The sequence below is a fragment of the Drosophila navojoa genome, chromosome 5 (genome assembly GCF_054131105.1).
Source record: "Drosophila navojoa isolate 15081-1374.11 chromosome 5, UAZ_NAV_1.0, whole genome shotgun sequence".
Lineage (NCBI taxonomy): Eukaryota > Metazoa > Arthropoda > Insecta > Diptera > Drosophilidae > Drosophila > Drosophila navojoa.
This window is the reverse complement of record NC_142893.1, coordinates 20,296,893-20,416,222: the sequence shown is the minus strand read 5'-3', so window position 1 is coordinate 20,416,222 and position 119,330 is coordinate 20,296,893. Positions and strand designations below refer to the sequence as shown.

The window sequence follows — 119,330 nt, the reverse complement described above, 5'->3', positions numbered from 1 at the left end:
AGCAACAAGAAGAGAGCAGAATGCGAAATATGACGCAGATGCAGATGGCAGCCAGAGTAACCCTCGAGTTCGATCGTCACATAATTTCCATTTCGCATTTCGTATGCAGGCACTCGAGAAACGCATTTAAAATAACTTGGCCAACGGAGCAGGAACGTTGCGCAGGTCAGTAGCAATTAAGATAAGACGCTTACAAGTGTGCCGATAACGTCCTGTCAATGTGTCGTCGATAGCCAGCCAGGACGCGCCCGGTGGCCGGCTAAATCAGCGCCCGCAACGTTGCCTGGGAAACCGGCGAAATGAGAACGTTTTGGCCCGGACCGGCTCGAGCGGCCACTCAAGCCGGTAGCCGGTGTGCTCGAATGCCGCTGATAAGCCACGACGGATGCGTCTAAGTGACCAAGGAAATGACTTGGACAGGCACAGAGGATAGGGGCAGGGGCTGGGGCTGTGTTGTGGTTGTGGTTGGGGTAGCCCATTGAGAACGTTTGCATAATGCATTCATTTGACAAGGAGTCCGTATCAAGACCCGTTCGCCTCATCATTGTCATCTGCTGCTGGCTCGACTCGCCAGGCTGCTTTCTAATGCCGCGATGAGCCTTTCATTTAGTCCGCCAGCCTGTCTACCCATACCCGAATCCCATTCCCCATTCCAATGCCCGATTCTCATTCCCATTCCCATTCACCATTCCTGCTCGCACTATTAATTAGAATGTATGCGAGTTGGCTTTTTGGCATTTTGGAGTTAACGGCACGCGACATTTTAAATATGCTCTCTCTCTCTCTCTCTCTCTCTCTCTGTCTCTCGCTCTTTTCCTTTCTCTTTCTGTCTTGCACGCCTTCTGCTTCGAGGGGCATCAGGCATTTCGTGGCATTCCACAAATATTATTGTTCAAATATTTGAAACTTGATTTGCATTTTTAAAGGCAGTAGCATCAGCAGCAGCTACAACAACAACAACAACAATGTCGCCGTTGACACTCATTCAGTCGCACACACACAGACACACACACATACATATATATTTTGTATATCTGAATGAAGGTTATGACGCTATGCTTCTTACATTTGTATGCGTTGGGGGCAGCAGCTGAAAATTTCAATTTCAAATTTATGGCATCAAATAGTCCTTGACACACTGAATATTAATAAGTCGACGAGGAATAACCATATGTGCTGTGAGAGTATATAAAAAACGGGAGCGCCTATTAAAACAGAAGCTTTATGTAAATTGTGGCTTAATGAAGAACTGGAGATGCAGGAAGTACATACCTGAGAGCTAATAGTTGCTGAGAAAGAAATAATGTGAGAAACTATAGAGAACTCTACACTTATGCAATTCTTAAGAAATAAGGGTACATTAAGGGTGATAGTTAATAACCACATTTATATTTACTCTAGTCTCAGTCCGTCTGTTTGTATCTTTCTCCATATCTCTCTTCCTTTCTCTGTCTTTCTCTTCATATCTCCTTGTCTTCAGATATCTGATATATACTAAATAGATGGGATAAGTGAGTGGGAATATACATATATGCCATATTGTTTGATATTCGATGTAAAAGATAATAATTTGTTTTAACCGCAAGATTATAATGAATACTTTCCTTGTGTTTTACCTAAAAATTAAATAGGATTTTTAAATATTTTTACAAATTCATATTTCTAGCCTATTATAGCTGCACTTCACTCGGAAGTATCTGATACTAGTCTATATCTTAAATGCATTTAGCTATTGCAAAATATTCTAGCTTGTCTTCATAGGCTCACGCACCATCATATGCCCACATATATACACATTTATATACATATTCAATTCAATTTATTATATGCTTTATTTCCAAATTACTAACTGTTGCTTAAAGCTAGCTTATTTTTCTTTATACAGAGCTTAGACTTATTTGATGTCTGTGTAGCTGAGATATCATATTTACATATAACAGAACAAAGTTCTTTTTCAATTGTGTATTTACTTCCTCCAATATCTAGATAATACGAAAATCGCTCCTGAATGACTGTTGGGCCGATAAAGCAAGCGCTTTAAATTCCCAGATAAATATATTAATCTGGGAAATATTATATAAATAAATAATGTGTAATTTTACATCAATCAAGCTATCTTTTTTAAATTAAAAAATATATTATATTTAAATTTAAAAAATATTAATATGTATATATAAAATAATATAAATTTGTTTATGAACCAATGTAAAAGTTATTGCTTTACGTAGTTTGGGGGCTGCGCATACATATGAAAAGTTCGAAATTTAATTTAATTATATATACCTCAAAAGAAAGTCAATATAACAAAAAACAAAACTCTACCGATATTCCAAATTATTCTCCATACTGAGAAAAATGAGTAAGTTGAGATTCAGTTGAGAGATTTCAGAGATCATTCTACATTTATATTTCAAGTATAAAATTCATTTGTAACAACAGCTGCGATAGCGATCCGATGTTAGTGACACCTCGAGTGCCTAGTCTTGAATATATAGTTTGCAATTTTAATTCGCTTTTAATTACATAGAAAATACAAAGCTGTAAATCAACTGATAATCAAGTAAAAATTTAGGTATTCCACTAAAACAAAAAAGCTCAATCATCTTTAAGAAGCTTTATCTAATTGTTTTTGAAGTCGATAAGCTATTTACATATTAATTTATTTATTTACATATTAATAGTTGAAAATTTATTACCTTATTGCCTAGAATAAAGTTTATATACTAACGATATTCGGTTTAAAAGTTGACTTTAAATTATATACCTTATTAGTATAAAATTTATTCATAATTATTATTATTATGGCTAATTAAAAATGATTATTAACCAACTATATTTATTTATTATTGTTATTATTATTCATTATTTTACTGGTAATCTGCTTAAAATCTGGTTTTCAATTACTTTTTACATTAGCATAATGATTATTTATTATTATTATAATATATTTTCATATATTTATTATAATTATAGTCAGTTTAATTTATAGGTAATGAAAAAAGAAATAGAAATTATATTTTCTACTGTTTTTCTTTTATTCGCCAAGTTTTGCAAGGCTGGGAAAAATATAGAAGACCAATAGATTTTACTTTTGTAAAGTTTTCATTTTAAATTTGCCAATTTTCATATTCAATAATTTGGTGAAATTCTCTCTCTTATGATAATCGAATGCCAGCGATTGCTGACAAGGTCAACAGCGCTCTGCATCGAATGCGGAAGTGCTTCCGATGCCTCGATACGCCTTCAATGGAACACAAGTCGAATACGAGTCCTAGAGTAGGGCAGGCGAACTGTTGATGAACTGCCAGCCGAGAATCGGGAGCAGCGTTGCCATGGCTGCCACGGAGCGAGTACAATTTCTGGGCTCATTACACGCTGCGATGGTGGGATGCCGCGTGCGCAATCCGGATTGCGGATGCCTGATGCCGGATGCCGCCAACCCCAAATCTTGGGCTCAGTTATGAATAGAGCCGGCTGGAAGGCCAAGGAGTGTAATCAGGCAACCAACGAACCGAAGCGGCAACCGAGATGACGACGACAAATTGACGTAATGAAAATGTTTTCAAGATATTTACTTTGAGGTGACTCGCGAATGACTTGGCCAAAAACTTGCAGTGTGAGGAGGTCGCTCTCTCTCTCTCCCTCTCTCACTCTCTGTGGGCGCTCTCATAAGTATGCTATGAAAGCGAAAGGCTGACAATTATGAAAGCCCAAACATGTCCGCTCCAAGTGGCTTCATCAGAGACGCGTTGGCCGAACGGCTCCGCCGGCACCTTCTTGGTTGGTGTGCAGCGCGTCTCTCTATCGCAATGCGAAATGTTTCAATATATGTACATGTTTTTGTTTTTATGTTTCGCAACAGCATGTTGAATGCTTCCAAATCGCTGATAAACGCTGCAAAATAAAGCAACAACTGCCCCCAGCTGGGTGAGCAGAACTAGAGAGAGAAAGAGAGAGAGAGAGATAGAGAGAGCAGCCTCCAATTCCGAGTGAGTCTCCGACTTGCAGCAACAACAACAGCAAACAATACAAAACGACAGACAAAACCCACGAACGACGTCGACGACGACGACGACGACGACGAATTTCGGTGTCTTTGAACAGCGCCTCCGTCCATGGAGTCATGGGAACCAACTTTTCACATTCCGCGCGTGCTTCTGTTTTGCAGTCTTCGCTTTGAGTTGATATTCTGTGCGTTTTTGCTCAGCCAGGCCAACTGCCTCCTGGTCCAGCTAGGGGCCCATTGGCCGGCCGTCCAGTTGGTCGGACAACCATTTGTTCTCGGCGGCACTGCCAAAGGCAATGCCCAGAGCAGGCAACAGCACCGGCAGCAGCACCGGCAGCAGCCCCAATGATTCGCGATGGGCAATCGCAACAGGACGAAATTCTAAGCGCAGTTTTCGATATCGAACACGATCGCTTTTCTGCTCATCCCGTGTTCCGACTCCCGACTCCCATTTCTTGGTGCTCTGATAAGGCATGCGCTTTGGCAATACCTGGAAATGGAACTACGGCTACGGCCGGATAATCAAATTGTTGCTTTTCTAGTTTTCCCAATTGGTCGTTGTCGGCCTGCGTCGCTCTCTGCCAGCAATCGCAAATTTCTTATCTGCGTCGGCAAATGGGCAAACAAACGGCCGACGCGATGCGACGCGACGCTCGTCAGCATTAAATTGCCATTGCCATTGGCATTGCGTCCGCTTCCGCGTCTCGCCACTGCCTGCCCGGCCAACTGCTGCTGCCCCAAAGATGATGAAGTCCACGAAACGGCGGCAGCAGGAGCAGCAGGAGTTGGAGCTGCGACGGCGGCTCAACTGCAAAATGCTTTCAAGTCGTTTTTGTTTTGCTCGCTCGACAAACGTTGCGCTTTCGAGCTTCGAATGCAGTTGTTAGCAAAAGCAACAACAGCAGCAGCAACAACAGAAGCAGCAGCAGCAACAGTTGCTCACTCCACCGATCCGCCTCCTTGGCCATCCGAACAGATCGAAGCGAACGAGCAGCAACCAAATTTGTTTCATGATGACGGCAACTACACAAAATTCACAAATACATTTATATCTACATACATTTGTATGCCCCATATATGTATGCACACGCACACACACACGCACACGCACACATATGACGCACGATCCCAATCGAAGGCTTGAGAAACTTTTTAGTCATGGACCGCTTGCTTGTTGTAGTCTTTATTGTTGTTGTTGTTGTTGTTGTTGTTGTTGTTGCTGTTCCCAGCGCTCGCTGCGTTGGCTGTGGGGCCGCGGAGCGGAGGGGCAGACGCAATGCGCTGCATGCCTCCCGTGTACGCGCGAGCATGCAACACGCTCTGCCTGCTGTTATTGTTGTTGTTGTTGTTCTTTTCGGCTCTCGTCCCGCCGTCTTGCAAACAATTGACGTTTGATGATGACGACGACGACGACGACGACGATGAGGATGACCGTGTGACAGGGGCAACTAATACGAATGGCTGATAGTTCGATCCACGTGGGCGTGGCGCGTGGGCGCGGGTATTCGATTCAAGTGAAAGTCAAATGCTGCTGCAGTCAAGCATGAAGATGAGTTAATAAAGGAATATAGCAACAAAATAAATAAATAGAAAACAAAATAAAATTAAAAAAAAATTATTTAAAATAAAATATTTTATAAGTGCAATTATTAATATTTTACTCTTGCATTATAATTATTATTACATTATTAACTCATTTGTATTTTTAAAAAATGTAAATATTAAATATATATAATATATATAATAATCAAATATAAATTACTGCACTTTTTAGAAATTTAAAAATGTATTTTTATTTGATATTAAATACATTATTTTGGTATATTAACTCTATATGAGCAAACAGAAATGCTAGCTACACTAGTCTTCGGCTTACTTTTCTGTTATACAATGCATAAGTGTTATACTGTGAGTGTTCTACTCTGGCATCGATATCTATTTGGTTAGTATATAACCTAACGAATCTTCAATGAAACGAAGAGGATTCAGGGTTTTATTGGGAATTTCCAGCTATGCGGGACTGTATAACCTCATAAATTCGGGTTGGAAACTGATATTTATTTATTTGCGTTATTTCGAAATCAATAAAAAAGTCACAATTATTTTGTCTTTCTCTTGTCTTGTCTATGGCCTTCAGATGATCAAGAATCCACTCGCAAGCTCATTGAATGTGGCTTTCCGGTATTTCATTCGTGTATAAACAAATAAGATTTTCCTGACGCTCTGATAGTTTATTATATTTAAACCCTGAATCCATTGAAAATGGGAAATCAGGGTATAATGGTTTTGTTAAAAGTATGTAATAGACATAAAGAGGCGTGGCAGACCCCACAAAGTATTTATATTCTTGACGGCCCTGTCCGTCTGTCTGTCCATCCGTCTGTCCGCCTGTCCGCCTTTCCGTCTGTCCGTATGTATAATCGCGTCGATCTCAGAAGATATAAGAGCTAGTTATTGATGTATTTGACAATCAAAACTTACCTAAAATATCTAAGCTTCAACACACAGCATATGAGCAGATCTCGTCTACAGAACCTACTCTTCTAATCTTAACCTGCGCTTTCGACTTATTAATCGTTGACTTGCTATAATTTATATGATCCAAAGACGGCCAAACATACAAGGTTTGTTTAACTAATAATTTGTTATGCGTCTTGTCTGCATTCCTTTTAATATAATTTGCCAATTTTATCCACCATTTTCTACTATAAATAAATTTTCTAATTCTCTGCTGACAGCTTTTGCAAATTGAGTCAAGCCGAAATACAATCTTTGATCTTCCCCCTAAGAAATTCTCAACTAATATATTAAATCAAGTAGATCAAAAAGAAAGTTAAATTGAATTGCAACTGAACTATTATTTTAGATACTAGAATACTTAATATACATAAAATATGAAGCACTAGGTCTATAGCATTAGGTCTATGAATATCTAGATAATATATGTGCTACATTGCTGACTAGCCTGCAAAATTTACAGTGTCTTATATATCACGAATCTTCTCCTAAATCTTGTTAAAATTTCTATGGCATGCTCTACGCTCATTTGACATACTTAACCCACTTTCGTATGCTACTACTTCTACATATACACATGATAATATTTTAGTTCTCGTATAATTAGAAAACGTAGCACAACGAATATAGAAATGAATTTATAATTTGCTCTATTGAGCGGCCATTGAATTCTTTCGCCTGATGGAAACCTTGAATCATCTTCCATTTGGCCAACACCATCGATGGCCAGGCATTGTTTTTGCTTATCGTCGGCTGTCATCGGGCCTTTCTCCCCATACCTCCTCTCCCCCTCCCCCCTCCAACTGACATTGCCTTATGATGATTTGCTGTCATCTGTTGGTAGCTTGTAGATGGGAACTGGGAACTGGGAACTGGGAACGTCAATGAGTAGATCAATCAAAAACGCCGTCAGCAGAGGCAGCACTAAATGCCAGGCAATAATGACCAATCGGAAGAATCTTAAATGCATCATCACGTTTAGCGCAGTATCCGGTCGTTGCGAACTCCGAATGGACTGGACGGGATGGGATGGGATGGGACGGGATGGGACGGGACGGGGCGGGACTGAGCTGGACGTCCTTTCCCAATGTGGCCGGGCAGCCAGCGCGATAAGAGAAACAGAAATTAATTTCGAAAAATTTCATGTTCGGCATTTGCTTGGGTTGCTTTTTGTCTCCACGCAGCTCCAGCTCCAGCTCCAGCTTCAGCTCCTTACATGTTCGATTCGCAGAAGCCAAAGCCAGTCAATGTGTGCTGCCTCTGCTGCTGCAGTCGCAGTTGCAGTTGCAGTTGCAGTTGCTTTTCGTGCCATTGGGGCTCGTTGGGGCATAAGCCCGTCGCAGCCAATTGGCTTGTGCCTGCTCATTGAGCCGTTTGCGGTTGATATGCGTTATTAGCTCCGGGAATGAGCCATGTGCATTGCACAGCCATTGGCTTCTAGGACTCGTCGTTGGGGTCAGCAAATGCACATCATACATACTTACATCACGCACACACACACATTCACACACATACATGTATATCTCCGACCTGAAAGTGTTTGGCAAATTTAATTAAAATTTCATTGCCCACACACACTCACACACACACACGCACTAACACACTCTATGAATTGTATACCCAAACCCATTTATATCGCCAGCCAAGGCGGCACACCCACTGCTGTCCACGGTTCCACTCCCTGCTCTCTGCTGATGCCATGACGATTAGATTTTATTAAAAAGCCAAATATGCACAATTATTATGCTACGCCAACCACTTGACAGTCATGAGTCCATGAGCCTTAATATATACGAGATGTGCCGCACCCTGCCCAGCTGGCCGCCCAGCCGCCCGGCCATTAACATTAACAATACCCCTCGGCTGTCTGTCGCTGCTGTCTGCGGTGTCCTGCCGTCGTTCATGGAGCGCACAATTCGCTTATTTGCTTTTTAATAAAACAGGTGCTCGACCTTCAGCGTTGACGGCGCGTAAATGAGGGGCGGTAGAAGGCGAGTGCTACGGGCTGCGGGGTGAGGGCTGAGGGGTTGATATTTCCCATTCTGTGCGCTCCCTTTTTGGACGAAACATACGCTTTGTGTGCGTATGTCCTTGCTATCTTTTATCATTTAATTTCGCATTCAAACGTTTCGCACCCTCAGCAGCATCATCAAAAGGATGCAGAAAGGATCACGCACACAGGACACAGTCAAAGTCATGCCACTGCCTACCGCCCTGGCCTCCTCCTCCTCCTCTGCTTTTGCCCAGCCTTTGGGAAATGCGTGCGGTCGTCACTCGACCCTGGCAATGTTGTCATTTTTCATTTTGCGCAGCGCCCCCGAAAAATTTGTATATGTCGAAAAGTCCAACATTCCGAGCAGGACCAGAATCATCATCATTATCAGCAGCAGCAGCAGCAGCATCATCATCATCATCATCATCAACATTATCATCAGCCACTCGAACTTTCGCCTCAGCATCTTGATGCTGGCTGCTGATCCGGCAATTAGGCCAAGCGTAAAGCGTGCGCAACTATTGAAGACGGACGGACCCAGACCTGGCCAGGACCAAGCAGCAAGACATTGACGACTGCCAGCAGAGGACGAGCCAGCCGAGGGGTTGTTCCTTGTTTGCCTGCTTGGTTTGTTCGCTGCTTCACTGGCTGGTCTTTCCGCTGGCTGTGCGTGTCCTCCAAATCGTTTTGTGATTGCTAAAAGCTGTCGTTGGACTTTATTGGTTTCCTGCCACAAGATTTCATCTACACTGAGAGAGAACAGGACGTGTTTCAGCAATTCACTTGAAATACTTGAAAATAATTAGAGCACATGCAAATTTAAGTTTTATACGCATTTACAATATATAGCAAACTGTATATATTTTTTTTAACTACAGACAGAACTAAACACATATCTTTGTCAATGGTAGGAAAAAAGACGCGTGGTAGAGTTTCTTGGTAAGCAGAATAATAGAAAATAGCGAATAGAGACTAGAAATTGTTTTTGTAGAGCCCTATACAGCACAGATCACAGATCTGCAAAAACATCATAACCATTTCCGTTTTATTTAAATATTTTTTATTTATATACAGTCATTAAGCTAAATACACTTTTTCCTAATATATATTAAAATTGTAATACGGATTTTAAATTCTATTTTACTATGATTAGCTATATTTATTGAAGTTCTGTTAAAAAAATATATATCCAATCTATTAAATTGCATTATATTTTCCTGATTTTTTAAGTATAAAAATTTTGCATTTACTTTTATGTAGACTACATGGAATTTTCACATTATTTTTTAAATTTTAAATCAAGTTTTTTTCGAGCATGGTGAAATATTTTAGACGTATTGTAATAACAGTTTAGATAAATTCCAAATGTATGTGAGTTTCTAGAAAGTTCTTCTCAGAAGTAATCAACTAGGAGCTAAAATTGCAATAATTAGTTACAATAATAATAGAATAGAGTGTTCTATTTAGGAGTGCTCCTTTCGTCAATTCCTTCATAACACTAAATATGATATTTATTTTACTCTAATCAAATTTGAAAGAAACACAAGAATGAAATCCATACATATATGTGAATGTATGTATATATTCTAAGCGCTTATATATGGGGACAGACAAATGGATTCTAGATCGACCCTGTAATGACACCTTGACAAAAAATATTTCTATATAATCTGTGCGAGCTGCATTTAATTGCAACTCACATTCATTAAGCCATCTTTAAGGACTGGCAGCACAATTTCGCACAGTGTAGGAGCGTGCGTATTGTGCCAGTATTTTGGACTATCATTTCTATTATCAAAAGTCATTGACACCCTTTTATTTATTTTTACATTTATTGTTTTTCTGCTTCATACATTTATCTGGGCGATAATCGCTTACATGCCACTTGTGCGGCATGAGGGGCAGGAGACCAAGGAGAGCAGGAGGAGGAACAGCAGCAGTAGCAGGAGCAGGAGCAGTAGCAGGAGCTGGAGTAGTAGCTGAACTTAGGCAAGGAAAATGAGAACAATGCCGTGAAATAAGGATTAATGGTGTACACGATTATTTGTGCCTGACGACAGACAGTCGGACAGACAGACAAACATATTAAAAAATACAATACGAAAACTGTCGCGAGGGCGCAAGATACGGATGCGAATGCGAATGCGGCTGAGGATGAGGACATCAGGACGTAAGGACATCAGGCAGTGGCAGTGCGCGCATATTCATGGCATGGCGTAGGTCGAATTTAATAAAACGTCCCTGGCTGCGAGTGTGCACTTGCCTGATTTCTAGCTGGGGGGATGCAGAGGGGGAGAGAGAGAGAGAGTGGGGTGGCTTGGGTGGTTGGGCTGTTTTGTTGTTGTCGTTATTTCGCCACGCTTCTGGTTGGCTGAGTGTTTTTTTTTTTTTTTTCTTGTTTTTGGCTGGGCTGCGCACAATTGTTTTTGCTGCTTGGGGTTTCCTTTATTTGGATGATGAAGAATTTATTTGAAAATTAAGAAGACAAATTATTTAATTTCGACTTTATGAGCTTTCCCCCTGCCCACGGCCAGTTTGCCAGCTGGCAGCTGCCTGCTGCCTCCTGCCTCCTGCCTGCCTATAGTACTTTAATCTCCATGCCCGTGCTTGAAGGAAATCAGCGACCACTTCTCGGACTCGCACGAAGTTCTTGGAAAAGGGTTTGCGACTGGGCGGCAACACGGCGTCGGCCATTTTGTGCCATTTGATAGGGCCAAGAGCTGGCTGAACGCGTTTTGCATTTTATGCCCCGTTCTTGGTAATAAACACGCAGCAAACGCGAATGCGAGTCGGCAAGGGTTATGGAGGGGCCTCGGGCCGGGGCTTGGACTCTTGGCACGAGCACGTCAGAAACTTAATTTCGTTTAGTTTTATGTACATTTCATTAAGCAAAAAATTTCTAGCGACGCGACAGACCACGGGCCATGCCAATGGCTCGAGCACTCGCTCGCTCTCTCTCTCTCTCTCTCTCTCTCTCACACTCTCTAGCTCTGACTCGGTTATACAATGTATGCCACAATTGTGACCCTGCGACCCCGTGTCCTGTACGTCCTGCAAAGGACTTGGACTTGAGCGAAGGGACAATCAAGATAAATAGCAAGCGGAATTTTTATTGCCGAAAGGATACGAATGAAAATAAAGAACAACAACAAAAAACAGCTTATAGTTAGTTACAACAACAACAACAACAACAATAAAAAAAGAGTTGAAAGTGTTGACGTGACGGCGACTATGTCCTCGAGGTCTCACACAAACACACACATGAGCAGTCGAACAACCACCCCGCACACACCTTTATATGGAAAATTGTCAGCATGTTTTGTATTTTCCAAATTTATTGCCACTTGCAACATTTTGTAGACGGGCAGACCATAGATTATCTCGTCGTTTAGAGCCTAATATGCACCAGAGGCAGCCGCAATATGATTTATCACCGACCAGCCGATATATGATCGCCTCTGTGTGTTTGTGTGTGTGTGTGTGTTTGTTTGTTTACGGATGCCACAGAGAGAGACTCCGCTTAGCCCTTGACAGTGCCACTCCAGCTGCGAAGCGCAACATTTTTAATTACACTTTTTACAAGAAAATTAAATGGCAACATGTCATCGCTAATTAAATTGTTCTTCTTTCGTTTGTTAGTTTATTGCTCTTGTTGTTCTCCTGTCTGAAATGTGTGCGCGTATGAGTGTGTGTGTGAGCGAAGGAAAGGGTTGTCCTAGATAGCAGCGTTGATAGGGTTTAGGGAAAATTCATTTGTCAAAATGAGTTCTATTTACATGGATACTTGTTCCACTGATGAGGACATCAATAGAAATTATGCAAAAGGGAGTTGAATTTATTACTGTGAAGTGACATGTACTAATTTACTTTCAAGTTACCTTTGACTTTTGATACAATTTATAATGCTAATTAGATCAGTTGTATCTATAGTAAAATTTAGTTAATGTATTAATTAAACTTATAGGAAAATATCTCAACAATTAATTAAAATTTCGCGCTTCATGTACGCAAGCTTAGAGTTGGCAAAATCAAAGCCAAAAGGCTTGCAACGCTGTCTGCCTATTTTTTGCGAATTAAAAAATACCTTAGTATTTTTATGACAGAGCTGCCAGACATTTAAGATTTTACACCAAACTAGGCGCCATTGTTGAATTAGCTACCAAAAAATTACAACAAATATATTCGCACAAGCTTGCAACGGGTCTTCTGACATTTTATAAGTAAAACACTATATTTTTCTGGTTGTATTGAGATTTCTAATTTGTTCAGAAATAAATAAATAATTTAACAAGTGTATATGTATTTTTTTTTACTTTTTTTTTAGTTTTAAATTGCTGGAATCAGTCGAGTTGGACTTCTTATACATTTTCTGCCGCAAAATGCTGCACGCCATCTAAATACTTAACTTTAAAGCCAAGCTCACAATAACCTCACCGCCTCTGAAAAGAAAGAAGCAAACATTTATAAGACAGTCAGATCCAAAGAATATAATTTATTTAGAAAAAAAAACCAACTAATTATAAGGGTGCAGTAACAAAAATTTTAATTGCTTCATACGTTCTAGTATCTCTGGGCGTATCACAGTCTGCACATCACTTTTTGGTTTTATTTTTTCCTTTTCTTGCTCACAGATGGCGCTGCAGTCGGCCCATTCGCGAGTCTCGTTCTCGAACTCCAGACGGAAACGGACAAAGGGCGGCGCCACACGCATAAACGTATATAGGACGCGCGTACGCAAATCCTCAGTGGAATCCGCGCGCAATGGCTTGCGGCAGTTATAGCAGAATTCGTCCATATCTCGCAGCAGATACTCCAAATCGGCCCGCAAGCTGGCCGTGCATCTCGAGAACAGGATCTGCAGCAGCGGGCCGGTGGCATTGCAGAGGCGCCCATCGACGCAGATCAATGCCTGCTGATAAGGACTGCCCACGGACAGGCTGTTGATGTGATACCTGCTTATCTGAGCCTTAGTGAGCGAACTGAAGGCCAAATACCGTTCCAAGGACCTAAACACAATGTGCTTGCGTTTCGTCTCCATCAACGCAGCACTATTATTCTTATTGCTATCACTAAAATCTTTAAAATTTACCTTGCGCAGATTGATGTAGGGTGCATCCAGCAGATTTTGCAGCTGCGACGACTCCATCAGTGTATTGTCAGTGGCAAGCGCCTGCGAGACGCTCTGCGACTCGGCTTGATGCGGCACCTGTTGCGCTTGACCGGAGGTTGTCGGTGGCTCTTCTTCCTCCGCTTCCCCATCCTTACTTACATGGAGTATTACGCCGTCCGTCTCGATGCGGACCATAGCTGCCACTGGCAAGGGACGAAATTCGTGTCTTAGCTGCGGCACGTTGTCGGGCATGATGCAGCGTGCTTTTTTCCTATTCTCGACTTGCGTCGGTTTCTTGCTGGGAACAGACTTTACTGGTAGAACCGGAGCGGATTCTTCGACTTGCTGGACATTTGTATCTTTAACTGTTTCTTCAGGCTGTGGAGCAGGCAATGGGCTCTCCGCCGTAGGAGGCGGATTCAATTCATCGTCCAGCCGATGCACCTCTGCCAGTAAATTTTGATATGAATCTGAGGTGTTGGGACAGGATGACGGCAGCACATTGCCAACGATCGAATCGCTTATCTCAAGGCAAGCTAATTCTTCTGAACGCTTCTCCTCATCAGTGTCCAAATCGATGATTTGATCCTCGGGGGCGATAAGTTCGCAATTGAAGGTATCGCTCGAATTGTCGCTATGCAGCGAGAAGCGCAACATGTTGAGGAACTTTATGGGCTCAGTCTTGACTTGAACTTCACTCTTCTCCGCTGGGACTAGATTAGTTTGATTGAGTGGATCGTTTTGGGTCTCTATCTCCATAGCCTGTGAGGCGGGCTGCACATTTTGAATGTCCACAAAACAAGGTGGACTTGGAGACACATCAAGCTGTGTGGGTGGACAAGTGGATGCTTGCGATGATTCTGAAATGGGTAAAATATTTATTAACTTGATGCACGCCTTAGTCTCAATAGAATCATTCAAGTCTGACTCACCTATAGGCAACTCAGGCGTTTCAGGTACAGTTGCAAACGTTTGATCAGACTGAGTTGAGGTGATCTCTTCTTGACGGTCCTCTGAGCTTTGCGATGATATGACCTGAGCGGGGGAGGAGCTTTGCGACATGAAGAGCGGCACTAAATCGAGGAGATACAATTGAAACATGACAAACTTCGCTCCAAGACATTCACCACTTACATGTATCAGGTGGAGTTGTTTCCTCCATGGGAACATTATCTGTCCAGTTGATTGAGTGGGCAAACTCCTCTGTTATCTGTGGCACTTGGTGCAGCCAGCGATCCTGGGACCAACACATGGCATAAAACTTCTCCGCCTCTTTGATCAGGTCCTGCAAATTACCGATTTCATGGCCGGTGCGTGCATGGAAACTGCGCTGAACAATCTCATCGAAGTTTGTGAAGCGGATTAATTCCTCCCGGTGCAGCATCTTGGGTGACAATTGGCCCAAGTCAAGGGAGCTCAACTTAACGCCTTTCTTCTGCAACAGCTGCGGCAGCATGCGCAGCTTCACGTAGAAATTAGTGGGCCAGTTGCCTCTGGACAGCACAAAGTAATAGCACAAGGACAAAATGTTCTCATCCTCGTACAACGAGGCGGCTCCATATATGCTCGTATATAGCTTAAACTCCGTATAAGTCAGATGGGAGAGTATGCGCCAGATGGTGTTCTTGAGCCCACGGCTCGTGCAGAGCAGGTATTTCATGTTGTGCACCTGGAATATGAAATTTGAAATCGTTGTTAGCTCTCATGTTTCCACTGAGTCCAGTTTTATCTACCTTCGCGACGGGGGTAAAGAACTCCTCGACTGCCTGCAAGGCACTGGTAGGTACCATGACTTCTTTGGTTATATCATTTATATGCAAAGTTTCAACCATTTCTACTGCTACCTTGCTAGCTGCTATTGAAGGTTTGTTCACTGCAACCGAGGCTTTTGCCTTCTGCAGCGCAATTCCACTCGATGCTGTAGTGGATGATGATGCATTATCCTCAGGCTTCTCAGCAACGGTTTTGGTCAGGTCCATCACAGCTTTGGTAAAGATATCAGTGCTTGTTGCCACGCTGGTGGTAGTTGTCTCCTCGCTGGTGGAAGATGTTGACTCTGCAGCAGCTGCTGTTGCAGCTGATCCGCCATTCTCTGTTTCTGCATTTGCATTTGTGCTCGAGTCCGATTCAAGAGTCTCTTTGGGTGCAGTCCCCGCTTTTGCGCTCCTCAACGCAGCGGCTGCCTTCTGATATGTCTCCAGACTCTTCCATACAAGCTCTATATTTTGCTTCTGTTCGTCTGATAGCTTGCCAGCAAAATGTTCGGATAACAGATCGCGCTTCTCGGGGTACCTCGCTGCTCGCCTATCTATATAGACCTTCAAATTATAGGGTGCGTACCTAACCATATTTAATTTAGGCATACTGCAAATGTTAGAGATTAGCTGATTTAAGCATATAGCAATTGAAGGACTCACCTATTAAGCTTGGCTTTCCTAGCTGCATACACAGCACCCAATCCTTGACTGCTCTCACGGTTCTGTGCTGCCTGACTGGATTCGGACGCGAGATCCTGTAATGGCAGCTGCAGCAGTTTGGCCTTTAGCAGTGACGGACAAGGCTTGAAGGTGCATTTGTATTTCTCGCGAATTTCCGGGGTGCGGTAGAAAGCCTTGTAGTAGGCGACCATACAATCGTGGGCCGTTGCTTTGGCATACTGCGGCTCCTGCTGCATTTGTCGCACAACCTCGTCCAGGTTTAACGTCTTAGAGAATATATTGAACGAGACGGGGAATGTCACCTCAGTGCTCGACTGCGGCTGTGGCAGTGCCTCCTTCTCCTGGTCAACCTGTAACTCAATTCGTGGTAATAACATCTGCTCCGCTTTTGACTCGGCAACGGGAGTTCCACTTGGGTCCTCGTCCTCTGTCGCCGTTGGGCTGCACTCCACCGCGAATCCCATTAGTTTCTCTTGCAGCTCAGCTGGCGCGGCATTGAAGTTATAGTTGCACAATTTGCGAACACGCTGATCGATGTAGAACGAATTATAGAAGCGGCGCAGCAGTATCAGATCGTAACGCTCCTCGCGGAGAATTTTCTCAACTTTCTGCTTATCCTTCGAAAATGAATTCGCCAGCTCAATTCTCACTGTGTCATAGTTGATGTAGCGCTTAAAGGTTTGCAGCGACACTGGAAATTCATAGGTTTTGCCCTGTAGATGTACCAAAGTCTTATCATCACGCTCCAAGACATTATTTTTGTTGCCCTCATTCGCATTGCAATCAATTTGGGGGATATCAGGTGCTGCAGGTGTTTGCACTTGTTCCCCCAGCTCCGAGTTTTTTGGCTCGGCTTCTTGCAAGTCGAGCTCTTTTTCATCGACGGCCTCAACTGCACCAGAGTGCTCCATATCAGTTGTCGGGTTAGCAGCCTGTAGCTGCAGAAATTGCTCACGAAGTTTACTCGGACATGGTTTTAGCTCGTATGGATATTTCTCCCGTATTTCTGGTTTTGTATAGAATTCTATATAGTATTCGAATGCGCAGTCATCTTCTGACATGTCTTTGTGCTGCCCATCGCTCATCATGCATTTAACAATCTCCTCCAGATTCCGAATGTTTCGCTTAAAGCATTTAAATGTAACGGGCAACGTTTTCGCCATTTCCTCAAGTTGCTTCTGTTTCTTCTGCTTGTTCTCCAAGGCATACTCCTCTGCGGCCTGTGCCATCTGCTGCTTGGCCACCTCATCCAGGGGCTCAGCATATTCCAATAGCTTCTCCAACAGCCCAGCACTTGCATTGGCAAATCGATATTCGTACAAGTCGCGAGTGCTCGGACGTACATAAAACGAACGATAATAACGTTTCAATATCTTTTGGCATTGCGGATGCTGCGGACTTGTCATTTCTGCTAGCTGCTCCTCGTCCTGGATGAAGCGCAGGAGCAATGGCCTCAGCAGGTCCTGGTGGTTGATGCAGCGCATAAATGTGTCGAACGACACAGGGAACTTGAAACGGCCAGAGCTACAAAAGCAAAGTATTAATATAGAAATATATAGAATATTAATGGAAGAGCAAGATTAAGTTTTCTCATACCTGCCCAGATCCTCTACGACATCCAGCTCACAATCAGAGGTACTCAATTCTGAACTACTGAAATTGTAGATAGTTACAAATATATAATTTCTTAATAATTTTCTATTATTACCTAGTATTTGTATCTATATCGGACTCTGATGACCCTTCGGCTTCCATGGCTTGGGATAGCTCAGACAATGGCCTGCAATGGAATTCTCATTAGACATTCGCTTAAGAAAATTAACTAGGATATACAAACTTACGATTTCCCCACCTCCTCTCTCTTCACAGGCTCAGCCAGCTGCATTAACAGTTGCCTCAGCTCAATTGGAGCTGCATCAAAATTGTATTTGAATTGCTCTCGTACTCTCGGATCGGTATAAAATAAATAGTAGAAGCGCTTCATTAGCTGTTCATCGGATGGACATTCGTTAGCCAGTCCCTTTTCCATCTCATATGTGAAGGCGAGCTGTTTACCCAGCTCCTCGTAATTGATATACTTAACGAATGTCTCGAAGCTAATCGGGAACTCGTACGTGATGCCATCAAATGTTATCAACTTTCGCTCGGCAGCTAGCAATGCATTTGCCTTATCGATTGCTGGGATGTCGGCCAATAGGTCAACCTCCCCTGGCAGCGATAGCAACTTCTCACGTATTCTACCCGGACAGGGTTTCACCTGGTACTCGAACCGTTTACGTATTATCGGATCCCAATAGAATCTATTGTAGTATTCCAGCGCACATTCATCTGCGCTGAAGCCTACGTACTCCCCAGAGTACATCATCTGTTGGACAATGTCGTCCATATTTCGGATATAGCGCCTGAACAGCTTGAAGCTAACCGGTGGCATAATCTCCGACCACGCGTCGCCTACAGGTTTGACTGGTGGCAAGATATCTGGCTGATGCTCCTCTACGAATGGCAAGAACTCTGGCTGATGCTCGTCTCCGTATGGCAGGACTTCTGCCGCCTCTACGGAGCCAGGAGGCGACTCGTGCCTGAATATGCATCATTATTATTATTATTAAAAATTACAATAGATATTTGAGCACTTACTCTGCGAATGCCCCTGCAACCTCTTCATCTAGTTCAGCTGGTGATGCCGGCGGAGAGACTTCATTATCCTGTTCAATTGGTTGCGATGTAGACATCCGACATCCTTTAGTTTTCATTTGGAACAGCGTCTCTCTATCCTCTGGACTGGGCAGGGAGAGTATGCGATTTTTCATTGCAGTTGTGCAGGGCGCCAGGACGTAAGGATATTTCTCGCGTATCTCGGGCGTCAGATAAAAGTCAAAGTAATACTCATAGGCGCAGTCCTCGAAGCCCTTGTAGGAGTAGTCGGGCTCGTTCAGCTTTAGTCGCCACACAATGTCATATATATTGATAATGTATTTCTCAAACTCATTAAAGCTCACTATTGAGGGTGTGTAGGGAGTCCTTGGAACGGCATGCTTGCCCTGTGGACTTTTTCCTACCTTTGCCTTAAAGTTTGGTGATGTAGGCTCGCGCGATTTACTGCAAATAAAATGTATATCTATTCGTTAGGATTACATTTGGCTAAGAATTAGTCGGTAGTGGCCGACTAGAAGATGCACTTAGCAAACAATTTACTATTCAGAATTGAACTTTTAATTTTTAATTTTGATTTTCGTTAAAAGTAACAAAAACCTACATCGAATATCTGGGTTCTCGTGCTGCCATTTCTTTTCAATTAAAAATATATAATGTTTAGATTACAGAGTTCTAGGACGTAATGAGGAAAATATTATAAGCTTTCACAGCACAATATGAATATATTTTTTTGACACGTCAAGTATTTAGAGTTTAATGTCATTCGGTCGAACGGACGAACGGACAAACTGTCAAGTATGACAGCACAAACAATATGAATGTATATTTTTGACATGTCAAGTAATTAGAGTTTGCTGTCATTCGGTCGAACGGACGGACGCACAAACAGTCAAGTACGACAAAAGCGACTCAGTTCGTTGCTCAGTCGAATCTGTGTATCCTATGAGACTAGTCAAGCATTCCCATTCCGCATGTTACATATACGAGAGAGACTTACTGTGATTTCTCCTGCATCGTCTTTACGGCCATCTCATCTAAGGGCACGCCCATTTTTAGCAACTGCTGCCTTAGAGCTGCGGGCGCCGTTTCGAATTTACATATTTCCATGTAGCGCCGGCTCGAACTGATGTAGAATGAATTATAGTATTTGCGCAATAGCTTACGACACACATCCCTGTCGAGCAAAAGCTCAGCACGCTTCGTCTTACTCTTGGTCTCCTTGCGCACAAGAATCTTGAGTAATTCAGTCTTATGGATGTAACGCTTAAACGTGGCTAACGAGACGGGAAACAGGAAACGGCCAGCTCTGTGCATAGGAAATATATGTTATATATGAGTAATTTACTGATCCACTCTTCCACTCACCTATTTACTGTGACCTCATGGCCATCCTCGGTTGAAGCTCGGTGTATATCGTTTGATTCCGAGAACTGATCGGACGAACCAGTCGTGCAGCCCTGCAGCAACTTCTGCTTGACGCGCAGCGGACACGATCTCAGCTTGTATTCATATTTCGTTCTTATTGTGGGTTCACTGTAGAAGTTATTGTAATACCACAGCGCGCACTCATCCAAGGTTTTGCTTGCGGCGCCTGGTTCATTGCTCTGAATTTGAAATGCTATGTCCGGCAGGTTTTCCACTACTTTGCTAAATACACTAAATGGAACTGGTGGAGCGCTGCAAAACAGCCATTTATTAACAGTTTAAATAGTTTCACAGTCGTATATTATTTACCTGTTATTTTTCTTTTTATCTGTTAACCACTTGCGCATCTGCTCGGACGCCCTGGGGTCACCTTTCATCTTCTTTTTGCGTGTACTAGTCATTATTATTTTTGGTTTGGATTATTAAAACGTGTGCATTTCATGTGTTAAATGTAAAATTCCGAAAGACGCAAATAAAAATTCGCGCTAGTTTCCTAGGAGCAAGCTGCAGTGTTGCTACGGTGTGACCGAAGGCATGAAAAAAAATATAAAAAGTCACAAATCGACTGTGACTGTCTACATTAATTGACATAAGACATAGATGGCGCTTTGTACAATGAAAATAATATTTAAAAAATTATATGCAATATCCCTAAACGGTTTTTTTTTTTAATATAATTAAGTCATACGCTTATATCTGATTATTTTATTTGCCCAATAAATAATACACTGACTTTTCGTATGTATAATGTAGTCCCTTCCAGCTATCAGCCCTAAAACTAATTCAATTATAATCAAAACATAATCGTACTCTAATTATCAATCGGCCTGAGATATATTTTGAGCTGCACTGATTAGTGTGTCGTGGATATCCTTCGCCGACTGCACGTGAACACGAACTGTGTTTAGATAAGTGGGATATGGAATAGGTCCAGCCGGATTGTCCGGTATAAAATTGTCCATTCGAATGGCCGTCACAGCGCCGGGCAAATAATGCTGGGACGAGTTTAGCTGCTGCATGCATTGGATGGCCGTTTTGAGATGCAGTTCCATTTGATCACAGTACGCGTAAAAGTCCTCCAGGTGCTTGTCAAAGCGGGGCACATGACCATGGCCGCCATTGTCCCGCTTCAGATTGTCCGCCAAATTGTTTTGCTGCAGAGTGAAGGCACTGGACCGAATGGTTAGGAACATAGACTCTCGCAATGGTCCCAGCAGAGTCTTCACTCTCGATATGTTGTCTAGCTTTTCGGCTTGCTGCTGCTGTTGTTGCTGTTGTTGTTGTTGCTGCTGCTGCTGCTGCTGTTGTTGATGCTGCTGCTGCTGCTGCATTGGCACTGGGCCGGACGGACCGGTGGGCATCATGGGTTGCGGCGATGACTGCATCATTGGCGAGACTTGCATCATGGGAGGTCCAGACATCTGCATCATATTCATATTAGGATTCATTTTGAGTATTTACTATACGCAAAGTAAAAAAAAAGTGCACGATTTTCACAAATCCGACTCAGCACGAATATTTCTCTGAAATAAGCTATCGACTACTAGGACCTTAATATCGGCTTGGTATTTTTCGCGTTTGGTCACACCTTGGCAGTTCTAGCAGCTGTTTTCTGTTGTCGATAATAAATATATTTCCTATCGATGACAGCATTAAAATAATTTATCAAGATAGTAGACTATTCTAATTTAACAAATTATTCTGCTAAAAATTTACGCGCAAAGCGCATTGTTAACTTCTAAGTAATATTGTGAACAAAAACTATGACTAGGTAAGTTAATGGAGTTCTGTCTTACAAACAGCGCAGCCAAGGGCGCCGAAACCCTAACCTAAAAATATACATGTATACGAGTAAGAAATGTATCATCGTGCGGCCAAACGTTTTTTCGCAGATCCAGCATCGAATTGGGCGACGTGACGCCGCACAACATAAAGCAACTGAAGAAGCTTAACACGGTTGTCTTTCCCGTCTCCTACAATGACAAATTCTACGTGGATGTGCTGGAAGCCGGCGAACTGGCTAAGCTGGCCTACTACAACGACATCGTCGTAGGCGCCGTCTGCTGTCGCATCGACACCACGGATAACAAACGACGCCTCTACATCATGACACTGGGCTGCCTCTCGCCATACCGTCGCCTGGGCATCGGCACCATCATGTTCGAACACATACTGAACTATGCCGAAAAGGATGGCAACTTCGACAGCATCTTTCTGTGAGTAAATGCAAAGTGTGTTTGATCTCTAATGCTTTATCTGCAATTCCTTCTCCTTGGTAGGCACGTGCAAATAAACAACGATGGCGCCATCGAGTTCTACAAGAAATTTGGCTTCGAGATTGTCGACACCAAAGAGCAGTACTACAAACGCATCGAGCCAGCGGATGCGCACGTCCTGCAGAAGACGCTGCGCCGCAAGAAATCCGATTCACACAATCATGCATTTAGCAATGGAGCTGTGGGCGATAAAAAGGAGCGTCGAACTTGAAGGGCGGAAACTTTTGTGACATGTGGCCCAATCCTTACTCCCAACCCTCACCATCACCAGGATTCAAGGACAAACGGAACAACTTATTTAGTTTAAAACAAATTTCATAATTGAATAAAATCCTAGAGTTAAACAAAAGCTGCTCAGTAAAACAGAAGAAGAAGAAAAGAGCTAGAAGTAAAATATGCCTTAGATAGATGACACTAAATAAACCCCCAATTGGCTTAACATGTTTTCAATTAACAAAAACATGATCTTATCAAGGCAGGCCATTAACTTGGCCTCATCAATCAAATGCGCGCGTGGCAGGCGAGTGGCATCAGTAGCTTCAGTTAGTCCATTCAACATGCAACAACCGAGCACACGCCGAGGCGATGGCTTCGTCTATTGCTACGACAGCCTGTACAGGCTGCTCTTCTACCTGGGCATCCTCACGTTCCGGCTGCACAGCCAGAGCGAAGGCGGCCCGAGGTCGACGCGGCTGCGCGTCCTCTACGCATTGACGGCACGCGCTGCCATCCTGCTGGGATTCGTGGGCGGAGTTTATGTTAAGCTGACCGATCCACAGATGTCGCAGGCCATGTTCAGCCACCTCTCGCCGCTCTTCAAGATAATCTTCTCCTGGGAGTGCATCTCGTGCATCCTTACCTACGTGGAGCATTGCCTGTCCATGGATGCGTATTGCTCGAAACACGTTGGACTGCTGGCCAGCATGCAGCTGCTGGATACTGATATCTCAGACGAGTTCCCGCATGTCCAGTGGCGCTACAATCGTACCCGCTCCAAGTACTGGTACGGCTCATCTCTCGTCTTCTGTTTGTATGTGGCGATATCCTTGGCGCTGATGTTCGACACGACGCAGTGCAGCTGCGGCTATGTGTCCACCATACTCATCGCCAGCACCTACTCCATGCTGACCTCCATGCTGGGCACGATGGGCTTTATACACATCGGCCTCATGGACTATCTGCGCATACGCTTTCGCCTCATAATGAAGCTGGTGGAGCAACAGTACGCGAAGGCAGACTCCTCAGCCAAGGCCAATGATGAGCAGCTGCAGCACATGGATCATTTGTTTGAGTTCACCAAGCGTTGCTCCCGTCTGCTGGACGTGATGAACGACGTGTGCGGGTATATCAGCGGCGCCGGCATCTTCTACGATTTCACGCACATGACCTGCTTTGTGTATATGCTCTGCCAGAAGCTGCTCCACCGAGAGGCGTGGGACACCCAGTACACATTCGTATCACTGCATCTGGGAGTTCACATCTACAAACTGATCATGACCAGCGTCTACGGCTACCTGCTGCAGCGAGAGGTAAGAGTGACTCTCCAGCTGTACGAGCACATCCTGTCAATTTCCCTGATCCTCTCCAGAAACGCAACTGTCTCCAGCTACTCAGCAACTATGCCCATCACTTTGGAAACCAGGCAACGCTCAAAAATGCTGTTGAGTCCTTCCAGCTCTGGCGTATGCACAACAACGATTCGGCTCACATTGGCTACAGCTTCCCCTGCAACATATCGCTAAACTATTTGGTAAGCACTCTAGCAACATTGTATATACATACGCATTTGAGAAAACAAAACACAGCAACATATCCCTAAACTACTCAATAAGAGACTATTTCATTGTATCTATCAAATTTTGAAAATATATTTTCATCTACGTATATTATTCATGCATTTTAGGTTTTCAACGCTTTGGCTAACTATGTAATTGTTATGGTACAATTGCTCTTTCAACTTCAGCTTAAGGATAAACACGGTCAGCCGATTCGCATACCCAAGGATGTTGAGTTGTTGAAGCCTATTGGACAAAATACGCATCTTAGTAATGCAATATAATTTTGATTTTAACTCAATAATTCACCTGTTTTCATTTGTAAAAGAATCAATTTAGCATTCACACTCGAAAAATTTCCGTTAGTGCATTTAATTATTGTTGTAAATTCAGTATGACAAGACTTTGGCATACGTGCAAATACACAACATTTGAACTAAAAGCCCAAAAAATACTTAAAGTGAATAAGCTCTTTTAATTAGTATATGCATACCAAAATACTAAATACATATATACTGCTTTAGTCATTTTTGAATACAATTAATACCTATGTATATACTAACATAAAATTCACTTTTGGAATTTTTGCATGCAACTAACTAGGTGTTCCATATGCATATATATGAAAATAAATGAACTTTGTAATCGAGTCTAACGATATGTTTAATTTTTGGCGCAAAATAGGGCTGTAAAATACTTCGCTAACGGCTTAAGGATAATCAAAATGAAAAGAGTTTAATTTTTTTGTGTTTTTATTAAAATAAAAATGTAACTGATTAAACAAACAGTAAGAACTCTTATACAATGTAAAAATGGTATTCGCTTCCGCTTGTGGTTGTGTAATATATAATGGTATATAAAACGTATTTCCTCCATGCGTCTGTCTATTCAAAGTGACTGAGGCAACGGGCATAGCTTAGAGCTGGCTGAGAAGGGTATGAATCAAGTGTAGTGTAGGCATCCAGTAATTCATTGTGATACTGCAATATCTCCATCTCCTTAAAATTTCCGAGGAGATTCATTTGACAATTCCATATATATGGCAAGTGACCCTCGTAAAAGGCTTCGCAGAGCTCGTACAGCATCTAGTGGACAGGACCAAAACAAATCATTCAAGCAAGCAATGCATATAGTTTTATTCCGAGTGCTTACCTGTAAAAAGAGGTCACTAACTGACATATAATATAGGGTCTGGTAGCCCATACGCGTGGATAGCCAAATGGCCAGGTTAACAAAGTGAGTGCAGCGCAGCTTTGGCAAATTCTTTGAGATGCGGAAGGCCTGCAGCAGGCGTAAAACATCTTTCAACTTACGGCCACAACGCGCCACGTGCTGCAGCTCCGCGTCCACATTGCTAATCATAAAGGTATAACGGTGCATATGACCCGCAATGTTCGAGGACTTGGGTATAGCATGCCAGGTGCCAGCGGTCTGACACACAATTTTTACGGCTGGCACGAAATCAATGGAAAATGTGCGAAGATGCGAAACCGCTTGAATCGTATAGGCCGCGCCGCGCCAAACGTACTTCAGTTGGTAGTCCTCGTAGATGCCGTGAACCACATTGCCGTAGTTGTACAAGGCGTTCGTAAAAATGCTATCTATCCAGCGCCTTAGCTTCGACTGAGACAGGATCCTGCCCTTATTGTTGGCCAGATGATTGGCTATCATAGTATCGCAGCAGGCCTGCGAAAAGTCAAGGAACATAAATCCCGGACGTTTGATGTCTTCCACCTGTTTGATGAGATTGTACGCCGGAAAGCGCAGCTCCATCAAAACATCCGCTTCATCGTCGTTATAGATACGCACTTTATGGGCCAAGCTGCCTGAGAAGGGAGAGCGAGACACGCGTCTAAACTTGTAGCTAATCAAATTCCATTTCTATGCCACTCACCAAATAGGATATCCTTTTGAAATATGATATTAAAGTAGGGATCCTGCAGGCGCAAGATACGCAGCACATAGCTCTTCACGGTTTGGAAATCTCGAATATTGTTGGGATCGTCAGGATTACGGATATCCTCGGCGATTTCTCTCAGATAACATTCAAAGTTGGACATTTCGATTTAGCTTTCTGAGGAAATGGCAGAATGAAAATAGTTTAGTTTTTTTGTAGATATGTATGTACATATGTATGTATGTATGTATATGTATATCTATACAAGAAGTCAATTTTCTAAATATTTTACAATTTACACATCTTTCCTTTCATCCATAACCTTCTTGCTTTACATACATATGTACATATATCTATCGCTTCTTTTCCCCTCTCTCTCTTTCTCTCATCCGATGTCCCTCTGTATTTCTCTCCCCCTCCCTCTTCTTCAATCCCTCACTCTCCATCTCTATAAAATTTAATGTTGCACACGAAGCCTTTGTGTCTAGCACTATTACTATTTTTTGTACAGCAGCTATACCTACATATATGTATGTACATAGTTCTATATGTATACACATACATACATACAAATGTGCTTATGTACTTTACCGTATGATATAAGGAATTTTGTATACTAGCAAGTAAGTGTTCAAGAACTGGGAAGCAAGCTTGCGGTATACATACATACATATGTATGTATAATGTGTGTATGTAAATAAGTTCTTTTTATTTGGCGACTAAATATACATGTGTACATACATACATATGTATGTATGTATAATCGTTTTGAGTAATAAGTACAAAAACTTATACATATGTATGTATATACATCTATGTACATACATATATGATAGTATGACATACATACATATACATACACATACGTATGTGTTATATGCATTCACACATATGTACATATTTTGCTACCACATACATATGTACATTCATATGTACTCATAGAAATCGCTTTGTTTTTATTTACAGTTTATGTATTGCAAGTTTGAGCGCAATGATAACTGCAACAAAAAGTCCGAATGCTGTTGACCAGCAGCGCCGGGACATGTTTGGTCCGCTTTGCTTTACACAACGGCACACATGCATAGCATGCATACACATACATACGCATGTACATATGTACATGCGTGCACATACTACATGTATGTACTACAAATACATATGTACACATTGTATATAGGTACACACGCAAAGCGCTATGCCGCAGTCCCCGTCCCGGACATCGTTTATCGATTTGCGAAAAGCAACAACAACACCAACACCAACAGCAGCAGCCACAACAACAAAAGCAACAGCAGCAGCAGCAGCAGTAAAAGCTCAAAATAACGGCAGCGGCAGCGCCAGCAGCAGCAGCGGCGGCGGTGACTGCGCCAGCAACTTCGTCGCTCTTTGTAGGCCGCGCCGCTTTAACATGATAGCGAAAACCCAAACACAGCAGCAGCAGCGGCAGAGAATCAGCAGAAACAACAACAGCAGCAGCAGCGACTAAAGCAAAAACAACAGCGCACACACACACGGACAAATCCACGCGCGCGCTCACACAATACATATAGTCATGCACACATACACACATACTTCTACACGCCCGTGCACACAGCCATGCCCCCGGCTTCACGCCGCCGCCGCACGCAAACGTCCCACGCCCCACACTCCACGCCTCTCGCACAGCTGCCCCCTGCTTTTGCCTGCCCGGCCGCTCAGCCATTCGCCGCTAGTAAAAGGGAGAACAGGAGAGTGTGAGTGAGTGAGAGAGATATAGAGAGAGTGAGAGAGGGGCAGAGAGGGCGGAAAGGGAAAAGGGGGACGCGGCTACCGGGCTTTTGATGGCAACGATGATGACGAAGGGAACTGGTGACTAGGCATGGGGCGGCCACAAGGACGCGGCAGGCGGCTCTCACTCGGTCGGGTGGGGGCGCTGGAATCAAGAGGCGTGGCAGGACGGGGGCGAGCTGGAGGTGTGCGGCAGGCACTCGGAATAGGAGCTGGTAAAAGGAAGGTGCTTGCTGGCTGCCGCTGCCGCTGCTGTTGCTGTTGCTGTTGCCGTCGCTGTTGCCGCTGCCGTCGTCGTCGTCACCGTCGTTGGCTGAAGCACGGGACATAGAGAAAAGCGAAAAAATATAATAAAAGCAACAAAAACGCGCACAAGCTGAAGAGATACAAACATACACACACACAGAGCTGCATGGACGTATGTATGTATGCATGTGCTTGTATACATATATATGTATGTATGTATGTATGTATATGCAGGCGGGCCGACGTCTACGTGTTAGTTTGGGCCACGCTAGTCCGCCACACAAACACAATCGCACACTCGCACACACACACGTGCATACATACATATACGCACATGCTATAGAAGGAGCTGTGCGGGCGGGACGCAGTGCTTGGGAAGGGAACTGGTCGTAGGTTCGCTACAGTCGTCGCAAGCCAACAGCAACAGCAGCAGCAGCAACAGCGACAGCAGCTGAGTGGGCCAAGTGTGTGGCGCTGGCTGAGACGACAACGACGACGACGACGACGGCAACAAAACAACTTGAAAAAGGAAAAGAGCCGCAACAAGAGCTGCTGGGGATGTGGCGGACCGAGGGGGCGGTGGTTCGGGCACAAAATTCTACAACGTTGCTGCCTCGAATCGATGGAAACAATTTGGGATGCTGCACACCAGTGGCAGCGGCAAATGGCAACGGCAAAAGCAACAGCAGCAGCAGCAGCAAACGACAACGGCAACGGCAACGTCAGCGACGGACGGCCGTTCGCTCGTCTTGTTCGTTCACTCGGGCCGCAGTCAAAGCAGCTTATGAAGAGACGAGAAAAGGGAGATGGCAAAATTAAATGCGAGTCAACGCAGCGACGGCGGACCCAGCAGCAGCGACAACAACAACACTCGAAAACAAAGCTGAAGAAAAGCAGAAGAGGCAAAACGGCAGCAAAAGTTATTTAACAACAACACCAACAACAAGAGTTGCCGTGTTGCAAAAATATAAATCACAGGCAGAGCCAGATGCAGAGGCAGAGGGAATGTATAGAGAGTGCGAAACGAAAACAGAGCGCAACGGAGAGCAGGAGAGCGCCAGAGAGCGGCGAGAGGGCGGTGGCCACAGCAAGCAACTGATAAGAGCGGCGACAGCGCTTGAACTTTACAACAAAAGCATTTAGACATCGGAAGCAGAGCAACAATGAATGCACATGATGAACGATCACTGCGAGCAGCGGGTGTCAAAATCGAATGCGAGCCAAATATATAAACAATTACATATACAACATACGTAGGTATGTACGTGCATACATAAGTATGCTAAGTAATGACCTTGAACTTCAGTTTCTGCAATCTCAATGCCAACACAGCCGTTGCCGTTGAATGAAGGTGCAACAGTTTTACAGCATTCATGTGTATGCAATGTCTGTGTAAATAAGCTGTATTAAGCCAGTCGCTGAATGCTACATACATACGTACACATACATATGTATGTTTCAGTTTGCAAAGATCTGAGCTTTGACAGAAAGCTTTTAGAGTTCACCCAAAACTGCATAATCGATTGTAAACATCCGTTAGAAAAGCTTTTAGCATGCGAAAAGAGGGAGCGAGCGAGCACGCAATACCGCGTGCAGTAGCAGAATTGTCGATAGATAAACATCTTTTGATTTTCACTTTCTTTGCAGGTCAACTTAATGCGGCTAATTCTGAAAAAAGAAAATAAAATAAAATAAAACAAAAATAGCAGAGCGGTAAAAAGGATACGACTGGAATTAAGTTTAGCTAATGCTAGATCTTCTGGTCAATGCTCGGCAAAATAATATTATACAAGTCCCCAAAACAGGACCCCAATCTGTAATACTGTACTGCGGGGAGTGGAAGAGCGGAGTGTGCTTTCAGTGCGAAACTCGTCAGTTCTGGCATGTTAGTTGTACGCTCGCACATGCACACATACATATACATGCATAGCACACATATATACAAACATATACATATACACACATACATACATACAGAAAGGCATCATCAAACAACAAAAACAAACTGAAACGGCAGCAGCAACAACAATAACAAACTCATGCTTTTGCCTTGTGGGTCGCGGCGACAGCAACGGACGAACGTAGTCATGAAATTGAGTTTGCTTTGTTGTTGTTGTTGGTGTTGCTGCTGCCGCTCGGTTCCGCACAGCAGCGGGCGTCGAATGTGGGCGGCTAACAGAAACGTTGGAGCGGCGCTGTGGCGGCGGCAATGGCGTCGCAACCGTTGCGCGCTTATTGCGAGCGCCAAACTGCGCTGTCGCTATGTGTCCCGGCTCAGTGTGTGTGCGTAAATGTGTGTCTATGTTTGTGAGTTTTTATTTGTGTCGGTGTGTATTTGTATGTGTGTATGTGTTCATGTCATGGGGCTGGCTGCCTGCCGCCGTTGCTGCTGCCGTTGAACGCCAACGACGACTCCAACGAAAACAACAACAACGACGGCGACGACGACGTCGACTACAATGATGATAATGATGATGATGATGTTGTGCTGCTTCTTGTTCTTCTTTACACGTCCTCCAACGACGGTTCGCCTCACTGTCGCTTCGTTCGTACGCTGGCGCGTTGCTCTTACTGTTGTTGCTGTTGCTGCTGCTGCTGCCCTGCTTGCCTGCCTGGCTGCTGTCGCGTCGCTGGCGCCGCTGCTTGCTGCGGTCTCTGCTCTGCTGCTGCTGCTGCTGCGGCTGCCGCCGCTGCCGATGCCTCTGTTAGGTTGTGTGCATGCAGCTCATGTGCGCTCTCCTCATTCAAGTGTCCAACTTTTGTCGAGGCGGTCATACAAAACGGCAGTCGCTCGTTCGTTCGCTCGCTGGTCTCTCGCTGTTTGCCGTTGTTCACTGTTCGCAGTTCGCTCGTTGCCTGTACGCTTCGCCTTGCCTCTGTTCTTTGCCGTTCGTTCAGAGGGGGAAGGCGCTGCTGTGGTCGTGGTCTTGCCGTCAACGGTCAATAGCGCGCCCACACGCCTATAAAAAGATTTCTGTTCGTGTTGCTTGTACATGTGTGTGTGAGTAAGTGCGTGTGTGCGTACGTATGAGCGTGAGTGTATTGGTGAAAACTGCTAAAGCGTCGCTGCAAAAAGTTTTTTGAAAAACCGTTAACGCTAAGCCATGAAGGAAATGAAAGTGGCTCGAGCGATTAGCGAGTCCTCCACAACCTCCGATAATACATCCGATTTCATTGATATTGTCAAGAAGTACGATGTCGTCTACAATAATCACAATCCTGATTATAAGAACGTTGAGGTGAAGATGAAGGTCTGGACACAAATAGCGGACGAGATTGGATTATCAGTGGGTAAGGAACCAACAACAAAAAATAGCGGTACAAAAAAAAGTAAAGAAGAGCAACAACAAGACACACGGCAAATACACACACACATACATACTCAGGAATCTACGAGAAAAAAGGAAGTTGTGTGGCGGCGGTAACAGAGAACCGCTGCGGCCGCCTGTGCGCTTAAATTCAATTACTACGTGCAAGGCACACATTCACAATCACATACATACATACATACATGCATACACATACACATTTGTGCATACTGCGAAACTCGCACACTCAACCAGCGGCCCGCGTCGCACGGCGAAGCGGACAAATGCTCTGCTGTCGCGGCGTCGCTGCGACGACGAACCGCCGGCCGTTTTATTTTGTGTATGTGTTTTTGTATATATGTATTCTGTATGTATGTGTGTGCACGTGTAAGAGTGTGAGCGCGCCTACAGATGATTGTATGCGGGGGCGACTGCGGTGCGGCTGGCATGGCGCTGTGCAGAACGCGTCCGTGGTCGGCGAATTGCAGTGAGAGACAAAAACAAAAACACGAAAAGCAGCCCTTGCACACCAACATACATATACCCTACAACCCAATTCTTTTACATATTCTGTACAAATTTCTGTACATTCGCTATTACAAGAGGACCTAAAATATATTATAAACACAAATACATATGCATATGTATGTATCTAAATGTTGTTATTAATATGTTACAAAGCTGACATTAAACGATTTAATAATGCATCATTGTCACAAAACAGATTGCAAAATTAGCACAGCTCTGGTAAGAGCATAATGAAAACACGAACGCGCAGAAAAGGCAAACAAAAACATAAGAGCGAAACTGATACAAGCTGCGCGCTCAGTGGTGATGTTCTTGTTATTGTTGCCAGCGCGATGCTGAGAGAGAATTTAACGTCACCCAGTTTGACGCATGCATTACACTGTGACTAGGATAATAGAAGCACTGTCAAAATTAGTCACAGCAAAAGAAATAATTGCTTTGCGAAATTCTATGTCTCACATTGTAATAATGTACATACATATGTATGTACGTACATAAGTATGTATATATTTAGCGTACGTGAAGTAATTCAGTTTTCTGCAACGACATTAACTGTGACACCCTGTTGCTTCTGCGCATCAATTTCTCCTCTCTCTCTTTTACTGTCTTTCATACTCTCACGGACGTTTCGCCTTCTCCCATTTCGGTCTCTCGAATGTCAGCATAAAAACAAATGCGGACGCAAAATTCTGTTGCCAGTTTGTTTTTGTTGCAGGCAGACCAATTGGTCGCTGTTGCATTTCACTTTCATTAGAAGTTTTATCAAAAGTTCTAATTGTGAGTGAAATTTTTATTAATGGAAAAGTAAGTTTTCAATTATTTGCTATATTTGCAAATGCACCAAGGTATTCAAAGTGAAAATAAATATGTAATATTAGAATATGTACATGGATACATACATATGTAAATGCCTGTATGTACGCATTTAATACCAGTGAAAAGTAAATTTAATAGGAAGTCTAATCAAAAGCTGCTACCGCTAACGATATTCCACTAACGTTTACATTATATTCACACAGCGACATATGTATATGTTTATACATACATTTGTATACGTACCTACACTTTTTATTTTTTTACTTGCGATCCCAGTTACTCCACACTTTCAATTGATAATTGTGCATCACACAAAACAAAAAGCCGGCACACTTCCACTCCGATCGACAGAACTCGAGCGACTAAACTATTCTAAAGAGGAACATTGCTTATTTCTGCGGAACAGAAGCTTAGGAAGAAAACAGGGACAGAAACATAGACAGGGATAGGAATAGCTGATGTGGTCAAAACTGTAAATGTACAAAGCTACGCAATTCATAGTGCGATTTTTCACTCAAAAATGAGACAGAATGAGTACGTATTGTACATTCATACATAAATATATGTATGTACATATGTATGTATGTATGTATGTATGTATGTGCGTTCATAATTTTGTATATAGAGAATTTCGACTTTGCAGAAAATACATACATACATATGTAATTGAAAAACTGAAGTCACGCTTTAATCATCGCAGCAAACGCTCATCTCTGAGAACGCAGTTATTGAGATTGGCTACATAGAAATAGGATTTAAGTATTGAAGTGGAAATTGATGTATGAATGAATGTATGTATGTATATAAAGACATACATATGTACACATACGTACATACATACATATTATGTAAAGGCCTGTTATACTGCGTTGTATAAGACATACATACATATGTACCTATGTACATACATATGCACATATGTACATACAACATGCGTGTACTTAAATGCATGAGTATATTATAAGGCATATTCTTAAGCATAGGAGTGGAGCATGTCATCAAATTTCAGAGAATAGTATTTGTAAACGATTCTTTCTAAGTACATATGTACATATGTATGTATGTATGTATGTATGTTCAACTGTAACATAAACAGTATGTACATATATTGTATATTTATATGTGTGTATGTATGTACATATATAAGTTATACCATGCTTCATATGATCTTTTATGGTCTTCAAATGGCAGCTTAAAAACCAAAATACATTAAATGTACAATGTCTGTAAGTATACATACATAAATGATGAAAAATGATATATCAATATACATACGTATGTACGTACATACATACATACATACATATGTATGTACATTGTACATAAAATTCATAAATCTATCAGTTTAGCTGCACACTAAAAGTATGCAATCAAAAACTTTTGATAAATAAATATGCATGTACTTACATACATACATACATGCATACATACAATGTAGTTTTTTGTTATTATTTTTTTTAATTATCATAAAATTATTGAAAAATAAAAAGAGCGAAGTGCCCGACTAGGAGATCCCCTGAATCCCGGGTGATCTGGGTTTTTAAATACATACATACATATGTATGTACATACATATGTACATTGCATTTAATTAAATTTGTTCTTCGCTTTTGTTTAACCAAATTTGAAACTGATTGGAAATCCTTGTGTGCATTTTACAGAAGCTTCGAAGCGAAAATGGAAAAACCTTCGCGACAGTTACACGAAATATCTGCGTTCCTTTCGCGTTGGCACAAAAACATCAAAGAAATATCAGTATTGGGCGCACGCAGATCACATGGAGTTCCTCAAACCATTCCAGGGTCCTGGCAGGTGAGTCTCCTTTACAAGATTTCACATGGATCAAACGAATCTAACGCTCGCATCCTCCACAGAAACTCAGCGAATGGCAATGGCAAGTCGAACGATGAGGATGACAATGAATGCGACTTTGGCTACCAGGTGCTGGCCAAGGCGGCCAGCAATGGAGGAGAGGATGACCTGAAGATCACCATAGCCACGGCGACAGCATCCACCTCGGCGCTCAGCACGCAGACCGTGAACAGTTATACGACGCCGATACTGACGCCCAGCGTGGCCGCCACACCGCCCAGCCTCGTCTCGCCCGGAGCGCTCAGCAACTCCGGCGCAGCGCCGCAGAACCACAATAGCAATAGCAACGGCAGCAGCAACTGCGCTGCGGTGGCGCCTCTGACGCTCAGCTCGATGACGCCGCCGACCGCCAACTGCAGCAACAGCAGCTCTAACAGCGGCATCCTCCCTCTGCCCACCCTGCCCCTGAGTGCGGCCGGCAAGAGCTCAGTCAGTGCCAATGCCGCTGCGCTGGCTACGCTGGCCAGCCTGCCCATGGGCATCGGCGGACTGCCCGCGGCGGCTGCCGCCCAGATGTTTACGCTGAAGGCTGCAGCGGCTGCCGCCGGACTGCCGCTGACGTCAACGGCCAACTGCAGCACGGCCAACAATGTGGGCTGCCTGATCATCGAGCCGCATCTGTTTGCTGCCGCGGACAACTTCAAGAAGGAGCTGAGCGCTGCTGCGGCGGCTGGAACGCCGCTGGGTCTCTTCCAGAATCTGGCCAATCGACACAATCTGAACGGGAATGCGACGACTGCAGCTCTGGGGCTGGGCAATCCGACGCCACCGCCGCCCCCACCAGCGGCGCCACCCAGCTCGAAGGTGAGGCGAGTGCAGCCATCTCCGCAGACAGCTGCCATCAACCTCAGCTGCACCAGCTCCAGTGCAAGCGCAGCCGCCGCCAACTGCTCGCAGCCCTCGCCCGCCAAGACGCGCAAGATCAGCGATCCGCGCTTTCCCAGCGACTGGGACGTGTCCGCTGTGCTGCAGGCCAATCGGGAACTGGACGCCAATACGCTGTTCTTCCTGAGTCTGGCGCGACAGGTGCGCGCCATGCCCATGAAGTTCCAATCCCTGGCCAAGATGCGCTGCATGCGCATCGTCAGCGACATTGAGCTTGAGCTGGAGAACTTCGATTGCAATGGTGTAGTGCCGCCCGAGGAGTCAGGCAGCACGGCAAATCTCAAATACTGCACCGACACACCGCCGCCCCAGCAACCAGATGGCTCCACGCTGAACGCGCCCGCTGGCGCCGCCATGGTGCCCGAGGGCTCCACGGAGCACTTTGTATATGTGATGTCGCCGTCGCGCGTTGAGAGCATGATAGACATCTCATCGGATGAGGAGAGCAACATGAACGGAGGATTGCCGCCTGCAGCTGCGGGTGCTGGCCTATCCGCTGCTGTGGCCACCGGAGCTGTCCACTGAGAGCGCTGTCCTCCACTTCCACCTCCATCTCCCATCTCCAGCTATCTTATAACAACCTACAAATCGTATTGTTAAACTTAAGTAAACTTAAATTAGATACATTAAAGTACAGTTTGTCGTCTTAGTTGTTGTTTGGACTTGGAACAATTTATTACACGATTCTCGTACTAAATGAAGCTTAACGATATGAAAATGGTGAAAATCTCAGTGGAATCTGGTACATGAATCGCGGATAATGTCGTTAATTTGTTACTACTTGGTATGGTGAATGAATTTCATTCAGGAAGTTGATGCATATGCTCCACTTTACGACTGCACCTTGCTCTTGGTGGTGAAGGCGAAGTAAGCAACGCCGCCGACCAGCACAGCGGCGAGCAGCTCAGCCTTGATCCAGGGTCCCTTGTAGGCGCTCTTTGTGGGCACGGTGATGTCCAGCAGAGATTTGACGGAGGAGACCTTGTCACCATCGCGCTGTGCCTTGCGCACATTGGCATAGCCGTCCTCGTCGAAGAGACGCACCAGCACATTGCCGCTGCTGCCCTGCTTGATGTCCTCCACCCAGCTCACCTGCAACACACATCAGATTAGTTGAGATTCTGTCAACAATAATTAAGAGGGGGGCACCACTCACCTGGTATTTGCTATCGCCCACCTTGGCGACGGGCACAACCTTGCCGCAGGGGAACTCGGCGAACAGGCTGGGTTGCGCCGAGTTGCTGCACTGCAATGTGAACTCGGCAACATGAGCCAACTGCGTCAGAATGGTTGCGTCCTGTGTGCTGAAGGCGGTCAACGTGGCCTTGCAGCTGGCCTGGGCGCCCGTGGCGCAGGCGAGCGCAATCAAGCAGAGCACTAGTGTTTGGCGTTGCATTATGAGCGTGATTTAGTTTAGTGTTTAATTTAATAGTGTATGAAAATTCCGGCGTACGACTTAAACCCAATGCAGCGGCAGCTACTTTCTATGTCTATCAACGCCACGACAGCAAACGTCACTTGACAGCCGACGGCTACGAGACGTCAGCAGCAAACGTCACTTTACAACATTGTCAGTGCTGATAAATGCGGTGGGGCTGTCAACAGAAAGCTCCGTGCTACGATTGATGCATCCTGTATCAGGCAGCTTTCTTTTGTGCAATCTTTTGAAATTGTTTGGCGGTAAAATTTGAAATTGAGAAACTAATACGGAAAATATAAATGAAATAACGATAAATAAGAAATGGTTAATAGCGCTTTAAAAATGATTTTATCAATACGAATACCGAGTGTACAATTTTTGTTAAAGAATTTATGCCCATATATGTACGACGATTTGAGTAGATCTCTGTCAGTAGTTACGCTCTATCTGGGAATTAAATATTATATTCAATTTCGTAGCCATAAATATTTATTCATTTTAAAAAATATAATAAAGTAACTCAAAAGTTGCTATGTAACATATTATTATATATTTCTGTTGGGTATTTCATGGTCGAGCACTTACATTCCAGCAGCGGTGCCTATTGGTACCGCCTAATAAGACTAAATGTACTTAAATATATATTTTTGACACCGCTCGACAAATATGAATTTTGATTTGCAGCCATTTGGTTCGGTTCATTTCTATTACAATCGAATCCGAGATTGTCGAAATGAGGAAATGAGATTTTGACTGGGAGTATTACCCACCCAACAAAAGGCTGGAGGGGGGAGGCGGTGTGTTGGGTGCTAGGTACTAGGGGTAATACGAAGCTCAATAAATATTGACTTTGATATGATTAATGGCAGTCAAATTTGTTATTTGTTTTAAGTGCGATTCGCAATGATATTTTGACTGGATTTTATATGTATGTGTGCATAAATGCGTATATATGTGTGTATATATGTGCACATATACTCGGCATACTCCAGGTATAACAATTAAATATTGGGCAGGTAGCTGTATGAATGGCATGTGACCCTGAAATGGGCTTGATTTGGTTCCTGATGCCATTTGCTGTTGTTACTTGAGTTGCTGTTGTTGTTGCTACTAGGTTTCCCCAATGGCAGTTACATTTTTACGGTTTTCTTTTTTTGTTAGGGCTGTGGAGCAGTTATGTTCGTTACTTTTTGATTGCCAACGCGCACGAAAAACTTTTGATACAACTTTGCATGTCTTTGATGAATTTGAAATTGTCACAAATGTGAAAGTTTTTCACTTGCCATCAGATACTCACACACACACACACACACACAGACTGAGTGTGTCTCTGCCTCTATCTCTGTCTCTGTCTGGCAGGATCATCGCATTTGCATCTAACATTCGTTGACATTGAGCACGCTGGCACGGCCTGAGCTTCACGCATTCATTCATTCATTCATTCATTTGGCTCTGGCCGATTTGCATATGGATTTTGGATTTACTTAATAAAATATTGCAATAGCTCCCTCTCACTCTCTCTCTCTCTCTCTCTCTCTCTCCCTCTCGCTCTTTATTTGATTACAAACAAACAAAATGAAAGGCGTGGGTGGAGCTGGCGTTGAAATGAAAACAAAAGTTCGTGCGAGTTCATCGAGTTGCCAGTCAGCCAATCAGTGGAGACAGGCGAGGTGCGTTTGAAGAGTTGTCTGCTCGAGAGCGAGTACTGTACTGCTGAAACTGAGATACATGGGAAAGAGAGTTAGGTTATGTTTTATTTAAGAATGTAGAAAGATAATAGTATAGAAAAGTATAGTATAGCGAGGTGTGTTTGAAGAGTAGTCAGGTCGAAGTTGTAGTTGTACCTGATGTAAAAAATATATGGAAAGTTGCGTTAGATTTTATTTGAGAATGTGAGAGAAGAGCACTCTAAAAAGTACAACATAGCATCGCTTAGCGAGGTGAGATTGAAGAGTTCTCTGGTTCAAGTTACAGCTGAAACAGAGAAATATGACAAAATTGAGTTTTAGTTTAAATATTTTTGGGTAATGTATTTCAAGATAGCATAAAATGGAATATATGAAATTGAAAATTAATTGAATTAGTTCTTCAATAAAGATCAATAGCATTGAATTAGTAGTAAATGAGCCTAGAATTAAGATTTATATAGACACATATTGGATCGTTAGGCTGAATGTGCTATACTTTATAATCTTAAGCAAATATCGAAAATGGTTGGGTCGAATAACGTCTAGAAAATCATCCTTTGAGTCCTCAAACCTAATCAATATACCATTAGTCAACTGTCTGAGCAGCCCTCGTATGGCATGCTGCCTGCACGTGTGCGAGCCGGCGGAAATGGGGCAAACAGTTCAGTTCAGCTCAGCCGGAGTCAGGCCGAGGCGAGCGACAGCCGAGCGCCGCTCGAGCATAACAACATTTGCTGCAACGGCGATGGCGCCGCTCTGCGCCCGCAGCCGAAGTGGGGCGGGTGGCGCAGGCACTGCCCGCTCGTGGGTGGGCGGTGTAGGGTGGGCATTGGCAACGCTCCCGCTGCCATGTTGTTTGCTGGTTTGTTTGCTTGTTTGTTTGTTGGCAACATAACAGAGCGGCTTCATTCACAAAACGCAGTTAGCGCGCGGCAGGCAAACAACGTGGACGTGGAGGCAGCCACAGCCACAGCCACAGTCACAGTCTGTCTCGCTCTCTCCCACACTCTGCATAACAATTGCAAATTAGCTCCAAGTGAAAGTTTACGTCAAACTCAGCTCAAGTGGCAGCCGGGCTGAGGCTCATCCGTTCCGTGACTGCAGCCGGTTTTTGGGCGCTTTTGTTGACAAAGTTATTGGCTTCGGGTCCCTGGTCCCTGGTCCCTGGTCTCCGCTCTTAATGGCGACGTAATTGATTTGCATTCGATGCGAATTGATTCTCGGCTCGGGACCGTTCGAACGCCAATTGGCAATTTCAGTCGCTAATCAAACGGCCACCTGGCGACACCCAACACCGACGTCGAGGTCGAGTCCCAATCCGAGCATCCACGCCGCGCCATGTCCTTGTCTGTGGCTAGCCGCCGTCGCTATCAGACGACTACGTCCACGGCTGGGACAACGTCTACGGCTGCGCTGCCCGTGCGCAAGCAGCACTCGCTCATCGAGCCGCCCAGCCACGCCCACGCCCACGGACATAGCCACGTAAACGTAGGCAGGTACTCGGCCCAGCAGCGCGGCTATCTGTCGCGCGGCCTCTCCGTCGGCCGCTCCATAGAGAACATCCGCCAGAAGCTGTACGCGCCCAGCCGCCAGTCATCCTTGGCCATTGACGACTCGACGGCGGTCCGCCTTGCCGGCCGGCTGACGCCCACGCAGGCGGAGCTGGGCACTCACCTGCGCGACAAGACCGACCTGATGGTCTGGGCATCCACATCCTCCATGCAGAAGACCCAACAGAAGCAGGCACTGCCACAGCAGCAGCAGCAGCAGGAAGGCCAGACAGAGACAGACACGTAAGTGAAGGGAGGGGGTGATGTTGGGATATATAGAAGCCATTTAGAATAGATCCAAGATTTGGTGAACAAACTTTATGAAGTGAGAAGAGAAGATTCAAATATGTATATACAGGCATACCTAGATATATCCTTCACTTAGATATATACCTGCAGCAGAATTCGGGTTTATAGACTCCGCTTATAGTGTCCGTACGGTTTTTGCGACATACATTTTTTTACCCAATCCTCTCATTACTATCATATGACCTTGGATATGTTTACCTCTCTGGAAGAGAGAATTTTAATATGCGCTATAGAGTTATATAAATCGGAAGTAAAATTGATTATAATTGAAGTGTTGTTGTTTAACTTATATAGTAATAGAACCCTTCAGCTTTAGGTTTACCTACGTCAAAAAGGAGAGGTATAGTTTGGTAAATGAATATTTTTGTATTAGCCCTCTTGAAGATACACACTTTACGTAATCACTAACGTAGTACATAGAGCGTTGTCATATATAAATAAATATATATTTTTAAACATTCTAATGGTATGATACTTAGAAATTAGTATAGATTTTCCTTAGAATTACCAAAACAAGTGAAAAGTGTGTAATTAATATATACATTATTTTATTTGTATTTATTTCATACATTTTAATATTACAATTTATTGTCAGCTATTCACAATAAATTGTAATATTAACTAAAAAGCAAAAAAAAAAAAAAAAAAAAAAAAAATAGAAGTGTTTTATATTCAGTTAAACAGTTAAACACAAAATCCTTTCAAATATATTATATAATATTAAAGTCTATCAGTGGGTAAACGTAAATCTGAGAGTAATATTTTCTAACCGGACTTTTGAAATTGTAAAGTAGACAGTTGTACTGCATTTACTACGTCAAAAATGTTTAAGTCATACATATATCTTAATAGTATATAAAATGATATAGTATACAAAATGATATAGTATATAAAATGAAGACTTTAGCTTTAATATCAGAGGGACACAGACAATATATATGAATATTTATATACAAAATTAATATACGCACATCAGATACGTGAATACCGACTTAATGAAATTTTAAGAATTTGCTAAATTATTACACAGCCATTTAGGGTATATTGGTTTCTAAAAATGTGTGTGCAGAAGAAGGTCTTCCAGATCCCAGCGCTCGAAATGAGTACTTGTGTATGTGTATGTATTGGTATTGGTATATGTGGTATATGTGAGTGCATATATATTTTAAAGAGGCATAGTTGATATAGGGTATTCCCTAGTGAGCACTCCCTTTTATGCTACTCTTCGTTTCGTTTTAGTTAAACAAAAGTGTTGTCAATTCCTGGCAATGAACAGTTAAAATCTATTTGTGTTTACTTAAACACACGCTCGAATACATATCTGTACACATACACATACGCACTTACACACACACATATATATGTATACACTCGCTAGTAAAGAAAAGTGTTTATATGTGGTTTGACCTTGGCATGTTCGCAACTTTTCATGCGTATATCCGATTAGCATATATGCATATCAATTTATATGCGTATAAAACGAGCTATACCCGCCCTCTCCTTTCTCTCACTCTCTCTCTCTCTCTCTCCCTCTCAGTAAATATGCCCAAATGACACTTTCAATAGTTTGGCGCAATTTGCATGCTTGACACCGACGTCAAAGTTTTTATATGCAGTGCATACCACCCATATAGGTGGCTGGGTACACCCACCCAGCCAGCCCTACCAGCACCCTCTCTCTGCGAGTGCGGGAGCGCTCAGAGAGCTCATGTCACTCAAGCGCCACGCTGCGACACAGTTAAGTCGATCACCGGCGTGCGGGCGTGCGACTAGATAAGAGCTAGAGCTAGAGCTGTAGCTGTAGCTGGAACTAGAACTGGTTCATTGAACTACTACCGCCCAGCTTGGTGCTGCCGCCGCTGAAGGACTTGAGCTGGCAGTAAACACTTTTATTTTGGGCGCCAATTGCAAGTGTAATTGACATGGTTTCGTTTTGCCAAAATAGACAAACACAGAGATCGTGTGGGGAACTGGTGTGGCCACCCTCGCATTTGCACGAGTTAATTTCTATTTCGGGCCATGTTGCATGTGTGCGGAATTGAGCTCAGCATAAATTGCAAACTAATGCAAAATAATTTGATTTATATTTAGCTGCAGTCGAGGGCACAGTAGGTCACTCGGTCAGTCACTCAGTCACTCACTCAGTCAGTCAATCAATCAATCAAGCTGTTACACTTTTGCATCCACAGCGCCAAGGCGGACAAGAATCGCATCAATCTGAATATTGTGCTGGCCCAGACCATACGCGCCACCAACGAGCAGGAGGCGATTCACAGCGACATCGACAGCGCCACGGAGTGCAGCGAGTTGCCCAAGCAGCAAGCAACAGCAGGAGCAGCAGGAGCAGCAGCAGCAACAGGAGCAGCATCCACCACAACCGAGCAGAACGTCTCCTCTGCTCTGACCGTGCAACGGCGTCCGCCTCTGGTGCGCGCCATGTCCGCTCCGGTGCGTCTGGACGAGAGCAGCAAGTCCGTCCTGGCCGCCTCCAGCAAGCGCAGCCAGCAGCAGAAGCTGCGCCGCCGCAAGATCTTCTCGCGTACCACCTCCTCGGTGGCTGTGGCCGTGCCACCGGACAGCAGCAGCAGCTCCCTGCTCAGCTCCGATGCCGGCGGCTCCACTAAGAAGTCGCTGAGTCGTGCGCGCAGCGTCATTGCGCCGGATGTCATCACGCTCGTCTCGCTGCTCAGCTCCGAGGGCAGCGACTCCGAGCGGGAGGAGAACTCCGCGGCGGCCACGCCCACCGGCGGCGAGAAACTGTCGACGTCGACATCGCAGCGCAGTCCACAGCGCAGGGCGCCGCTGCTGCGCAAAACGGGCAAATCGGGTAAGTCCAATAAGAGTGCACAGTAAAGAGTAATTCCAATTGGAATATGAATGCTAATGTTACTAATTCTGATTTTAGTTATGTGAGATGCTGAGAATAGTTATCAATATATGTATGTCAGTTTTTAGTTAGAGTTGGTATGGATTTCAATTGGAATATGTGAGAGCTTTACATATGTATTTCAATTAGTGTTATTCTGGAAATAGGTAACTATGAATGTTAGTTTTGAGTTAGGGTTTATAGAAAGTATAGAGATTCTACAGAGAAATGGATAATCTTGAGTTTAGAATATAATAAAATTCCAATTGGCATCTGGATGATATAATAAATTCAGATTCAGATTCATATTATATTAAAACTCTAATTGGAGTGCATGAGAACTTTACAAAATTAAATTAGAAGAATGCTGAAAATAGTTTCTAAATAGTTTAGTTTATAAATGGAGCTTATAAAAACTATCAAACCCTTTTGAAGTGGATAATCTGAATGTTATATTAAATTGAATTGGAATAGGTTATATCTTGACATCTCCAAATTTAAGTTAGTAAGTAAATTCTCTGGCTTGGCATGTTAATTTCTAGTTAGGGCTAGAATATATCCACAACTTCTCGAGAATTATAAACTAGAATTTTCAGTAAACTTAAATTCTAATTAGAATATGTGAGAGCTTTATAGAGTGCAATTTGAGCTAAGTGAAATGCAGAGAATTGTTGGCTATGACTATCTACTAAGTAATTAGTGCATTGTTCCAATAGTCCAAATGTTAGTTCAAGCTGAAGGCTTCAGCTATCAGTGCTTAATTCTTAAATTAGTCTTAATTTTATACCTAATAATTATAATTAAATAAATGTTAGATTCTATTTAGTGCACATGGAAAATATTTAAAGCTTTTTGATTTGATTAACCTAAATAATCTCTAAAGATAAACTGATTAGAAGCTTTGGGAAGCATTTCTATTCCTCCATATGATTTATATAATTAATTAACAGGTTAATCAATAGTTCCATCTGCTTAGCTATTTAGTTAGTTAGTCTCTGGCTTAGTGGAGATGCTTAAAGTTTAATCTCTTCCATTTGATTAACAATTATATAATTTATATTGTTTATCAACATGGTTACTATTATATAAATATTTATTCACATAGTTCATCATTGTCCGCCGCACTAACTCTTGTTGCAGTCTCGTTTCAAGATAGCTATCCGCCCACCTTTCAACTGGCCTCCAAGGAGTACTCGCACATGATCAGGCGCGGATCGATAGCGCCGCTGGCAGCGCGGATTCGTGCCAATCGGCCGCCGACGGCGCCGCCCGTCTCCATATTCCTGAGCGAGGCGGGCAACAAGCCGGGCGCTCAGATGGAGTCCAGGCAGCAGGAGCTGCTGGCCGACTCGGCTGGTTCGTCCGCGGAGGAGGCCAAGAAGGAGAACAATGCGGCCAACTGTAATGTGCAGCAGCAGCAGCAGCAGGAGCAGGAGCAGGAGGAGCAGCAACAGCAGGACTACAATTTCCCTCTGTACGTGTGCAGCATCAAGGAGCGCGAGTGCTGGAAGCTGCACCAGAAGATGTGCGCCAAGGGCGTCAGCGTTAGCTACGACACGGTGCTGCGCGGCATGCTGACGCCCACGGAGTTCCGGCACTTCCAGAAGCAGCGCGAGCACGAGGAGGCCAAGGCGCAGGAGGCGGCCGACGCCGAGGCTGAGGCAGCCGCCGCCGCCGAGAAGGACCACAAGAAGACGCCGACCACGGCCATCGAGCGGCTCTCCGAGTCCCTGCTGCAGCGGGACTGAAGCGCACCACACAGAGGACCAAGTTATATGCATTTGCCTCTCTCGAACAGAGAAATCCAATTCAACGGCCCCAAGGCAGGGCCCAGAGAGATCTTCATTCCAGTAGCAGTAGCGCGCACTCGTTAATTCGCAATGCACCCAGCTGCGGCAGCCTTTTGTAGTTTCTATCCGAGCTATCTGTATCTGTAGCTGTATCTAAATCTGTATCTATAGCTGTATCTGTAGCTGAGAGCAATAAAGTGTAGCAATCAAAAGAATTCCTCCCTTCCGAGTCGAGTCTATGGAGCAACTTTATTTATTCAATAAAAATACGTATGCATAGAAAGCAAGAATTAAAACTAGGACGGCCGCGCGAATACCCTGTAAAGCAGAGTATCGAAGGGGCGGCACTGGATGTTCGTTAGTTGAGCTTGGCTTATGACTAGGAAAATGGCTAAAACATCGAAAAGTTAAGAAATTTCTAATGATTTGTTGCGTTTTCATGTTGAGTGCGAGGTTCGCTCAGTGAGTTGTAGGGAAAATAATTAATTAAAATTTTTGGTATATTTTGTTAATCATTTCATCATCATGATATATGCTTAAAGATATATTAAGAATATTTTAATTTCTTTAGATGGACTTGAAGTTGAAAATTAAATGCAGCTAGTTAAAGAAAGTTTTGAGCTAAAGAATTTAAAAACTGCATGAAACTTTTCTAAGAAAAACTCACTATGAAAAAATAATTGAATAAATTCACATAATTGAATAAATTATAATTTTTACTATGGATAATAAAACTAAAATTCACAAAAATTAAATTAAAAAAAAAAAAAAACAATTTGTATAAAATAAAAAAAATCAAGTTATAGAGTTCTTATAAACATGCTGAGCGACCCTCGCCTTACTCATAGAGTTTTTAGGAAAATTTCGCCTGCTTTGAAAAGAGTTAAGAATTCTAATTGCTTAGCAGAAAATTTTAGCTAGTGCACAGAATATAGCTCATATATGCATATAGATCTATATATTTAAGCGGACAGACATGAGATCCATAATATATAATAAAATAACATTGAGTTTAGCTAGCTCCTGGCTGATCCTTAGTTCGACTGGCGCGTGTGCCGTATGACCGAGGCCAGATAGCAGGCGAGCACAATCCCTAAAATTTGTATGAAGGCGATGCCGATGCCAACTCCAATCAGGATAACGGCATTCTTATCGATGCGCTCCTTCAGCTTGCCGACACAGCCCTCCTGGTAGTACTTGTCCTTGCCCAGGGCCGGAGACTCGGTGCAGTGCCCGACGGCGGCGTCAATGAACTGCGGCTGACAGCAGCTGGCCGGCAGCGTCTTGTTCAAGCTGAGGGCGCGCCAGTCGGCCGGAGTGTCCACGCCGCAGCACATCAGCTTGCGCTGCACATTGTCCCAGGCGATGGTGTCCTCGCTGTTGGAGCGCTTGATGGACTCCTGCAGCGAGTTCTTCAGCATGCCCTCCAGATCCTTCTTGAAAACGCTCGCCGCAATGCCCACGGCCAGCTCAATGATGAAGATGATGGCCAGCAGCACGGCATACTGTGGAGTGGGATTAGTGGTAAGTTCATGAAGTGAGGGAGTGTGAGCGAGAGGTGTATCTACCGTTAGCAGCAGCGTGGGCGACTCCTTGATGGCACCGAAGCAGCCCAGCGAGGCAATCAAAAATATGATCAGCCCCGTGACGATCAGCACAATGGGCGGCGCCATCACGCGTCCCTCCACAAAGTGATTGAACTCACGGACATCGGCCAGGACGATGGCGCCGGCCACCAAAATGCCCAAACCAGAAAGCTGCAGGACGCATGAAAAGAGGAAATGAAATGTTAGACAAGAATACAATTTAAAGTACAGGCTAGCAGATATCTGATGTTTCTTTTTTTCATAAATATACATATTTATTTATGAATATCCACTATGAAAATATTTTAATAAATATTATTTAAAAAAAAAAATGTCTAATAAAAGTACGAAATAAATAAAACAAAAATAAATTAAACTCATTCCGCGCCCGGATTCGAACCCAGGTCTGATGCTTTACTCTGGCTGTCGCTTGTATATCGACTATTAATATAGGTCAATTTGCATTGCTAATAAAATAGATTCATATCCCTTCAACCGCAGCCAGGATTTGAACCCAGGTCCTGTTGCTTCTCAGTGGAAGAACTGCCTTCCCATACAGCCAACGCATTATATTTTTGAGTCGCAGCTAAAGCGTCAATTCATATAAAGGTAAACTACTGGCTGCCGATTCAGCTCAATTCAATTTCAAGCTTCATTCTATTTATAGCATTGGTAAAATGTATAATGTCTATGTGGGATATGCAGGCAGAAAAAAACAACAAGCTTTTTGCCAATGTTCACATCTTATATGTCAAAAAATTTATATTTTGCTCATATTTTTTAAAGACAACAAAAATCATATTTAAAATATATGCATATATTAAAATTTATAAAATATCAAGTGGTTTAAAAATGTCGATTTTGTAGTGTTTCAATTTATAGTTTCGAGCGAAGGAGAACGTATACTCGTATACTCCTCTAAAAGAACAGCGAGCAGAGGGAGAGTGATCCTTGGGATAGTAATGGCTTTATCTAAAACTTTGCTGCAGCAAGGACTCTTCTGTGGCTGCTGATCAACAGTATATTTTGATATTTTTTCTACCTGTGCATGTTGCATACATTATAATATTCTGTTATTAGCTCTGAATGTTCATATTCAATGGTCACACACAAAAAAAACCCTGACAATCGATTTTCCCTTCAAAGAGCGGCTATTATACGGCCTATAACAAATCCAAAGCACAATTTGCTTAATGACCCATACAATCAGACCGACGCACTTGCTCACCGTGCACCTAATTGTGTCTGCGTGTGTGTGTGAACGTGTGTCTGTGTGCATGCGTGTGTGTTTGCCTGTATTAGCAACTATAATTGCCTGATAAGGCATCAGCCATTGCCATGGACATTGGCCAAGTCAATGGCATTTGCATGTCGTCATTTCTATTTCTCTTCCTCTGCTCATGCCGCTTCTGCTGCTGCTCTGCCTCTGCTGCTGCTGCTGCTCAAAGGGCTTAGCCTCGTGGCATTGAAATTTGTGTTGCCTACTTTTGAGCGCAGCGAATTAAATGCAATTTATCCATGTCTGCTTTATCCGTTTATCCACCATTATCCGCCACGCGCAATCAATTATCCAATGACATAATTTAATCTAGATTCACTTTTTAAAGAGCATCTAATTGCATGTCGTTTCTTTCGATTACATGTGCATACATTAAGTCCGAATCACGCAATAAAAAATGTAATTTTCCTTCTCTATCTATTATTTGATAAATAAATTAAGTTGGCAACAATTCATTAAGTGTTGACTTTAATTTTTGATGGCTTTATTGGTTTATTAGACCATTGGGTAATAGTTGATAGCTATTAATTCATAGTGGTTACTGTTTTATATATTTATTGTATATTTTACTGCATTCTATTTTTTTATAGTCAGACTAAATGAATCTAACCATAGCAGAAAAATATAAAAAATAAAAAAAAGTACAAATAAATGTCGATTTGACTTTATTTTATGGACTAGTGTATGTTTATGGAAGATAATAAAATATTTTTTTTTTTTAGTTTGCAACTATTTAATTATTTTATTATTATTTATTTAATTATTTAAGTTTTTTTTTTTTTTTTTTTTTTTTTTTTTTTTTTTTTTTTTTGTGGAAATAAGAAAAAAAAAAAAAGGATCTTTGAGCTTTTCCATTTGATCAATAATAAAATATAATCATTGAGTTCTGTTTGAATGTGCCCGGCTGAAATATACCCCACAAGTAGGAGAAAGTGTATATAATCTTTTAGTAGATTATAAATAAACTGTCAAGTCTTTTTAAGACTTTAAGAAAATTTCATAAAAGTTTTATAACAAAGATGAAGCTAAGAAACGACTAGGTCAATATGACCGTAAGGCCCTCATTGACTTAATAAAAAAAAAAATTTAAAAAACCCCTATGCACGAGGTAGTAATTCTAATAAGCTTACGTGCTGGAAAGTCATATAAATTACTGAATATAGTATATTTTTATTCCATTTTATATTTCTATTTTGAAAACTTCCCACCCTCACCTAACTTTCGAATTTTGTTTACTCACCGCAAATAGAACATTGAAGGCAAATAGAATATATTTGATTAAGCTGGGTCCACAGGCGCGCATTTTGATTCTCATTAAGGAGTCAAAGTCCAATCGAGTCGTTTAAAAATAGTTTCCTTTGGGGCTATGCACCGCCTCTGAATATCCAAAATTAGTAGACCTATGCAATGGGTAAGCTGTGACTTTTAGTTGACTTTTAGGGAACGCGCGCGTCTGCTCAAAGTGCCGTTACGATTGGAACTGACCAACTGCACGGCACGGCCACTGGCCAAGCTAACGATGTTGGCAACCAAGTCCGCCTTCTGTTGTGGCCACAATGGCTGACAACCGACGCGTCGGGAGCTGCTCGACTCCAAGCTCACAATGGTCATTACAGCAGGCAAAAGTGAGTGAAAGTATTTCGAGAAAAAAGAAAAACCCGTATTCAGGCCAGGTGATTAGGCCGCCTCGCTATCGACCAGGAATCGGAGGAGGGAGCGTGCTCCGGGTTCTTATGCTTTGTAACCCATTTCATTGAATCACACACACACACATACACTCAAACTGCCTTATAGTGCCGCCTCCGTGTTTGCGGCTCCTACAACTTTGACCAAAGTTTCCAGACGCTAGCGCAAGGCTTTCTGGGTCGCCTACGGCTTCCGCTAAGCGCCGGCCCAAGTGGGTAACAAGTCATTGCACTCATTAGGTGCGCAGAAAGTGCGAGTTGAATAGTTACTTACACCGTGAGGTGAGCGTATTTACCTTTAAAGTTCAACTACTTGACAGCCACAACTATTTGCATGGGTGGCTTACTACATTATCCATAAAATATAATTACATTTACTAAGGAAAAATGTGAGCTGGATTAGCACTGGACTAAATCAACATGAAGGTAAATATTTATAGGGAGATTAATTTATAGACCAAGCTGAGCAGTCTCATGTTAAAGAAAGTTAACTTGCGGATAAATGTAGGATTTCGCATTCAATTATTAACTATGAATTTCAATAATTTGAAAGGCAAAAGAAAGATTTGCTGGCTTAATATGAAGGTAAAGTATTTAATCTGAATACAAATAAACAGCTACTTGATAAATATTCAACATGAAGAAAACTACGAAATGATAATTAAGAGCAGCTTGAATTAAGATGTTTTTCTTTGGCTCGCTTTGATTACTTACCTTGAATACAAATATTTAACTAGACGATAAATATGAAATGTATTGAAACTTTAAAGGAGCTTTTGGAAACACAATAATAGATACCTGGGAAAATTCAAGCCTGTTGTAAGCTTTCATTCCGCTCATCATTTCTACTCAATAGATAGAATAAGTTTAAGGAATTCCTGGAAATAACTAACTTACATCTATCATATACATTACATGTATATTAAGGTCAGCGAGGCCGTCATTTTCTAGGTATTCTTCGCACCTTATTTTATCCAACAATTTGATTCTATAAAAGTGAAAGCCAACAACTTTATATTTAGGTCTATGAGTAAATCCTCCATATGCATTGAGGCCGGCTGGAATTACTGTTTCTTTGAATAAGAAACATTTTACAAGTAAATCCTAAAAGTCCTATGAATATATGCATTAATTTGGGCTACTTTATTCTTCTGGGAATTGCTACGAGCCAAGCGTCTGGCTCTTCATTTTTGCTAAGTAAACATATATCAGGCTATATAAATGGGTTTATTACTGAGGAATCGACCCACGTAGAAATGTGGACCGCCCCACGTCATAGGCCTAAATAATTGCGTGCTTCCATGTGAATAACGGTGAAAGTTATAAATGCTATTCAAGAAATAAATGCCAGACTGTGCGAATAATTAAAGAACTCTGGCAATTCAAGTTGGCACCTAGAGCTATGCCAAAAGTCTGTCATCCATTTGGCCACGGGGGAGGTCGCCACCCAGAAGGACTTTGGCTTTGGCTTGATTTAAGTGTTGCGTGTTTGGCCTATTTGTATTTGTATTTGTATTCGTATTTGTTTTATTCTAAAGGCGAAATCCAACTGTGAGTTACTTCACATTATCTGATCGGCGAAATCTCGACAACTCTTGCTGCGGCATTTGGGTTGATGGGCGGGCGATTCGGTTAGATTTTTGGATATATTGGGTATATAAGAAATAGTCGAGTTTATTATTGATGAAATCGTTGAGGCAATTTACAAGTTTATGCAATGGGGAGTATTTCCTTGTTTTGTATATAATAATATTTAAGTACAGTGCATGGCATACGATGTGAGTGTGGATTAATTCGTAGGGTTTATAGTGTGTGCATAATAATATACTTGATCACAGTCCACATGCAATGATCAGAGCAACTACGACGGTCACAATGGACAGGGATTGACGCAGTGCATCCGCACCGCCGCCGCGGCAGGGCCATTCATCCACATCCGACCTACAAGTAGAGTTAATGGCATTAGGATAGGAGTGTAGCTAGCTGGACGAGTGTGGAAAGTGGGCGGGGCTGCAGTACACAAAACATTGAACATGGAACCCTTATAGATAGTACGGATATGCGTATGGATAGGGATGGCGCAGTAGTGGATAGATAACATGATCGTGAGGCTGATCGTGCGGCACATAAAATGTGGGCTGATTTGCGGTGTGGTGGGTGCGTTGACGAGTGCTGTGCAATGCTGATGCTTCAATGGATTCAGCTTGTTCGGGTAGTGGATCGGGTAGTTGTTCGGCCTGTTCATATGGTGCAAGCGTGCTGCAAAAACAAAAGCAGGCCCAGCGGAAAATGGAGTTGATTCAGGCACATGTACAGTGTAGAGAGAGTGTGTGTGTGTGTGTCTGTGTGTATGTGCGCGGGTGGATGAACTCAGTGTGGTTAAACAAACACAATTAGGTGAATTAGTTGGCTAATGAATAGCATGGCAAGCAATGAAAAAATATATGCGTTCTAATGATTTTAGTATCGAGGTACACAAGTTTCCACCTACCACTCGACAACCTGACAATATACGTTCATTTAGGTTTACAATAATATTAATGACGACGCTGAAAAGCAAGCTACAAGTAAACAAATATAGCACGAAAGTGTCGATAGGGCGAGATTGTAAAAAGAGACCAGTCATTCAATGTGTTATATATATAAGCTTATTAGATGTATAGATGTGTGTGTGTGTAACAAATATGAATGAGTAAAATGTGCGCGTGTGGAATAGTTAAACATACAGACATACATATAGAACATATATGTGTATGGATGTATAATAGCTCTCCTTGAGTAAACGCTCATTTGCGCTGCATAAATGTATAACAAATATGAGCGCTTCCTACCTACGACAAGCTTCACACACGCACAGTATACATGTATATATACATGCATGCATCGAAGTATAGATTGTGACAGCGAGAGAGAGAGAGAGTCCAAAAATAGACAGTCATTCAATGCGGTATGTAAAAGCTTATTGGAAGTGTGTGCTTACACACAGATAACAAATCTGAGTGAATTTGTATATGTATAAGTGAATAGTACATACTATGGTATTGGAACTGCATAAATGTATAACATAAGGAAATGTTTATGAATGTATAACAGCTATGCTTAAGTAAACTCTTACGCTAATATACACTGTATAAATGTGTAACATATATTGGAGCCTGCTCTTAAGCCAAGTCAAGAATACATACGCGCATAAATTTATTGCTAGAGAGAGACAGAAAGAGATAGCGGAAAATAGCCAGTCACTCGATGCGCTAAATAAAAGCTAATTGCAGATGTGTACATGTGTAAAAATATGAGTGAGAGAAATGTGCAAGTGTATAATAGTTAACATAAATAATTGCATAGACACATACTAGCAGAGTGAATACATTGTTAACAGCCATGTCAGGCTTAACAGAGCGGCACACGCGCCACACACTCACACATACACATAACTATCGATAGGGATAGCCAATAAGAGCCAGCCAATTCAAAGTGTTATAAATGTAAGTGTAAATGTATGACAAGAATAACTATATGATTGCTTAGACGCTCACTAAGTATAACAATTATAGAAGAGAGCAAGGACGGTAAGTGATGAGTAGGCGTGCATGGTACAGTTACATTAACAGTTACAGTTAGCAGTGAAAGAGACGCACACATTGTGAGAAAGTTATTTATTAGCTGACGCAAATGAGAAAAGTTATCTTTTTGTTGTTTTATAAAAAAGGACAGCAATTGAACTTGAAACTTGAGTATTAACAGATATTTACTTAATGCCAATAACACCGCAGGCTGTAAAGAGAAGATCAGAATAGTACATTTAATATGGGTTTAGTTGCAGAGCTTTTGTGTTATACGCACCGATGCGGCCGCCAGCATTGCCCGTCTTCTTGGAGTCCGTGTGGTTGCCCAGACCCAGATCGTCCTCCATCTCGTGGAGGACAACGCTGCGTCCGATGATGGTGCGCTTGCCGCTCAGGCTGATCACGGAGTCTGTGTAGGTGATGTCGATAGTCCGGCTGGCGTTCACCTCAATGTTGCCCAGATCGCCCACGTGACGCACCTCGTGATGGGGCGCACCGTGATCCACCTTGTCGGGATTGTAGTGCCCGCCCAGGCTGGCACAGCCATTGCTCAGATCTCCCTTCTCGTGTATGTGGAAGCCGTGCTTGCCCTCCATCACGTTCTCCAGCTGGATGCGCACATGCACACTCTGGCCGCAGTCGTTCTGAATGAAGGTGACATTTCCTTTCACCTGCGTGTTGTCCGACTGCGGTGGGCCAGTCAAATGTGCAATCGCTTCCATGGGTTGGTTGCGCTTTAAATAGAAATTTATATAAAATACTGTGCATATTCACATTACAATTCGTAGCTATACTTACAGTTTGTGCAGCGGCACAGATCGTGGCACAGAGAGCCAGTGTGACGGTGAGAAGGCGCAGCATCTTGAGCTGGAGAATAAAAGTGAGAACAAGTCAGTATTCGCTTGTAATATATAGTTATATAGAATAAAACAATTCAAACACATTTCATTTTTGTTCGTTAAGTCAGAGCGCTACCTTGATCTATGTCCGTACTGCTCTCTGCCTAGCTGCCTGACTGACTGACTGCCTACCTGCCTATCCGCCTCCCTTTCACTGTGCTCTCACCTTCACTCAACACTTTGATCGGTCGGTTTTTATCCAATTAAGAGACGAGCGCACTTTGATTATTTTCATACACGAGCTCACTAAACTATCCGGCTCATTGCTGAGGTCTACTAGCATCAGAGATGATCTATGTATCGCAGCACTGAGTGGAACTACTTTGCCAATATATTATTTGAGCTTGAATTGTGTGTTCTCTTAGGAATGGATAAATGATTAATGTTCTAACTAAAAGCATTGATGACTTTATAAATATCTTTGAATATTCATATATATTTATTATAATTATTTTCTTATTATAAATGCATATACATATATATTTTTATATAAATTGGTTTTAAGTTTATTCATTAAAAGTCTTTATATATTATTCAAATTACAAATTCTTGATAAATAATTTTAGTTGAATCGTTAACTGTATTAAAAAATAAAATTTATAAACGTACATATTCTATAATAAAATTTGTTATAAAAATGCATTTCTTATAGTAAATCAGAAGTTTTATTTTGATCAAACTCAGTCAACTATTTAAAAATATTTTCAATTTTTGAATTGTCAGAGAAGTATAGGGTTTTTTTTTACGAAAAAGCAAAAAAAAAAATACTTTAAGAGTACAGAAATCTGATTAAAAAAAAACATAGAAACTAAATTAAACTCTAAAAAATAAATTCTATAATAACAGTTTTCTTAAAATATTTGACATAAGGTTTTTTTTTATAGTTCGTAGATAAACGCAACAAGGAGAAACCCGTAAATTAATTAAAGTAAAAAATCAAATAGATAAGATTTATTTTTATAGGAATTGTGGGCATGATTGCGCTATGTCAGTGCGAGTCTAAAATTTCTTTTGTATAATATACAAATAAAGTTTTATTTGATATTAAATGTTGTTGAAATGAATATTCATATTATCTCGTACAAAAACAATCAAATTTGAAGTATAGAAATATATAATATATATATTTTTTTAAATTATAAATATAAATTTTTTTTTATTAATGTTATCACATCTTTTTTTTGTTATTCTATATATATTAGTTTTTTTTTTTTTTTTTTATACATTTGTAGATTGCTCATCTCTATTAAATCCAAACAGCTGATTGTTCAGCTCGTGCAATAATTTGAACTTATTTAATTTTCTTTTGTGTACGGAATTGAAGCGCCTAACCTCAGTTTGCGACGCGATTTGTGGGTCATGCACATTGCTCAAATATGATATATGTATATACTATATAATATGTATTTGCTATATATTAGCTCACTTTTGCCTATGCTTTATACATACATATATCTGTAGATATATGTATATAGAAGTATGTATATATGTATGTAAATGTATGCCATGTACAGGCAAATGAAAACAGCCTTTTCACAGGGTTAAGTGCGGATGGCCAACAAGTCGACGTAGTCGACGTCACTTGAGCCAAGGCCAAATCAACAAGCAACAAGCAACAAACAACAATCTCTTTGCTGTACGCACTTCTCGTTTATGAGTGCGAATTATAAATTGAAACAACTCAAAATATGTCTGTGGAATGTGCGTAGTTTATGGCTAGAAAGAATTTTTGGAGTGCTTATGCTCGCTCTACTTCTAACAAGAGTATATTGCTGAATTCTATCTGGAGAGTTGCCTGTAGAGTTGATCATCTGATGAAATGTTAAATTATTTACGTTAATTGAGAGCCTGGAATACAGGCAAACCTAAAAATTGGGCTACCTTCAGGCTACTTTGACTTATCGATATTAATTTATATTTTAAATTACAAAATAATTTACGGACTTATACCTTATATGTACATCGATATCTAGATTTAAAATATACATGTGGGATTCGTAAAAATTGCAACACCCCTGGCAGATGAACCGCAGGGAATCGGAGTAAACGTTAGTTTTTGAACTAGATCAAGAGTCGTTCTTAGAAGAAGAAGAGTCGTTATGCAGTCGTCGACGAAGAGTCGTGAGGCAGCCGTCAAGCAGCTAAGACGTACAACAGAATCAAGTGTCGCTAAGTAAAAGTACCGAATAAGATAAAGAAGAACAGAAGTGAAATAGAGATCATAAGAAGTGAAAAGATCATGAACACGTACAATTAATTAAATAACCTAAGTGTAACTAAAATTAATCTCTATAATAAAATACAATATAATATAATATAATTCTGTAGACATTTGTTGTAAAACTCGTTAAAGTTTAAAGTTAAAAGGAAATCGTTAAATTGACTTTTAATTTACTCAATAAATGTAAAATCCTACATACATATATATTTAAATTAAAGAAACATCGATTTCTTACGAAGGGTTTAAAAACTATTTACTTTCTATATGTATATACATATCTGCATATATTGGAACTTTTCCATTGAAACGTGAATAGTAAATGCGTAAGAGTTTGTGATTTATTGGAAAGGATTATTCTTAGAAATTTTGAGTAATTATAGAAATATTTGTACGGCAACCAAACTAATCATGATCAATTTTTTTTTTTTCTAGGAAACTAAATTCATGAGGGTATTGAAATTCTTATTGAGTTGTTATCGAAATAAAAAAACACATATAAACTATATTTTATATATCTATATATATTTGAGAAGAAATTCGAACTAATGCTAGGGTATCTACTGGCTACTCACTCTCTGTAATAGTATTTCAACCTATTTTATGTAGCGCTTATCTCAGTTATCGCTAAACTTATTCGCCTTATTGAGCTTCTGCTGATTGTATAATGTAAAATTTGACAATCATGTTCAGAAGTTATGGCGTCGTATACTTGAGTCTGACTGTCGGCACGCAAATCGATATTCTCACGGATAAGATATGTATGTCTAAAGCTTTGTTGTTGTTCGTTCTAGCTGCTCGAGTATACTAAATGTCTTTTTCTCAGTTTCACTTAATTTCAGTCTGAATAGCATTGCCTACAATAGCCAATCATTTGTCATACTCGAAGAGCTATCATTAGGGCGTTTTCCCAGGTTGATTGATTGATGAAAGAATAATGAACTCTTTGCGCTATTTAATGAATGAAAAGTGTCACTAGTCAATGACTACTGTAGCTACTCTAATCATTTGGTGGAACATGATTTGCAATTTCCTAATCTATATTTAAAGATCGTAAGTGAAAAATTCCAGTATACATTTCTTTTTTTTTGTTTAACTCAAACTATTTAAAACTATAACTAACTACACTAACGTTATATTATAATAAAGCATTTTCACACAAATACTTGATTCGAACAGTTAATAACTACGTATCTAATCTGTTATACAATAAATATGCAACTTAAATATTTGCCGTGTAAGTATAGTATGGATTTTTTTTGGTTTACCAATATTAACACGTTCAACATTTTTTTCGCACTGAATTCATTGCGGGTATATTGATTTAGTGGAGTTGGAATTTATTAGTATGCTCTAGTTCAGTTCTAGTTTCTTTCAAATTTTCAATATTTACAGTGCGGAAAAAACTATATTGAGATTAAGTTATAGAAGTACTTTAGAAGTAAAATTTAACTAGGATTTTGATAATATTTGGAATTTTCCACCTTTCTATGGCTTATAATTTTGAATGAATTGAGTATAATAATACTCGACTAGGTTACAGGGTATTTTCTAGTTTTATTGATATATCAATAAAATTTATATTCAACAGAAAATTGTATATATACATATGTATGTATATTTCATATTTCTATGTAAGTGTATTTATTAAATACGACATATTTTTTTGCGTGTAGAATAATATTCAATGACCCTGAATTTTGGATGCTAATTGACAAAGGTAATCTCTGTTCCCATACAGATAACAACAATAGATATGCTTTGTAGTGAGACTCTAATTAGCATACAATTATCTGTGGATAGTTAAACGATAGTTTTAGTTGAGCTCAAGTGTGATGCCAGCTCGTTGTTGCTCAGATAATCTTTTTATAGCTGCATATCAAAATATCAAATTATAAGCGTTTGTTAACGACATATTTTCGAATTTGCCTGACACAAAGCGGCAGTAAAATATTTTCGAGTATGACTGAAGAAAAAGCCGCTCCTTCGAAAATGCTCGAACTTAGCTTCGAATTCGGCCAAAGCAAAACAGAAGCAAAGGCAACGTATCGACTGCTTGTTAACGCGTTGCTTGTTCTTTTCGATTCAGTTTTTCGGCTACAAATACATATGTATGTACATCTGTGTATGTTTGTGTGCGTGTGTGGGTGTATAACAGGTTACAGTAACCCACATGCAAGGGCGAACGACCATTGAACGCACAAATATTAAGGTATCATTTAAAGTCCGTTTGCAGTTGTGCGAAAACTGGTTTTGCTAATTGTTCAATTGAACACAATATTAATACAGTTTTTTAGCACGTTCTACTATTGTTTATATTTATTCTCAGTTTCTTTTGTTTGTTTCGATTGAAATTGTAGCAGCCCCAGCCAGCACTTACCTAGTTAACAGCTGATTTCGTGTGTTTTTGTTGTTTTAGTTCGTATTTATTAATTAATAGCACTGAAACTGATTTTACAGCAAGATGAACAATTTACCGCTTTGATTGGAATGCAGCGAAGCTTTGGTTTGGAGACCTGCCGAGCAACTGATTTTAAATTTCCCATTGCTGGCGCAAGTCGAGTCTGAGAGTACATGTGATGCCAGCGCTAACGCCGACGCCAGCGCTGACGTCGGCGTCAACGGTAACGTTGTGGCTGGCAAGACACGAACAACGATCGTGCGCTATCGTTCAGTCATCCTCCTGTTATACGCTCCCACTAGCTCTTTCTCTTTTGCGCGCAAGCTCATCTGCTATGTTTATAATAGTTAGAACACGCTACCTGCGCTCAGTGCATTTTCGTTAACTCACATTGCTGCTCTCTCTCTCGCGCTCTTTCTCTTTCTGGTTGCCTTTCGCTCATCAACGCTGTTTGCAGTTGTTAGAATTGACTCTCTCACTGCAGTTTTACATGATTATGGAATTTTATCTAACATTATTTTTGTTTATTTCCTGCACTCGCTCTGACTCTCTCACTGTCTTTGGCTTATCAGCTCTGCGTGTATTGAAATGCTGTTATGCTAAAACAATAATATTTATTCAAGTATTCGAGTATTCCAGTGTTATACAACGCGAGCGCCAAACACGACTACGTGAGTTCCATTCAAATACTTATCATATGCAAATATATTATGAATGAAGCAATATGATCGTGCGCTTTGCTATGAAATTGCAAAATTGAGAATATTTTAAAATAATTTAAGGTAAATGAGTTCCTGTCTTGCATCGATCCCGGTTGTTGCAATTTTAAATTGACGAAAAATTGTTATACGTATAACATTTATCTGGGGTCTGTGTAATACTACAGTGTATTCCTTTGAATATTACATATCAGACAGTCAATAGAGCACTGTAGAAATATTTTATAGATAAATCTATAAAAACCCGATTAGCAACCCAAATTGATATGGAGATAAAATGTGTTTTTGCTTATGAGCTAAAATCTAATCTTATCTGACCAAAATACATATGAATATGCTGTCATTTCCTCATATATGCGCTCATTTTCTAATACATCACATTACCTTTTATTTTAAAAGTGAAGTTTGACAGCCTAAATATTATTTCTATCTATTCTTCATTCGAAGAAATTTCCTTCTATTTATCCATTCCGAAAAATAAATAAGTCCATTGATTTAGAATGCAAACAGTCGTGTATTTACAGAATGGAATTGTGCTAATAGAGTTTGGATACAATCTTGCCTTGACTGAGCCACAAATGATGAGCTCTGGTAAGTACATAAGTCATACATATACATATACATTTATATAGATAGAGATTTAGGTATAGATATAGCTACAGCTATACGTGGAATTCTATGTGTATGATAGAATTTCACAAATTACAATTTAAATTAGGTTTCTTGTTGCACATGTCCGCCTGTTGGGATCGACAGCTGCAGCGCAGCTGTTCCTCCAATAAAATATTTGTATATAATCTAGGTCCGATTGGGGATGACGACTCAGATGAGCTTGTGCCTGCCCAGGGAGGCTGTGTGCATGGGACTGCAGCTCTCGATGAGAGTTGCGGATTGACCCTGCGCCTCTTCGCTGGGCGAGGAGCCGCCGCTGGCGCTGCTGTTGTGATGGACGCGCTTCATGGGCCGCTTGCGGTCCACATGTTCGGAGCTGGGATTCAGCTCCACAGTCTGCAGGCTCTGGGCGCGCTGCAGCGACAGACGCAGTGGCTTCTTGGGCGGCGTGGGTCGATGGACGGCGCGGCTGCCGGTCGAGGGTTTCGATTCGTTTTCGCTGTCAAAGTCGAGCGACTTTACGCTGCGCACGTCGCTGGGCAGGCGAGTTGGACGCAGGGTTTGCGCCTCGTTCTGGCGGGGCATGTCACGGCGACGTTCCAGACTAGGGAGGGGAGATGAAAGGAGAGAGTCGTTAGTATATTTACGGGTGGATCTCTATCAGCATCTGCTATCCATTCTTACCCATTGTACTGGTGGAGATGCTCCACACTGCGCGCATGCGTGCTCATGATGTGCTCCCTGTGCAGCTGCTGCTGCTGCTGCAGTGCGTCCCGCGGTCTCTCCCGCTCCCTGTTGCGCTCATGTCGCTCGCGCTGGCGCTCCTTCTCCCGCTTCTGCGGCTGCTGCATGTAGGCCGAGTCGCTGTTGATGGATATCTTGGAGGCGGACAGCGACTTGGACGGCATCGTGTACAGATGCGACTGGGGCAGGCGCTCGCGCAGATCGATATGGGTGTTCTCCTTGATCAGCGTCTTGGTGACGTGCGAGGGCGGCAGCATCTCGTCGCCCACCAGCTCAATCGGTTTCCCGCCCACGAGCGTCGTGATGTAGTTGCCCCGCTGGAAGATCAACGGCTTGTCCGGCGGCGTCGAGGGCGCCGCTGGCGACGATATGCTTATGCTGGTCACATGTGCATTGTTCGATTGTGTGGACAATTGTTGCTTCGACTGCTGCTGGGATTGGAGCTGCTGCTGTTGTTGTTGTTCTTTCACTGTCTGCAGCTCACGCACTTGCTCTTCCAGGTAGGAGATGCGATGCTGTAGACGCATGTTGTTCTCCTTCTCCTGGTCCAGCTGCTTCTGCGGTATGGGCACAGACTTCTTGCGCAGCACCACCATCTGGCACTTGCCCGAGTTGCCCACGTGCTTCTGCAGCTCCTCTTTGGTCTTGCAAGTCACGAGTCGTCCATTGATCTCCAGTATGCGATCGCCCTTGTACAGTCCGTCGCCCTCGAGTGCCCATTCCACAAAGAAGCCCGGCTGATCGGGCCGCTGCTGGGCCGCCCAGCGGCCGGTCGTGGCGTGCACGGCGTGCAGACTCAATGTTACGCCGGAGCTAATGATGTTGTAGAGTGTTTGTGCCTCCGGCTTGGACTTCTCCAGGCGAGCCTGCAGCGCACGCGCCTCCTCCACAATCGAGAGCATCTGCAGCTCTTCACGGCCCAATGCATACTCCAGTTCCGCCTGCCGGATTCGTATGTCTATATTACTACGCAACGGGGAGGGGTGGAATGAGAGAGGGAGAAGTCAGTAGGTTGTAGGAGTTATTTCGACTCAGATCACTTACTCTGTTATATCCAGCTTCTCCAGTGCGCTCTTCAAGTTCTTGATTTTGATGCGTTTGTTCTCCGCCTCAGCCTTCAGGCGATTCAATTTGTGCTCTGCCGCTGGCTTCTCCGACTCATCGAGGGGCGGGCCACTGGGGCGAGGCAGCTTGCCCAGACAGAGCTGAATGCGCAAGTTCTGGATGACAGCCTCGCGATCCTGCAGCGCAGAGCGCAACTCCTTCGACTCGCTGCGTGTGGAGCGAGAGGAGAGTGTTCCGCCTAGAGATCCGCCCTTGCGCCTCCTGCCCGTTGTGGAGCAATGCGACGAGGCGCTGCTCAAATGCAGCTGCGTCTCGTGATTGTTCTCTGACGCCGCGTGCAGACTGTACTTGGCCGCACTGGCGCAGCTCTTTGGATTGAGTATGGTCTGAAAGAGAGCGAGAAGGTGGATAGAGAGATGAATTATTGAGAATTAAGTAGGAGTCTAAGGAATCTAAGCTCTATGAATGTTTTATGTGCACAGAAGAGAAGTCCATTTGAAAAGAATTCATATTATATTATAAAAGAGGAAAATCAAATTAATTATATCACATCATGAGGTCTCTCTTATATGAAATAGAGAATTGATTTCAGATCAGGGTAAATTTGCTCTTTTAATGATATGGATTATGGGCTGAGGTTATGTAATTGAATAGGATTTTTTAAAGAGAGTATCAAAGATTATATGATATGCATTACCGAATGGATGAGCCTCCATAAAATATACTTAAATAATATTTAGTTGCAAAGAGAAAATTATTGTTTTCTGAAAAACAATATAAGAACTACTTAGGAATACGTTCAACACATCCAGTAAACGTTTATAGCAGAACAGTTTAGTTTGCCCTCAAGGCTCAAGAGTCGTAAACTCAATCCATTGGGAGAGGCTAACAAAAATTATTTAATTGTTGGTTTTTCATTAACTTTAAGCTTATGCGGCCTTTGTGTACTAAATATAATTGATATCGATTAAATTTAATGTGAATACAATGTCAAAAAGCACAGAAACAACATGCACAGGTCTAGGTCTATTACCCCACACCAACACTTGATTTTTGACCAAGCGAGCGATAGTCGGTGTATAAATTTTTGATAAGAGGCGCACACGAAAACAGTTATAGGGTGGCAGGAGTTGCGATCTAATAATATAACAATAAGTTCAATTGTAAGGTAATATAAACATAATATAATATAAATATATCAACAATAGCTTTAAAATTGATTCGAAACAATTAAAATAGACCAATTACAGATATGTATTTATTTATAATTTCATGTACACTTTAATACATAGTTGGTATTTAAGGAAAGAAATCAGATAAATAAGTGTTGATTACAGTCGAAGTATAAAACATAAGCCTAGACAGTTTTTGAGCGGTTCCTTTCCCCTTTAGAGAGTTTTTCGTGTATATTATATACTTTATAACACTCAAGTACTACTCCTTGGGTATATCGTATACACCACACTCCCGGTTGGCTGGCAGCGAAGCATCTAAAAGAAATACCCATGAGTGTGCTTTTATCAAAGGCTCAACCTGCGATTTGTTTACCGATTTTCTTGGGATACGGCAAATTGAGATTTTCCATGATCTCGATGAATTGATCGAGGGTCTTGGTGAGGCGTGGATTGTAGCGCTTCTCTTCCCACACGCTGCTCTCGAGTTGACCTCTGTAAGCACAAGCATACTCATTATCCGGCTGGCAAATGGCAGAGGCACATGGCAAAGCGCCGTCAACTCACTTGTAGTCGTGCGCCGGATAGATGCGATAGTTTTCCGGCAAGCTAAAGATCTTGGCGTGCACATTCTCATAGAGACTCTTGGGGCTGCCCTCTTGGAAATCGGTGCGCCCGCAACCGCGGATCAGCAACGTGTCTCCGGTGAACACACAGCCCTGCTCCTTGATGACGTAGCTCATGCAGCCGTTGGTGTGGCCGGGCGTGGCCAGCGTATCGATCGAATGTCGGCCGAAATCGATGCGATCGCCCTCCGCGATATGCCGATCCGCCTTGGCTCCACTGGCCGCAGCAATCACCGACTGGCAGCCCGTTAGCTGACGCAGCCAGCCGCTGCCCGTTATGTGGTCGGCATGCATGTGTGTGTTGACTGGGGAGAAATCAATTGGGTGGCATTGTGGTCAGTGGCTGAATTCGGTGGATTCACCTCACATTCACTTACTCGCGTATTTCAGCTTGAAGCCGAGATCTTTTACGAGCTGCGCATCGCGCTTGGCCTGCTCCAGCACGGGATCAATGATGACGGCCTCGCCGGAGCTAGTATCGGCCAGCAGGTAGCTATAGGTACTGCTCTCAGTGTCGAACAGCTGTTGAAGACATTCTAATTAGAGCAGCTGCCTAAACGCTCTCTCAATGCATTTCTACGCACTTGCCGAAAGAAGAAATCCGCTGAGAAGGGCTTACGCTCGGGCAGACTCATTGCAGCTGATTGACTGTGCAGCAATCGTGGTGAAAGAGTTGCGCAGTAGCTTTTAAGTGGAGCAGAAGCAGGTAGTTTAACTGGTGCGCTAGCGCGGATCAACGAAGGCAGCCGAACGAAAGCTGAGAGAAGACTGACACTTGCGATTCTCATTTCACTGAAGCTCGTCAAGACACGCAGAGGGAGGAGGAGTGCGGGTTCGGCTACAATAACAATTCACTTACGAGGCGTGCGTGCGCTTGCCTTCGCTTGTATGCGTATTTGTGTGAGTGCTTTATTGCTGTAGCTGAAGCTTGTGCTTAAAGCTTTCGTTGGTTTATTGTTATGCCGGTCGCGCTGTTATGGAGTAAATCGTCATATGTTTACTTCTGCTAAATGTAGAGAGATAAGCACATGTGTATTGAACTGTGTATAGATAAATTAGCGAAATGTTTGCAAACGATGATATACCAAAAAAGTTAGCTTGATTAGCTAACTTAGCTAGCTTTACGGTTAATTCCATTTAATGAATCGCTAATAGAGCACTGTTTGCGCGTGTGCATACATACATATACATATACGATATATGTGACATTTCTATTAAATTTATGGTATTCACAGCAGGATTGCCGTTTTATATTACAATCGTAAACACATTTTTAGCGAGCAATGAAAACAAATCATTCGTTTACAAACATTTCTTAAGAATAGCACAACTCACAAACAAATTGCGTACGAAAAGTTAAGAAAGCTGTCGCAACAAAAAACAGCTGTTGGCACGCGTAGGTTCTTTCGTCAACTAAAAGCTTTGCATAGCAGCAGCGAGCTTTTATGTGTTGGTGCCATTGCACAGAGCGCGCTCAACCTGTTGCTGCTGTCGATGACGCAATGAAAGCTTTTCGGCAACGACTACGTGCCTAGCGGCAGCCAAACTTAACGAAACAAACAACAAAGCAGAAGCGGCAATAAGAAGCCGGCAAAAAGATCGTTAAGACGATTTTCGAATGCACTCGCAGAAACAACCACCAAATGCACCCTACCTAGGCTCATACGAATATAAACCCTTATCTTGTAATATTCTCAAAGGACCGGACAATGTCCAGTCTGAACGTGAGAACTTCCTGGCATTTCGGTTGTTTTTTTACACTCTTAAATTACAATAATTTCTCCATAGTTGCAACATTGAACCACATTTCTTTCTCCTTCCTTGAGTTGATGAATAATTGAAGTAATTTTGTGGTAGAAATTAATTGAGCGTATATTGTCATCGAAAGGGTGTAAATTACCATAGGGGATGATAAATTGGATAAGACATAATGTCATGCAGCTGAGAAAAAAATCAACATAACCGTAGGTTATTTAAATTAGATTTTCAGAATTGAATAAGAGTTTGACAGAAAATCAAAGAGCATTTTTTCTAAGTCCGAAACTCGCAATATTCTGTTAGTTATTTTTTTTTTTATAAATAATATTTGAGGAAAAACAATATAAATGAAAGGTTCTAGTGCTATTATTTACTTCTTCAACTGTTAATTATGGGCACCAATCGTACAAGTTCATTGACTTCCATATAATAGCATATTGTATTTATGGTCTTTTTTTTTTTGTATATATTAAGGTATATATTTAGTATTACTTTATTTCCAAATTTATTTCTTATGACCAGTGCGCCGCCCATTTAACGGCCCTCATCAATACTAAATAGCGAAAGAAATGTAAAAAGAAAAATACTCATAAATTGCTGTTGCTTTCAATCTGTTTGGCTGCGAGTGAAAGTGCTTCAATAGAAGACTCTTTTACAGTTGTGTGTGTTATATTTTTTTTTAGTTATATGTATGGATGGCTGCTCAACCATTTATTTTTTTTTTTTTACCATGTCTAGATGTATGGAAAGTCAGGCATGTATGCCTTTTCATTAACGGAAATAGACTCGTTATCTATTCGTAATATAAGCCAAGTTTTTACGGCCGCCTACAGATATTATTATTAGTCAACTAAATTTTGTATGGTGGGTGTAAAATCACGTCTATTAAAGTTATTACAGCAAAGATGATGGTATTTAGAAAGTGTTAGATGCATTTTAAGAAATATCTAGATGCTTAAATAATTAATTATGTAGGAATTTAAATATATATTTGTACATAGATTTTTAGTTTTAATTTTTGTTTAGGAATTTATATGCTAATAGATTTATTTATTAGTAAATTAATAGTAAATATTATTTAACATATATTGTTGACTCCTTGCTTCCTGTTGCATTGCACTGCTTGGCACTGCTTTGCACTATTTAGCTAACTCGCTGTTCAAGCTATGCTCGTTAACAGCACTACATACACAAGTGTATATGTGCTTAGCAGCATTTACATGCAACTTAACAGTTTCATGCTGCTGTAAATCAACTGAAAGCTAACATAAAATAATCTGTCTAATATTTTGTAACTCATCGTGATAAGGCATTATAAGCAATAATTTATAGCTACAAAGATTTAGTTGTAGTTGCAAAAATTTTTACATGAAACATTTTGTTCTTTTTAGGCTCAATACTAGTTAAAAAACAAAAACAAATGAGTGTACAAGAACTAGAGTTTTTATGAATGTATTAAGTTTATATGTCTAATTTAAAATATTTTTATATTTTTAATTTGAATGAAGACAAGATAAGAGACTAAGCTATCATAAAATTTATGTGACTTTGGGGCGAGAGGTATAACAGTATGCCAGCCTTTTGTTTATATTTGAATTAATTGAGACAATATTTTTATATTTATTCGAGAGTATTCTTTATTTATAGTTTATATAGACACACACCAGATACCAGGCTATTGAGAACTAGACTAGAAATAGAAACTTGTGTTTGAGTTGCTGCCTTGTCAACATATATACATACATGAATAACAATAACAACTCTATAGAGCAGTTAATATGATAAATGAAAACGGACTAAACGTTTAAAGCAGTCTAACTAATATAATAGCTCAATGATAACTGAAAGATGTATGTATATCATATATAGACTTAGATGATATATCTATATATATATTTATATATATCGGAAGCTCATCATTTGTTTTGGTATTTTGCTTAGTTGAATAACAGTTTTTCGTTCTTAGAACTTAGTATGCATAGTGCTGTTATATAGTCATAGATGAATCATGCCTTCACTCATTATGTTGAATGACAAAGATAAAATCGTAAATTGTGAAAATTTCGATTGTAGCATTCGCATTCGCATTCGCAACCGGCTCTCGAGGTGTGAACAAACAGATAATACGAATTTGAAGCTTCTTCAGATGCTTTAGTGAATGATTAACAATTTCGTAGATCCGTTGGGAAAGTGTTGCTTAAAAATGCATTACGATGCATTAACAATTTAATAGCTGCTGTAAATGCAAAGTTTTTGCCAATGTATTCAACACACTCAACGGAGATTGAGTGGATTAGACATGTATATATTGTATATATGTATATATATTATATATATCTATTTTTAGTATTAGTTGATCGTGTTGCATGTTGTACTTGTATTTTTGGTTTGTGAATTTCAATTTCAAAAACTTTCTAGCGTGAAATTATGTAAAGTATCAGATGCTGAGCCGCGCTGAGCTGAGCTGAGCTCTGATATGATATATGGCTATATGGCACATGGGGGCTTCGTCTGCGTGTCTGAGGCTAATTAGCTAGTGGCGCGCTTATATCATCGAATTAGACAATAGGGCGCTATGCGCATGACTTAAAATATTTACAACAACTTGAACTAACGCATGAACTTACCATCGAGGCCGATTTCTGTTTGGCAAAGGCGCGATGATGCGCGGAAATTGGTTCGCTAACCACGCTTCCGGTGTCCATAATACAATTGTGTGTGGGGGGCGTCTGTCTGCAAAGAGAAAAAATTGGATTATTATTAAGGCATGATGTAACATTATAATATATGAAAATATTTAAAAAAGATGAGTACTTAGGAGGTAGATGAACTCTTTGTTATTATTGAGAATATACAGATATCATTTAAGTTCCAGGACCTCCGATGTTCAGGTATTAAGACAGTAGTACTGTGATACATAACAGTAGATGGATTTTTATTTACTGTGATAATTTACTTAAGAACAGCTTCAAAAGAATATGTGAAGATATACTATATATTAGAGTTCTTGGACATTTCTTATAGAGCTAATCCCTCCTTTCCGCTAGAGTTTCTTTGTTCTCGTTCTAGAGTGTTTATTATGCCAAACACTTACTTTAATATCTAGCAATGGACTCTTCTTCACTTTTATGATCTATGCTGTAATATACCTTCTCTTTTCGTATTCAATATGTTGGCTAGTTAAAACCAGAATTTTCCTCTATTTCCATTTCAGATTCTTTGCTTAGCTCGTTAATAACAGCTCAGTGGTTAGGGTTACACTCTGAACCCGAGCTCGACTCGAAGATTGTGGCAAGTTGACAGTCGTCCAGGTCCCAAGTGCCCAAGCGCCCAAGTGAGCTGTGGCACTTCAAAGTCACTTTAATTTGCGTTCCGCAACGTTGGGCAAAAACAATTGCCAGCTGAGCCAGAGGGAGTTGAGCTTGTCTTCAGTCCTCAGTCTTGGGTTCTCGAACTCGCGACTGTTCGCAATTTTCGGTTCGTCGGCTTTAACTACTTGGGCATGTTACAGTTTTGTAGCGCGTCTCATTGAGAGTCAGTTTAATTAGCTCTCAGTACTCGGCTCTCAGCTTTGCATGATATGCTTCACTCAGTTCTCCCATTGAATATGAATATGACTTGAACAGATACTTAAGAGCTTTGCATCGCTAGAAATGTTCTTCTTCTTCGCCTTCTACTTCATAATGACATGCAAATGCGCTGTAAGGCAATGTTCCGTTAGGGCAACAGTTGCAACCACAGCGACAGAGGCAGCGACAGCGACAGCGACAGCCAGAGGCCACAGACCACAGGCAGTTGCAACTTTCATCAGCAACACGCACTTTCGGTACTGCAGATACTTATCGCACTCGCTCAGATGCGCACTGAACATACAACACACAACATACAACACTCGCAGGTCTTTGTGAAAGACAAAGATATGCATTCGATATGCAGATACACAGATACGCAGCCTTCGCTATGTATCTCACAGATACAGCTACATGTATTGTTGTTGTTGTTGTTGTTGCCTGCATAGATCACATTACCTAATGCGGCGGCATCTGTTGCCTTTGTGCTTTTCACTTGTTGTGTTTTTTTTGCGGCGGCTGCCTCTGAAAGCGCATAAAAACAAAGACAACAACAAAGACAGAGCATTCATAGATTGTCATAGATGCAGCAAGGCGAGCAGACAACAGAAATTTGTATGTGATTTTGTTACAAATGCGGCACAAGATTTCAGTGCTTGTCCATGTCTCAAGGCAGTGCGATAAGGGAGGACAGAGATAGAGGGGAGGTGGAGAGGAAGAGGAAGGGACATATAGGGTGCGAGAGTGGGTGAGAGAAAAAAAACGGAGAGTAAGATATGAACAAACATACAGATGGAGAGAAATATAAAGATATATAGAGCGAAATATTTAGAGAAATTGATGGGGAGAGTCCTATAGAGGGTGTATGGCAAAGAGACGGAGGGAGAGAGAATATACAGATGAAAAGACACGGGGAGATACATAGAGAGAGAAAAAAAAAGAGAGAGAGAGAGAAAAAGACAGAGAGAGAGAAGAGTGAGAAAGACAGGGAGAGAAAGACGCAGAATGAGCGAGAGAGAGACAAAATTAGAAAGACGAAGAGAGAAAAATTGAGAAAGGGAGAGGTAAAGACAGAGAGAGAGAGAGAGAGAGAGAGAAAGGTAGAGCAAGAGAGATTGAACTGAGAACAATTTTATTGATCAATAGATAAAAACCAATTTAATGGTGAAAATCCTTCTTGTTTCGAAACACCCTATGGAACTAGTAATTCCGCACGTCAGCCGCAAATCGAACTATTGATTCGAGACGTGAACACACGGCAGAGCTGCTTGCAGTCTATGCCTAATGAGGGCAACATAGTTTGACTAATTCATAATCCCCCACTTGACAAACTCATGAATTCGTGATTATGAATTTTGACACAGATTTTGCACAGCTTCAAGACCTTGAGTCGGAGACTTGTGTGGGGTGCAGAAAACACCTGCTGCCGACCGCAGGTACTCGAATCAGTGGCTGTGGCTTTGTGGTATCTCTCTCTCTCTGTATATATGTCTGTCTCTGTGTGTAGACAAGATCATTTTTGACATTGTGCTATTTCGAGTGAACTTCCTTGGGTTGGGGAGCTGAAACAAGGCAGTCATTAGTCAGCCATACTAATTACCATAGCCAGAGCCGTGCGCTAGATCATTGTGTAAAACAAATTCAGCTTAGAACTTCATCAGCATGTTGGCGGCTTTGCTTCTTGGCTGTTCTCTCTCTCTGGGCTTGCGTGCTGGCAGGTCGACACGTTCCGTGTGCCAGTCGCCGGCTGTAGCCTAATTCGAGTCTCTAATGTGTGTGGAGGCCCCACCATCATTAATCTAATTTAGCATCAATGCCTAGTTATCTGGCGACCCGATGGAACTTGGCTGCGAGAGAAGCCGGCATTTGGGAATAGAGTTTGTTCTTCAAATGCCATTGGCACTTGCCACTTAATTTGGTGCAGCGTGAGAAATGCGCAACAACAGCAACAACAACTACACTTGCAGCCAAGCATGAAGATCATTCAACCAACTATAGATATGTATGTATGTATATATAATATATATATATGAATATATTCTACACAATTTGCGTGTCCGAGCTGCAAGGGCTCCTGTTCGCAATTCAATAAGAAAAGCAATAACAACAGCAACAACAACAACTACAAGTGCAATTGCAACTGCAACTCCAATTGCGACTGTTTTCCCAGGAGGCGTGTGGGCGTGGCAGTGATCGCTGAAGCGCAACTATGGCAAGAAGCAGACCACGATCAAGACCAGCAGAAACACGAAACACAAGAAATAGCCAGAGCTCTGTACTTATTTATGCCTATGCCTGATAATTATCAAGCCATACTCGTGGCGAGGGCAGCTTTATAGGTTTCATGTGAGGCAAATGCTAATAGACGGAGGAGCTTGGAGAGGAATTAAATGTGCAATTGCTAGGCTAATTCAAGAGGCGAATAGATTTTAGGAAAGCAAATCTCGTTGGCTTCATTTTAATTAAACTTACACTGCTTATTAGATAATTATATATTATAATTAAATTAGTTTGTAAATTATTTGTTCAATTACTTATTTGTAATTTTTAAATATTATTTATTTATTATTATTATTCAACTTTTTGAATCGCGTTTGTTTATTCACGATAAAACTTCTACAGAACTGAACAAATTTTTGCCATATATTTTATTTTATATAAAATATACATATTATTTAGAATAATCCTACAAATGAGCTTTCGTAATACTCAGATATCTTGAAACTTCTAGCTCAACATTTTCTAATAACTATCAACTATTTACCAAAATAGAAATTTGATTATTGCCCTAACTTTAGAATTTTGCTTTACAAATTCTTGGTTTGAAATATTTTTATCATGAATACTTTAAACTTTATATGACAATTATTGATTAATCTAATTTTTCTATTGAACCATTTTATTCGAAGTGAGTTTAACTGCAGCTAAATTGTTTCAAGCTTCATTTAATAGTTTCGTATTTAGCCAACATAGAAGTTAAATATATTAGATAATATACATATATTATATTGTTATCTAATATGTACAACTTTTGTAGCACTTCTCGTTTCTATATACATATCAACATTTAACACGCCGTGAAGCGGCAGCCAGTTTCCGGTGTTAGTCAACAGTGAAACAGAAACTTGACAAAAAGAAAAATCTACCTCAACATTTATACGTATATTTAATACATACATATATAATTTATACATTTAAGCGTGTTTTAACCTCAGGTAGACCAAAGAGGTGGGGCGGCACAGGTGTTAAATGCTAAAGCAGCCAAACAGTTGTGTGGCCCGTGTAATGTCCAAGAACTAAGAACTAGTTGCAAATGTACTGTTAAATTTATGTCGAAATACACAGAAATTGCATTTGCTTTTGACTGTGGCGATGGCGACGCGCTGGCCAAACAACTGGGACATCAGCAAGGTGAAAGAAACTCGTTGTTGTTGTTGCTGTTGTTGTTGGCCATGGATTCCGGTCTATTGGTCGCGACAGCTCTTTAGCCTATTCGCGTCTTTGGCTTTGGCTTTGGCTTTGACTTTGGCCAAAAACGAACCCAAGAAATGGTCACAAATCTTGAAATTGATGTCGCCTATGTCGCCCGAGCTCGATCTCGAACTCGAACTCGTCAATCGAGTGGAAAGGTCTCGTGGGATAGATAAGTTCTCTGAAAACACAGTCTTAATCACACTTGACACACTTATACATGCACGAGTGTGTGTCTGCTGGAAATGTAACAGAACTGGTATCATTGCTAGCCATGGTACATTGGTGCCTATTTAGGTACATTTAAATACGTCTTAATATTTATGCAGTTTAAGGTTATATTGTTTATAATGGTATATTAATAGTATTACTATTGTATAAAGCTGATTTATATTAATTTTGTGTATATTTATATTAATTATATATATATATTTTACATTAATTAACTATAAACATAACTAAATATTTTTAGAACTTTTTTTTTAATTACTTCTCAAATTTAGAATGTTTATTAATATTTACTTTGGCACATTAAACCATATGTTCTTTGGTATTCCATAAACTGTTAGACTTAAGAACATATTAAATAGGTACTATATATGGCATTTTGGGTACATTTTGTTACAGATTATCGCTGTAAATTGAACATAAATTCTAATTAGAGAAGATTGCTTCTATGGCCACTTTGATGTCTCTGTTGATGCCTAGATGGGCAGGCATTTGGCTGGGAAAAAGAGCGAAGCAATTAAACGCCTCAGTGGATCTGCTCTCTTTGCCCATAAATATGCATTCGAATTATGGCTGATCGCTATCGGTTGACAATTACATAAATAAATTACTTGAGCTTAGCTTGAGTGTGTACGCATGTGAATGTGTGTGTGTGTGTGTGTGGGGTAAAGTGAAAAGCTAAAATCGCTGCCAATCTTCCAGGCGTCACTTCCAGGCTTCCCACGCGTCGCTGAGCTTTGCACTGAACGAAAATTGTAATGAGCTTTTTATGCAAATTAAATGCACGAATTCAAAAGGCAATTCCATTTGAAAGTACACACATAACCCATATATAACATTTATACAGTTGCTCTATCATTGTCGTTGTTGTTGTTGTCGCTGTTGTTGTTGGACTGAAATGTTTGTGGAGACGTCAGGCCCCCACGTATAAAATGTCCAATTTGAATCGCGTTTTGTTATTGGAGGAGGTGTTGCCCGTCGCCTGTCATACATGTAAACACATGCATGTACGTACACACATAACTTACTTATTAACATTTCAATATATTTCAAATTTGTTTGTTGTTTTTGTTTTTGAAGCGCACCTACAAATTGCTGTGAGATGAGCTCAGTGCGCCCACAATTTGTGCTTGCTTGTGCGCCGCCATACGGGCAATGCAAATAATTCTCAACAATTACTAAAATGGAGATGACACCTGTTTTGTTTTCTAATACGAACACGCCAGGTAACAATAGGCAGGCGTAAATACATTTGAATCAAAGTTTGTTTATGACGCGTCAATTTAATGCAAATGCGTTCGCCTCTGTTAGCTACTGCTTGAATTAACATGGCGCTGTTAATTGAACATGACCGCAGTCGGCTGTTGCTGTTAACACTGGCAGTGTTCTGTTAAGAAAAATTCTGTTCGCGTAAATGTTGTTGTGAATCAGGCCAGAAGCTCGTATGCGCCTCTTTAGCTCAGTGGCAGAGCACTGGTCTTGTAAACCAGGGGTCGTGAGTTCAATCCTCACAGGAGGCAACTCGAAAAAAGAAATGGGAAATCATTTTTTATTTATTTTCTGTAATTGATCAATATTTTAAAAGAGTAATATTTATAAATGAGTGAAATATTTATATTGTGTTCAACGTTAGCAGCAAAAACATTTATTCATGCATTGTGTTTTCTGTCGCGCTTTTTGCTTGTGCGAGTTTTGATAATAAGAATTGGGCTTTAATAACAATGGCTTTGTAGGTTTTGTGTGTTTTTATAAAAGTAAACAACACTTGTTTGGTATTTCCGACCAGCTGCCTGTTCTGATACGGCGCTACTTGGGCATGGGTGCTCAATGAATGCGGCTATCTGCACGAATGCCTTTGGCACAGTTTCGACTTCGATTCGTGCGCCCAGAGCCAAACAAACTTGACAATTGTCAACTCTGTGTGTGCGCAAGTGTTTCAAAACAACAAAAACCACAGCTACAACAGCAACAACAATAAATATGACAATGGCAACAAAAGCGACATTGATAATAACATCATAATCACCTGTATAGAGGCTGAGCTGAGCAAATGGACCAGTCGAAAAAAAAGAAAGAAAACTGAGAAACTGAGCTGAGCTGCTGCGAGTATTACAGAAATTAGTTAATAGACTTGACACAAATAAATTTACGTTTTTTTTACATTTTTTTGTTTTTATTTTTGGCTCTTTTTTTTAATTAGCATTTCTTCATCTTCAACTTTGACTTTGAACGAGGTCTCAGCTCTCTCGAGAGAGATATGGCTTAGGCCAGGTGTGCTGCACACCTGGCGGCTGGACAGAAGCAAGTACTTGTCACACCGCCGCTGATAATTGGCCAACAATTAAAGCCAATGGGTTCAGCTAGAATATCATTTGGATCGCGTGAAAGTCTTTCCCGTGCAAAAGACGATTATGCAAATCAAAATGCTAGCGACACTCTAGAAAGTTGAGATAGTCTTCTATGCTATACTAGCACATTATAGTTATCAATCGAAATGAAAGCGCAAATGGCTGATGATCGGATGTGTATATATACATATATATAGCAATAGAGCAAGCGAAATCTGTAAATTTAGATCACGCTGAGAGAGGTTTTATTTTTAATTGTTATTGAAAGTGAAACTATAAATAGTTTTGAAATCTGAGCACACTCAACTCGTTAACAACTGCTGGGCGAGAGAGACATAGATATAGACAGATAGAGAGAGAGGGAGAAATATCAGATCGAGTCTAGACGCAGAGAAAGATTTACATATGAAAAAAGTCGTTGATTGGGCTTCGAAAGACGCAGAGACAAAGCCAAATGGGGAAAAACAAAGTCAACAACAGAGAAAAGTTTTAAAAATTATGTTAATCCGCTCGCTCCTCACCAGACAACATCCTGTCCAAAGGGTTCTGTAGCCCTTTTTTCCGCTTGGAATTTCAATGAATCTGTCGTCATTCAAATGCAAAGGCATTCGCTACAGAAATTAATGAGACTATCAAGAGAAATAGACAGCGTGAGCAGCGACTTCTAGCTACCTAGCTACCTGCCACAACAAATTGTGTTCCACAATTACCTGGCTTCACTGTGACTCAACCGCAAGGCAAATCATATGTAATTATATACACAGAGAGGCCAAGGGCAGACTAGATAGAAATATTATTAGAATTCCGATTGAATTCAGCTCTTTTGATTTGTTTTTGCGGCAAATGAAATTACTATCGATACATAATATATATTTGTACATATGTATGTATGTATGTTTGTAACTGGCTGCCTGAGCAGCTTTTAATTACTATAGGGGCAGCCAGGCAGCCAGGCAGCATCAGCAATTCAAATCGCGTTTTAATAGTCGTCGTAAGCATCGTAAATTAAAAGCTTTTAACAATTTTCTTTGCCTTTTCCCTGCTGCCTGCTTGCGAAAGGCCATAAGAGACAATTCTATTGTTATGATAAACCAACTACTTTCCGACCAACTTTGGCAGCTCTTTTGTCTAGGGCAGCAGCAGCAGAAGCAGAAGCAGAACAAAAAGAGTCAGACAGAATATGTGTAGTACGGTATATAGAAATGTGGCCAAGACAAACCTCTCTAGATTTCGTAATATATAATTTCAGCTAAAATGCGCATGTGCAAGATCTCTGACAGAACATTGCATAATCATAATCATTTCGGTCTTTTATTTTGTGATTTTTTGTGAAGTAGGAGTGGCTCTGCATATTGCCACATCATTGCTGCAAGGTGCGCCTCTAGCCAGGCTGTACTGTACTTAGCTTGTGAGATGACAAAACAACCTTTGCTCAAACTATGCTAGCTAAAACTCTTAGTCGAGTACGATAGAGCGATCGTTGGTTGTAGGTCGCCAAATTCGCAGTTAATTGTTGCACTTACCACAAAGTCAAAAAATTCAGTCAATAAATGCGGCTCCGCGTGGCCTTTATGTGCGTGTGTGTGTGTGTGTTTTAGTGGTATAGAGTCAGTTGTGAAAATGTCCAAATCGCGCATCAATGCAGGAATTTCAATTCAATTGAATTCATTTGTGGCAATTATTTACACTTGGACTATAAATCAATGCAAGCGGCTATTGTTGACTCTAAGCGAAACTAACCACGGCTCACTTTATTGTTATTATTCGCACACCGACACTAACACATACACATACATATGATTATTATTATGTTTTTCTTTTTGTTGTGTACTGTTTGATTTGGCTTTCTGCTTAAATATCGCCGTTTGCTGATTTGATTTGACTCAATTAATTTCTCACTCGCGCACAATTCGATTTCCGTTTGTCAAACGTTTGATTTCCTTTTCGCTGCATTTCCGTTTGCTGCCCCGCCCCGCTCGCTCGCAATGGCAAGCAGGAAATTTACACAAATAATAAACAAAATGCGTCGTCGCGACGACTGCACTTCCAGTTCCACTTCCAGCAGCTCCTTCGTACGCAGCAGCGCAGTTGCGCAGGCGCAGCAGAACAATACGAAAAATCTTAAAGCGCGGCGCTAAGCGTAAAGAGTACCGAAAAAGAGGCGAGCGATTGAGCGGAGCGAACGTGCGCTACGTTGTGACTGGCGCGACGGCTGCTTGAGCACTGACTGACTGAATGGGCTCAGCAGCGACAAGAGCAATAGCGCAGCAGCAGCGGCAGAGGCAGCGAAGTAGGAGCGAGAGTGTTAGCTGGCTGAGTGACTGCGCGAGGGCAAGTATAACAGTTTACAATGCAGTGCGTTTGTATGAATAGCTGTTATAGTTTGTTGCACACGTTCTGATGCGTTATATTTCTATTAAATATTTATTGCTGATGCATTACATATTTTTGGTGTAACTTTTTTAACGTAGTCAAGTAGATAAACTTTAGGCTGACATTTGTATGTTGAGTAATATCCGCCTCGATGGCATGATGACAAACCACTCTCTTGCTAAAATGGACTTTTTGATTGATTTATGCCTTAATGCCTTAAATATGGCAAACATCTTGTGTTTTCTAAATGTTATTGTTTTGTTTTTATGCGGATTTTGTATAACTGGTTTGGCCAAACGACTTTTTCTATCAATAAGTCTAAGGTTTGGTTTTCAAATATACATATTAACAAAGTTTTTGTAAATATATATGTTTACATCACCTTTCTAGCTACCCTCGCCGTATGTAATGCACTCGCTCTGCATGCGCTCTGCGCTCACACTTCGCTCTCTCTCTTTGTGATTGTTTTGGTGGTGGGTTTTTCGAAAGAAGAGTGAGGGAATTAAGAGAGCTGCACAGATTGCTAGACCTAGACGATGCCTGCTCGCTCGCCTTTGACTTGAGTGAAGAAGAATACTTGATGAAATATTTGTAGTTAATAATATTGCAGTGCATTGAACTCACTTCATCCTACTGTGGCAACTCCCCCTGCCGCTGAGGAATGCGGAATCTGTGGCAGGAGGCGTCTCCTTATTTTGACAGCTGCCAGCGAGATTTGAGATTTTTACGATGCACATCTTAAATGCGTATTTCCGTGCCTTTCAAAATGTGTTCTAGTTTCAAATCGATAAACCCATTGACTGGCGAGAGAGGGTAGAGGAGTACCCCTCTGAAGTGGCTCTGGCACCGAGATACGACAACAGATCAGTGCGCGCTCGTGCGCAAAGTCAATTAAAATGATCACAACAACCCAAACAGCAACCCTTCCCCTCTGTCTGTGTGTGTGTGTGTGTGTGTAGGGGTTGTAGTTGCGTTGCGCGTCTGGTCGGCGTTGATTACATTTGCCCATTAAAAATCATTAAAAACAGACGCGCAACTAACAGACATAAATCAAAGAAATGAAAAAAAAAAAAAACCCGAAATGAAGGATACACCAAAAATGCCAAAAGGTCCTTGCGCATGCCGCGCACGCGCTTCAAGTGGGCTGCCCTCGCGCAGTGGGTTTGTTTTTTAAAGCTTTCGATTAGCTAATGTTGCCGCCCATAAATCAAATTCATCGCACAATGAATGCGGCGGGTTCATTAAAAAATTCAGCCTAAAATAGAGAAGCAGAAGAGGAAGAAGAAGAAGAGTGAACCGTTAGTTTGTTACCAAATCAAAAGCGGTTTATTTTGTTTATGAATTGCCATAGATGCGAGAGTTCGTTGCTTGAGTCTTTCGATTCTGTTTAGCCGGCTGACAAAAGGCCAAGACTTGCTGACAACAGCGCATAGAAAAGAAGATAAATGTGTGTATGTCTATATCTATGTGTGTGTGTTTGTAGATCATAAAACAACAGACACTTCCTCGAGGATGCCACGTCGAGGGGGCAATCACTTGTCGCTGTCATTCGACCAGCCACTTTTTTATGGTTTTTCATTTTCCCGAAAACCCAGCAAAGTAAACATGAGTGCTAGGAAAATCTCAGACAGAGACAAACCACCGACAGTGGTTCACCACTTGTGCCCCTTGGCATTGCTATTGAAAATCGTAATTTTGTTTACTTTTCACTCTCCGTTTTTTTTCGGGTACTTTAACAGGACCGTCTCTCCTACTGACTGACTGTCTGTCAGTTTGGCAGAACTAATTTATGCTCAGTGGCCATGTGATGCCTGACCGTACTTTTGGGCTCTCGCTCTCGCTCTCGACCCTTGCTCTAAACCAATTATACAAATTTATGCGCGTGATACTTTAGCTATGAAGTAGCGCTCTGGGTAGAGTTGTTACCCATAGTACGTCAGGTGCTTTTCATTCCCATTCCAATTCTTATTCCCGGTTGCCATGTGCATGTCCATGAAATATAAAACATTCTATGAACGCACTACCATAAATTGTGTCACTAATGCAATTTCGCAATTAAAGTGCAACAAGAAAGTAAAGACAGATAATCGTCTCATTATGTCTGTCTAGGGTTGTCGGCATATATCAAATATATCGATATTTTTGCAAATGATATTTATATCGGGTTATGTTTTGGCCAAATATCGAATTTTTTTTTGCGATTAAAATTAAACAAGCAAGAAGGCTCTAGTCGAGACTGCTCGACTACGAAATCCCCTAAGCCCTTCGAGGTGATACTGATATTCCAATAATTATTACACGCACACAGTGACGACTAATTAACTGTTAAGATCTAGCTGATACTTTATCTGAGATCTCTATAACGCTAAGATATAATGGGTCTGATCTTCTGTTAAGATCATATCAAGATCCCTTATCTAGGAGCGTGAAAAATTTGATCGCATTAAATCCTGATTTGTAAAAGTCAGTATAAGTGTTAGATATTCGATGGAATTAAATACAGTTACGAGATCAATCTTTTGAATCTGTTATGAAAGAAATGGAAAACATTGCAACGATATGAAACAATTTCTTCGTGCGATTTTGCCATTAGCATCGCATGATAAATCACTTGACATTACAACGGAAATGTGAGCTTTAGCTAGATTTGCTAGATATAAATAGTATGTTTAATGTCTGGTAACAGATCGATCTCTGCGATCTGACAAAATGTGATTCGAACGTCGTATGCAATTAAATTTGAGCTATAAAAGTGCCAAACTCTACTGCATAAATACCATTGCGAAGCTGAAAGCAAACGAAGTGGATCAAAATGAAGTTTCTCCACCTATTGTGTATTGTGATTTTATTGGCAATTTGTTCGAGTGCTCTAAAGTATGTGTTCGTTCCTGAAAACGAGGACTTTTTCGAAGAGTGTCCAAATGAAAAAAGTAATGTCCTCAGTGTGAACGAAGCCGCCGATATGTCACAGATGACATTTACGATACAAGATGAAGTCATATTAGTTTCGGGAAATGTTACCTTCACCTGGATGATTGAAGTTGGGGATCGCATTCAAGTACTTTTTGCTCTTATGTACGGGTGAAAACCATTATTGATATTTTCATTATGCTTAGGCCTCTTTTTCAGCACTTAAATATGATCGTGGAACGTGGCAGCAAACACCATACAGCATGAGAATCCGCGACTTTGTACCAGCTCTGTTCGACAAAAATCTTGACTTTTACAAGTATTGGACAAGTCATATAATCAATAAGGACGAAATCAGAGACACAATGTTTTACCCAGGAGTAGGTAACCTACGACTTTGCCTTTCCCCAATTAATTGTAATTTCAAATAGACTATATTGATCCACGAGCCTTTGGACATAAATGTGACAGTGGAATCCAATGGAATGCCCATAAGCGGCCGCTACAAGTTCACTACCATCATAAAGGCCTTTGACTCTAACAATGTGCAGCGTGATACATACATCTGCTTCATAGTAATAGGCGACGTTAACAGGTTGTAGATAAGCAGTAATGTTGTCGAATATATGTGAAAATATCAATATATCGATGTTTTTGCTTAAAAATTATATTTATATCGGAATATTTTTGGCGATTTTTTGATATCTATATCTTCTTTATGGGGTCTGCCACGGCTCCTTCTGTCTGTTATATACATTTTAACAAACCAGTATACCCTGATTTTCCATTTTTAATGGGCTTAAGGAACGAAATATTCGGACTTTAAAAATCGTACAGACAAAAGTAATTTGTGCCTTAAATAAATAGAAACAAGTGATAACACATCAAAACTCATTAAAATTATATGACGTATAGACCTCGTTAATCTTTGAGTACCGAATACTTAATTCAAGCGGTCATTATTTTAATAAAAAATACTTATTCTTAGTATTTTTGTTTTTTGGGATGGAATATAAATTTATTGTGGAAAAAATAAAAAAAAAGTCCAAAAATATTGATATGTAGATTTCTTAAAGTTGCATATCAAATTGATATTTGATATTATTTTCAAAACTTAACATCATCGTTTCGATATTTGAAAGATATTCGACAACCCTAAATCTGTCATACTTTTCTGCTGCACACGATAGAAACTTTACCTGGTCTACTAGGTAAAGAGATCTTATTTGAAGATAAGTTTAATTAGGGTTTGCTAAGAGGAGTAGAAGAGAACATGTTGCTAAAAGTTATAAAATTCTTTTTAAAAACTCAACTGTTTAGAATAATGCTATTAATTCTTCTCCCAATATATAACATTCTCAAATCCAAACATCCAAATATTGGATGATAGTAAAAAGTTGTTATTGATATACTGAGCAAGCGTTGATATTGTAAACTGTTTACTCATCATATCATCATATCGAATGCTATTTGTGCATATTATTTACTACCTGTAACTCAATATGCCCACATATAACTCGGTATGCCATAAATATTCTAGATATGATTGTGTCAAAACTTCTGTTAATCCATTTTGTTATTGATAGATAAATTATTTGATATATAATATTTGTAGGGCTCTTTCAGATATTAAATAAATAGTTACCTCAATCTTTTACAAATTTACAGATATTAAGGTTAACAGCAAGCGCGCTATATAACTGTTTTACAATCAGTTAGGGCTAGACTTGAGTTTTGTTAATTTTTTTTAAGTGTTTTATTATGCAACAGGGTTTTTTTTTTCTTTGGAATATAAAATAGTTTTGCACACACCTTCTCATCGTTTTATATAAATGAATAATGATTGATTGTTGCCTTGATAAGAGTGCGTAATGAAGTGCCTAGATTTGTGGGCAGTGTCCGAGAGAAAACGTTATGAATTGATTGAGTATTTTTGTGTATTTTTGATCAATTCTTCAGCATGGCTAGTTAGGCAACTTTTTATGAGCTGACCATATTATACTAGTTAGTTAGACGTCTATCAAAAGATAGATAAATATACGAGTATATAGTTATGTAGTATATAGTATATATTAGATTTCTGCTGTCAATTTATTATATACAAGTTAGGTAGCATAATTATTTATTATTGTTATTTTAATATTATAAATATTTCTAACAATTAGAATTTGACTAATTCATACTACTGGGTCGTTGGAACTCCTTCAAAGTTACATAAAGCTCTGCCAGTTTGAAGCCATTTTTAATGGTTAGCAAAAAAGGCTAAAAACAAAAGTTTCTGGAGGTAGTAGGAGTACACCGCTCCCCTCTGGATTGCCTCCTGTGAGGATTGAACTCACGACCCCTGGTTTACAAGACCAGTGCTCTGCCACTGAGCTAAAGAGGCGTCTGCTGCAGAGGCGCTTAAGTAGAGAACTTGTGCCTCGAGTCGTGTTGTCGCCATATCTTGTATCTTGTATCTTTGCAGCTTGTATCTGGCGCGAACACATGTTGACACAGTTGTCGCCTGCTGCTGATAACTGTGTTTCAGCTTGCAATATATATATACACTATATACATACATACATAGTCGTAGCAAGGTCAGACAAAAGACCGGATATTAATTTTTCAAAAATTACACACACACACACCGTTTCAAGCAATTATTATCTTAATAATCATCATCATCTTCAAGGCGCATCTGAGTCAAAGTGGGAATTGAAGTTGTGCCTCGGGCTGCGCTTCAGTGGCCCATGACAATTAGGGCCATAGAAATTCGGCGTTTGGCAGGCTCTGCTCACCTGTTGGCAAGTGAAACCCGTAATGGAACTCGAGATGCCGACGAAGTTGGATGTGCAGATGGAGTTACATCCATTAGGCTTCGAAATGAAAACGACATGCCCAATGAACAAATATTTTCACATCATCATTTTGATTACCGCAGTTTATTGTTGTAGTAGCTCGTCTTCTTCTTCTTCATTTTACGCGCGTGTGTGTGTTCGATTTCAGTTTCGAGGCAGCAGTGCGTGCAAAATGGATCAACGATCTCTGCGCGCTTCACTGACCCATCTTTGTTGCCGACCAAATGCTGCGCCCCTGCGTCCCCCGGGCCAAATCCCATTGGCAAACGATTTCATTTGAAGCCTTCGACATATGATGCACACATTGTGGCCATCGAGAAGTGCACAAGGCGCTGCCCAAAGAAAAAAGGTAATTGCAATTAGGTGAGACAAACAACTGGCGCGTGCTGAGCGCGCACAGCCAGAGACCTTAAAACAATATATGTATATGTATACAGAGAGACATTTATATATGTATACACATGTACATATATGTATATGTATAGAACAGCTGTTTTACACATTCGAGGCGTTAACATCACACACTTTATCAAACCCATTCGAGTCAACGAGGATCTACAAGGGAGTTCAGTGTAGGCAGCTCATGTCGGACATATGGCAGAGCAGAGTTTTTCCTTTGAAGAATTTCAAATGATTTGGATTAGAAACGTAGGAATATATATACAAATACTATAAATAATAAATAAACACAAATAATGATTATAATAATGTATATTTAAATATAAGTATAATATATAAGCTGGCATAGAAATGTAAGTCCAGCAATAAAATATAAGTATAAGATTTCATGAAACTTTAGAAACTTATCATGCTCTTGATCTTATTAAGAAGAGTTCGACTAGTAGTTACCATTTAGAAAACAGATATAAATAGCTGCATCACATATATAGTAAAGCTTTCTTCCATTCACATATAACATACAAATATATAATGTACATATATTTAATATTCATTCATGTAAATATTCGATATAGGCAAATCAAATACAAGCGTCTTCATACAGTTTCAATGTGATCAGTTTAGTGGATCTTAGATGGAGAGAGTATGAGTGGAGAGTGCCGACTTATACACAAGTGGAGAGAGTATGAGTGCAGACAGCAAAAGTGGGGACTGCATAAGAGGAGAGTGCAGTAAAATGCTCGCTCTTATCAATTCATAACGGATTCGTATGCCCTAACGAAAATGATGTAATCACTATTCCTAGAGCTTTGTGCTCTGAGAATTTATATAAATATGATGAAGACTGCCAATTAACATAGCAATGTATATGTATATAATATTTCGAGTATACTCTATATATTTATAAATATAGGCTCATATTAAATTTGTTACATACAGATAGGTTAGATGAACAAATAGATATTAAGATAATTAGATCAATGCTGCTGTTGATGCTGATCAATAATAATTAATGTACAGACTTTATATGATGATATGTTGATATTAGAAAAAGGTTTAGGCAGTTCTTTATTATCTAAAGAGCTAGATTTATATCGTCGTCCTAATCAAGTGTCTAATACTTCATCTCCTTATATAGAGAAACGCGATCAGAGGATACATATGGGCTCTTCATAATCCACTTACTCATCTGGCAGCCCTATGCCTGTTGACAGAGACGTCAGACCGTTTAGTGGAGTCCTGGAATCAATCCATGCAAATTTTTACCATGCCATTCGAGCCTACATATTGTTGAAGTTCACATTCAGCTTCCTCATTCAATAGCTTTACACAATACCAAATACAGATTAACATTTTTTACATACCTTACAAAGTGCGAGCATAAATAATACAGCTCATATTCGAAAAATGTAGCCTTCATATATGACTAAGTTGAAAAAATGTAGCCCAAATATTGGTTATCAAACACATCTGTTATTAAGTACTTCTGTGAAGTTTCAATTTTGTTTCGCTCAAATCGCATTAAAGCAAAACCGCAAAACGATTTCAGGGCACTGATGGAGTGCATTAATTCATAGCAAATCCCATTCGAATTTTATTAGCTGCATTTAGCAGCTTAATTTTTTTCTTCCGTTTTTCCGATCTTTTTTTTATTGATCGACCCCGAAATAGGTGAACAATGCGGGATTTGGGTGAGAAATTGCCTGATTTAGTGTAAAATTGGCAGCTAACGAAATGAGCTCCGAAATGCTGCTGATAGCCCGAGAGCCGGAAAAGCAGATAGTCCGATAGGCGGAGAGCGCATATTTCAACAACTGCATAAAAAAAGGACGAGAGAGATGTGAGGCTGCGAAGCTGCAATTCGTCACAGGCTGTCAGAGGAACGGGAACTCATCAATCTCCCGGCTCAGGTTGTAACTGTATTAGAGAGGGGCTCGACGGGCTGACGTAACGATTTACATGCTCATTGTGCTGCAGGCTTATGTGTCCGGCGTGCTGTGCTACAACATGTCCTGCATGCTGCATCCCATTCTGCGCACGCGTCACGCGCAGCAGCAGCGGCAGCGGCAGCAATTCGCTTGCAGCTGTCGCCGTTGACGCCGACGCCGACGCCACTCGACACAGAATTGTAAGCCAATGTTGTTGTAGTTGTAGTTGTTGTTGTTATTGTTGTTGCTGCCTTTCAACCCCCTTCACTGAGTGCAGCGCACATTTGGCATTAGCTTTTGTTTTCCACTTGAATCGCTGCACAGTCGAGAGCGCATTTTCCATTGTTGCTTTTCCGTAAACATTCCGATTTTTTACTTGAGTTTTCACTCAGTTCGTTTTTATTTATTTTTTTAATTTTTATCGAGGCTCTTCATTAATTTGAAAGCCAAAGAGTTTCATTAATGAAAACTCAATTATGCCCTTTGTTGGTTTTCTTCTTTTTTTTTTTGTTACTTCGCCGCTCCCGCTGACACTCAGAATTCCCTATTTTCAGTCACTTTGCTCTGTTATCCCGTAGCGCAGCTTTTATTTTTATTTAAAAAAAATAATTTTCAATCCAAACTGGGAAAAAACATGTGGCGCTTCGAAGGGAACTCTAATGCCTGGAGGTATACTTAATTGCATGATTAGAAAAAACACACAAGAAACATCTGAAAATGTAGCGAAAGTTAAATTTTGTGTATTGAATCATGGAGTTGATGATTTTATTTTCAGTTAAGGATCACTCAAAGAACTTGTTAGGAATGTGACTGAGTAAGACAATTGAATGATGTAACCGTTGACTCTGTTGATGTTTTTATTCCATTTAGACGACGATTACAATAAGAGAGATTAACGAAGAAAGAACATTTATAGATAATGGGTAAATTGGAGTTAGTTATTTTATAATGCTAAGAGTTTTCGTAGTGAAGAGGGTGTGTGTGTTGTGTTCGTATCTACTATACAATCTTAGCTCTTTATCTATATAAATCCTTAATAAGTTTTTCTAAAAATGTTCTGTCTATCTGGTATAGTGTTTCTTGTTTCTAAGGCTAGGCTTTTGAATTTTGGCAAATATATTTAATTTATTAAAAAGCTATTTAACAGCTATTTAACAGATAATCAGCAGATATAGAATCGTAAAATGAGCGCAATGAAATAAGAACTGCTAATCTGTAGTGGCTCTAGCTATTCAGTAGTTAAGTAGCGCTCTAGCAGAGCCATAAAATGAGAGCTTTCAGGCACATAAGAACTGTTTACTCGAATATAATCAACTGTAGAGCATACACTTACCTAATATACTAAGAATCATACAAATATCCAGCTCTATGCCACCCATACATATTTACTGAGGAATTCATACAAATTTTCATTAAAATTTTTAACATTTCTTTATATAAAAGCCATATAATTGTGTTTTTCTATCGATTGTTTTTGGCTCCAAAATGAGCTGTTTACAAGATATTTATATACGCTACTTGCCAATGATTGTTTTGACCTAAATGCATCCATTTTAGGCTTACAATGGGTATATAATAACGTTATATATGTTAATAAACCATGATAAGTCGATAGAAAATGAATGGGAATGCTGTTGTAAAATATATAGATAGCATGGATCAAGGTTATTATCTGGTATAAACCATTACAAGTTATCGGTAGTGCTACGAAAATATCTACTTTTACTCTTTAAGTAAAGGTATACACAGATCTAGAGAGTTGACTGTTTCACGGCTCTACGGCTTTTTTCAGATTGTCAGTAGGTCATGATCTATCTATTCTCTTGATTTCGTCAAGCGACCCAAAACAGACTTTTTATAGCTATTTGGGTTTTAATAATAACAAAGGCTCAACAAATTAATCAGATTGTTTGATCTTTAGGTTGATTGTATGAATAGTCATTGGAACCATGAATTAAACATTTGATTGAGCTAGAACTGTTCATAAAAATTGTATAGAAAGCCATTTATAGACAATGGACTAATCAGATCAGTCGTCATATATAACATATATGGAATAATGTTATTCTGCTATAATATATGACTATAATGACTATAATGATTATTAAGAACATACTTTAAACTGTTCTAGGAATATGTATTTGGTATTTCTGTTATATACAGAAAAACCATGATATAGAATAAGGAATTTAAGATAATTGAGTATAATCATAATATATCTAGCTCTCAAGCTAATAAATCATAGGCAACAGCAGTTAGCTTAGCTTAAGCGGATCGAACTCGAATTCGAAATCGGCTTCAGGGCTGAGCTATTAATGTGGACTTCTCAGCTTAAGTCTATTGAGATGCAATTGAGTTGTTTTCGATTGTGTGTTGCGATGTCTATTCAATGTCAGCAAAGTGATTCGAATTGGATTTGAATAATGCGAACATGTCTGTGTGTCAACAGAGATTTCAACTTGAACTCAAATTTATTTAAATGATCGTTTTAAATTAATTAAGAAGCGCAATTAAATTTGCATCGCCCGAGGGGAGGGGCAACGAAACTCGTTTGTCGGCTTCACAAATACACTTTACATATATGTACAAGAGCCATAAAACATGCTAAAAGTGTTTCTGTTTTCTTGGCTTCGGGCTAAGCCACACACAATGGCTGGCCCCAAATGGTTATAAATTATTTATGACGGCTTAAATGTCAAGAGCTCAACCATAGCTCAACACCCACAATGAGTGACATTTTACGTATGAGATTTCGACTGGATTGGCTAAAAACGTTTTAATTATGTTGCAATACGATTTAACAATTTAGTTGAGGCCTTTAATTGCTTTGTCTGCCGTCCATTTGTTTGCGCTGCTTGTCTCTGGGCGGAGTCCATACACATCGAAGCCACAATAGAGTGCACTGAACACAGGAAGTCCGTTGCACAACAACAATAACAACCAAGAGACAAATAGGAATGCAGCTGACTTTGTGGAGCGTGTGTGACCAGCAAATACCCTAAGGGTATAAGCCAGGTAACCAGAACTTTCCATATAAATTACGTTCTTAAGGGAATTAAGAAATTAGCTATGATTATTAAGAAATACAATATTCATAATATCTAGCTTTTAAAAACTTCGCCTTATAATAAAAAAATCAAGTCTGCCTATCAGTATTTTATGGCATATGAAAGAAAAATATTAAAATTTCATTAGCTTGGCTATTTAAGAATAATCATTTTGAATTTCAAGTCGCTAGCTTTTGTAGTTCTTGAGATCTACAGCTACTTAACTCGCAAACATAGTCAATATACCCTATTTGTCACACTCGCTAGGTATAAATAGTGCAGTTTTGCAGTTGCAACGGTACTTTCATGAAATTTTTGCACAATCAAGAATCGAAAACGTAGTAAAAACTGTAATTAACTGACGGCACTCGAGTGCATTTAGTTAGGGTCCAGAAGTATTTAGAGAGTGGGTAGTTGGGTCATTTATTCCACATGAATTTGCATATACACATCTGTATAATAATCATCAGTGAGGGAAAGACATCGCAGCTCACATACGATACACAATCGGGCACAATGCACTACAATTAGGGGTAGCTGAGGAGGGAGGGGAACTGGGAATGACGACTGCTGCTGCTGTTGAGAGTGATAAATATTTTGCGCATGAATGACAGGCCATAAAGAGCGGGAACTCGATTGATAATGGAGCGTGGTTCAATCAGACATGTAACAGTGATTAACGGGACGCATCCTTTGAGTGGCCAACTGACTGTACTGTACAACAACAACAGCAACACGACAACGACAACGACAACGACAACTGCAATAGTAACTGCAAGTGACAGCTGTCGGATTTGGTGTAAGCATCGTTTATTTGCGACTTACATAGAATTGTAGTGCTTCATCAGGCCCCTTTTGATTGATGATGACTCGAGCAAGGGCTTCTGACATGCTGTCCAGTTGCCCATTCGCCTGACAACAGCCACCCTTGCGATCGTTTTCCAGCACTGACAATCGCTGTAAAGGGTTACAATGCGAAAGTCAATGCTGCGATTCAACAGCTTATGAAATTACCATACAGCCATCATCCATGGCCATTCGCTCAGTCGCCCTTAGGCTGCGTCCGCTCCTTTGAGGCAAGTTCACGGTTTCGATATCGCGTTCCCATTGTGCATAATGCATTTTCACAGCGGTCTACCACCCCGAAAGGAAGAAAAAAAAGCGAAAGTGGGCGTTGTAATGTTGACACTGTAATTTACGCATTTCTCCTTTTATGCGACACGCCAAATTTGCATAACGCATCCAGCTTCAATAGCGAAAGGGCTGTCGCATCGTAACTCGATATGCGAGCAGACTGCATATTATGCTTGCAACTACAATAGCTCCGAAATTAAATGCTACTCATATGCCTTTATGGGCATAAAGTACAGTTGTGGAGGTAGTTACCTGAATGTACATAGCTGAAGAAAGAATTGTTAATTTTCATTTTTCATTGGAAAAATATGTAAATAATTTTAGAGAACCAGCAAATTTATTAATCGAGAAATTTGATTATATAAAGTTGTTTATTTTATTATTTTTATTTTTAATATTAATTTTATAATTTTGTGTTTTTAAAATATCCTAATATTCAAAATATATCTCTTTATATTATATCGAATTTATGTCAATTAATGTGCTCTCTAAAAATGTAATTAAAAGGCAAAACTAAGTGAGTTTCCTAATAACTCCGTGCCACTTTATTTTAATATAAATAAAACTACAACAATATTCCAGATTAATTAAAACAAAAATTCTTTAAATATCGTTGTATCTTTCATAGAAATATCAACATGTTCACAATCAAGTCGAAGTTTGTAGAACTGCTCAAACATCAGTTAGGTTTTCCCACGTCACAGTTACAGATAAAATAGAATAGGCCCTGTTAAAGTCGCGTTCCTCTTTACAAGTTACCATAACAAATTGCTGCTTGAAAGTACACACTTGCACATTGCAGACATTTGGAACATTTCTGGGACCAACTTGTCTTAATTAGTCGAACAAACAAATGCAGACAGCAGAAGTAGCAGCTCACCGGCTCGACAGCAAAACAGCACAACAGCTGGTGGTTGTGGTGGCTCCATTTCCAAGGCAATTGGCTGATGCTAGATAACACTTGGCTCGGCATTAATCGCATATAGCATTAACACGTCTTTAAATTGGCTAATGCCCTAATGGGACTGCGCAGGCAGATAGGCAAGCACACTGCCAACTGTTCAAACAGCCCCCGAACAACAAAATACACGAGCAACAACAAGCACTGTAGCTGGCTCAGATATTATTATAGGTTTTAGCGAGGCGCGTTGCTCATGCCTCTTTAGCTCAGTGGCAGAGCACTGGTCTTGTAAACCAGGGGTCGTGAGTTCAATCCTCACAGGAGGCAACTCCGAAACTGATTTTTTTTATTTAATTTTAATTGATTAATAATGTTAATATATAAATTATTTTGATTGTTAAAATATTTAAATAATTAGTTTTAAAATATAATTTATATTAAAAATTTATTTTAAAAACTAATTTACAGTGACAAATTAAGTAAAATTTAATTGAAAAATGCGTTATATACATATGTATATTTTATTATTTTATTAATTGGAAATGAGCGATTTACTTGTATGTTTCTAGTTCTTTCTAATGATCTATATAGTCACTTACAATCGTGCAATAGTCAACTTTTATGTTTATTAAAATATATAATCAATAATTTATTTATTATATCATATTAATATAATTAAATTGAATATAATTAAACATTTTACATAATATAATATTTAAAATCATATTCATTTTAAATTATTAGTTATTTGAATCATTCAAATTATTCTCATTAGTATGCGAATTGCAACCAAAAAAAAGCAATATATAAAAGCAATATGAATATATTGATAAAAAATTGCGTCATTTTAATAGAATTCGAAATTTTTTAGCTTGTTTAATTTTTAATAAAAAAATAAAAAAATAATAAACATTTATCGGAGCTTTTATAAAAAGACTGCCTCCTGTGAGGATTGAACTCACGACCCCTGGTTTACAAGACCAGTGCTCTGCCACTGAGCTAAAGAGGCGAATGGGGCATGTGCGTCAGACAACTCACATCATATAAAGAGAGTGCTCACCGCCATAATTAACTTTTATTCGACACCTAAATTTACGGTGTTCTTTTAATAAACTTAACTGTGTTTTCGTGTATGAACAATTGTGCTGATAGTCGAAGCTGAAATTCCACTGCCGAATGCTTTTTATGTATTCAGTCATCGCGCGGCGTTGCCGGCTGTGTAAAAGTCGAAAGAGAAGAGTATCAGAAAGTATTTCGAAAATTTGTTTGTAAACAAATTTTAAGTTATACGCTCTCTCGCACATCTCGCAATAGATCTCTTTCTCAGCTGCTCTGAATAGCTCTGAAATGCTTCTTCGATCTAAAAATAAAAGGCCCGCGACTGATTGTCTGGATACCACCACACGTTGTAGGCTATTCAGTTCGAGTGCAGTATTCAGCGGCGACAGAAGCAGTCCCAAAATTTTCACTACTTGCATAATTTGAGATTTGATAGCTGATTTTCAATTAAATATTGTGTTAACGCCATGAAAATGCCACTTAGTCAGAAGAAGGGCTTCTTTGCCGAATACTACCTGAAGCTGCGGGAAGCGGGCGGCGCTAGCTGCGAGGCGGACATAGCCAAGTTATCCGCATGCGGCACAGATGACGAGCGCGTGGCCTATGTGGACCAGCTGCCCTGGGTGCGTGCCGGTGATGCGGACTTGCAAGTGCAGCGGGAATTCAATGGAAAGAATGCAACTGTTGCAGCAGAGCTGAAGGAGCGAGCCACGACGGCCTTCAAGCAGAAGAAATGGCTGGAGGCGATGTTGCTCTACAGCAGATGCTATGTGACATTACCACATGACAAGCGTGAGTGGAAGTCTTATACCATAAAGTGAACTCTTATACTATGTATATAAATAACCTTATGCTTGTACATATTCTAGTGGAGGAGCGTTCCATTGCACTCGCCAACCGCTCGGCCACTTTGTATCACTTGCAGAAGCACAGCGAGTGCTTGGTGGACATCAGACGCGCCTTGGAGCTGGAGTATCCCAAGGAGCTCGTCTACAAGTTGTACGAGCGCCAGGCGCGCTGTTATATGGCCCTGAAGGACTATCCACGCACGATCAACGCCTTCAAGTAGGTAAAATTGGGGATTTGAAAAGATCTTGAGTAATATTTCAAGTGATTACCTAGAAAATGCATCACGGCCACGGATGACTCCACGCTGCCCGCTGACAGGCGCTCCAAGCTGCACCTGGATGCCATGACCATGATCAAGATGCTGGAGAACGATCCGCGCACGGCTAAGCAAGCCGCCAAGCAGCAGAAACTAAAGGAATCAAAATCCTCGTCTCCAACCCTGGAGCAAGCTCAAACGCTGCCCTACGAAAAGGAGTTCGTTAGCGATCTGGTTCGCATCGATCAGAACCCGCAGGAGGGCAGATTCGCACGTGCAGCTTCCGATGTGCAGGTGGGCCAAGAGCTGCTAGTCGAGCATCCCTACGTAGCTGTGCTGCTCGAGAAATATGCTCAGACACACTGCGAATTTTGCTTTATGCGGTAAGTGAGAGATCAGCTAGATATTGATGGGAAGGCTAGGAGTGGGAGTTGATCAATGTTTACTGTAAATCCATATTCATAGGGAATTTAGGGAAAGGTCAAAGCAAATCTAGTGAAATATAATATTGATTATATTAAAATGAGAAAACTACCGAAAAGAGAAATTATAGTGTAGGAGCTTAGCAGCATATCTTTAATGCATATAAAATAATATAAATAATGGGAAATAAATTCTTCGTTAATATAGAAATAATTTAGTATTAGCAGCTTGGACTACTACAAATGACTAGTTAATATAATTAGTGGGTAATCTGATATACATCAATATTTAGACCCTGAGAGATGTACAACAACAATATGACTTACTCATTTTCGCCTTCTGCGAATCTTATTGTTCGCTAATTATATTAGTCAAGTTAGTCATCATCATAGTAAGCTAATTATATAGGGCAGTGACTCGAATTCGAAGCTAAATAAATCTAAATAAGATTGTGGATTTATGATTTTTGCCTTAAATACATACTTTTAACTAAATTAATAATTATATATTCTATAATATATAAGTGAATAACATTTAACTAATTCTAATCAGAAATACTTTAACTCTTTTCAAGAGATATTTTGTATTTAAATTAATTTTTTTGTTTCGTGATATTTCTTATCTCTTGATTGTATTCATATATTCATATATTATTTACTACATTATTTAATTTACATGCATTTGTTTATTTATGTGTTATATTTCCAACTCTTACGTTTTTCATTTAAATATTTACAGCACTGTGGTGCCCGTGGCCTGTCCGGGTTGCTCGGACGTTATCTACTGCTCGGAGCAGTGCCAGCAGAAGGCCGCAGCCAAGTACCACAAGTTCGAGTGCGGACTTTTGCCTGTGATCTGGCGCTCCGGTGCCTCGATCAACAATCACATGGCGCTACGCATCATTGCCAGCAAGCCGCTGGACTATTTTATGCAGCTGAGGGCCAGTCTGGACGAGGAGCTCTCACTGGAGCAGCTCTTGAGGTCTGCCATTGGCCATTTGCTATTTGTTAGATGATTTCTGATTCCCCCTCTTTGTTTGCAGTCTGACCAAAGATGACTTTCGGCGCGTCGCCCACCTGGAGCGGCATCAGAAGGAGCGACCCCCGTCGAACTTCTTTCAATATGTGCTGATGGCGCGCTTTCTCACCAGATGCCTGCAGGCAGCGGGCTACTTTGGCAGCGAGCCGCAGTCAGAGCAGGTGAGCGCCATTGGCGGTCTGCTGCTGCGCTGCTTGCAGTTCATTCAGTTCAACACGCACGAGGTGGCCGAGCTGCACAAGTACGCGGCCGAGGGCAGGGAGAAGTCGATCTTCATTGGCGGCGCCATCTATCCGACGCTCGCGCTGTTCAATCACTCATGTGACCCCGGTGTGGTCAGGTACTTCCGCGGCAACACCATCCACATTAACACCGTGCGACCCGTGGAGGCGGGGCTGCCCATCAATGAAAACTACGGGCCCATCTACACGCAGGACAAGCGCGAGGATCGCCAGGCCAGGCTGAAGGAGCTGTACTGGTTCGAGTGCAACTGCGACGCCTGCCTGGAGAATTGGCCGCTGTTCGACGACCTGCCCAGGGACATCATTCGCTTCCGTTGCGAGGCGCCCAACAACTGCACGGCGGTCATTGAGGTGCCGCCCAGCTGCAACGACTTCATGATCAAGTGCGTCACCTGCGGCGAGCTGACGAACATACTGAAGGGCCTCAAGGTCATGCAGGACACGGAGATGATGACGCGCACGGCCAAACGGCTCTACGACACTGGCGACTATGCCAAGGCGCTCAACAAGTTTGTCGATCTGCTGCGCATCATGTACGAGGTGTTGGCGCCCCCGTTTCCCGACTTTTGCGAGTGCCAGCAGCACCTGAAGGATTGCTTCCTTAATCTGGGCAATGTCTACAACCTGAACTGATCAATATCAATGCTTGAAATGTTAAAGCCATATAAAACACTCAGTTATAAAATACTATTATCTAATGAATATTTATTTGTAATTGCTGAAAAATTGCCCTCAATTGTCTTAATTAAACATTTAATGCATTCATTTATACAGTTTCCCATTTCACACTCTCGATGACCCTCCTTCGCGTAGAAGTGTAGTAACTCATTAGCCATTTCCCATTATTTTATTTATAAATAGCCCAGCTGGAATAGCTTATACTGTTGCAGCGTCCCTCATGCAGTTTGCTGCACCCGGCATAGCCGCTGTAACTGTAATAACAGCAGCGATAACAGCTTGTTATGGGCTTCCAACTGGTCACTGTAAGATTGAAAAAAATTGAATATATATATAATATATAGAGTCCGACCTATAATAAGTTACGCTCTACTCACATCCACAGCTCCAGCGTACATATTTATTTTCGGCTTGCTCCTTCAGATAACAGCTCAGCCCACCTCCGCTCTCATTCGAGTCCCACACCCACGGTGGGAATTGTGGAACATATGTTGGGCGGCTGGGATAGTGTGGAACGTATGTGGGCGGCGTGTAGCTAGGATAAGTTTGTGTGGTAGTGTCTGGCACTGGCTCTGTGCTGGAAATTGTTGTTGCTTCTGTTGGTGCTTCAGTTGTTGTTGTTGGCATTGTAGGTTTATCAGTTGCTGTTGGGGCAGGCTCTGTAGCCGTAGTTGCTGTAGCAGTGGTTGTTGTCTCCGCTAGCTCGGTAACCGCTTCAACAGTGGTTGTGGGAAAATCTTCAGGAAATTCTACAGGAATATCTTGCGCCTGGACTTGGACTTGAACGTGCACTTGGATCAAAAGCCAGAGCAGGCATATTGTATTCAACTTGAATTGGAACGACATTATGGCAAGAATCAATAGTTCGTGTTGTCGCGTGCTGCTTGCGTTTCAGACTGATCGTCTGTCGAACTACCGAGACGAGCATCTAGTGCGCCCGCTGCGAAAACCGTATTAAATTTACTTAGGCGATTCGTGGAAAACGCATGAGTAATTTGTTTTCGGCTCGCTTAAATCGAAAAAAGGTAAATAAATAAAAACAATGCTGCGGCACATTTCTCGTAGTGTATGTCGCAGCAGCTAATAGCAGCCCACTGCCCGCTCAGCCAGTGGAGGGCAAGTCGGCTGAGTCTTATCAGTGGCGAAACCCGCAAACGAACACCGCTTAATTTAATCAACTGCGGGTGGATGAGCACGCGTGCGCGACTTACCTTGTAACATATTTATCGTCGCTTTTTTAATGGACTTCATTTTGGTATTCGTTGTTGTTGTTATAATTGTTGTTGTTGCTTTGTTTGCCAACAACACCCGCATATGGTGCAGTGCCTGATGACGCAAAAGAACTTTTGTACTCAGTCGCATTTTACATGAATGAACGGAGAGAAGTCATATGCAAATCTGAATTGTTATTGAACTTCAATTAGCACGTACACTCCCCGAGGGACACTCACATTGACTTGCATTGTGAATAAACAAAAAAATTTGTAGCTACAATTTGTTTATTTTGTCATTTACTCATGTGATATTAAGTCATTAAATCTAGTGCAGCTGGTTTTTTTTTATAAGGAGAAGGAACTCAGTCAAACCCCTGTAGCTGGGCATAATATCCAGTAGCTCACAAATCAGTTAAGGCACGGGTAAATTGCTAGAATTTTCGTAACATGTTAATATTCGCCACACACCTAAAAGTATGCAACAAGAAATTTGTGATTTCTACAAAATCCACTGTATATCAAATATGAGGTTCACAGCGTGCCCAAACATAGACAACATTATTTGCTTGTTTGTTTATATGAGTGAGTGTATTAACTAATAATATTGATTAATTAATTCATTTGCTTTAATATTAATTCAATAATATTTGGATAACATGATTTTAAAAATTCTCAGAATTGATTAATTTGTTGAAAATTCAACCAAAAGATATAAATTTAAACTACTTAATTATAGAAATTATATTTGAGTTAGATGTAATATAACTGAAAACAAAGTAGATCAATAACTTTATCGAAAAAAGACAGGGAATAAAGAGATCCCACTGTATTCAAATTTTATTTTTTTTTCTGCTGATTTACAAAGTAGGGAAATATTCGAATGTCTTTTATAAAAATATCAAAGTGAGAGAGAGAGAAATTTCCCAATTTGAAAAGTTAAAAATAAAACACATTGCATGCTTTGATTTTTTAATATTTTTTATTACACATATAATTCGTAATTTATGAAATATGTTCATTTGTGCTGGATAATTATTTACTTAGACACAATAACAATTTGTAACAAATAATTCGGTGTTGTGGCTTAGCAAATCGCATTTCGAGTCTCGATTCTGTGCTGCAAGTGGTGTAGCTAAGGCCAATTAATGCGAATTTTACTTATCTTATGCTCTAAACATAGAATATTCAATATATTTTAGGTGTTAGTACGACTACAACAAAGCGATTTTTATTTTTTAACAAATAAAAATGATGCAATTTGCATGGTGAGGCTCTCGTTGAGCTAATCTAAGTGGAAACGAATTCGATGGATTCTCAGTGAGGCAAAGACAAATGTGCATAAGCAACTCACGCACATGTGGCGATACAACAACCAGATCGTGAAAGTGTTCCCGTGGGAACAAAGAGACAATTATGATTGGTTAGAGAGAGATAGAGAAATAGAGAGAGGGAGAGAGAGAGAAAGGCAGAGAGATAGGAGAGTGGCCTTAGAAATCGTAAGAGTTGGCTTCATCGTCGCCCTTGCGCACTTTGAAGACGAACTTGTAGATGATGGCAGCAACAATGCCGCCCACAATGGGTCCCACCCAGTAGACCCAGTGGTCGGTCCACATGCCCTGGACGACGGCTGGTCCGAAGGAGCGAGCTGGATTCATGCTGGCGCCAGTGAGATTAATCTGTGGAAAGAAATCTCTTCACATGCGAACCTTTTACTTGTATTCACTCTTAACCTACCGCACACAAATGTCCCGCTGCAATGGACAGGCCGACAGCTAATGGGGCCGATCCCTTGATGTCCTGGCGACCCGGATCGGACACAGCCTTGACCACAAACACCAGTATGAATGTGATCAGCGCCTCGATCAACACCACCTGACCCACATCCAGCGTGGCATTGAACGAGGAAACACCGAGTCCGGCGGTGAGCATTCCGTTAAGAGCTGCCCGGATGACTGCAGCCCCGGCAATGGCACCCACGCACTGCACGATTATGTAGAAGGCCGCCTTCAGGATGCTCATCTCGCCGACAATCAAGAAGCCAATAGTCACAGCCGGATTGATGTGACAGCCGCTGATGTGTCCAAGGCCCTGCAAAGTGCAATAAGAGTAGAAGAATTAAATATTGGGAATTTGTCATGGGAAATATGGGAAAGTATTTATGTATCTATGTATCTATGTATCTATGTATCTATGTATCTATGTATCTATGTATCTATGTATCTATGTATCTATGTATCTATGTATCTATGTATCTATGTATCTATGTATCTATGTATCTATGTATCTATGTATCTATGTATCTAGGTATCTATGTATCTATGTATCTATGTATCTATGTATCTATGTATCTATGTATCTATGTATCTATGTATCTATGTATCTATGTATCTATGTATCTATGTATCTATGTATCTATGTATCTATGTATCTATGTATCTATGTATCTATGTATCTATGTATCTATGTATCTATGTATCTATGTATCTATGTATCTATGTATCTATGTATCTATGTTCTATGTATCTATGTATCTATGTATCTATGTATCTATGTATCTATGTATCTATGTATCTATGTATCTATGTATCTATGTATCTATGTATCTATGTATCTATGTATCTATGTATCTATGTATCTATGATCTATTTATCATGTATCTTGATGTATCTATGTATCTATGTATCTATGTATCTATGTATCTATGTATCTATGTATCTATGTATCTATGTATCTATGTATCTATGTATCTATGTATCTATGTATCTATGTATCTATGTATCTATGTATCTATGTATCTATGTATCTATGTATCTATGTATCTATGTATCTATGTATCTATGTATCTATGTATCTATGTATCTATGTATCTATGTATCTATGTATCTATGTATCTATGTATCTATGTATCTATGTATCTATGTATCTATGTATCTATGTATCTATGTATCTATGTATCTATGTATCTATGTATCTATGTATCTATGTATCTATGTATCTATGTATCTATGTATCTATGTATCTATGTATCTATGTATCTATGTATCTATGTATCTATGTATCTATGTATCTATGTATCTATGTATCTATGTATCTATGTATCTATGTATCTATGTATCTATGTATCTATGTATCTATGTATCTATGTATCTATGTATCTATGTATCTATGTATCTAATGTATCTATGTATCTATATCTATGTATTATCTATGTATCTATGTATCTATGTATCTATGTATCATAGTGCTTGTATCTAGTGTAGCTATGTAATCTATGATCTATGTATGCTATGTATCTATGTTATCTAGGTAGCTATGTATCTATGTAATCGATGTATCTATGTAATCTTATGTAATCTATGTATCGATGTACTCTAGGTATCTATGTATCTATGTATCTATGTAATTCTATGTACTTCTATTGTATCTATGTATCTATGTATCTATGTATCTAGTATCTATGTATCATTGTACTCTATGTATTCCGATGTAGCTATGTATCTATGTATCTAATGTATCTATGTAGCTATGTATCTATGTATCTATGTATCTATGTAAATCTATGTATCTATGGTAATCTATGTATCTATGTATCTATGTATCTATGTATCTATGTTATCTATGATCAAGTCCTATGTATCTATGTATCTATGTACTATGTATCTATGGTATTATGTTCTATGTAGCTATGTATCTATGTATCTATGTAGCTAGGTATCTATGTATCTATGTATCATTGTATCTATGTAGCTAATGTGAATCTATGTATCTATGTATCATATGTATCTATGTATCGATGTATGTATCATATGTATCTATGTATCTATGTAGTATCTTGTATCTATGTTATCTATGTATCTATGTATCTATGTATCTATGTATCTATGTATCTATGTATCTATGTATCTATGTATCTATGTATCTATGTATCTATGTATCTATGTATCTATGTATCTATGTATCTATGTATCTATGTATCTATGTATCTATGTATCTATGTATCTATGTATCTATGTATCTATGTATCTATGTATCTATGTATCTATGTATCTATGTATCTATGTATCTATGTATCTATGTATCTATGTATCTATGTATCTATGTATCTATGTATCTATGTATCTATGTATCTATGTATCTATGTATCTATGTATCTATGTATCTATGTATCTATGTATCTATGTATCTATGTATCTATGTATTATTACATCATTGTATAGTCTTTACTATAAAATGTAGGGAATTTCTCTTTCTGTTATCCCTCCAAGTATATGTATTTATTATTTGTTCAAGCAAGTACACGCGTTAAATGAGTTAAATCTTTATTGCAGATAACTAATTGCAATAACACTTGACATCGCATTTTAAAGAACATTAACAAAATTAAATCTGCTTAACGAGGTCATAAATGTTTTCGTTTAATATCCCGTCGAGCTCGTATTTTAATCACATATACTATATGGTAATTCGATGATCAAAAAAGATTAACCAGCCAACCAAATTTACAATGTAAGCCGGTAAATAAAAGCTGAGAGTAGAAATATGCTTATATATGAAGAGCACTCCATGTCCCATTGATGGATCTCTCTTTCACTTTGTGTTCAGTTGACAGATACAGTTTCATTATAGACCCAAGCATCTGCTGCTTGTGAAGATCATGTGAACGCTAGACATTAAATGTCAAGCCTTCAAGTTGAGCACTTGTTGCTGCCACATTTCTGGGTTGGGCAATGTTTACCCTTTGCCATGGCGTCTGCATTTTGCCTCTTGCACAATGCTGGCTAACGCCAGTAACAACTTGCAGCGGATGCAAGCAATTTGTCAGTCAGATAGACAGAGTTGCACTCAAATACTCAGATACTGAGTGTCTCTCAGGCATTGGCTCTGGCCAATGGCCAACTCTCTAGCTCGCTGTCGAACGCCATTAAAGTTCAGTTTGATGAGCATTTGGCCAAAAAGTAAAAGTGATTCGCATTCTGTTGAGTCATGAGCCAAGCTGTCAGCTCGAGCTGTCAGGCTGAAACTGGAGCTGGATCTGTAGTGGCAGAGCGGCTGAACTTGTTGTGCTTAGAACGAAAGATACACAAAAACACGAAAAAGAATAACAAATTGCCACTCGAGCGGCGAGTGAGCACGGCGGCGACTACGACTCGAAGTCGACGCATGACTATGAGTACGAGTACTCACTCGTGTTATGAATGAATACGCACTACATTCAAAAACGCGTCTATGCCCAAGGCCGAGGTGCAGGCTTCTATGTACTACCATATCGCTGTGCGATTTCAGTTTCGATTTAGTTGTGGCTAAGCCTGCCTAAGCTCGACTCCGCGGCAGGTGCGGGCCGGCCGGCGTTAAGGGGCTGGGGCCACTAGTTTAGGCCCGAGCGTTACACAGTTCGAACGGCTTTAGATACATTTCGATGCAATCTTCGAAGTTCGCTTGGCCTTTGCCATACGCACGCTTTGCGATTTATAATTGTTTTTCGCTTTACTTGTTTTTGGTTGCTTTTCATCAAATTATATAAGTGCAGCGCGTTGCTGCTTTTGTTGCTCTTGTGGCAAAGTGACTGCGTGAATAATACGCTGTCAGTCGCACCTAATCATCAAGATCGCGCGCATTTGCAAGAGTTGCTGCTGCTGCGGCCGCTGCGGCTGTTGTTGTTGTTGCCACATCGATTAGAATGCACACTTGAATGAGTCATGATATTTCGATGTGGCACACACACACACATTCACACACTCACTCAAAACCTATCATTAAATAATTTGATTTACGTATGCAGCACAAACATGCGTCAAGTGCGTGAGAATAGAGGCGGGCAAGTCATATTTATTTGTGAAGTCTAAACTGTAATTGTGCAGTATATGGAATAACAGTCCAAAAAGTATTTGTTCGAGTATAGAATAACAATGTAGATATACTTTTTGATCTGTAGCATAAATTGTAGAACAGTATTAAATTACTTGTATAATTGTATTGTAAAAGGCATTGCAGTTATAAAGTACAAGCGGTAACAGGGTAAGGGTACTTTTAAGTGGTTCTGGCCACGGCTAAGGGTTGTGAACTGGGTTTTAAATTGTGTAAATATCCATACAACTCAATTTCTTTCAAGCTGTAATTTTAATTACTAATTTAATTAAAAAATATTTTCTTAAGACAAAAATTTATGTACTTTCAAATTGCAATATAAATTATAATATGATTTATTATTAGATATTTGCGACAAATTTATATTTGAAACTATTTTTGGGAAGATTACTGTGACTGTTTTATTTAAGTATAATTTATTGTTACATTATTAAAATATAAATAGTTGCCATATTTTAATATTATATCAGCTTAAAATCCATTCACCTTAATTTTTGGGCTTAACTATTAGCCAAGTGCAACATTTATTTGATTTATAAATTTTTTTAATTTTTATAAGGAACTAATTCTAATTAAGAAAATTTGAAGCCAGAGCAACAAAGGCCTTCAGGTAATTAGCCAAGTGCAGTTTATTTGTTGATCTAGTTGTATGTCTAATAGCAACATTCTGACCAGGATATGCTGAAGGATAGATAGAGAATCGATCTACCTTACAAAAATCCAATATACTCGTTAAACTTCTCGAACTTTTATAGGAAATTTGGTTTTCACGAGATTTGCGTCTATTTTTATAGCATTTATTGTGTTGGTCACTTTAAATAACTCCATCTCTCTCTCTCTCTCTCTCTCTCTCTCTCTCTGTCTCTCCCTCTCTTATTCTGTGTGTCTTACTATTTGCACGCATTCGCTGATATATGAATAGATATAGATAATGATCGCATGGATTGAGGCTTACGCAGGCGCACGAATGTCTGCGCGCATTTGTTGTTCTCGTTGTTGTTGTTGTTGTTGCTGTTGTGCGACATTTGAGCGTTAAATCATATTTTATGGCTTTTTAGTTAAATTGAATGTTAACTTGTTTGTTTCGTTCTGCTGTGCTGCAGTGGTTGTTGTTGTTGCTGTTGTTGCTGTTGTTGTTGGTGATTGTTGCTGCGTATTTCAAGTTCGTTTTGGCCAAAAAGCCGAGCAGTTGGCCCAAAGCTTGTAGCTGGCTTTGCCATTTTGGCTTATTTCGGCGCAGTTTTGCGGATCGTTTGATTTTACTGAATCGAATTGAATTGAATTGAGCAAACGTGAATGGTGCACGCACTATTTTGTAGCCCATGTTGTTGTCGTGTTTGTTTTTGTTGCATAATTAACACACACGTACACAGAGACAGCCACAACTGTGTTGTTGCTTTTGGCTTTTTTTATTGATCTTGCATGTTGCACCTTGATTGGTGCTGGAGGTTTTTTTGACTTTGACTTCGCGCTTGGCCTTTCAGAGTTTTTTGCAGCTCTGTTTCAGATCGGGGACTCATATGTTCTATGGCATACTGCGTTTCGTCCGATAATGGCCGTAAATCAAAGAGCCAATCCCTAATTGCGGGCCGTGCATCTGATTAGACTTCAGCTCAGCTCAGCGCAGCTCAACTGCCGGCACTCAAAATTTATGATTATTATTATTTCTTGGCGTTTCGCTTCTTTTGGCGACCCGCATAAAAAATCAGCACTGGAATTTTCTTCCCAACTATACGGAATACTATATATTTATATATGTTTGCTATTAAAATCAAACTGTCAACAGTTTAGCATTTCTATGGCTTGTTGTTGTCATCTATAATCGTTTTGTTGTTTGCATTTTCTAGCTGCCCCACTTCCTTTTGTCAACTCATGGGACAATGCAACGCAAATCGCATACAAATATCGCCGCCGTTGACGTCTCCGACGAGCTTAAACAATGATATTATCTGGAAGAGCGCGAGCTGTATTCACATCACTGATTAGGTTCTGACTGCACCTAACCAGCTATTCATTTGTAATCGAAACTAATTATCACTGGCTCCGTCGGCAAATAAAAAGCTAAGGGCAAGGGCTGAAAACGCAGTCATATATTTTATAAGTTATAATACTGGTAAATATAGATATGTTTATAAGCGTGTATTCTAAAATAACTTATAAACTTGTAATTGAATAGTTGAATGCATATTTCAGATGCTTTTATATGTCTCTTGAATGCTTCACATATAACTTTTGTTATTTGTTATATTATATATGTTATTTTGATATAAAATATATTTATATATTTGCAAGTACTCTGTGTCCTATAACAATCAAGGGATATTTTAACAATTATATCCTGGGGGTATTTTATATATCCCAAATCATTGCAGCTATTTGGATTTAGTATTTTTTATTAAGATATTGCAGAGATATCGCTTTGTCTTTCCTTCTATCTTTTAATTAGAATACAGAGTTCATTCCCCTACCTATCTCTCGTTCAAAATACTAAATTTATATCACTTCTCTTCCTTTTTTCTCCGCTTCTCTTTGCACCTTAAGTTCTACTCTCCAAATGATATATAGATTTATCTTTTCAACTTCATATTCTCTCTGCAAAGAAACTCGCCCAAACTATAATTCATGCACATATCTCTAATGCCTTTCATAATAGGCATCTATCATGCTAAAGTCTAATAATAAAGGGGAATTATGTTTGTAGCTACTGCTGCTTGGACTACTGTACGAATGCCCCTACACACTTGAACACCTTTTCCATTTTGTCCATTCATGCTTTTATACCTATATAAGATTAAGTATGTCGCAACGCAGTAAAATAATGTGTTTGGAATTGTTTTTTCTCTCGCACAGATGGCATTAAATGTCGCTCAATTAGCACGTTTCTCATTTGTTACGGACTCTGCAACGCAGCTGCCAACATTTGTTGCTCTTGGCGTTGTTGTTGCTGCTGCTGCTGTTGTTGTTGTTGTCGAGCTGCTGGTTGGCTTATTTAGAAATCGAGTTCGATGACTGACCGCAAAAAGCAAGCGAGAGCAATCAGGTCTCGTGCCACACGTCATGGCTGCAAGTGCAACTAATTGTCGCAATGCTGCCCGCATTTCACAGCATGCAACTCGTGTTTCGTGACTCGTGACTCGTTACTCGTGACTGGTGACCGGTGACTATCTCTCTTGCATTGGCCAATCGCACTTAATTTCTGACTAATCGTTGATGAAAGTGTGGAAATTTCGAAGATACACTCTCAGTGCCGAAGATACCATTCGCCAGGCCAGCAATTACACAACACCTGCCGCTGCACCACCGTGCACACGTGTCTGGCTCAAGCCCAACAGCCAGCCAGGCGGCCTATCGTGATGTGCGCCATATCGCGATGCTTGCCAGGTCTAATGCAGGCGCATACGGCTGCCTATAATATGCCTATATCTGATGAACATGATTATAAAATTAGAGTTTTGCAATAGCTGCAATATGAAAAGTCACTTCGACTGATTGAACACCCTTGCGAGAAATGTTTTTAGCAATAGAAGAGAAGCGAAAATAATGCAATATTCATGACAACATTAGACTAAGCATCGAGGTGACTCTTCAACTTGGAGATTTCTCTTAAAGTTTGTATTTTCATATGATGGATGAATGAACTAAGCTAAAGGTAATTTCAGCTAAAGCTAATTTTTCATATTTCAAAAAGGAAAACATAAATTTATAGTACTAATCATGTTATCTAATGATGTTTGTTTTACAGAAACTTTGACAACTTATTCACCCACATGTAAAGTTTTTCCTCTTGACATATGAAAAATGGTGTTGAGTAGTTGAACCCATATTCATATCCATCCATTAGTTGCGTTACTTCAATTCTATGCAATTTGATTAACTTCTTGAAAATATCTTCATTAAATTCAATCACAAAGTCTTTCTTAATTTGAGGACAATTGAAAGCTAATACAACTTCACTGAGTGCGTCGCATTAGACATTATTTTGTTTGTTAATTAACTTGACTTATCGCCAGATCAATGATTGATTACGAGCCTTCAACTTTATAGCACGCTACGCTCGTCTACGATAAAGTTATAGCAAATCGAGAATATCTCACGATGATCTACGCAGTCTTGGGTTTGCTGTTTCAGCTGTTGTAATTTGCTGTCATAAATTCGATTCAAAATCGAGCAACGCTTAGAATTCTAAAAAAAAAAAAACAAAAAACAGAAACAACAACAGCAACAACAACAACAGAGCTGAAACATCAAGAGGCATAACGTAATTAAACGCATAATAATCTAATTGCATATTTTGCGTGTTGATTAATGTTAATTGCCGACGCAGACGAATTCGCATTTATTATTCACATTCACATTCACATTCACATTCACATTCGTATTCGCATTCGCATTCACATTCGGAGTTTCAGTCCGAAGCGCAGTGCGTTACTCATACGCAGCGTACGCGGCGCTAATGACCACAGCAGAAATTGTATCTGTATCTGTATCTGTGTATCTGTATCTGTATCTTTATGCTGCAGCTGTGGCTGTATCTGTGTGCCGTGTGTGTAAATCTGTCAGCTCTGTAAATAACATTCGCACGCAGCCAACGCGTCGACTGCGCCGCATTCGATTGCGTTTTTATGCGCTTGTTGTTGTCGGCTTTTAAATGCCAATGTCTTGCCCAAAATGCGACTGACCAGTGAACAGCTAACAGCGGCCAGCGGCCAATAGCCAACAACGGCTGCGTTCTGTGAATGAGTTTTGGCCGGGCCGAAAATGTAACGCGGCGGTGGCGTGTCCTTGAACGCATGATTTGCTATTTCTATAAATCGCTTAGTGCGATTGGTTTGTGTATCGGCTAAATGTGGAATAATGTGCAATTGACTATGGGAAATTTCATATATAACTAGAGCTATTGAAGGGACATTTATTAGTTGTTGGGATATGGGAAAATTGTCTGTGGCGATTTGACATTTTATTGATGGGATATTAAGATAATGCCTCGATATTGAGAATATTTTTGTTATTTTATTAGACAGTAAGACATTGAGTATGAGAAATTTGCCATTTTCTTAGACTCTAGCATAATAACTGCTTAACATTGTATATGGCATATGGGATATTTATGGAGTAATTACCTGTGCCAATGTGGCCACCGTTAAGCCAAAGGTGAACGCTATCTGCGGCACTGTCGCACTTCCGGTCGCCGTGCTGCCAACGCCAATGAATACAAGCAAAAATGTGCCCACCAGCTCGCCGAGCAGCATGCGCCAGATTTTCTTGTTCTCCGTGATGTCGGCAACGCCAACGAATTTCGACATGTCTGTAAAGATAAGCACACACACAGAGAACCATATTCGATCAGTATTAATATAAATAATGCATTGATTACAAACTTGCACAGCGCATGCCGAACTCTAATTAATTATTAAATTACTTATGCATCGACAAACATAATCAATCAATCAGCCATCGAGTCAGTTATCAAAAATCTGTAAATCGTGTCAAAAGGAAATCGAAATACAAGTTTTTTTTGCGCCGAATTCGAACTTTGTTGTTCTCGCATTGAACACGAACACGAAACAGTTGTAAAGAGATCATTGACAGATGCTGATGACTTAATTGAGAATGTAATATAATAATGAATACTTTGTCATGTTCTCAGTACATCCTCCAGTCGTACTCCTATGTCATATATCTGTTTTCATTATTATCTATTACCAATAATTTCCCATGAATAATATATATCAAGCTACTTAAGAAATATCCCTTCCTATAATATTATCCTATAATACTCTCACAAGTTCAACAAAGGTAATTTTTTATTTCCCTCTATAATATCGTGTGAAATTCATTCATTTCATGTTAGTTTTCATAATTCATTGAAAGTTTCACACCAATTGATTAATTAATTGACTCGCATCGCACTCTGCGCATTATTTCCTCATTTGTTTAGTTAGATCTACGTTGTTTACGTTTAGCTGATGTTGTTGTGGTTGTTGTTGCTGTTGCTGTTGCTTCATTCATTGATGTTTATTTAAAGCCAATGCTAATCAGCTGAGGTGTCAATTAATTTGTTTAAACAAATAATATCGTTGAATTGACGCCTTATTTGCGAGAACGAACTGTGCAGTACTTAAGTGTGCCTACGACGAGTATATCTACTTAACCCAAGTTATTTATAACCAACATTGTCGAACTAGAAATAAATCAAATACTTGATTAGCTTTAAAAATTAATTTATTGTCTGTTCTAACACATTTAAATAGATATTTAGCGAAGCTTTATGGAACCAACTTTGGGCTGGGCGTAAAATTTCCCCTTAATTAGGAGTAGATGCCGGGTAAATACTTGTATTTGCTATTAAGTATTTTGATTCTGCCCGACTTTGAACCGACTTACGCAACTTGAGGGGTCATAAAAAGATTGTTTATAATCCGCATGTAAATATTGAGTGGAATGAATGCTTATCAAATTTTCCACTTTTAGCTACAGTCTGATAAGCGATGTTATCGCTGGTTTCGCACACTTTACTTAATACGCCAATTATCTTCTACCCGGCTCCAGTTCCCGTGACACACTGATAACGCAAGGGGGAGGAAGGGGGCTCAACAGGAGCTCAACTGTGTCGCATCGTAAAACTATTGACAATTGGCCATTGACGACAACGGCAATAGAACTAGTAAGAATATTATTTATAGACACAGAATGGAAGCGCTTGACTCACATTTCATTCAGATTCACTGGGTATAAGTCGCAGCAGATATCAAATTGTGGATCTGCATGAGAAACGTGTGCGGAATATGTGAAATATGATTATGGTTAGCGGGGAAATTAAAATTAGTGGGAATTCAGCAGCTGGCTTCGACGTGTCTCGCTCCGGCCAGCATAATTAATCAAAGTCAATTGTCAGTAGTTGCGATAAAAACTTAGTTGCGAGTCTTATAAATAGATATGTGAAATGAAAATAGGGAATATATGTATATGATTGGAATGCGTCAACCTGTCTGCATGTCGAAAACAGTTTGCATGCGAAAAGTAACCCACAGTGAACACCCACAGCTGATGAATTATGGCCGTATGCAAATCTGAGACTCGCATTGGCGGCAAAGCATAAATAATTCGCATGAAAACGAGATCAGCGTGCTGACAGCCAATCTAAGAGCGCAATTAGCATAAGCCGAAATTAATGGTTTATTTGCATTGGGACATTTGTTCGGCTGTTCGGTGGCACCGTTGTTCGGCTATGCTCATTGTATGCTAAGCGTTCGCTAGCATTCAATTTGTTTATGCTAATCGGAATGTGGCCGGGGCGGCCGGTGCGAGGGCAAGACAAGTGCTATTAATGTGTGAGACAATCAATCAATCAGTCAGTCAGCGTCAGTCAGCCAGTTAGATCAATCAATCAATATTGCATCAATGCAACGCAGCGCATCATCATTAAGCAGCTCTATCCATAACGGCGCTTGATCAATCACCGTTGAGCGAGGCTCCCTCAAGTTCAATGCGATCCACTCGATGCCAACTCATTTGGAAGTTGAAATAGGAAAAAAATAAATAAAAATTGAAAATGAAAATAAAAATGGAAATGGAAATGGACTTGAGTTTAAGATTTAGCTAAGTCGACAACCAGTTTTTATTGTCAAATTGCCCTTGTCACCTGAAACTTCCCTTTCAAGCATCTAAAGTGTTTACAGCAGCTACTACATTGTGATAAGCTGCTTTTACTCATCCCCTGGACTCATTGAGGTTGACATTCTCCGACGCGTTATTAGCGCTCGAAGTGTGACTGAATCACAACAATAATTGATGACATGTAATTCGTTGCCGTTTAGGCTGTAATCTTGCCTGCTGGCCATATTGGTAGCCATTGGCTGATAAACCGAATAGCAGTGAATAAAACAATTTGTAAAGTTCTTAAATATGCTAAAAATAGTTCAAGAATGTAAAAGATTATACAACTAATATTTCACTTGAATAAATATTATTTATATATTGCATACATATATTTTTAGGAAACCAACTAATCCCATTATTAATTTCTTTATTCTTGAATTGGCATTGCCAAACGGCTATATTATGAAATTTAATATAATGTTTACGACTTAATTTATATTTTAATAGAGCTCAAAGTTTTCAGCTTTGACTTTCACTTCATTGTGATTGCCAAAGTCAGGTTATATCCATTCTATTGCTGAAATTTCGGTATATGACTTAGTGCAAATAAACAGTTTATCTAAGCATATAACTGTTCTTAAAATATACACAAATTGTTCAGCTACCAGGCGCATAATAAAGATTATGTTATGCCAGCTTTATCTCAGAACTAACTGAATTCGAAAGTTCACTTTCTGGTTAGCCAGGACAAGAACCACCTTTTATCTAAATTATTTTCAGTTTGACGCAGAAAGTATAAATGAGAGAAAAGGGGATTTAATTTGGCTCAACCTTCAAGTGGATTTGATTGCTTATGTTTTTTGTATATTTATTGTTTTTATTAACTCCTTGGCCACAATCGAAATGCGTAAGTCATGTTCGCAGTGTTTTATCTTAAGTGATCTCTATGAGGCGCTGCCATTGAGCACAAATCAACAAGTTTTAGTCTACAAAAATGGGTCTATCAAATGAATAATTGTTGCCAAAAAGGAGAAGCAAAAGGCCAAGACAATAAACATTACACACAATAATCGCCAATTGGACAAAGCAAATATAAAAAGAAGAAAAAAAAAACATTGAAAGTTGATTTTTTTTTCACCTTTTTCTTGTGGTTTCTTTGGCGAGGGCGTGACGACAAGACATTGAATGGATTTAAATGATCGAAAAATAAGAAAAAAGCAAGGCTACATGTACCGAAATCTGATCAATATTGTATTGAGTATTGCCTTAAATGCTATTGATTGAAATAATTCATAATCGAATCGTTTCAGGCTGAATCGTTGTTAAATTTCCCAGAACATACAGTTCTACACCTATAAATAGCAACGGACAAGTGGCAGCATATCGGATAAAAAGAGCATGAAAACAACATGATTTCAATTAGAGAAAACGCGCATCAACCGTAACTACAAATAACAAGAGTTTTTAATTGACGATAAACACTAACAACAACGCCCTCTGGTGGCAGTTAGCACACATTCCAGTAGCATGTGTAACGAGCTTAACGGTATTCCGAAGCTGCCGCTAATGTAACCCAAATAAGCGTGCATAAACGACTCGCAAATCACGAGCGGCCGAAGCAGCCGAAGTACGTCAAGTACTTCTCAGATTTCCAGCACACAAAATTGATATGCAAAGCGGGTAGAAAAGTCAGTAAAGTCAGCTGTTATTGTTAAGTCTTCCGTGTTGCGATTGAAAAGCAATACGAACACGCAGAGAAAATACCCTGTACGTAGGAGACAAATGCAAACATGTGATGTACATTTGGATCGAAGTACAAAGATACCAGACAGTTGCAGTATAACATTTGTATGACAATTCAAATGTACGTAGCACTCGTTCGTATAACACTATGTAAACCATTGAAAAGTCTCTTATTGTTGCAAAATAATATAAGACTTTATACTGTATGAGTCATCAAGGTATAACAGTTAAAATCTTGTTAACAAGTTGAAAGTATATTAAAATTGATCTCCATCTATGAACCAAAATTCGCATAACAGTATAACAATATGGAAGTGTATACCACATAGTGCATTGAAAAGCTTACTCTTGTCCATCACTATAAGTATACCAGTATTACAATATAATATATAAAGCATTGAAATTGTCACTCAACCCGTCATCAATAATATCAGAATTCGTGTTACAGTATGACAATTTAACAATATCATATGACACTTTAAAACGCAATTGTCTTACGGTAATATCTGACTTGCTCTTTATTCTATCTATAATACCTATTCAAGCTGAGTACAGGGTATTCTATAGTCTCGAATTTCACTGTTATACACATATGAATGTTTTATTTTTGTCGGCGCTGGATAGATTGAGATCTTGATGTTGCTACTGATGTCATATGAATGAATTTATAAGAATACATTTGTAGTATTTGCAATAAAACACGATTCATTCCGAATGTCAAGGTCAGGCTCATGCAAGTACACACACGCACACACACATACACACACGCACACATAAACACTCGTTCCGTATCAGAAGCTCGGCATCAATGGAGTTGCATTGGCTTGGCCAACTAAAGTTGTTAGAGGCTTGCCTTACTCCATATAATTTATGTTAACGGTAAAGTTGCGGCCTAGAAAGGAAATTTCATTGCATTTACATGTGTGTGTGTGTGCGGCACCGGACCGCTATAACAAATTCGCAGCGAGGGTAATTTCAGAAGTAAACGTTAACTGACTAAAAAATCAATCTTATTTTTGCTTCTAAAAATTTGTTTGTCTTATCTACAAATTGACTAACTCAATTAATATTGTGCAATAATAATTGTGAAATTCCTTAAATTTGCTAATCAAAAATAAATAAAACAAATATGGAAAGAACTTACCGGAAAAAAGCAGCAAAAAAAACGTTTACTTCGCAAATGAAATGTGATATTTTGATTGACAAGCGAAATTTAGCCGACAGCTGAGCTCTGTCGTAGTTCGGGCCAAGTTAGTGTCTGTGCAAGTGCCGCTAGCTGTAGTCCTCCTATTGCTAGTCAGATACAATCTCTTGCTGTGGGTCCGCCTTTCATGTGCCCGACAAGACTCGACAATTTACGAGCCAGCGTCGATAAGATAAGGTCCAATGACAAGGCCAGCAAGAAGAAGAGCCAGAGCGACGACGACTATGTGTGTGCGTGTGTGGTGTGTGTGTGTGTGGAGGGGTGCTAACTGACTAACAGATTGTTCAGTTACGCAATAATTAGCTTGCATGGCTGCCAAATAGAAATATCTAAGAATCAGGTGAAGGCTCTCAGCAATTTATGTCTGCTTTCAGCTCGTTTGGTTCTGTTCCACTTCCGCTGCAGCTTGGCTCACATCCTGCACTCGTTTGGCAGTGCTGCCAAAAGGATGTTCGGCACTTGCTGCCTTGACCAATGGCCAGGGCTAAGGTAAGGGCAAAGGCAACGGCAAAGGCGAAGGCGCGGCTGGCCAAACACGTGTCAGCACACGCCTCAATAGAAGTCAAGTCAAAGGCTTGGCCTAACTCTCTCTCTGCGTATGGGGGTGTGTGTGCCACACCTAAATCCTGTTAGAAATCACTAGCACTATTCATTTTGGGCGTTGTCTTGACTAACTAACTGCCCGACCGAGTGACTGACTGACTGTCTATTCATGGATATGAGCGCACAACGCTGCGTATGAGCAATGTCCCTGACAAACAAATTTCCCCTTTATGCATAATAAAGCAAATAGCGAATTGGATATAAGTTTATAGAGCGTCTCGCATTTATGAGTTATGGACACGCACAAATCGCATAACTTGCTAATTTACGAATGGCCATATGTGTTTCCGAAATGTTTTATTAAAGTCTGAATTATGAAGCGCACAACAAAAAAAGATGATGATGAAGAGAAAACGTGCCGCGTTTTTTTTTCGACTCTGCTGCCATGGCAATTAATCAATATAATCCCATTATTAATTTCGACCCACTGCAAACTTCTTCCCAGCACTTGCTGCGAAAAGGTGATGATTTTATTAAGACAGTCGGACAAAGCAAACAAAACCAACAAACAAACAACAACAACAACAATCAAAGCGCAGTTCTTCATAGTTAGTGGCGAAAAACCAGTTCTTGGCCAACAACAAATCAGACACGGCTCAAAACTCAACCATAAATTTTGTTATAAATTCATTAATTAGTCAGCTTAGGCACGGGCTGCGACTCAGTGTGCGGGAGGTGTGTTTTATGGCCTGCTAATTTATGCCTTTAAGCGGGCTCGATTATTGAACCGATAAATCTAACCCAGGGAACTACGCCAAAGAATGCGATGAGTAAGCTTATCTTATTGCAGATCATCAAACAGATCTAACTAATGGGTTTCTAGGAATACTGCTCTATGGCAAAAAAGTTCTCATAATTAGAATTTGATACCTTTTTCCTGTTTTGACATTTGGGCAGCCTTTGTTAAGTGAGTTTAATAAGTTTTTACGACTCTATCGGCTACTTATATAATCAATTTATTATTTTTATTTATTTTTTGCTAATGATTTTGCATTTGAAATTTGTTGTTGAGAGTCACGCAAACAAAACTTTCCATGGAAAATAGATTTTCAAGTGGAAGTGAGTCTGCTTGGCTGGATTATTAACTTAATTATAAGTCGCAGTCATTAATAACATGTTGAGCTACCGTTGAGCGATTAGACCAGTCACAGCCCACAGTGAGTGAGAAGCTGGCGCCTTCATCCAAGTCTCTTCTACATCCCCTCTCTCTCTCTCTCTCTCTATCTCTAGAAACAGTAGCAAATTTGCCACAAATTTCTCTGTGTGATGTCATTCCGTATGTCAACTAAAAGATAGTTTCAATGCGACTTCCGACTAGCAGTCGTGGCTGTGTTAAGACACGATGTTGGCCTAGCATAAATTATGGGCGCACAATTGTCGCTCCAAAGGTGTTGCCAGAAGAGAAATTACAAACACGTTTTCTCTGTCCATTGCCAGAGCTCGTTGCTTCGCACAGCGAAGATCAATTACAGCCATTGTGTGTGTGTGCGTGTGTATGTGTGTGCTTGTGTGTGTGCTCACTGTCAAGGTTAGGGGCCTATGTCAGGGGCTTTTAGCAGCCCGTTTGTGGCCGATATATAAACTCAATATTGGTTTTTTGTTTCTCACGCGCTATTTGTGTTTGGACAATTGTTAAAACAAAAACACATCGAGTTGCGTACATTAATTAGCTGCTCTTGCTCTACCTGCGCTAGCGCAAATTAATTAACGGAGCAAATATTAAAGGTGTCTGGTTTCTCATTTTCAATTTCAATTTCAATTTCAGTTTCTTATCGCTGTGAAGCAACTGACGCCAATTGGCTTTATCTTCTGACCCGAAAACTAAGCAAACTGCGCTGGATTCTGAGGAAATTATTTGCCATAAAAAATGTATTTGCCATAAATATCAATAGATGGCCATAATTTGTTGACAAATTTGCCAAACTGTCGCTTTGATTGTCTCTTATTTTTTATGACTTTTTATTGCCAGCTTACGTTGAGGAAGTGATCATTGCTTAAATAGCTGAAAGTTAATGTTGCCAGCCACAGCTGTTTACGAGCCACTAGCAATGGCTGGCTCTTTTGTTACGAAAACGACAGCAAACAGCAAAACTTCGTCATGTTGGCACGATGAAAATATTGAAAAGCAATCATTTATTGATAAAAAAAAAAAAAACACAACAACAACAACAAAATTAACAAAAGAAAGGAAAAATACAAATCATATGCAAAAGACATGCACATTTGATTAAATAGCCAGAGATGATTTTTCAGTTTTCTGTAAATTATCATTAATTTCAGTTCGCAAGTCACATTGTTCGGCACTCGCTGAGCAAGCGCAGCATTCAAATTTATTCCCTTATTTAGCAGGGAAATTTTATAAATAAATTCCTTAAATAAGGCTTATCGCTTAATTTGCTGCTGTTAAATTTCTGGTTATTTTTAGCTGGCACTGTAACTGTTATACTGTTACTACAGAAAACTGTAATAATTTATGGTCATAAGATATTTGATGATCAAAGACCATTTCATTTACATTTTCTTATAATCTTGACTCAGCGAAACGAGCTCAAGGGTTCTGTCTGAACTAAGTACTATATTCAGATACTTTAAATTTAGTATATATACTCGAGCGAAGCCTCATATGACAGTGATTAAAATCTATATATTTTTTACAATAAAAGCTATTTTATATGGCGATATTCAATATATATATATGTATATAGATTATATAATATATCAGACCCTTGGCTAGTCAGGGACTAAACTGTAAAATTTATGTGCTATTAGTACTCAGTTTGTGAGGGATCGTGCTACATATTTTAGAAGAATATATTGCTCTCATCTCATTAATATATAGTACAGTAAAGATATATATCATATGATATTATATTGGAATATTTTTCCATATTGTATATAAGCTGAGAACTAATATCCCACAATTAGCAAATAAATCCCTGTTGACAACGAAAATACATTAGTTACACCCATTTAGGCATGGCAAATCGGAACGCCTTCTGTGAAGCTTCACTAAACATAGAACTATAATTTTGTTAGTGATGTGCATTAAGGCGTGGCTAATCGAAGAACATGTATAATCTGACGATTCTGACTGTACTTTCTTGTTTACTCTCCAAACGAATATTTGATAGTTGGCTACGCCCGACAGTCAAATTTCGACTCGATTGTTACTGCGCAGTAATTGTCTTGCTGAAGCTTAACTGCAAATAATTTCCCTGCTTTTTTTCTCCTTTAAATAAAAAATTTGGGAAATATGTTCTGTGTAGCTTTGAATTCTTGTGAAGAAACAATTTATGCGGTTGACAAGCGTATAATTAGATTAAAGATTTTATTATTATTATTATTTTTTTTTTTAAGTTTTAATTTGTATGGTGTTTGTTTTTTGCAAATTTGTATTTTGTGTTTTTACTAGTACTTTCTACAATTTCAATTGTTTTTCACTCATATTCAAATGTGGCAAATGTGCCACAACATATTCCACACACGAGCCAATTCGCACACGTTAACCTTCACACACACACACACACACATTATATTTACATGACAATACAAACCAGCTGCATGCCAAAACACTTGAAAATTTCCCCCGAAAATATATCGCCAATTCATTCATTCATTCATTTGCTTTGCCACTTGCACTCACCTGTCTTCTCAACCATTTTGCACTATTTCTTCGTGAGTCTCTTTCTACTCCGTTCTCCTTCTTCTTCTTCCTATGCTGATGCTGCTGCGGCTACTCGAGTTTAGCGCCGCGTGGGTTCGTTGCTTTCGTTTTGCGGGGTAAAAGTGCGATTGGGATTTCGGCGGTGTTTGGTAGGGGTATTCGAGACGTACTTGGGCACACTTGAACGAAATGATTGTGCCAAATGTTTTTATTGCCAAATAATGATTGTTAAGGTTAAGTGGCTGGGAGTTGCACAATGGTCAGAGACGCAGACACTTGACCATAAAAATTCGCCTCGATGTTCGATATTTCGTTTCGAATCGTATCGAGCCGTTCACAATTGCGCAAATGCCGCTATACACCGCTATAAATCTGTTATACTGTCCGCAACTAACAATGACAATTTCACTTAACGGCAATTGTTTAGCATTTCTTTTGTAGGCGAAACTCTGGATTTTGTTTTTGTTTCGCTTTTATTATTATTTTTTCTTTTACAGCGCGCGATCGTTTAACGAAAATGAAAATGAAAGCGCGACAACGAAATTTACTCAATTTAATTAACTTGGCTTAGTTGGCGCCGCTTCGCCAGATAATTGAAATTGAAATCGAAATTGAATTTATTTTATGATAGCGAGCACTTGATGAACTATCTTTGAAAACTTTCTGACTTGGACTGTTTGGGCCAGAGTTTTGTTTTGGTCGATTCGCTTCGCTTTGCTTCGATTGCTGAGTTTTTGCCTTTGGTTTTTGATTTGATTTTGCTTTGCTTTACGTTCGCTGCTGCCACGTTCGCTGCTCGAGCACAAATAAACGTTACGGCCGCTGTGTCTGTAACTGATATACTCTCAGTCGGCTCGCTGCCGCTGGCGCCGGCTGCGGCGGCGACTTCGCTCGCTCGTTGTGAGGCGACTGCGACTGCGAAGCCAGGCGTCGCAGTCAGCGCAGCCTTTTAGCATTTGGGCTTGGCGCTGAGCGGCGGCTGCTGTTTGGACTTACCGTTAAAGGACTGACTGCCGGACGACTTGCCCTTATGACTTAATTAGTACAGTTTGCATACGACCTATACCCTGAGCAAGAATGTGAATTTGTAAGGGGTGTATTAGTTAGACTTCGAAAGTATATTCCAAGCTCAAAAGCTATGCCATCTACATTTTCTTATAACTAAAATACTGGTATATTGATATAGTATTGTTGATGCCCTTAACTATTTCATTATATGTATTATATATTATTATATTTATAGTTAAATATTTTTTTTAGATTTTAATTTGAGACTATAAGTTCCTGAATTAAACTTAAACTTAAAAATTATTCAAATACTATACAGCAGTATTTTATTATTATTTTTGGTTGGTATTTCTATAATAACTATCTCTTCTTAAACAAAAATACAAATATTTGATGAATTTAAAATTTCATACCTTTCTGTATTTTTAAAAAATATTTACTGGTATAATAAGGTATTTAATAAACTTTTATTCATTAAACTTTATATATTATTGAGATCTGAAATTAATTGAATATTGCAATTTTCAACATTCTAAAATACCCATTAATATTTTTATGAATTTACTAAATATTTACAAATATGTATTTTTCTTTTTTGCAGTTAATAACTAATAATTTGTGTAATTAGAAATATTTCTTTGTTTACCATTACATCAGCAATTGCTTATAAATAGTAACTACCGATAGAAATGTTATTTAGAATCATTTTTATACACCAAAGGGTATGCTATAGCACATCACACTGTGAAAACCTTGCGCTCTGTCATTTCATTGTTGTTAACATTTCAAAAGTCACATTGAAGACACGTTCCACTCGAGAAGTGAACAAATACTGATTAGGTCAACTTTCAATGCGTTATCTAATTGAAAAACTTAATTCTTTCAGCTGATTAGCGGTAATCCAGCCTATCAACGACCTCCGATGCGTTGTCGTTGAATGGCTACATTAGCTTTAATGCTTATTTGCACATTACCAAGTTTTTGCTAAGCTAATGGGTAATAGTGGGACGCTCTTCACATTTCACTTGTTTCGTCTGTTTAAACAATTTCCCTTGCCTGTGCTCCGCTTTATTATTGATTATCATTGCACATTAGGGTTTTTTTTCTGTTATTGTTAATAGGCTCGCCCAGCTTATGGATACGCCCACTGCGAAACCTTGTCATATTTATTTCGGGCTCAAGCAACAGTTGCAATTTATTGACAAAACAAACCACGAGCAAACAAACAGAAACAGACGACAAAACCAAATATAGCCAGAAGATATAGTAG

The 119,330-nt window shown here is 40.2% G+C and overlaps 16 protein-coding genes and 4 non-coding genes across 31 annotated transcripts; 8 read left to right on the top strand and 12 right to left on the bottom strand.

The window, feature by feature from the left end:
* Positions 1–12,749: 12,749 nt before the first annotated feature.
* tea (telomere ends associated) lies at positions 12,750–20,681 on the bottom strand. 4 transcript variants are annotated; one of them, XM_089260917.1, is made up of 13 exons: positions 20,454–20,681; positions 20,085–20,396; positions 19,717–20,025; positions 18,702–19,163; positions 17,906–18,643; positions 17,773–17,844; positions 17,661–17,717; positions 16,044–17,588; positions 15,360–15,990; positions 14,761–15,295; positions 14,559–14,699; positions 13,606–14,486; positions 12,750–12,955 (listed from the first exon to the last, which is right to left on the bottom strand). In XM_089260917.1, the coding sequence occupies exons 1-13, from the start codon at positions 20,543–20,545 to the stop codon at positions 12,947–12,949; spliced, it is 5,784 nt and encodes a 1,927-aa protein (XP_089117043.1). In that variant the 5' UTR covers positions 20,546–20,681; the 3' UTR covers positions 12,750–12,946. The 4 variants fall into 4 exon arrangements, with proteins under 4 accessions (XP_089117043.1, XP_017958550.1, XP_089117042.1 ...); XM_018103061.3 differs by lacking the exon at positions 12,750–12,955 and having other exon boundaries at positions 13,017–14,486; XM_089260916.1 differs by lacking the exon at positions 12,750–12,955 and having other exon boundaries at positions 13,017–14,486; positions 15,360–15,966.
* Positions 20,682–20,954: 273 nt separating this feature from the next.
* On the bottom strand, positions 20,955–21,710 carry ix (mediator complex subunit intersex). Its single transcript, XM_018106299.3, has one exon. The coding sequence runs from the start codon at positions 21,590–21,592 to the stop codon at positions 20,963–20,965; it is 630 nt and encodes a 209-aa protein (XP_017961788.1). The 5' UTR covers positions 21,593–21,710; the 3' UTR covers positions 20,955–20,962.
* Positions 21,711–21,729: 19 nt separating this feature from the next.
* Positions 21,730–22,769, top strand: san (Probable N-acetyltransferase san). The gene is made up of 3 exons (XM_018106301.3): positions 21,730–21,915; positions 22,037–22,360; positions 22,424–22,769. The coding sequence occupies exons 1-3, from the start codon at positions 21,908–21,910 to the stop codon at positions 22,629–22,631; spliced, it is 540 nt and encodes a 179-aa protein (XP_017961790.1). The 5' UTR covers positions 21,730–21,907; the 3' UTR covers positions 22,632–22,769.
* Positions 22,770–22,860: 91 nt separating this feature from the next.
* Positions 22,861–24,539, top strand: Gr47b (Gustatory receptor 47b). Its single transcript, XM_018103060.3, has 3 exons — positions 22,861–23,949; positions 24,009–24,170; positions 24,324–24,539. Exons 1-3 carry the CDS (start codon positions 22,861–22,863, stop codon positions 24,477–24,479), a joined length of 1,407 nt encoding a protein of 468 aa, XP_017958549.2. The 3' UTR covers positions 24,480–24,539.
* A 426-nt stretch (positions 24,540–24,965) lies between these two features.
* On the bottom strand, positions 24,966–33,145 carry LOC108654765 (cyclic GMP-AMP synthase-like receptor). 2 transcript variants are annotated; one of them, XM_089262407.1, is made up of 4 exons: positions 33,001–33,140; positions 26,090–26,269; positions 25,348–26,021; positions 24,966–25,280 (listed from the first exon to the last, which is right to left on the bottom strand). In XM_089262407.1, exons 2-4 carry the CDS (start codon positions 26,253–26,255, stop codon positions 25,080–25,082), a joined length of 1,041 nt encoding a protein of 346 aa, XP_089118533.1. In that variant the 5' UTR covers positions 26,256–26,269; positions 33,001–33,140; the 3' UTR covers positions 24,966–25,079. The 2 variants fall into 2 exon arrangements, with proteins under 2 accessions (XP_089118533.1, XP_017961787.2); XM_018106298.3 differs by having other exon boundaries at positions 24,967–25,280; positions 33,038–33,145.
* Positions 30,827–36,163, top strand: LOC108654763 (uncharacterized). 2 transcript variants are annotated; one of them, XM_018106295.3, is made up of 3 exons: positions 30,827–31,396; positions 34,419–34,569; positions 34,632–36,163. In XM_018106295.3, exons 1-3 carry the CDS (start codon positions 31,210–31,212, stop codon positions 36,037–36,039), a joined length of 1,746 nt encoding a protein of 581 aa, XP_017961784.1. In that variant the 5' UTR covers positions 30,827–31,209; the 3' UTR covers positions 36,040–36,163. The 2 variants fall into 2 exon arrangements, with proteins under 2 accessions (XP_017961784.1, XP_089118532.1); XM_089262406.1 differs by lacking the exon at positions 30,827–31,396 and adding an exon at positions 32,579–32,745.
* Positions 36,152–37,056, bottom strand: Tapdelta (Translocon-associated protein delta). The gene is made up of 2 exons (XM_018106302.3): positions 36,671–37,056; positions 36,152–36,606 (listed from the first exon to the last, which is right to left on the bottom strand). Exons 1-2 carry the CDS (start codon positions 36,908–36,910, stop codon positions 36,346–36,348), a joined length of 501 nt encoding a protein of 166 aa, XP_017961791.1. The 5' UTR covers positions 36,911–37,056; the 3' UTR covers positions 36,152–36,345.
* Positions 37,057–39,522: 2,466 nt separating this feature from the next.
* Positions 39,523–45,322, top strand: LOC108654764 (uncharacterized). 2 transcript variants are annotated; one of them, XM_089261727.1, is made up of 3 exons: positions 39,523–40,415; positions 42,671–43,308; positions 44,500–45,322. In XM_089261727.1, the coding sequence occupies exons 1-3, from the start codon at positions 39,961–39,963 to the stop codon at positions 45,093–45,095; spliced, it is 1,689 nt and encodes a 562-aa protein (XP_089117853.1). In that variant the 5' UTR covers positions 39,523–39,960; the 3' UTR covers positions 45,096–45,322. The 2 variants fall into 2 exon arrangements, with proteins under 2 accessions (XP_089117853.1, XP_017961786.1); XM_018106297.3 differs by having other exon boundaries at positions 39,524–40,415; positions 44,488–45,318.
* Positions 45,323–45,367: 45 nt separating this feature from the next.
* Tsp47F (Tetraspanin 47F) lies at positions 45,368–50,020 on the bottom strand. The gene is made up of 3 exons (XM_030382197.2): positions 49,243–50,020; positions 46,706–46,894; positions 45,368–46,642 (listed from the first exon to the last, which is right to left on the bottom strand). The coding sequence occupies exons 1-3, from the start codon at positions 49,315–49,317 to the stop codon at positions 46,172–46,174; spliced, it is 735 nt and encodes a 244-aa protein (XP_030238057.1). The 5' UTR covers positions 49,318–50,020; the 3' UTR covers positions 45,368–46,171.
* Positions 50,021–51,334: 1,314 nt separating this feature from the next.
* Sod3 (Superoxide dismutase 3) lies at positions 51,335–58,919 on the bottom strand. 2 transcript variants are annotated; one of them, XM_089261645.1, is made up of 5 exons: positions 58,751–58,917; positions 54,052–54,120; positions 53,531–53,987; positions 53,440–53,461; positions 51,335–51,628 (listed from the first exon to the last, which is right to left on the bottom strand). In XM_089261645.1, the coding sequence occupies exons 2-5, from the start codon at positions 54,112–54,114 to the stop codon at positions 51,520–51,522; spliced, it is 651 nt and encodes a 216-aa protein (XP_089117771.1). In that variant the 5' UTR covers positions 54,115–54,120; positions 58,751–58,917; the 3' UTR covers positions 51,335–51,519. The 2 variants fall into 2 exon arrangements, with proteins under 2 accessions (XP_089117771.1, XP_089117770.1); XM_089261644.1 differs by having other exon boundaries at positions 51,549–51,946; positions 58,751–58,919.
* A 1,065-nt stretch (positions 58,920–59,984) lies between these two features.
* Positions 59,985–77,319, bottom strand: sprt (PDZ domain-containing protein sprite). Of its 2 annotated transcripts, none has more exons than XM_018106509.3 (5): positions 76,607–77,319; positions 68,095–68,200; positions 61,891–62,297; positions 60,787–61,812; positions 59,985–60,706 (listed from the first exon to the last, which is right to left on the bottom strand). In XM_018106509.3, exons 2-5 carry the CDS (start codon positions 68,170–68,172, stop codon positions 60,313–60,315), a joined length of 1,905 nt encoding a protein of 634 aa, XP_017961998.1. In that variant the 5' UTR covers positions 68,173–68,200; positions 76,607–77,319; the 3' UTR covers positions 59,985–60,312. The 2 variants fall into 2 exon arrangements, with proteins under 2 accessions (XP_017961998.1, XP_089117184.1); XM_089261058.1 differs by having other exon boundaries at positions 68,095–68,198; positions 76,614–77,319.
* Positions 63,148–65,179, bottom strand: LOC108654909 (persulfide dioxygenase ETHE1, mitochondrial). 3 transcript variants are annotated; one of them, XM_018106512.3, is made up of 6 exons: positions 65,045–65,179; positions 64,294–64,712; positions 64,087–64,231; positions 63,651–64,014; positions 63,460–63,578; positions 63,148–63,401 (listed from the first exon to the last, which is right to left on the bottom strand). In XM_018106512.3, exons 2-6 carry the CDS (start codon positions 64,495–64,497, stop codon positions 63,346–63,348), a joined length of 888 nt encoding a protein of 295 aa, XP_017962001.1. In that variant the 5' UTR covers positions 64,498–64,712; positions 65,045–65,179; the 3' UTR covers positions 63,148–63,345. The 3 variants fall into 3 exon arrangements, with proteins under 3 accessions (XP_017962001.1, XP_017962000.1, XP_089117185.1); XM_018106511.3 differs by having other exon boundaries at positions 64,294–64,715; positions 65,045–65,174; XM_089261059.1 differs by having other exon boundaries at positions 64,294–64,749; positions 65,045–65,123.
* Positions 74,184–74,255, top strand: TRNAT-UGU (transfer RNA threonine (anticodon UGU)). The gene has a single exon. It is a non-coding gene; the product is annotated as a tRNA-Thr (tRNA).
* A 2,932-nt stretch (positions 77,320–80,251) lies between the features above and the next one.
* Positions 80,252–80,970, top strand: LOC108654913 (uncharacterized). The gene is made up of 3 exons (XM_018106516.3): positions 80,252–80,514; positions 80,573–80,746; positions 80,798–80,970. Exons 1-3 carry the CDS (start codon positions 80,269–80,271, stop codon positions 80,966–80,968), a joined length of 591 nt encoding a protein of 196 aa, XP_017962005.1. The 5' UTR covers positions 80,252–80,268; the 3' UTR covers positions 80,969–80,970.
* Positions 80,971–82,680: 1,710 nt separating this feature from the next.
* Positions 82,681–82,752, bottom strand: TRNAT-UGU (transfer RNA threonine (anticodon UGU)). Its single transcript has one exon. It is a non-coding gene; the product is annotated as a tRNA-Thr (tRNA).
* Positions 82,753–90,870: 8,118 nt separating this feature from the next.
* TRNAT-UGU (transfer RNA threonine (anticodon UGU)) lies at positions 90,871–90,942 on the top strand. Its single transcript has one exon. It is a non-coding gene; the product is annotated as a tRNA-Thr (tRNA).
* Positions 90,943–91,552: 610 nt separating this feature from the next.
* TRNAT-UGU (transfer RNA threonine (anticodon UGU)) lies at positions 91,553–91,624 on the bottom strand. The gene has a single exon. It is a non-coding gene; the product is annotated as a tRNA-Thr (tRNA).
* Positions 91,625–91,899: 275 nt separating this feature from the next.
* Smyd4-3 (SET and MYND domain containing, class 4, member 3) lies at positions 91,900–95,247 on the top strand. Its single transcript, XM_018106913.3, has 5 exons — positions 91,900–92,466; positions 92,544–92,739; positions 92,797–93,162; positions 93,941–94,183; positions 94,245–95,247. Exons 1-5 carry the CDS (start codon positions 92,142–92,144, stop codon positions 95,113–95,115), a joined length of 2,001 nt encoding a protein of 666 aa, XP_017962402.1. The 5' UTR covers positions 91,900–92,141; the 3' UTR covers positions 95,116–95,247.
* On the bottom strand, positions 95,168–96,097 carry LOC108655182 (uncharacterized). The gene is made up of 2 exons (XM_018106914.3): positions 95,538–96,097; positions 95,168–95,463 (listed from the first exon to the last, which is right to left on the bottom strand). The coding sequence occupies exons 1-2, from the start codon at positions 96,004–96,006 to the stop codon at positions 95,330–95,332; spliced, it is 603 nt and encodes a 200-aa protein (XP_017962403.1). The 5' UTR covers positions 96,007–96,097; the 3' UTR covers positions 95,168–95,329.
* A 1,237-nt stretch (positions 96,098–97,334) lies between these two features.
* Positions 97,335–117,879, bottom strand: Drip (aquaporin homolog protein drip). 2 transcript variants are annotated; one of them, XM_018105294.3, is made up of 4 exons: positions 117,032–117,879; positions 107,360–107,544; positions 98,109–98,462; positions 97,335–98,050 (listed from the first exon to the last, which is right to left on the bottom strand). In XM_018105294.3, the coding sequence occupies exons 1-4, from the start codon at positions 117,045–117,047 to the stop codon at positions 97,862–97,864; spliced, it is 744 nt and encodes a 247-aa protein (XP_017960783.1). In that variant the 5' UTR covers positions 117,048–117,879; the 3' UTR covers positions 97,335–97,861. The 2 variants fall into 2 exon arrangements, with proteins under 2 accessions (XP_017960783.1, XP_089117285.1); XM_089261159.1 differs by lacking the exon at positions 117,032–117,879 and adding an exon at positions 112,726–112,746.
* Positions 117,880–119,330: the final 1,451 nt, after the last annotated feature.

Excerpts from the sequence above, each read along its gene's own strand:
- san (XM_018106301.3), top strand. Across the intron at positions 22,361-22,423 it reads AACTTCGACAGCATCTTTCT|GCACGTGCAAATAAACAACG; the intron begins GTGAGTAAATGC and ends TCTCCTTGGTAG.
- Sod3 (XM_089261644.1), bottom strand. The coding sequence starts at position 54,114 with ATGCTGCGCCTTCTCACCGTCACACTGGCTCTCTGTGCCACGATCTGT. Across the intron at positions 53,988-54,051 it reads TCTGTGCCGCTGCACAAACT|CGCAACCAACCCATGGAAGC; the intron begins GTAAGTATAGCT and ends TTCTATTTAAAG. Across the intron at positions 51,947-53,439 it reads TGCGGTGTTATTGGCATTAA|CACGCTTGCACCATATGAAC; the intron begins GTAAATATCTGT and ends TTGTTTTTGCAG.
- LOC108654913 (XM_018106516.3), top strand. The coding sequence starts at position 80,269 with ATGAAGTTTCTCCACCTATTGTGTATTGTGATTTTATTGGCAATTTGT. Across the intron at positions 80,515-80,572 it reads AAGTTGGGGATCGCATTCAA|GCCTCTTTTTCAGCACTTAA; the intron begins GTACTTTTTGCT and ends CATTATGCTTAG. Across the intron at positions 80,747-80,797 it reads ACACAATGTTTTACCCAGGA|ACTATATTGATCCACGAGCC; the intron begins GTAGGTAACCTA and ends AATTTCAAATAG.
- ix (XM_018106299.3), bottom strand. The coding sequence starts at position 21,592 with ATGAATCCTAATATGAATATGATGCAGATGTCTGGACCTCCCATGATG.
- LOC108654763 (XM_018106295.3), top strand. The coding sequence starts at position 31,210 with ATGAAGGAAATGAAAGTGGCTCGAGCGATTAGCGAGTCCTCCACAACC. Across the intron at positions 31,397-34,418 it reads CGAGATTGGATTATCAGTGG|AAGCTTCGAAGCGAAAATGG; the intron begins GTAAGGAACCAA and ends TGCATTTTACAG. Across the intron at positions 34,570-34,631 it reads CCATTCCAGGGTCCTGGCAG|AAACTCAGCGAATGGCAATG; the intron begins GTGAGTCTCCTT and ends CATCCTCCACAG.
- Tapdelta (XM_018106302.3), bottom strand. The coding sequence starts at position 36,910 with ATGCAACGCCAAACACTAGTGCTCTGCTTGATTGCGCTCGCCTGCGCC. Across the intron at positions 36,607-36,670 it reads TGGGCGATAGCAAATACCAG|GTGAGCTGGGTGGAGGACAT; the intron begins GTGAGTGGTGCC and ends TGTGTGTTGCAG.
- tea (XM_018103061.3), bottom strand. The coding sequence starts at position 20,545 with ATGACTAGTACACGCAAAAAGAAGATGAAAGGTGACCCCAGGGCGTCC. Across the intron at positions 20,397-20,453 it reads GATAAAAAGAAAAATAACAG|CGCTCCACCAGTTCCATTTA; the intron begins GTAAATAATATA and ends GCTGTTTTGCAG. Across the intron at positions 14,487-14,558 it reads AACGCCTGAGTTGCCTATAG|AATCATCGCAAGCATCCACT; the intron begins GTGAGTCAGACT and ends TACCCATTTCAG.
- LOC108654909 (XM_018106512.3), bottom strand. The coding sequence starts at position 64,497 with ATGAGAATCGCAAGTGTCAGTCTTCTCTCAGCTTTCGTTCGGCTGCCT. Across the intron at positions 64,232-64,293 it reads CGGATTTCTTCTTTCGGCAA|CTGTTCGACACTGAGAGCAG; the intron begins GTGCGTAGAAAT and ends TGTCTTCAACAG. Across the intron at positions 63,579-63,650 it reads TATCCGGCGCACGACTACAA|AGGTCAACTCGAGAGCAGCG; the intron begins GTGAGTTGACGG and ends TTGTGCTTACAG.
- LOC108654765 (XM_018106298.3), bottom strand. The coding sequence starts at position 26,255 with ATGTCCAACTTTGAATGTTATCTGAGAGAAATCGCCGAGGATATCCGT. Across the intron at positions 26,022-26,089 it reads TCAAAAGGATATCCTATTTG|GCAGCTTGGCCCATAAAGTG; the intron begins GTGAGTGGCATA and ends CTCCCTTCTCAG. Across the intron at positions 25,281-25,347 it reads TTAGTGACCTCTTTTTACAG|ATGCTGTACGAGCTCTGCGA; the intron begins GTAAGCACTCGG and ends CCTGTCCACTAG.
- LOC108655182 (XM_018106914.3), bottom strand. The coding sequence starts at position 96,006 with ATGTCGTTCCAATTCAAGTTGAATACAATATGCCTGCTCTGGCTTTTG. Across the intron at positions 95,464-95,537 it reads TGTACGCTGGAGCTGTGGAT|TGACCAGTTGGAAGCCCATA; the intron begins GTGAGTAGAGCG and ends TCAATCTTACAG.
- Smyd4-3 (XM_018106913.3), top strand. The coding sequence starts at position 92,142 with ATGAAAATGCCACTTAGTCAGAAGAAGGGCTTCTTTGCCGAATACTAC. Across the intron at positions 92,740-92,796 it reads CGCACGATCAACGCCTTCAA|AAAATGCATCACGGCCACGG; the intron begins GTAGGTAAAATT and ends GTGATTACCTAG. Across the intron at positions 94,184-94,244 it reads TCACTGGAGCAGCTCTTGAG|TCTGACCAAAGATGACTTTC; the intron begins GTCTGCCATTGG and ends CTTTGTTTGCAG.
- Gr47b (XM_018103060.3), top strand. The coding sequence starts at position 22,861 with ATGTTTTCAATTAACAAAAACATGATCTTATCAAGGCAGGCCATTAAC. Across the intron at positions 23,950-24,008 it reads GCTACCTGCTGCAGCGAGAG|AAACGCAACTGTCTCCAGCT; the intron begins GTAAGAGTGACT and ends GATCCTCTCCAG. Across the intron at positions 24,171-24,323 it reads ACATATCGCTAAACTATTTG|GTTTTCAACGCTTTGGCTAA; the intron begins GTAAGCACTCTA and ends CATGCATTTTAG.
- sprt (XM_018106509.3), bottom strand. The coding sequence starts at position 68,172 with ATGGACACCGGAAGCGTGGTTAGCGAACCAATTTCCGCGCATCATCGC. Across the intron at positions 62,298-68,094 it reads AACAGAAATCGGCCTCGATG|ACCATACTCAATCCAAAGAG; the intron begins GTAAGTTCATGC and ends GCTCTCTTTCAG. Across the intron at positions 60,707-60,786 it reads CATCTCCACCAGTACAATGG|TCTGGAACGTCGCCGTGACA; the intron begins GTAAGAATGGAT and ends TCCCCTCCCTAG.
- Tsp47F (XM_030382197.2), bottom strand. The coding sequence starts at position 49,317 with ATGAGAATCAAAATGCGCGCCTGTGGACCCAGCTTAATCAAATATATT. Across the intron at positions 46,895-49,242 it reads CCTTCAATGTTCTATTTGCG|CTTTCTGGTTTGGGCATTTT; the intron begins GTGAGTAAACAA and ends TGCGTCCTGCAG. Across the intron at positions 46,643-46,705 it reads CGCCCACGCTGCTGCTAACG|TATGCCGTGCTGCTGGCCAT; the intron begins GTAGATACACCT and ends CCCACTCCACAG.
- Drip (XM_018105294.3), bottom strand. Across the intron at positions 98,463-107,359 it reads CGGTGGCCACATTGGCACAG|GGCCTTGGACACATCAGCGG; the intron begins GTAATTACTCCA and ends TGCACTTTGCAG. Across the intron at positions 98,051-98,108 it reads CAGCGGGACATTTGTGTGCG|ATTAATCTCACTGGCGCCAG; the intron begins GTAGGTTAAGAG and ends TTCTTTCCACAG.
- LOC108654764 (XM_018106297.3), top strand. The coding sequence starts at position 39,961 with ATGTCCTTGTCTGTGGCTAGCCGCCGTCGCTATCAGACGACTACGTCC. Across the intron at positions 40,416-42,670 it reads GGCCAGACAGAGACAGACAC|CGCCAAGGCGGACAAGAATC; the intron begins GTAAGTGAAGGG and ends TTGCATCCACAG. Across the intron at positions 43,309-44,487 it reads GCGCAAAACGGGCAAATCGG|TCTCGTTTCAAGATAGCTAT; the intron begins GTAAGTCCAATA and ends CTCTTGTTGCAG.